This window comes from Opisthocomus hoazin, chromosome 18 (assembly GCF_030867145.1).
Source record: "Opisthocomus hoazin isolate bOpiHoa1 chromosome 18, bOpiHoa1.hap1, whole genome shotgun sequence".
Lineage (NCBI taxonomy): Eukaryota > Metazoa > Chordata > Aves > Opisthocomiformes > Opisthocomidae > Opisthocomus > Opisthocomus hoazin.
In genome coordinates, this window is record NC_134431.1 from 9097774 (window position 1) to 9226342 (window position 128569).

General features: G+C 41.7%; 1 protein-coding gene across 5 annotated transcripts; it reads left to right on the plus strand.

The window, feature by feature from the left end:
• Window positions 1-19297: 19297 nt before the first annotated feature.
• Window positions 19298-121600, plus strand: EYA2 (EYA transcriptional coactivator and phosphatase 2). 5 transcript variants are annotated; one of them, XM_075438737.1, is made up of 16 exons: window positions 19298-19356; window positions 62287-62405; window positions 67601-67649; window positions 68271-68413; window positions 71286-71402; window positions 86812-86879; window positions 88850-89027; window positions 90660-90787; window positions 91294-91377; window positions 105085-105174; window positions 112318-112376; window positions 113984-114144; window positions 115175-115289; window positions 115903-116024; window positions 116851-116951; window positions 121011-121600. In XM_075438737.1, exons 2-16 carry the CDS (start codon window positions 62297-62299, stop codon window positions 121089-121091), a joined length of 1605 nt encoding a protein of 534 aa, XP_075294852.1. In that variant the 5' UTR covers window positions 19298-19356; window positions 62287-62296; the 3' UTR covers window positions 121092-121600. The 5 variants fall into 5 exon arrangements, with proteins under 5 accessions (XP_075294852.1, XP_075294854.1, XP_075294850.1 ...); XM_075438739.1 differs by lacking the exon at window positions 19298-19356 and adding an exon at window positions 19390-19480; XM_075438735.1 differs by lacking the exon at window positions 19298-19356 and adding an exon at window positions 19627-19739.
• Window positions 121601-128569: the final 6969 nt, after the last annotated feature.

The window sequence follows — 128569 nt, forward strand, 5'->3', positions numbered from 1 at the left end:
TTTAGGGACATGTTCAAGAGCTAATTAGGACTCTTCTGGTCACAAGCCCACTATACCAGGAGGCAAAACAGGAGGAGGAGCAGAGGGTCTGTGTAAGGTTTTCATCACATTAGGCAGCTCAAAGGTTTGCCTTTTAGATCCTGACCCACCTGGGTGATGTCTCAGAAGCTTAGAAATACCGTAAAAATAACAATCTCACACACATTTCACTGAGAAGTTCTTGCCTCCTCCCTTCTTTCCAGTAAGGGCTTGACATTTGGTGTTGTGGGAATCAGCATGGTGTCTGGATCTTTGGCAGTCCCTAGTGTGACTACACCTCTGCTTGTGTCTGACTAATTAGGTCAGTGCAGAAATGCTAGGCTGCAAATAGTCATCAGAGTCTCGTGAAAGCCGAGCAGCTACCTTCTCTACTTAGTTGTAAAAAGGGGTTAGTAACATGATTGACTATTGCAGAATTGATGCAAAGATTAAGTAATTGATTTTGAGAAGCATTCAGATATGATGGTGATACCACCACGGAAATGTACACAAGTAAATTAACTTTCATATTCCGGCAGCATTTGAATAATGTGCAGTACAAAACATCTGGGACCGCATATTAAAAGGGGATATAAAAATCCCTAATAGTCAGTGAGTATCCAGTGAATGAAGCAGTACAGGATAATGCAATTATGATTTAACTGAATCAAGCATAGGGGCAGAAAAAAAAAAAAAAGACTGCATTAAAGTTACAACACTAATTCTTGACTATCCTAGGTTTTGAGTGCTTGAATTAACAATTTCAACATATTTTTGTGAAATACAAACAAGTTTTGCGCATACCTTAAGGATTTCAATGGAAGTGCATGTAGGTATTACTAGATGATACACAGCATCCCTGACACTTTTCTCTAAGTTGTGTTATAACTGGGTCTTGCACATGAGAGCAAGTAGAGATACACGTGAAATACAGAGACAAACAGGCATCCATTTCTTGTACCAGCTATGATACTGAGGAATATCTTGGACCTCAGCTCTGCTTCAAAGCTGCTGTTGGGCAGCTTTCCAGTTTTTCACAGCTTCCCTGATAAATGCACTCATAGAAAATGCCAGTAGGAAAACTTCGTGTTACGTGAAACTAATCTGGTTTCACATTCTGTCATAGCCTCCAAACCAAGCACCTCCCGGCTGAAAGATTTGTGTACGTGAGACCCATTCTTGTGTTACCCTAAAAACTGAGTGAAGACAGGAACAGATTGTTTAGACACACAAATGAGTTGATTACGACAGTTTAAGCTAAGCTTAACCTCTGGATTTGGGTGTCATACTCTGCAGCTGAGTCATAATCAGAGGAGACACTCCCTCACACATAAAAACTGGGGAACACTTTTGCAAGGTCCTGGGAAACGAAATATCAGAGCTATAAATGGAGTCTTCTGAGATCTTCCCCAATATGGAGTTCATATCCACAATGCGGAAACAGTCAAAAATGTGTCTGCACAAAGACTGTCAGACTGTGCATTGAGATGTGGCCCTCCAAACAGACCCCATAAGCTGTTGGAATGGCCCTGCCTTTTGCTATGGTCATGCAAAAATGAAGTCACAGTTGCAGAAATTTCATTTTCACTCCTTCTTCCTGCTCCACATATCCATGAAGATGGCCACTGACACCTCTACAGCCTCTTTCACACAACCATCTCAGCAGGTAATAAAGATGGTGACCAAAGTTATCATTTGCTGATGCATACATGGCAGCACTGGCAAATAATGCTCTTGTAATTAATTCCTGGCTCTGGTAGAAGCAGCTTCTCCCTGGTGCAACGTCCCTTCTCCTGCCATCCTGTGGCAGAATGGGCACAAACACACTGCAGGGACTGTAGTGTGCTTGGACAAACGGAGCCGCTCAGCCTGGGCCAGGGGTGAAGAACTTTGATGAGGAAAAGGAATTTTTTACATAATTTTCACGTACTGTGGGATGTGTAAATGAGAACGCACCCGTACTGCAGTGGAGGCAAAAGCAGAGTTTGGCTCTGAAGAGCATCATTGTAAAAAGACCGTCATGGGGTATTTACTCCTTCTCACTTTGATTTTCATATAAAAATATATTTGTATTACAAGTAAATATTATTCAATAAGAGTTAAATTACCAAGATCAAAGTCTGGTTTGTGTGTGCGACTTCTTTCAGCCCTATACCTTCATTGCTCATTATTCTGTAGGTCAAATCAGAATCTCAGCAATATTCATGGTACCCCACTACCTTAATGAGTTTGAACAGGTGAATTTAGTGAGCTTGGATTTGTATAATTGGATCCTCAGTTTGCTGATTCTCCATTAGTTTGGTTCTTTCAGGAGAACAGAAGTAAAAAACAGTAAAAACTTATTTTTGGCACTAGAGGCCGTGGATCTGACTAAATGCAGAAAAACAGCAGATTGACTGAAACGGTTCCATTATTACATGGTCACTTTGAATGTTGAACTTCACTTTAAGCCAAAGAACACGCTCAAGAAAAATAAAGCTTGCATATATTCTTCCCACATTTGCAAACCACTAACATAAGAATATTTTTGAGCATCCTAAATATTCACCATTTCTGGCTATAACTTTATCTCAGTCACCATCTCCAATGCCAAGTTTATTTTTAAAGAGCAGTCTAGTTCCTGCTCCTTCAGGTTTATGCAGACAGCTGTTTTGTTTTGGTCTTCCCATGCTATGAAAAATCTGTCATTCAGTATTTAATTCTAGCACCTAACTGGCTCTCTTGAGACAACAGAGGAGCCTCCAACAAATATGAACCCATCAAGATCCCTAAGTAGGATAAAAAAACCCAAAGTGAAGGCTAAAGCAAAACAGCAGGTCAGGAAGCTCAAAGGTTTGTAGCGTTGATTTCTTTGGCACAAAAACCACTGGGTTAGTCCAGTCTGTACTCTGATTTAAATGGAATTATCCTGAGGTAAAAATAAAGGAATGCAGTAGTGAATCAGGCTCATTGTCTAGATTTAGTACAAAGCTGAGAGGAAGGCACTGGGCTGTGTGCGATGCAAGGTGTAAATGAACAACACGCGTGAGCAAGGCTTGATCTGTTCCTTATGGCACTTGCTAAACTGTGTATCAGGTATTTGTCTGCGCAGCTCCTCAGGCCAGGCAAGACTCATCTGTTCTGTGATAAAAAGATTTGGCTGCTACATCAAAACCTTAAAAAACAATTGGAGCCAAATGGTGCAATAAGACTCCACCATTTCTCTGTCAAAATTTGGAAGAAGCCACCTTTAACTGGGGAGTGTTTAAGGCTGCAAGCTCATGTTTGTCAATATGCATTTGGGAGCAATTTGCTGTCCTTGCTGCTAATCCTTTCATGTGGCTGCTTAACAACTGCATTTGATTTTTTCACCTCTTGTGAAGGTTTAAGGGCTGCTTCTGCTGCTGCCCCTTCCCTCTTTCTTATTATCCAAAGCAACATGCCTTGCCCTGAATAATCTGCAGAAAGCACGGGTCTGGCTGGCCAGTCGCACAGACTGTGAAGTTTCAGGTGGGGAGAGGCTGTGGGGAGAAACGAGACAGCAGAAGAGTGGAAGATCAGCAACTTCTCAAACCTTTAACATGACTTTCAGTGAATATTGCCCTGCTGTGCTTTATATCCTTCCAGAAAACTGATGGCAGGTGACTTGGCCTAAATTCAGGTTGTTTTAAACGCTGCACTGTGCGCATCAGGTACCAGCATGAGCAAGGGGCTTATCAGACCTTCTGGGTGTCCTGAAACAGGACAGTTGCACACTCACAGTTTTCAATTAGACTCACGTTTTTGTGAATTGCCATGCACATTGAGCATTTTTTAAGAGGGGCCCGTAAGACAGACAGAGATAACCAGAGAAGCAGCCACTGCAATAGGCAGAGCTTTTGCCCAAGTGTTGCAACATTTGAAGCTCTCTTTAAAGCAACAGCCCTAACAGTATGTTACCAGATAACGAGATATGACTTCATTTGAAATATACGAAGTATATTGAAAATCACAGTTATGAGGACAATCTAAACCCTTCAAAGCTCAAAGAGCACATCATGACTTTTTCAAGCATCAGTTGACCTTTTCTTACAGCAGTGAGGGAACCTCCCTGTGATGCTGGAGCTGCGGGATCAGCAGCACTGTCAGATTCGCAGGGACTACGACCTGGGTGTACATGAGACTCCCAGAGAGGCAAGTGATACTTCTTGAAGCAGCTTCCTGCCTTTACTGGATACCTCTTCCGGAGATTTTCATATCTCACTGTGATCTGGCTGAATTTTAAACAGAAACTTAGCTGAAAAGGGGCTTCTCACTGTGTTTCACAATACCTGGCACTGGCTGCTCCAACAGTGAGCACAAACGCCCTAAGAAAAACACTAGTTCAGCCATAATTTCCTGTCTTTCTGTTTCTGCTTTTCGGGGTTATGCATACCATTACCTAGAGCTTAGCAGTGTTGTGAAAGACACTAACCAAGTGTAATGACTTGGGGAATTCAGCTCATTTTTGAGTTTCCAGAAATTTTTCTCTCCCAAGAAGTTTTTTCCAGCTATTTTATAGGCACCAGAAGGAAAAACAGTTTGCCCAGACAGCAGCAGCGTGAGCTATCTTTGGATTCACACTGTCAAATGCAGAAGGCATTTCCTGGGCAACTCTCGAAGTGTGCATGCCATAAGATTTAATCAAGGAAACTCAAGTTCATGCCCTGTTTTACAAGAGGTATATTCCCCAAAGGGGCTGGGCACACCTCCAGAGAAAACTCATCACTGCAATAGAGCAAAACTGAGAGGGCAAATGCTTTAAGATTGGAAACATCCCCACACTGCTCCTGCACTGCCTGGTGACCACTGGCCTGCAGAGTTGGGACCACAGCTCATGCTTGGGCGTTTGCAGACAGTGGAGCACTGCAGCGGGGCACCAGCACGGCTTTCACTGCCGTGTGCCTGGCAGCAGCCCACGCCAAGCCCCTTGGTGGGCCTTCTAAAAACTGAAGAAGGTCCCTCATAGTTGTCAAAAGTTGTAATAAGTATTCTTAGGTTTTTTGCTCTTCTGTTAGACAGATAGTTTTCATTTGGAAATGTCTGTTTAATTAGGAGACAGACTAATATGGGAAGATCATTCTGTTTCATAGATGACACTAATACAGCACACCTAGAAAAACTATCCACAACCAAGGCAGAGAAGAGACAGATTCTATTATCTTTGCTCACCTAAACTAGCACTTCTGTAAAAATAACCCTATGGAAGCTGGCAGCTATTGAATGAGAAAAAGATCGGTGTTAAAATAATATTCAAGTAGCATGAGAATCCCTCTTTTTGTAATAACAAAAATGAACGTCAAGGGTGATGATGATCAACACCAATAAGGAGCAAAATATGCTTCTTTTTAAAGGGAAAACATCTGTTCTGTTTGGTTTTTTCCCGAACACTGTGAAAATAGTTGGGTTTGCCTCAGGAGGTAAAAAACGTTTCACTCCTCTAGTAATGCCTTCATTTTTCTTCTGACCCCTTGGATCATTTAATTGGGCTCCTTTTAAAGCCAGTGTGTAAGTAAACTGCATGCATAATTAGCCAGCTGGGTCCCCTGCCAAGAGTGTGTCATTTAGTATCTGTGAGTGCCAGCAGGGTCAGGCATGACACATGGTGCAGTTCTGAAAAGCAAACAACCTGAAGGTCTTGTCCATAAAACATGGAACACATTCAGGGCTGTATCGGGCTCTTTCAGCAGTTTCTCATGCATGACCAGAGGTGTGGATTTTATGTCCAACTCATAAAGAAAACTCTCCAATTTGCACGCCAGAAGCACTAGCAGGTGATGGCTCAGGGTAGCAGAGGAGGGGAAAAAACTTTGGCAAAGACATTAAACTGCATCTGCATGTGAAGAATACTCTTTTCCATTTATTGCAGGCATCAGTTGCCGTGCGATGGGTTAAGGAGCTAAGCAGCAGGTTTGAAATCTGGTTGGGAATCACTGCTTCATATCCGAGCAGGACTAGCTCAGCCTCTTTGGGAGGTGAAATTTTAGGAATCTACTTCTAAGTGCATTTTAACTTGCACAAAATGCTCTGGCAGGGTGCACCCTTCGCTTTCAGTGCAAACATGGTGCTTTGCACAGCCAGCAGAGTGTTAACGGTGCCCTGGCCATGCGGTCGCTGGCACAAAATCCTGGGTGGATTTTGCAGAAGGGTGTGCATAAACGAGCTCCAGGCATCTCTGCAGCCACTTGAAAAGCACTTGTAGTAACAGAGCTGCATGAAGCTCTGTTTCTGCCTTTGTTGGAATTTATCAGTGACGACAGGGTCTGCAGCAACGAGACACACTGAGACTTATCCGGAACTGATGAACAGAGAGACTGTTCCCTGACCGCAGTAGAGTAATTGAATCTTTGCTATACCATCATTTCCGTCAAGTCACTCTTACCTGAAATATCTAGCTTGCCTTCAATTCATTTCCTTCCAAAATCCAGACGAGATTCACACACGGGATAAAGCAGTGCCTGCCTGCAGGCAGCACGGAGCCGTCAGACATCACCTGCTTCAAGTGGCTCCTGTTTCCAGCAGTTACCTTTGCTCTTCCCCTGGGTTGGCTGTGACTACCACCGGAGAGTTATCCACTCGTTTGAGGGTATATCGCCAAGTCTGCCGTTGTTAAATACATGCTTATTTTCATGAGCAGGACTTTCACACTTCACATGGGAAACAGAACATGGAAAGCACTGATAAAACCAGTGATTAAGTTATATAGTGACGTTCATACCCTGGTCACGACAGACCCAAAGCCAAGACCCAGACGTGGATCCCAGCAGCTCTGTACTCACTGAGCACTCACATTGTATCTCCTCACTGCCTCACGACCAGCCCTGCAAAATACACACCAAACACCCGTGCATTTTCAGACAGCCACAGGCAAAGAATGAAGCAGGGAATATTTGAAGGATGTTGGTATCTCAGGATGTCCACACCTCCTCTTACCACCAACATTTCTTTACTGTGGACACTTCATAGGCCACTGCTTTTATTTGTTGAGGCATGGGTAAAATTGCAGGTTCAAAATTTAAAGATCTGCCAGATCTGCAAAATCAAGAACCGATACTTCTTTATATTTCTTAGTATTTGATTCTCTCAGAGTCTCACATCTAAGCTTTTCTCCACAAGTAGGAAAGCTAGTAGCTTGCCTCTGTGTTTGCTTACATAAGGTACATGGAAATGCTGACAAATTCATTGATTCCAGAAGCTGGAAATTAAAGAAAAACACTTGGTACTGTGAGACTCTCAACAGTCATAAGACTTTGATATTTTGAATGACGGAGCTTCCACCACTTCCACTGGAGACTACTCCATAACAGGTCCCTGTATGCTCATGTTGCTGTTACTCAGCAGTTTTGTATTTTCACTACAAAACCACTCCTTTCACATCATTCTTGTCATCCCATGCAGAGGAAAGCCAAAGTATGGAGGTTTCTCAATTCTCCATAACATTTAGGGATATGAGATTAATACGTTTATGTGGTCCACTTCAGGTTATCACATGATTGTCTTCAGGAAATGAAAGGGGCCAAAGCTTTTACACATTTTTAAGCATATATCAATAATAATTTTAAAAAAAAACCCCTCTCCAATCTTCTTATTTAACAAAGAAGAAATTGTTTGGAAGACAGAAAATAAATTAATTTTCTACTATGACCTCATTAAAATTGGATTTAAGTTCCAACCCAAAAGAATTTTAGAACAATATTAGTCTCTTGCCCTTAAATATCCATCTATTGAAGCTGGTCTGTTTATTAATTTCCCTGCCAGAAAGCATATTTTGACTGGCCTTCGAGCTGAGCAGACAGTCTCTCCTCAGAAGCTCACACACGAGGGCCATTTCCTTATTGATTTCTTCTCAGCAAAGAGGGTGTTTCCAACCATATCATTTTTAATCAAAGCACTCTTGACTCAGACACAATTGTTCACGTTGACGGACAGATGGAGATTTGATCCTGACCCAAGAAAACAAAAAAGCAAAAAGGGCAGTGCCTCTCTTATCTGCAACGAACGAACAACATTAGCCATAACCTGTTTTCTTCTCACTGTACAACAAACCCAGTGTGTGCTCCCAGCACAGCCGTAGATTCTCATCTTGTAATTTTTAATACAAGACATATACAGCCTGAGGGAACAAATTACTCTTCTGTATTCAACATGCTTCAGTGCCTTCAGAGGACTGTGCTTGAGAAACACAGTTCCTTTGCTTGGCAGGGAAAGCCTTTGAAAACAAAGGAGAGGGCTCTCTGCGATGAAAGTCAAGTTCATCCCAAAAGCAACAAAAGAAAGCAGTCTGGGAAACGGGACACATTTGGTGGAAAAATGTCAAGGCACGAGCTTACTTCCTAAGTGGCACTGTGCATCAAATTGTTTTTCTGTGCAATCCCAAACCAGAACTGTCTTAAAAAAACACCAGTTTGCAATCAGCCAGGCTCTGTATCCGGCACATGGACTTTCCTGTTGGGAACCTGGAGCTGAGCAGAGAGGTCGGGGGAGCCCTTCTCGTCCCTCTCCCCCCTTCCGTCTGTCTGCTGTTAAAATCTCAGCTCTTCTGGACAGGCACTATTTTCTCATGTGAAAGTGGATGAAAATGGGATCTCAAATGCTACAGAAATAAAAATAGCTATGAGAGATGAAAAACGTGTGGGTCTCCATAAAAAAGACAGAGTGGGCTTGCTGTCTAGTACCCTTCTGCAGCTGTGCCAACTGCGTGTGCACTAAATCATAGCAGTGTAGGTCTCCACACTCAAAATAGTGATATTAATATAAGAATCATGAGATTTTAAAAGTTACAAGGTTTGAGAGATCTTGTTGGTTTCATTCAGCATGAGTGGGTTTTAAGTCTATGAGAGCAATGAAAACTAGAAATTTCTGCTATCACAAAAAAATTAAAAACAAAACAAAACAAAAAACAGAGAAAGATTTTTTTGTGTAATCGCCTGTCTTCAGAAACAAAAACCCACAAACAGTAGATTTATTTTACTGAGCTAGGAGATGGGGGTCTTCTTTGTATTGAATATTTGACAAATCACATCAAATGCTCCATTTGCATTTCCTATTCCCCATGCTTTGCTACATGAATATTTCTATAGGACTGCAAATGTCAAATACAGAAAATGTTTCTATTTCTCTGACTGTAGTACTTCACACTAACCAACATAGAGTACCTCTAGTTTTACTTGTACAAGTATTCTTCATAAGAACCTTTTTCAAGAAAAATCCAATTACAAAGACTTGTCAGTTTTCCAGAAATGTTTTCAAATATTATATAATTCTATTTCCATTTATAATGGTTCAAATGAAAATATCGAAATATTGCTGCTTTAAACTGTACCCATTCAGAACATCATTTCATGTTTTGGCAACTGAACATTTTTGGTTTCCACCTTTGCTGGCAGGGCAGGAGGGTTTCCAGTTTCTGTTCTCTCTCTCTATAAAAACCAGTATGGCTTGTAAGAACCACGAAAAGAGAAAGAAAAATCTAAAAAAACAGTGGTATTGCTTTGCCTAGGAGATGTAATTGGTGTTTGTTTACCCCCTTTCTCTCTTGAAAAGATTTAATTAGAATGCCATTTTCAGATACGGATTCTTCTTTTTTATTTTAATAGAATTGAGATTTTCCAATGTATTTAAGTCCAACATTCAAGTCCAAATTACAGTCCTATTTTCTCTTTAAAATGTAACCTAGTTCTTTGTGCCTCTCCTCCGAAACAGTTACGCAGGTTTGGAAACAATGAAGGCTGTATTTTCCAGTTTACAAGTAATAAAGTGTAACTTCCAGGAAGGAAACCTGGAATAAAGTATCCTGTTGTCTTTCTGTACAGTGGCTGGTATATTCATTTGCAGAACTAAGTATGCAAAAATATACGCAGACATTAAATGTAATTTTAGTGCACATACAATTGCATAGGTAATGATGATACTTTTGTTTGTTAGTTTGTGGGCATGCCTCTCTAAGTGCAATGTTTTTCAGTCTGTTCTAAAAATCTGAATTCACATACAGATAAATTCTATCGAGTATCTTCCTTACTAACAACTGTCATAACAACAAAGAAAAAACATATGCAAATGTTGACATACACAGTGCCTATTAACCCAGACTCATAAAAAATCTTGCAAAAATAGTATATATGTTCCCTGCTGTGAATTTGATTTTGTCTGGTCTGTAACTAAATTCCCTTGATACTCCAGTTTTATGATGGTGTGATGTAGTGGTAAATCAGGGCCATTCTGACGATCTAAATCAGAATAACCAGCATGTTTTTAATTTCAGAAGAAAAAAAAAAAAAACCAACGTTTGTGAGAGAAAGTTTGCCAGTTTCAGCACTTCCTGGCCGCCAAGAACATTTACTGAAAATCAATGGTCTGTCCAAAACCTAATGTGAGCAGGAATCATAGTGCAGCTGTTCAGAATCTATACTGCTTCCTAGGCAAAGTTTCTAAGCCCTTTCAGTCCTTTAGAATAATAAAAATGATTAATGGTCTTGAACACTGTGAACCAAGTGTTTTGAAGTGTAACCTGCTACTTGTAATGCACTCAATATTTCTGATCTGTGTTGTACTGGCATACGGGGCCTCTGAAAGTTAATGTTAAAGCGGGCAATGTTTGAAATGAATGAAGAGGGGCTCATGAAGTCTGACAGCAAAATCATTTTCTCCCAAACCAAGACATTCTTTTCCATCAGCTCATAACAGCAAAAGAGAAGTGACTGTAAATATATATAAATATATATAATTTTCTATAAACATATATTCTAAGAGAGCAATGTGGATACCACGCAATATTTTATTAGCAAAATGACCCATCTCATTCAGTACAAGAGTCTGCTGTAAAGTGACCTCGACTTGTTTTGGAGAAACACAGAAATTCAGAGACTGTGTGCGGCAGAAAGAGGCTCAAAAGCTGCATGGAACAAATTCTTCCACCTGGGCCTCCCCTTATTGTCTATGTCAGGAGTTGGCAGACTCACATAAGAAATAAAATCCAGTGAGGTACAGTCAAACCCAGATACTGGGTACCTGCTGTGTCCAATCCCACCGGTCACCATGGGGCACTTCTTTGGTTTGCACCAAGCCCATCTCCAGCTGCCACACGCCTGATCCCCAGGTCTGCTCACGCCGAGGCTGCTGTTGCATAATCACCTTGTTCCGAAAAATTGGACTCACGCCTAAGCTGTTAGTTGTCTCCCCGTTTACCCAGACTTGTTTGCTCATGCCCTGTGCCAAACTAAAGCAAACAAGCTGATGAATTTGGACCTCACCTATTTCCAGATATTTTCAGGGCCCTGAATGCACCAAGAGCCCTTAATTGCTTTGACCAGTGTCACCTGGGACCCCTACCCACAGCCCCTGCCCATGGCCTAGGAGCTCTATTTAAGCTCAGCCCCAGGGTACCCAGGGTCTGCTTAGGCTGGAGGTGTTTGTGTTTCCAGCCTTTACTCCTGGGTGGCCTTTGGTGGCTCTTCTCTGGTCTTCTCTTTGCTCCCTCCTGCTTTTGTAGCTAACTGCGGTCCCTGGACCTGGATCGTTACTCCCTTTGTTTGGGGCTCTCCGTGGGCCCCATTGCCAGCATCCTTCACTGCCTGTGCTGGGGCCACACTTAATTCCTGGGTCACTGTCCGTTTGGAAGCTTTTGGCATTTGCTGCTCCCTGAAAAACATAAACTTCAAGTGAAAAGTTGTTGGGAGCAGAAAAACAGCAACAAAATACAATGGAACAGGAAAAGGAGACCACTGGATTGGATCTCCAGCCCTGCTTCATCATCCCTCCTGCCTGTACTTCCCTGTCTGCTTGTTGGACGTAATGGAAGCTCAGAAAAGCATTGTAAGGAACACTCAGTTAACATTTATAGAGGTAATGTGCTAAGTTCTCTTATGAAATGTTTTATTCTAAATTTACAGGCCTTATATGCAATATTTTGGGGACAGCATATTGTAATCATTAGATATTTCAAATGGTATAAACAAGGCAGTAGAAGTACTCAAATTGCTGCAAGCCAGATGGATATCTTATCATGCTACATCCCACAATTTGGAATAACTTCTTTTTGAAAGCCCCAAGTTATTCCGCGTATAGTGTAGCAGATCAGTGAATCTCCTGGGCTGATGCTGAACTGTGCTATGCAGAGCAGATATGCGCCTGTCCTCTCTCTGCTGAGGATGGACACATAGTGCAAGCTCCTGCCCGAACACTTGCTGCATTAATGCACAGCAATGGAAGGTGCACGTAGGCTTAAACAAAAACAAAGTGAAAAATTATATCATGAGAAGTCACATTTTTGGAACATAAGGGAACATTTTAGTCTAATTATCTTCTTGAGCACAGAAAGAAAAGGAAATATTTTACCAGAGTCAGTTTTTAAAAGAGTTGTCCTAGGTAAATTGATCTGCGGAGAATTACTCCCAAAACTATAAATCATATTGATTTACTTGTTTTACACTTCTAAAGGGTGACCAATGAGTTATCGGATGGGTGCACGGAGCCTTCAGCCTCACAGATTGCAGATGTGGCTTATTGCTACCTGTAATATGGATTAGCAAGATACAAGTTCTCTCTCTAATACACAGAAAGGGAATTATTATACTTCTTACAAAAACTGAGAATAGATTATTTGTGATTTCCTAGAACTACCTGACTAGATTGGAGTTTCTTAAATTCCACTGTATTTGCATGGCAGTTAGGAAAGAGCGTTTATTCTTTTAGCTTGGGGTGGATCTTCACAGCTTGTAATCATGTGCATTCATTAAATGTAGTATAAATTGCACTCTGGAAGTGTATCTCCTTTGATACTTTCCAATTCTTTGGCATATAACATTCTGCCCTTTCATTAGTTGGTAAAACAAATTTAAAAGTCCAATGAATACTAATGATGGAAAAATAGAAAAATACTCTTATGCATCTATTGTATTCTCAGTTTAAAATATTTAATAGCTGTGTTTCAGAGCAATTTTTAAAATATTATATTAAATTTTCTAATTAAAGTTTTGAGGCAGCCAGATTGACTCCTCTGAACAGAGCAATTAGTTTGGCAGAATTGACTCATGGTCATTCTACCTGACAGCATTCGCTTTTGTGGGAATGTAACACTTGCTGTGAAAATGTTGTACTAAGCAAACCTTAGTTCCGCTCGTAAATCAGTTTGATGAAAGGTTTGAAAGCCTGTTTCTATGGTGTAGTTAAATTATATTGAAAGTACAACTGAATTTGTCCCTAGTTTTTCCATCAAGTATAATGTGACTTAAAGAAAAGTTCACTAAAGCAAAGGTATAGTTTGGAAAGCCAGATGAGATTTCTTGAATGAGAGTAGCCAGAATTTAGGTAAACTTTCTCCAAGTTTAAAATAACACACTGAAGCATTTGTCTTTGATTATCAATTTTAATGTATGTAATAATGAGACTTTATTCCCACGGAGACAGGCATGTTAAAAAAAGTTCCAGAGTGCTTGCATTCAGATTCCTAAAATCAAACTCCTCCTTGAAGTCAAAATCCAATGTAAAGTTGGAAGAAGGATGGCTTTTGATTCATGTGTGAATCAACTTCCCAAATACTTGCGGATTCTACAAGATAAATTAAATGCAAGACTTCTGGAAGACGAGTCAGCCACTCTATACCAGCGGTGCTGCTGTCACAGCAACAGCTGAGGGACTTTGATGCTCTTGCATCCAAAGCTAACCAGTGCCTAATTTGGAGCCAACCCAAAATTCAGCTTTATTTGGCTTACTGTAATGTCTACCTGGAGGCAGATGCAATATTATACGGGTCAGAAGCAACTTCAGTGATGTCCCTGAATTACATTTCACCTCATGCATGCTGCTCTAGTCATAAAGAAACACAGCCAACAGTTGTAATTCATGAGTAGATTTGCCAGTCTATGGAATTCGTAAGTCTTCCCTGAGGAGGAAGCTGATATCTACAAAATACTTCACCTGAAGTGTAAAAAAAGAAAGAAAAAAAGCTAACAACCCATGAGGAAACAACTGCACAAATACCTTCCGTTTTCCTTCACAGCCACATGAGTGGACCATGTGTCTTCCTTTTGGACCACAAATGCATCCTATTTTCAAAGGGAATGTTCTTATATTAAAAATTAATACAAGGTTTCTTAATCTGACTTGTAATGCACGTATTAATTAGAACTGAAAACTGGCCATTTTCCAGCTCTGATGTAGTGTAAAAAACCCACAGTTGTGCACCTCCTCTCCAAATGGATCAGTGTCCAAATTCTTCCTAGTGATTTTTTTACTACTGGTAATTGAAATAACATATCAAACCTTAACTTTAAAATAGTGCTTTAGCTCTGTCTCAGGTCAGGTTTTTCAGATCTCTCCTGCAGACCGTCATTCCTTCCACCAGCAGAACCGTGGCCATTTCCCATCTTCACAACAGGGTTCATAACCGCATGTGAAGAAGTGAGTCAGCAGGAAGCGTGTAGTTGCATATAATGCTCCATCCCAAGCTAAGAAGGCAGCACAGTGCAAGAATTTTGCTCTCACATTATGTTATTAAAAGAGCTCTTAAAAAAAACTCATGGAGAAAAAAGCTCAAAATGGCCACAAAACTTATTTTCATTTTAATACATTTGCATGCAAATTAATTGTTATGCAGTTGTGCTCACAGGTGAAATTGGTTTTGTTCCTATCATTAGAGATGGCTGGTTGCAGTGAAGAGTGGCAGCATCCCGCCCTGCAACAAACTGTAATTTTTTTCTCCATGGATATATTATTTGTGAAATTTCATTGTCTTCATAGTACAAATCATTTTTCTGCTAAAGCGCAAGGAAACAGGAAGGATGGAGTAGAGCAATTTTTCATTTCCACAGGAGAAATTCCAAGCAAAATAGTGGGAGGGTGTTTAAAAAAAGAAAGTAGTAAAAAAATTCTGGGTTTTTTCATTTCAAGCCAGTAGTGGAAATTGATTAATGAAGCCCGTCTGTAGCCAGCAAAAAGGGCCAAATCTTCAGTTAATGTAAAATAGCAAGCTTCTACTTTCAAAAACCAGAAAGAGGAAGGGGACAGAACACTAAAAAACAAACGGGCATATTTGATCATTTAGTGGTGAAAAGATCAGGCACTCCTCAGTTGCAGGGTTTTATTCTTGTGCATTGTGACAACGATTGGAAACCATATGTTTTAAGACCAGCTTCAATAGTATCAGTAGCTACAGTCCTCCTCTCAGATTACTTTTTACTGCCTGCCTAATTTTGAGCTTTAATAGCTAACATGCACTTTGTTTATCAGTTACAAATGTTCTGAATTTTGATGAAGCAGGCTAAACAACACACACTGGTTTATCATCAGTACCAAAGACCTAACTAACAATTTGTTTAATACCATGGCCTACAACTTTGCAAACAAGTATTTCTTAGAAATAAGAAGAATAATGTTAAAATTGATGGATCTGGTTCTGAATGCTGAATGTGAGATGTTAGCACTGCAATCCTGACGCAGCTCTTGTCATCCCTGGAAGAATCCATCCCACAAGGTGCTGAGCCTTTTGACGTCAAAAGTGCAATCAAGTAGAGCACCGTTAAGTCCCTCGGACAGCACTGCTGTTAAATAGTCAGTCCCGTATTAAGTGCTTTGTTGCACTGAGGTCAGTCTGGCGGTATTAAAATTAAAGATATGTTTAGAGTATTTCCAGAATTAGACCCTTAGTACCTTGCAGGATTGAGCACTAACACACGAAATAACTCTTTTGTTAAGTAATTCTGTTTAGCTGTACAACAAGGAAATTCAAAATAGTCTCTAGCTTGTGTTAGTTATCCTCTAATTACTTGAGGATAGAGTACCTCTCCTTTGTTTTTAAAGCACTGCATAAATTAATGATGTTTTAACAATAACAGCAGCAGCAATTCTGGGCATTTACCAGAGAGGAAGCAACCATTAGCCTTGAGAATGAAATTTCACTGCAGTCCAGAAAATAACGTGTTAGGAAATATTATGGTTGCCAACTTCCGCAATTTTGTTGAAAGTCTTCTAAAATGTGAGGGTTGGGGTGTTTTAGTTGTTTGGGTTTTTTTTTTTCCCCACAAAGCCTGAGCTCTGGCATCATGTGAAAACATGAAAATGTGAGATTCTCAGTTTTAATTTTAGAAGACAAGTAAGTTAGTATTGTGGTTGCAAAGAAAAATTGAAAACATGAACCCAAGGGCCAGAGAACAATTAGTAAGAGCCTGAAATACATTGCTTTTAAAATCTTACACTTTGTAAAGCAATTTCATGACACTCAGGGTCTGGCTCAGAGTGTTTCTGTGCTTGGCATTAACCATATACAGTACCCCAATAAATCCCCTATACCCTTTTTGAGGACACCTCATCTTGGTTTGTACCAGAGGGTGGCATCAGATATTAATTGTCAGAGAGGATGCTGAAGTTTAATATTGGCTTATCTTTTGTTTTTAAAAATGGAACCAGTTGTTTGTACTGATGTAACTCTGTTCACTTTAACGATGAGGTGGGCAGCAGAAACTGGAAGTACTTTCTCAAGGGAAACACACTTTCCATGGTAACTAAAATTCGGGATCTAGCTCCTTGACTCTGCAGAGGAGAGGCTGAGGTGTAGCTGTGGGCTCTCCCACGCTGTGGGATAAGGTCTCTGCATGCCTGGCTCTGGCAGAAGGTGACACCCTGCGTGCCCTAAGGAAAGGGTATGGGCTGGCTGCTCCGGTGCCCTGGGGTGCCCAAGCAAGGGGACCATTAGCTCCTCGATCTGTCCAGGATGCTGTCACCCAGCCAGGTGAGTGACTGGGAGCGTTTCCATTTGGTGAATACATGGAGCTTTCCACACAGTTTTTCTTCATTCTTTAAGTTTATGGTACATGGGAATAAGCACAGGGTAACAAGTCAGGCAAACCCCCTTCTGAACCTGCCTTGGTTTTTGACAAAAAATATTCCACCACTCTGAGAAATCCCTGGCATTATATAGCTGATGATGACCCAGCTTGATGAAATGGAGACTTTTATTGAGCCAACAACTAGGGCTCGCTCCTACTTCCTCTTGTCTTGCAGCCTGGTACCCCACACAGCTGTACAACCTGTGCACCCCAACCCATGGTCTCATCTATGGGGAAAACCCCATTTTGTTCCCTTGCCTTTCTAAATTGCTTTTAAGGCCTACAGGTATTTTGCTGGTTACTAACAGTGATGAAAATACTTCAAATTCCTAATTGAAAAATATCCTTTATCTTCCTCTTTGCACCGTTTTCCCACTGTGCCCTTATCTACTTTTCCAAATATTGCATACAATGTTTTTAGTAAATAGAAAGGATATTAGAGTAGACAAATAGTGTTTACCCACCAGCTCAAGAAAGGTGTTCCTGGCACCAATTCACAAGTTACAAAAATTACTTATACTGAAAGGGACAAGGAGTGTCTTTTTGTGTGCAGGGTGCTGTACAAACAATGAGGTCCTGGTCTCTGACTGGCTTTCTGTGGCATTACCACAAACAATACTAATTCTTAAATACCTGCTTGGCTTTAAGCACTTAAGTAAATAATTGTATTGATTGTTGTAGGACTATTCACACGCATAAAAGTAAGCATATATTCAAATATGTTGTGAAATCAGAGGTCCAGTGAATTCTGCATGCAAGACATTTTTAGATGATTAGTATATATATACTTACTTGTTAAGACCAGCTTGAAAAGGAGCTAATGTGGTGATCAGTTTTTTGGGCAGGGCAGGGGGAAAGGAAAAGATTTTTTTACAAGACAGATCTAAAGGCTTTCTTGCAGTTCAGAGACTCCTCACCAGAACCACGATTACAGGCAAGAAAGGCAGCAATGAAGTCCCCCAAACCAACATTCTCCCCAAGTTAATGTGAGAGCCGTGTAAACTCAGAACTGCAGATAATCCGTGGGGAAATCAGGGGGTTAGTGCTGAGAACTGATGGGGAATAACAACTGAAAGAGCTTTGGTTTTTCTAGGCCGGCGGGAGGCAGCTCATGCTAGGAAGCCTGCCAGCTCCAAACTGATGCTGGGAGCTTTGTCTCCACTGGATTGTAGGAACACACTTTGCAGTCGAACTGATCTGAAAGATTTTGATAGTAAAACCAGCTGTCTCGTTGCAATGATGTTTTTGTTCCATTGTCAAAATTTTGAGTTAAATCCATGAGTGGGCTGCAGCTTGTTCAAACCCTGAACTCAACACCCTTTGTGCTCCTTTGGCTTTTCCACTGCGTTTCATGGGATATCCCCTTCCTGAGGAAAGGGCTAGATGTAATAAAAGCCGTCGGCGTGAGGACTTGCGGGTCTCCTCCGATGCCTCCCCAGTGCTGGAGAGACAGAACTGGAGAGCTGTAGCCTGCCTCAGGCTGGTGAGAAGGGGGGAATAAAGAGGAAGAGCAGGGTGTAGAAACGAAACGCCCCAATGCCGCTGCAGCAAGGCTGCATCCCCAGCGAGCAGGTATGCCGGCGGGAAGGGGCAGCCGTGGGGTGCCTGCGCCATGTGTGGGGACAGGCCAGCACAGGCGAGGTGAAGCTGTGCGCATGGTGTAGAGCAGAAGGGGCTGCAGGGAGGGTGCACGCGGTGGGAGGCCCCAGCCCCATCACCCCAGCATGAGCCCTCCCAAGGTGCCTGTTGCCTTCTCTGGGACTTGTGGAGATGCCGATAAAAGACCTGGTACAGGTGCCCACCATCCGGCAGGAGCAGACGTACCCGGCAAGGTGCCTGGGCCAGAGACTGCTGCTGATTCTGTGCTGGCACGGAGGTGGGGCAGCACCTCTGTATGGCCACAAGTCCATCCTGGTTCCCTTGAGATCAGAGCTAGAAGCAGGATCACTCCGGGGGCTTTCACCCTTGGAGGGGCCAGGAGCTGCGCGATGTTGTGTGTCTGCAAGTGCAGGGGGGTGGCTTGCACGAGGGAAGCTATTTCTGCAGACCTATGGCTCTGTGGCACAGTTGTGCTTAAGAAAAACAGGCTTCCACAAAAGCCTTTCTTTTTAAATTGGTATTTAAAGATTGTCGCTAGAGATCAGTAGCCCAAGGACTGTATCGAGAATGATTATTTTCACGGAAGCAGAGCCCCCAGTGAAGGTGGCATTCAAGTGGTGCTCAAGCGTCCGAGTTTTACACCACGAATCTCTTTTTAAAACTCGCAGCTCAGTGTCCGTTGATAGCATCGGCAGGGAGAACACCATCGTTACGCAGGCAAAAAAAGCGCGGTGGGAGAGCACCCGCTCCAGGGAGGCTACGGACAGGCTCCGGTCGGACTCCGCGGGGTCAGTCGGGGCTAGCCGGGCCTCCCCGCGCTCCGGCCGGGCCCCGCGGCGTGCGGGACCCGCGGGAGGCTCCTCCTCCGCCCCGGCCCCGCAACCGCGCGGGCGCTGGGACACGCCGCGGCCCCACGCGTGCGGTAGGTGCGGCGCGGGCTGGCCGCCCCCGACGGCGGGCAGCGCGGGGCCGGCGGTCCCGGTGACAGGCTGCCGCGGGGGGCGGGAGGGCCGCCTGTTCCGGCCCCGCTACCGGGGAAGCAACAGGTCAGAGGAACCGGCTGAGAATCCCCGCGCGTCCCCCGCGCTGCGCGTGTCACCGCACCGCTCCGCACTCCCGCGGGTCCGGCGGGAGGGGGGGGGAGGTGAGGGGGGGTTGGGCGCGCCTCGGGCGCAGCGCGGGGTGCGGAGCCACCGCCCCGCTCCGCTCCTTTCCGCGGGCATGCGCGCCTGCCTCGCACATGCTCACTGCGCCCGCAGCGGGCGCGCACACTCCGCAGCGCTGCGGCTCCGCGCTGCACCTCCGGTGAGTACGGACGGGGGGGGCACGGCCGCGGAGCCGCTTCTTCCCGCGTCCGCGGAGTGCTCCGGAGCGGGGCTTTGCGTGCCCGCGGCCAGCGCCAAGTGTGAAACCGGCTCCGCGTGTTGCGGGGCGCGGAGCGGGGGGGCGCGGGGCAGGGTGGTGCCGCGGAGCGAGGCGCGCACCCCGAAAGCCGTCGGGGGAGCGCGGGGGCCGCCCTGCGCGGGCGCGGAGCGGGGCAGCGCGCTGCGGTCCTGCCTGCGGGGCTGGGACCGGGAACGAACCGAGGTGGTTACCTGATGCGCAGCGTTTGATTTTTACCTTAAAACCAGCGTTGCTTAGCAATTATTTTAAAAACTGAAACGCGCGTTGGAGTAAAATAAGGTAACGCTCCTTTTTGCCGTTGCCGATATGAGGAAAACTGGTGCTGTGATTTATGCGGTTGAAGTAAAGTTTTTTGAGTGTGAAGTTACGCGTGAGCCCAGTGAATGGCCTCTGAAGGAAATTATTCGTGGTATGCAGCTACTGCTTTTCAGACATTTCAAATAATGATATATTCTGTTGTATAAAATTGTAATTGTTAAAATACATATGGTTAACCAATAAACAGCTTATTGGCCTACATGAAATATTTTAACAGAAATTTTGTTCGGCGTAGTATCAGATTCACACAAAATCCCTTACTGCTGTTAAAGGCAATGGCAGGAATGGTTTATTGCTTAATCTTTCTAGTGGACTTTACTAATTTGCTGAGAATTTCTTATCTCTGCAATGCCATCCATGGCAGGGTTTCCCCCCCCCAGTATATTGAGAAAGCATGTCTAAATTCTTTCTGCCTGCCTACGTCTGTGTGTATTTAGGGCGGTCTTGTCCCCAAAAGGTGGCATATATTTAAACTAGTTTTTCTATGTCTAAACTAATGTTTCCTAGATCCTTTCATACATTTAGTGTTGCATTGGTTTGTGTTACTTGTTGCTACGTACAGGATAAATTCTTTCTCATCCTTTTGATGTGAATAAACCATTTCTATTCTTAAACAGTGCTGAATTTTTATTTCTACTTTGAAATTCAAGGGATCATGTGGCCTCAAATGTTACACATGCAAGTAGGAGACTTGCAGTACAAATGCCCTGAAAATAATGAGTGCTTGCAGCTTTGGAAACATTCCAGGAACTTTTTAAGCATGTTTTGAAAATTCACTTGAGATGGCACAGGAGCTGATAACTTGATTTTAATTATTCTAACTTACACCTCTTAATTAAAAAAAAAATCTTAATGCGTGGTGCAAAATTAAATTGTGAAGTTACTGAGTCAAATCGTCCATGCAGTTCTTGTGCCTCTTCTGCTCCCCACCGACAGGTCAAAACATTTGGCTAAATAACAAGCGGTGTACTTTTTTGGTTTTAGGCTCATTGATTTGTTTTGCTTTGCTTTGTTTAGCCCGTTCCCCTCAGCTCATTTTCTTTTGAAATACTACATAGAGACTTGATTCCCATGATTCACTAATCTTATCACCATTATTTGGTTGAAATGTTTGAAATAGGCTCCTGTTTCAAATATCTTGCAACCTTGGCTGTCTTAAATTTCATTAGAAAAGCTTCATTAGGGACAAATAAAAGTGTTGATAATTCCCCCTCCAACAATAAGTCCCGTATTCAGCTACACAACGTGTGTGGATACAACCTCGATCATACAAAGGAATTAAACTCACATATTCGTAAGAAAAACTTAATCACAGAATATCACTTAAAGAATCTTGTGTATTGTTGTGCCTAGCGGGTTATATGCTAGATTTTTTATGAAAAATGTAATAATTTAACTATTAATCCTGCAAAAATTAGTGGCATGTTTCACTTCAAACCTGTAAAGCACCCTCCTGAAGTCAGTGTGGCTGTATTTGTATGTCAGCATGTATGTATACACGCTGCTGACAAAGAAAACAGTAAAAGAAGTTAGTCATTTTCTGCTGTCTTCCCAACTGTTATTTATGATGTGTAGTGGTAAAACAGCTATTCTGAAATCAGCTGTAATTCTCTTCAGTAAGATTTGTTTCTTCTGTGCCAAATTTTGCAGTAACCAGGTGGTTTTAAGGTGTCTTCAACCGGAGAACAAGCAAGAACAGTGCTGAAGACTAGTTACTCCTTACAGTAAATTCCTTCTGCAATAAATTCACAGGTTGTTAGACTTAATCTGTGGAAATGATTGTTAAGATTACTTGTGCAGTGAAAAATGCTTTTAAAATTTTGTGAAAACTAGCAGAAGTGCTTAGAATGCTAAGAAAATATTTTTGAATTAATTCTGCCTGACTGGAATACATTTTATTAGGGACAAACTGTTAAATGAAGTCGCAAATTCAAATCCTTTTCATAAACCATGGAATGCTGAAGTCTTAATATGAAGATTTTAAATAATCCCGTAAGTGGAGGGGTCATTTGGTAGATCAAGCAGGGAAATCTTGTACTGCCGTTTCCTATGTATAGCTACTGTATGCATGTGTATTATTCACAGCAATAGCAATATAAGCTTGATTAGTATGTCGTGTAGTCTCCTGGGCTAACAGTCAGGTTCTTTTCATTAAACTTCACAACACTGAATTACATGGAACAGAAAAATAGTTATACCAAGAAGGAACAAAAAATATGTTCAGAACTGTGAACAATGGCATATGCAATAGTAAAGCCATTCAGGTTTTAGGTACATCCTCCTTTTCAGTGGCTTAAGTTAGTAAAACATACAAGCTGGTTTGTTTATTTTAAAGTGTCTGTCTACTTAAGAAAAAAGGTATAACTACTCAAGTGTCTTGGCATAATATTCACTTTGATATGAACAGGTAGAACTCAGCAAATCTCTTTCCCTCCCTTTTCTGCTGAAAAGCCAGAAAGATCATCCTGGTTGGGACTGTTTGTTAAGAGGTGTCATCAGAAAACAATTGTTTATGGCAGTCTAATTCTTAAAACAATACTTCATCTTTATTTGCAGATCTTAACTCGAGTAATGATGTTTAACAAACACCTTGTTGTAATCAGGTGAGGATAAGCCCCTCAATTAGGATGCAAATAATTGCTCGTCTAGGTTGGGCCATTTGGGGCCTGGAGATGTTGCCATTTGTAGGTAGAGTTGGTGCTACCCGAGTATTGAAGTAGGAGGGAGGAGAAAGCTGGAATAAGGATTTGGGACTCTGCAGTCATCTTGCAAAATATCGTTCATCACAGCATACAAAACCAGATCCAGTTCCCTTCTTCGGCAAGCTGTTCCGTTGTTCTTGATTTACAGCTGCAAGAGGTGCGAGAGGAAAATTGGATCCAAAATAGTGGTCATTGCTTAGATGGTTCCAGTGAGCATGTCACAGTGAATATTTAATTAAAATAGTCAAACCTCTTTTCACTCACTCTTTCTACTTGGGATTTAATTGTGTATTTGAATTATGTCAAAGGTGTGTAAAATGAGAGGAGAAAGATTACATGGGCATAATCCTTCCCATTTAAAATTATTTGTCTGCAGCTGCTTAAGTCCTAGCATTAGGAGTCACATATAAACATGTTTATTTAACATCAGCGTTATCTGTTAGATTGTACATGGTTCATTAACATGGAGAGAATACTTTTTGTTTAATAGTGTGTGGGAGCTGCCAGAGGTCAGAAGAGGTTGTTTGCCTGAAGTCGAGATGGCATCTTGGCTTTGCTCTCATTCTGTTTGTCACCTCTGCTGTCTCCGGGAAATACTTCATTAGTGCCGTGCAAAGGTATTTTCCCTCACGTCTATGTACAGAGGCTCTGTGGAAAGCCAGAAGTCTGCTGCAGAGTTGCGGTAAGGTTTATGGGGAGTTTTAAGGAAGGTTTGCTATAGTTTGTGGAGGATTGTTTTAGTTGGGGTTCGATTAGAAAAAGCAGCTTGGAAAGCGAGGAGCAGCAGGGGAGAGGGGAGCCCGGGACATTGCTGTGGTGCCCACAAAGTGCGTGGCTGTAAATTGTGGTATTTTACAGAATCAGGGAGATGCCGGTCTGATGGCTGGGGAAGTTCAGAGTGTTTTTTTTGTGCCAGTGAATAATGTTTTGTTGGTGTGGCTGGGTCACAGTCAGACTCGAAACGGCTGTGCTTGATGGTGATGCTGAGCTGAGACTCGGGGAGCACTGGCACCTCTGTCTGCAGGGGACAAGGCAGGAACAGCCCTTCTGGCTCAACGCAGCTTGCGGGGTGCACTCTTTCTCGGTTGGCTAGAAACGTGCTTGGATATATGAAACATTAGCGGGGACACTGGAAATAACCTTGCATAGGAGTAACCACAGCCTCAAGTTTGAAAAGGTTACTTGAAATGTTTTGGTGTGATTTATGTATAAAAGCTAATAGATATGCACTGCACACGGTGTTGAGGGAGGTATGTGTACACAATTTTGCTTTTTATTTGAGCTTCTTGAAAATTATTGCAACAAGTTGGTGAATTTCTTCAGCCTGGTATGGGTGGTGGGGGCTCTTTGGACTTTTTTTTTTTTTGCCTTGGAGGTAGAAGATTGTTTAGATTTCCATTGGGAAAAAAAATAGAAAATTGACTTCTATGATTTTTGTCAAGCGAGGACCCCTACTAGATCATAACCAAAAGGCAATGAATAAAACGAGCGTTATTGTAGAGATCAGAGTGGCTGTGGAAGATGCAATGTGAATGAAGCATACCACAAATGTGCAGTTTTTTTAAAGCATAAAAGTAAAAATAGAAGAGATTTAAAAAAAAATAAACTGAACTTCTGTGTTGATTATAAGTTGTAACTGAAGTACCGTGAGGGCCTGGATATTGTTTGAAAAAAGCCAGCAAAACAGCTATTTCTAAAAAATAGTAGGTTCCCTCAGAAGGGTAGAGAGAGAACAAAAATAAGTGTTATGTTGGGGGGGAATGTCTGGTGTAGGTTTTTTTTTTTTCTTTGAATTATTTTCAGCGAGTACTTACTCTGTTCTGTATTTTTAAGAAATTATGTGGACAACAATTTTGTTTCTTTACAAAGGCAGTGAAAACACCAAGAATCCTTTTTATAATTTGGAAAGAATGTCAAAAGAATGAAGTAGTTAAACCTAAGTGTATTAGATCATACGCCTTAAATGCATAAATAAGCATAACTGCAATCACAGAAACCAATGTTAAAACCACCGGGAAAGCTCACCCACAAACCCTAATGACTTAAAGGGAATGACCTCAGCCATTGTGAAATTTGTGCCTATTTGTTGATTGACATTTTTTTTGTAGAAACAAAGCGCGTGTTATGTTGGGTTGTGGGATTTTGTTGTTTGAAAGACTGCTGGGGCCTTTTTTTGTTGTTGTTGCTACCAGGTTTGAATACAAAGAGTGAAAATGGGATTGAGGCTGGGAGAGTTTGGATATGATTTGGGCCTTAGCAATCTGAAAAGCAGGTGAAGGGTTTGTTATTGATGGACAGAGACTGGTAGAAATTGATCGAAGTTCATTTTTCAGATGTTAGAAACTTTCTTGATGATAGCCAATTTTGAATTTTTTCCCAGCTGGTTTCCTCTTAAGGAAATGAAGGTTTAAAGTATTTGGTTACAAACCTGAGATTTCTTCGCATCCGTGTCTTTGCGTGAGTGCTGCATGAAATGTCGGTGTCATTCATCTCCCCTCTGCTTTTTTGGAGAGGAAATTGATGCACGGTAGAACCTCAGCTTGCCATTGCTGCAACACCACTTAATAATTCAGGGAAATGGAAGTCTTGAATTATTTCAACAATAGTAGACTACTTTGGCAATGTTTTTAAATAAACCAGTGCTACAGACTGCAAGCCTGGCCAGAGCCAAGTCGCTCTGCGGACAAGCTTTCTCTCTGCCTGTTCCTGGCAGCAGGCTCCCACTTTTCTGGGTTGCAGTAATTAAAGAAGATCCAGATTTAATTGCCCCTTCTTAGATGTGCAGAAAAGTTTAAGAAAACTGGTAATTTTATGCTGTTTTGCGCCTAACTCTTGGCATTCAGTCTTGTGGTACAGAAATTCTCATTTGCCATCTCTGCTTTTGAGAAAACAGCCTAGCTAAATAAATAAATAAAAATCCTAAATAAAGAGAATGATATAATCGTAGTCAGCCCAGATAGTAACTAGTTAACCCACAGAGAGTTGATGCCTCTATGCTGGAAAGGGCAGACTTCATGAGAAACTCAAGCGGAGTAGGAAAGTCTGGTACTTCCAAACAAAGACAAGGGGACGTGGGGAAAATTTCTTAAACTCAGCAAATGCCTTAAAAAATGGAAATGCCTCTAGGATTACTCAGGCACCCACAAGAAACAGTGAGGGGAAAGTGGGGCAGGCATCTAAAATTTTGTTGTTTTTTAGATAGGTTAAGTAAGCAAAGAATCTGGGGGCCCCAGTTATTTACAACTTTGCGCACCACGCAGAGAGGCTCATCAGCTGTCTTAAAGGCAAGTTTTGCGTCTGTTGCAAATTGTGTCTTTTGATGACATGTTTCGTTCAACTTTTTCCCGTGGAATTGTCCTAAAGCTACTTGGAAATAACTTTGATCAGTTTTGAATATAGATCTGTATCATCAGTTTTGATTCCCCTTGCGGCTGCTCTTCTGTGCTAAATTACCAACTTTAGAGACTAATTGCAACTATCTGACAATTCTTTGATTGTAAATCAAGTTAAAATGTGTTTACAAAATACTTTATTTTCAGTAAATGTTGACAATGTGTACTTCAGTTTTGTAAATGATGCAAATTTATTATTTTTTTTCCATTTCTGTGGCTTGAACAACTCAATCTTGTTTAGAATTGAGCAATACTTTTTATTTGGAAAAGAGAGATTGTTTTTCCACCCTTTAACAAACTGAAAAGCACAATTTTTTATGAAATGTGACACTTTTGTAAGTAAAACATTTGGATGTTACACTGGCTGTGTCCCAATTTTCTCTTTTTTTAATAGGCTAACTTTATTTTTTTAATTTATAAAAGCATGGGTTTTGCTAGCTTACATTTGGTAAGTGCTACATTGATACTACTCCTCTCCACTGAGACACAGAGTTAGGAGTAAGTCAGCCTTAATGCTTGTAGAAAAACAGATAAATTTTCTCCTTCCTTATGTTTAGCTGTGTGTGAATATATTGGATCCTGTCCTGATGCCGCTGCAGTTCCCAATCATTTCACTCAAATAAGGGTTGGCCCCTTTTTGAGAGGGAGCAGTTTTAAAACTTCTGTACTTGTTGCACAAGTGAATTAAAAAAAAAATATTTAAAAAAATCACATTGTAACTGCTGTCAGTGCAAGTCCAGTTGACTTCTTCAGTGCCCGAGCCTTGCAAAATGGGAACAGGAATCACTGTCTTTCTGTGCTATCCATGCTCATAGGCCTTATTTGCAACTTGGCAAAGGTTTTCAGTGGCAGTTAGCAAAAGCTAACAAATCCAGATTGGGTGGGAAGACAGTACAGGTCTCTGAGAGGAAGGTACTGCAGCCCCTGCAGTAGCAGTGGATGTAACCTCCTGCACCAAAAGACCTTTGCAGGGATGTGACTTATCACTTGGTGTAACACCTCCTCTGACCTGATACTCGTAAGTGTGTTGGTGGGGTTACATATGTAGCAGAAAAATAAGGCAGGCACCAATTTTCTTTTTATTTGATGAAATAAAATTAAGGTCCTCATTCTGTTTAGCCTTGGTAGCCTCTTGTGTGAATATCTACTTTAGAGGAATCTTGTTTTGAATAAAATTCAGTTCTCTCTGAATAAGTAGGTCTCTGACCTAAAATACGTAATCGCTCAGCAATGCTGTAAATGTGTGTAAGCCTGTACAAGGCAACATATCTTCTGTATGAAAACTTTGACAGGCCTTTGCTGTCTCTCCTTAAAATGACTTTGCCCTCTTCAGTGTCTCTGCACCTGAAAATTTTAAGGTGAGGTTCGAAAGAAGGTGTATTCTGCCTATTACGTATGATTTAATTTTGTTTGTTTGGCAACCATCCTTCCTGTTCACTGCAGCAGATGAATATAATTTGGGGAAGAGAAATGGATGGGGAGGGGGACTAAGAAAGCCAACTGCGTCTTCTGTAAAATATTTGAGATGCAGCAAAACTTCTGGGCTAGATTAGTTTTCAAACACCACTTATGGCCCCCTGTGAAGTAGGGGTGGGGGCTGGACACATACGCTTGATTTCAAATTGAGAGTAATAAAGGATGCTGCTGCTAAAAGTCAGATGCAACAGTGTTGGAGCCTGGCGTTTTCCTTCTTAAAGCCCAGCGCTTCTCCTCTCCCAGTCCCCCCTGCCACAAATCAGGATTAGACAATCACGACAGCAGTTTATCCGTATCTGTGGTGGAGCAGGATGGTTGCTTAACGATGCACAGAAGCGTTGTGCCCTGGTTTAGGACGGGAAGTGGCAAATGAATATTGTTTTGAACTTGATCTTTGTGAGCAGACAGAAAGTAATTATCGGAGCTGGAACTCCGCTGGGAGAAGTGGGGGAGTGATGCACTGTGCTTGTAAGAATCACTGCGGGATCTTAAATATCTAGTTGCATTTAATGCTTTGGTTTTACATTTCTGCTTTTTAACTGATCTTCTGCTCCTCAGTTTTTCCTTGGCGTACAGAGGAAGAAACAATGGCATGTAGACTTCATGTACTGTATTTATTGATAAGACACCCTCCTGCCCTCCCGTTGCTGGTGGGGCAGGACTCTTAAATTTCTCTTGGTCCTGGTGGTATTTCCAGTTGTAAAATGAACTCTTTTACTGCCTGGGTTACTTAATGAACCTATTATAACTTGGAAAATTGACTTAATTGATGATTAAGAGTACGTAACTGTATGTGAAACCATTTAATCAGAAGCCGTAAGACACTTGCGTAGTATTTAGTATTAAACTATAGAAGTTTATCTGTCTTATAAAGTAGAAAACCCTACTGAAATGACACAAAGTCTGCATAGTTGTGAAGTTAACATTTTGAGTATCAACTTTTTGATAACATATTTCTATTAAAATATTACTGACCACTTTCTAGAAAAAAATGAAAAAAGGCAAAGTTCTGCCTTCACTGAATGTTTTGCTGTATTTCAGTGGCCTGTGATTTCAGCAAACTACCTAAAGTTTTTTTGGTTGTTTTTTTTTTTTTTCTACAAGATCTTCAACAAAGAATAGTCAGTGCCAGACTTCACCTTTTCTTACAGACTGTGTGGTATCTTCTGTAGATTTCTAAAATACTGTTCCCTATTAAGTTAAATAATTAAACAAAAGGAAGGAAAAGATTTTTCTAACTTTTTGAAGGTGATACTTCTACCTATGGTAGGTATGTGTTTTTTGGTTGTCAGAAAGGAATAGTTCATTATTTTAAAAAGAACATTTAAAATGTAAAAGTAAAATTACATTAATTTTCAAAGTGAAGTTAAATACATGTTCTTTATGATAACGTCTCCCTGATCAGATTCACAAGACTATTTTAATCTTATGTTAACACAGTTGTGGGATTCTTTATCTGTGATGAAGTTTTAAAGGTAGTAAAATCAAGTCAATTTAAAAGAAAATTGTGTGATGATTTATTGTAGCAGAGCAGGCAAAATTCCTCTAGAGATTTTAATATCTTCCACCTGGTATAGAAATGAAAAGAAAATATTCTTTAGCTGGTGACTAATTTGTCACTAATACCCAAGGGTTCCTTGATTACAATGCAAAGGTGTCAGTTTTAAGAGAAACATACAGTGAAAAGAATGAGTGCTACTTCCTGTTGCAGACACTTACAAAAAGGAGAAAAATAAAGGCAGCCGAAGCAGTGTGAAGGAAGGCTGTAAAGCTATCAATCAGGACAGAATGGTTGCGGAAGGATTTTACCTGCAGGCTTCAGTGGAATTCATTAGGGCATGTTCGAGGAGGAAAGTCACTCGATACGACTCCAGAGGAGGAGCTCTGACATGCGGTAATACCCAGGCTGACGCTCAGTTCTCCAAACTGCACGTACTGCATCCTGGTGATTGTTTGAGGAAGAACTGTCTTGCTAAAAAAAGTCACATTTTGTGTACTGATGGCTTTTATCCTTTATCAAAATATTAAATGAATTGGATCCAAGACTTTATAGTTCACATGAAAATGCTGCTAGAGAATATCTGTAGCTACTGACAGGTCAAACCTGACAACAAAGATCATGGTGTCTCTGCCACATCAGTGTCTCAGCAAGGTGTTTTTCCCAGCAGAGAGCTATTCTGGTGTCCAGACACTTGTGTAGTGTCATCACTTTGCCTTTTGCTGCAACAACAAGACTTTGACTCTGCTCCTGTCTGTCCAGTACTGCGGTTTCACAGCAGCTCGGTGTGATAAGAGGGAGCATGAGCTGTTGCAATACCAGGAGAGAGCAGAATGAGGATTTCGGTCTCCCTCCTTTAAGAAACCAATTCTGCACTCATGTCATATGTGAGTAATATTTACAGTGAAATGTGAATATTGGGTAGAAGACACCTGCTTACAACCAGCTTTAGAAATGTGAAGTAGGCAATTGGTAATGGCAGCAAAGTGTCAACCTGTGGCAGTGGAATATCTGCAAGCAGCCTCCATTGTCCACTTTACTGGTGAAAAAATTGCAGCAACTGGTCTGGTTTCCACTGCAGGAGTGGATGCTCTTGGATGGAGCGGGTATCACTAACCCATGCCCCTGCAGCACCAGCAGTCTAGCTTCTTGAGGGCTTTCTAGTCTACTCTTGCCCTGCTTTTTAGTTCAACCCAAAAAGTCACTCAGGAAGCACTTTAGCAATAGATGTCTATGACAGAAGTAATGATTTGGTGTTAGGACTGCAGCCATGTTAGAGATTTGGGAAGAAACAGAGAGTACTGCACCAAATGATGTACATTAGAAACAACATGCATGACAACTTTGTGGTAAAAGTGTTTATGTCGCGGGGGGAAGGCCTGGCATATCCTGCAGACTCCAGGCCATGTTAACAGTTCTCTGTTTCTTGCTAGCGAGTGAGGTTTAATCTCAGCCATTCTACAGTTAGTTGGAGAAAAGGAAATTTTTATGATGTCAGAAGGAGATTATTAGAAAGGAAGTGTATTGGTTTTGCTATATTTCTTTCAGTATTAGTGTATTCTTCAGTCAGCACTGAGGTGATGAAGAAACATTTTTGTACGTGTGGTGGGTTGACCCTGGCCAGTGGCCAGATGCCCACCCCGCTCCTTTCCCACTCCCCATCCTCAGCAGGTTCGGGGGAGAAAAGATGAAAAAACTCGTGGGTCGAGATAAAGGCAGGCAGATCGCTTACTAATTACCATCACAGGCAAAACAGACTCGACTTCAAATTAATTTACTGCCAGTTAAAATAGCATTGGATGGTGAGAAACAAAGGCAAGAACTAAAGCAACTCTGCCCACCCGCTTTCCCAGGCTCAACTTTGCTCCTTCATTCCCGATTCCTCTACCTCCTCCAGAGCTCCGTGGTGGGTGAGGAATGGGGAACGGCAGGCAGTATATAACATTTCCTTTCTACCACTCCTTCTTCCTTCTCACACTTCTCCCTTACCTCGGTGGGGGCTGCCGTTCCTGTCAGGAGAACTGGCTCCAGTCGGTCTCCTCAGGAGCTGCAGGGGAATCTGCTCCCGCGCCTGGAGCGCCTCCTTCCCGCCTTTTTCTCAGGCTTTGGCGCAGGCCTGGCAGGGCTGTTTCTCTCACATTTTCTCTCTCCTCCATGCTGTGCTTTGCCCTTTCTTCAATACGTTTTCACAGAGGCTTCACCGGCTTCTCCGATGGGCTCAGCCGGGTCCTGCTGCGGGTCTGTTGGAGAGCCGGCTGTGCCCGGCGTGGGGCAGCCCCTCACCTCTCCTCACAGAGGCCCCTGCAGCCCCCCCTGCCAGCGTCCGGGTACAGACGCCTGATACAGAGTGACAAAATCAGCATTTTATGAGTTTATATCGGACTGTGATCTGGAGTGATTGCACATCCCATGCTGCCAGAATTGCTGCCGGTTTTAGAGGACTTTACAGCAGGGAAGGAAAGGGAAGGGTGACACAGAATGTCAGCCTTGCTTATCCTGCGTCCCAGCTGAGGTAAGAGGCAAGTCTGATAATAAGGAGTGGTCCCTGGTTGCTGAAAGCTAAAATTTGATCCATCTTTTCAAAAGTCTCCTGAGTTCATGCTAAAACCCTATTTGGACATCTTGTAGGCACAACTCATGCTGCATGGAAAATTGAATTTGCGCTTCACTGATTGTAAGGACTGATTTTTTTCAAAAATAACCTAATTGCACTTGTGTAGTAACATGCTGGCTGTTGAAATGTGTTGTCGTCTTTTAAATGACTGCCTGAACTAAGGATGTGTTTTTTTCCATATTCAGGATCTTATACTTCCTAGATCTGTTTTCTTGAGAGTTTTTTGGGGTTTAAGTTGCTTTTAATTTTGTAACTGCTCTGAATATGGGAAAGGCTACTGTAGGGGACCTGTCCTCTTCCCTGTCTCTCCAGAGGCTGAGTCTTTTTATACATCTGTGGTTTTTTGCATGTGTTGTATTAATATTCATATTAGTGGGTCTCGGGGACAAGAGTGTAGAAGCAAGTGAGGTGGCCTTGCCAGCAAATGGTGGCCATCCTCTGATTTTAATCATGTGTCCAGGGCTTAAATAATATTTAAAATTTCCTTCAGATGTTGGGCTGCCAGGCTTTTCAGGCCATTAACCTGAAGATTGTATGGCATTGTTCTTCCACCTGATTGACGCTGCAGAGGAATATGTGTGTTCAGGTTTGTATGGGCCACTTGCTGGTCCTGTTGGTGATGGCAAATCTGTGCCTAGGAAGTGATTCGAAGATCCAGTAAGAAAAAACCTAACAGTACAATGTATACTGTTAAGCAGGTATTCTTTATTGCGGCGCCGGGCACACGGGGGATTTCTCCTCCAAACGTGCGCGCCATACACCCTGTTGCTTCAGGTTATATACAATCACACACGTAATTATTCATTATATTTCTAGGAACTAATTAGCATATGTAAATATCTTTCACGCATGTCTGTTAGTATCTTTGGGTGGTCTTCGGGGGTCCCAAGATGAAGGCCCATCCTCTTCATCACGCTGTTCACTGATTGACATTTGTTTCTGCGCAAACTCAGTTCTAGCATCACGTATATCATGTCCTTCAGGTTGTTTTGCTCCGGTCTTGTTGCTCTCTTGGTGCCTCCTTATCTCTGTAGCTTAGCGCATTTGCCCTCCCAAGGCTGAGCTGTCTGGAGTAGAGTTATTTAGGAGTCTCTTTTATCCCACAGTTATCCCAATTATTTGCTGAGAATCAAGACCACTTTTGTTTCACTTAATTATTTTGTCTAACGACTAAGTGATAGCTTGTGCCCATGTCCTTCCACTACATTCCTTAATGAGAAAACAGGAATTAGTGTAACAGTTATATTGTTAGATCACTATGCATGCAGAAATACAAGTTACAGTACTAAAGACTACTAAAAACTAGAAAATATTAAGGCTTTTTGTTATAGTTTCACATTTCTTACAATCCCCTCTATCAGAAGAGCCTGGAGTGTGCAGGGGACGATCTGTCTGAGGAGGGTAAAGATCCTGCCCTTCTTGGTGGAATTAGGTTTACTTTGAGAGGGATCTTGCCAAAGATTTGCCAGTAGCTGCTAACCAGGTGGTAAGTGAAGATGACTACATGGTGCTAGTGTTCCTGCACATGTTAATGCGCCTGATGTTCTGCTGGCGAACTAACATATTGTTGGGCTGCTTTCTTCTTCTCAAAAGAGCCTTACATTTATGCTTTTGTTCTGGGAAGCAAGTTAGAAAAGTCATTTGAACGGCAGTCAGCTCTGGAGAGAGCTCTATATAAGCGCTTTTATACTTAACCTGACAAGCCAAAGTTTTGCCCCAAAATACTGTCTACCACTTTGCAAAGAAGCTGTCTTTCATTAATCATTCAGTGGTCCTTTAACTGTATGATAAACCAAACCCACCAGACCTGTGTTGTCCTGCTTGTAGCCAATTCTCTTTTGCTCAACACCTCATGCAGAACTTGGTTTGAAACCCAATCTAGCGAGGTGCTGCCTCCCCCAGCAGACATACTATCAATGGATCTGATGTCTCCTTAATGAAAGGGTTTTGTTGTGCCAACACGTTGCTCTCTGTCCTTCCTCAAATGGATGCTCTCTGTGTTGGTGCAGATACCATTACCAGAGGAAATAGTATGGAACCTGCAATCTTGTGGTCACTGGAACTTAGAATTCTGTAATTAGTCTTGGCATATACTCTTAAAGGTTAGTGCCTACTGGGCTTTTTTCAGAATCACTGAAAGTCAAGCCCTGAGTTGTGTCATGTTCTTTTTTTGAAAAAAGGTCACCCTTGTGACCTTTGGAAGTGCAGTTGGTTTGTAATCCACAAATCAAATGTTAGTAAAGAAGAAATAGCTGGGATGTGACTTGTGGAGGCATTTTAGATGTTCCCCTGTCAGTGAAGGGTGAAGTGCTTAGAAGTTGGAGTATTACTTATGCAAAAGTGAAGCCAGGATTTAATTGCCAAAATCTGACTACTTTAACTTGCGAGTTGACTGAATATAGGTGTGCTTTGCCCTGAAGTCTTAGCCTAAAAGTTATGCAGCAGTTCCAACACTGTAAACCTGAAGATTTCCAGGCTCATTTAAGTGCTGTCAGCCAAGGCTTGTGTTCGGTCTTAAGCATTTTTCACTCTTAGTTAGGAAAGCCTGAAATAATCAGTTCTTGGAAAGGAAGCCGTTATCCTGACACGAGTTTAAAAGAAATATTTCTCCCAGATTGTAAATGTCCAAAATACACTGCTCAAATTTGTTCTGCTGAATGTTAGCTTACGATGATGAAGGTAAGTGACTGTAAAGTCAATTTTCATGTTTAATTAGTTCAGTGCATGATTCATATGGTTTTTATTCTCATTCCAGTTTCTTGCCAGCCTTGTATTTTTATACTGCTGTGAATCTGTGACTTTGTATTTTGAGGCAATTCCTGTGGAGCAGTGGCCACCAGCTCTCATCTTTCATGGACATACTGAGTGATTTTGACTCTCCAGATACTGACAAGTCAGATTATTATTATTTTTTTTGTGCAAAAGAGATATAATCCAGTTGTCTTTAACAATGCATGTAATCTCAGAAGAGTAAAACCCTATGTTTATCCCTTAAAAAGCTCTTCAGAAAAAGAACAGCATGGAGGAAAGAACCTGCCAAGCTGCTTCCTGCTTAAAAAAGATTAGAACTACCCTGTAGCCAGCCACTATGTTCACTGATACAAAACACCAGTGAGCAATCTCTCACCAATTCCTAAATGCTATTTAATTTTCTATATAGTAGAGCTTTTGGGCTCTGTTTTTAACTGCAGTAGATGGTATATGCCTGACATGAAGTAACCCCCCAAAGTAGTTTGATAGCCCTGCAAAAAGGACAGTTCTGCAAATACTGAAGGTAGATGTCAGGTAAGAATTGCTGATTCAAAGTCTGCACGTGAGTGTAGTTTATGGATTAGGTGGGGTGGGCATAGTCCTCAAAGCCATGTTAAATTAATCTGTTTGTCAGTTAACGTTAAAATAGTAAAAGTGGTACCAACTTCAACTGTATTGGAGTATTTAATTGTAATCCTGTGTTTTCAGGGAAATACAGGTAGCAGTCATCTAAGCAGTGGAAACATTTGGGCAGTCTGTCTTGGCATTAGAACTGCAGTCACCCTGCGAACCACGGGACCCTCCTTACTGCAGTTGTGTTGATAGATTGCAGATATGGTTTTAAGACTGGCTTAAGCTGACTGAGAGCTGTGTTGACATCGAAAGAAGTGGCCTCCTCAGCCTGGCTGCATGTTCCTGTCTCCTCCTCTTTGTTGGTGCTGTTGGACGTGTTTCAAACAGGATCAACTTGCTGATCCAGCTGAGAGAAAAACCAGAAAAAATTCAGTTTGTTGGTCTGGCTGCAGACTTGTGTGGCTGCAGGAGTCTGCAGGAGCTTGTGGTTGGGCTGGGGAGAGGACAGTGTTGCGTCTTTGGTCAGAAGTAAGGTCTTTGAATTTTTACAATCATTTGAAGGTAATCAAATCCTGAGATAGATGATGATACAGTTTTGCTATTACCCTTGGTAACTGAACTTCCAGGCAACAATTTGGGAAAGAAGTCAATTTACAACATGTGGTCAACTTAGTTGTTGAGTGTTAATCAGCTTGATGCTTTAGTTAGGCGTTTTTTCGTGTTTTTTATTTGTGCATTTAGTATATAAAATTCCAACCCTTACCTGGCTTGGACTTCCAAAAGCACACGCCGAGTCCTGTCCTGCCCCTTCACCTGGTGTCCGAGGGCACTTCTGGGTAGATATTTTTGAAATGTGCATCTTAAACACATTCCAGAGGAGGTTCAGAGCAAGATGTGAAGTTTACTGCTGCTGTCTTTTAAAACAGTCAGAGAAGCTGGAGGAAAGTCACGTCTGCATATTGAATAATAAGAGCGCTTGTCCCAGTCATAGGAAGCCCAGGATGGTTTCATCCAGGCATAGGCTGTGTGTGACATCCTCACTGGGTAATAGTAATATACTGATCCTGATTTCATTCCGATTTAGGATCTTGTCAGAAGTGACTTGCCCAAAATCTAACACCATGTTAGTAGGACAGTGATGAGAATCAGGAATCCTAATTTCTGGGTTTCTGAAGTCATTGGTGCATTTGCTACTTAAAGACCTCCCTGAAATGAGCTGTAGCAATCCCAATTTTTTGGTAGCAATTTGTACAATATGGAAATTGTATTTTAAAGTAGCATTAACTCTCTCTTCAAGTGAGGTTAGTAGGTTTGACTGACTAGCTATTTTAATTACTGAATGTAGGTTGCATATATACAAGAAAAACTTGTCTCTGACGAAAGCATATTATATCTTGGCTCTTAGTACTAACCAGCTAAACTTGAATGTCACAGCTTGCTGCCAACAGCTGACTTACTAAGATGTAGTACTCATAATAAATGAAATTTCATGAAAAAAGAAAAATGAAAACTTTGTTCCAGCTGGATTCAAAAGGCAGTTGGAGCATTTCTATCCTGCATATAAAGCTGCCATCCACATAAACATTTCAAATTACTTTTTCATTTTTAATAATCAGGATCAGACCTTTTCTTAGTATTGAGGCAAATGCAAGATATCAGAAACATACAATTTCATTCGAAGTCCATTAGTTATTGAATCCTGTCCAAAGCTGAGCATTTGAAGTGTTTTGGGAGAAACTCACCTTCTAGTTTCAGGTTTTTGACAACCTACTTGGATGAAAACCCTGAAATGAGGGGACTGCTGTAGTCCTGCTTGGTAGTGCTCGGAGGGCTGTTAGTTACATCACTTGCTCTTGGAGCTGTTGCTTGTGTATTGTTGAAAGCCCTGCAGCTGATGAGTGCTTGCCCAGCCTACCAACGGGAATCTCAGTTAAATTATCACACAACCTCTCTGCGCATGGAAGAGATTAATTCTCATAGCCACAAACATAATGAATGCATTGTACTCCGTACCATAATGTAAGTTCAGGCTGAAATACAGTGCCAGTAACCAACTCCTTCACCAATAAATTCACAGTTCTAATAACCATGTGTTTTTACAGCATCCTGATCCCAAGGGATCAAAGAAACATTGATTTATTTAGCTTTGGGTCCCATCACCCATTGTTCTTGCTCTTTCCCCTTGCTCCCCATGAGCTGGAAAGAGTCTTATATGAGATGATACCCAACTGTTATTGTATAGTCCACAGCAGGAAGGGACACTGTGCAAAACCACAGAAATATTTCAGCAAGTAGAAATGACAGGAAGTGGTGTGGGCAGACAGAACACAAACGCTAGCCTGCTTTGGCCAGGAGTTGATATCAACCTGTGTAAACTGTTGTAAAGTTCTTTACTGACGATAAATGGATTGAAAGTTAAAAATCAACATCTTAAAACATTACACTATGTGTCTAGCGTACAACTTTGCTGCTGTATAGAAAAGTTCCTTGAAGACAGCAGTGATTTTCCCAAAACCTGATTGAGGATGCCACTAACAATATTATTTCAATACAGTGAAGTTGAGAAATGTTGACAGGAGTGTCTGATGATGAAGCAGGTATGCATTATTCAGTAGAAGTCGCTTAGTTACGAAAAGGTGAGTAATGCCCAGGAGGAGCTATTACCACCCTATAGCTAAGCTATTGGTAATATGACCATGTCCCCAGACCTCTGTGAGGGCCGCTTGTCCTATTCTAAACATGTGCTAAGACATCATGTAATATCTCTTGTAAGTAATCCCTGAGGACTGTTAGGATTTATACCCTGAGGGTTTGCAGAGTTGTAGGACTGCTTGATGTTCCTCATCAAAAGGCCAACCCAATACAAGAAGGTTTCTGAAAATTTGAGTCGACAAAACAGTTGACCAAGCATCACTGAAATTACTTTACAAAAAGGTGTTTTATGGTTCAGGCAGTCTTTGGTGGCTGTTGTATTACAGCAGCAGGTAGAGGTCTCAGCCCCACTCTGTATGTAGGTATAGCTAAAGTACTACTTGCCTCAATATTTATTTCTTATGACCAGAGAAAAATGTGTGGAAAACCAGCATGGACACAAGATAGAAATTGACATGACCAGGTCATTATTTTATTATGAAGTAAACCAAATACTAGCATTTTGTTTTTGGATTATGCAGCTTTGGGAAAGCTCAGTATTTCCTAATGGCTGAATGTTCTATTTATGAGCCTAGAAATCCTACTTCTGGCTTAAAAAAAAAAAAAAATCTTTTCAAAAGAAGAACCTGGGGCTGAGTGGCTGCAGCATTCACTGTTTTAAATGTTTTTCAATCCCATTTTAGACCAGTGCAATGAAATAGAATTATTTGTTGTATGCAAGCCTATGGATCTGTCAGAACTGGCAATTGCTCAGGACGAAAGAAATTGATACACTGAACAAAAACCTTGTCAGCTATTGGAGAAAATCCTTTTCTGGCGTAATTCTTGCTTTAAGATGTTTATGCTGCTGAAGTATATCTTCACCTTGAGCTGTGCTTTGTTTGCTTGTTTACAGCTGTCTAAGGTTTATGAAGCAGAGATTACAGCCAGTACTTGAAGCAGCGTAAATTTTTGTTGCCAGAAAGAGTCAGAAAATGTTGTGGGGAGAGAGGGAAAGATGACATATTTTGATGTTCAAGAGCATGTTTCTTAGGTTTTTTTGAAAGGGAAGGTTCAAAAACATGCTGCAAACACATAATTTTGTGTCTTTTTAGATGGGAGTGGCAGAATGTGTGTCTGTTCCTATATAGAGAATATATGTTGGAAATATTTAAAAACTAGAATGATTGAATATCTAAAACTGTTCCCAACTCTTAATAATTTTTTCTTCTGCATCCATAATACAGTGCAAACTGGTTTTTGACATCTGATCTATACTGTTTGTAGGTCTTTTATATACACAGAGGGATTTACTGCTTTGTAATCGAGCTGCTGAAGAAAAACATTGTCCTTCTGTTCACTAGGGATGACTGTAATAAACTAAAATGGTTTCCCATTAGCCTTCCCTACTTAGTTGAACCACTTAAAATTGCTTTGGACTTTGCCCTTGTCTGACCTCCTCACCTTTGCTCAAACATTTCTGCTTCCAGGAGTGAAGCAGTGTTGGCCCTAGAGCCTCACTTCTGTTGCTGAAGTTACAATTCATTTCAGGCTGGAAGCGGAGTACCAAGGTGGAGCCCATTTGGAGTTAAATGTTTAGTGGTTTTAAAAGCCTAATGCATGGCTTAACTTGCAGGTGATCTGTGGCATCGTAGATTGCTGTTTGTGTTAACAGCTGATTGTAGCTTGATTGCATGCATATTTTTCAGTAAGACTGTGTGTATGCAGGTGAAGATGGGTTGTTTTGGGTTTATTTTGTTTTGGTTTTTTCATTTTTTATTGCTCCGGTGAGGTTTCTGTGGCAATAATGGCTTTGCCAGCTTGTGGACCGAACTGTAGAGTTGAAACAACCAAATCTCTGAAGCTTGTCTGAGCACAGAAATACTTTCAAACAAGTACATGTAAAGTTCTCTCTCCTTCCTATTAAATGCAACCAGAATTACATTGATTTACACAACAAACTGATGGTTTAAATCTGCTGCTGTGTCAAATGTACAGCTTTTGTTTTGTAACTGATAGTGCCCTCATGTTAAATACATACACATTAATCAGATATGCTAAAGTGAAAAAAGAAAGCCGTGACAGTTATTAGTATATATGCTGTTCAATTCTGGATTGTCATTTTTGTTATATGAATGGAAGGGCTAGATTGCTTGCTGAGTTCCCAAATCTTGTGTTCTCCTGCCTGTTATTTCTCTTTGTATTCAGGTTTTATACTTCTTGCTGGTTTGGCATAGTAACTTAGAGGTTATTTGAGATGGTCTCAGTGCAATGTCATAATCTGGAGAGCCTTGGCGAAGGCGCCACGCTTATAACAGTGCAGAGAAATACATGGCATTACTGAATAGTATTCTCTGAAACGTTTCAGTGAACTGAATGCATGAGGAATGGATAGAGGAATAGCAATAGGATTGAGAAGCGTTTTTTTTAACAATATAAAAATCACTTGTTTGCATGTAGAAATCTGACCAGCTTGCCTTGTTTCTGTGCCAGGAAAGCATGTAGGGCAGGCCCAGTGACCCCATGTTTGTGGCGTACATGATTCCAACTTCTGGCTTTGGAGGAACCGCTAGTGCAAAGTCCCCCCGGCTAACCGTGGGCGTGCACACCCTGATAGATGGCATGCTGATTAATGCTTATAAATTAATTGCTTATTTTATAGACAATGAAACTGGATAGAGCTCTGTGTCTCAGCACATTCATATTGGAGGCAAGTAAATGCCCTAGGGAGCGAGCTAACTGCACCTTTCAGAAACACAGCACACTTGTGGGAAGGTAGCAGCTGAAAAACAAGCTGAAATGGCATTCAGCAAAGGTATCTTGCAGTAGCCTAGTTTTATAGGAATCAGTAGCTAATGCCAGTCCATATGATTCAGGAAAAGTTCCAAAACTGTCCTATAAATACCTGCTATTCAAATTTTGGAGTATTTTTGTTAAAAGGGCTAACTTGTCAGAACAGAAAAAGCAGCGACAGGATTCTTGGCTGGTCATAGTGAAAATCTCACATCTTAAATATTTTCAGCTATCTGATTATTCCACATAGGTAAAAATAACTGATAGTCTGCATAAATTTGAGTAAACACAAGGAAACCACAAGTTGACTGCAAATGTTGCTTGAAGAAGAAAAACATATCCTGTATGTCATTGATCAAAGTCATCATATATCATAACTGAGGGCAGTTTGGTATCGCTAGTGTTTTCTGGTAAAGTGGATGCTGGGACTAGGGTTACTCGGGGGGGTCTTATTATGGATTTGAGGTGCAACCTAAGGTATAGGGAATGTTCTGCCCAAGAAATGTGAAAAAACACTGACGTTTCTGAGACTATTTTTGGAATCTCTACCCGTGTATCTTGGTCCATTGGGGTGCCAAGGGCAATATTGTGAGCAGCTGAGAAAAGGAAATGTGTTCCGTAGTTTTGCAATTGCTGGTGCGCACTTGCATAGTGGGAGGAGAACAGACCAAGCAGAGTGTTTGCCCAGTGAGGCTTGTCTCTGTTCCAAAGCAAACTCTGGGCTTTTTGCATATGAAAGTATGCAAGAATTCATAATCTGACCCTCTATATTATTTGTGTGTATACATAACCTGCAATTCATTAAAGAAATCCTTGCTGCAGCGCTCTGCCTCTGCACTGTCTGGGAGCGACGCAGAGATGAGAATGGTCTTAGCAATCACAAGCGGTTTCATGCAAAACCACCAACTTGAAAGAGCTTATCAGTGGTGAGAGAATGATCTCTGGCATTTCATAAATCATCAGCAGTACTAACATGATGTTTGGAGATTTGTATCATTAGCAAATTAATCATGTTCAGGAACACTCCTGTAGCAATATTGGATGAGACGCTGTACAGCGACTTTCTGCCAGATAAACTGCAGAGAGAGGGGCCTGGAGGATGGGAGGTGGAGAGGAGAAGCCAGGCTCAGCTTTCATATTACCTCAGTGTTTTCCTTGATAGCAGTCTTTAAAAATATTTAAACAAAATGACAGTGAAAAGCTTCTTAGCAGCTTGACTTATGCTGTTGGCAGAATATGAGGAAGGAGTGATTTCTGGTTCTGACATCTTTAGTTTCCATCCTCACAGGAAGCATCCACAGAAGTTTGCTCATTGCCTTCTAAGTCTGTAACATCTCTGCCATCCTCCAGCCCTGGAGTGCAAACGCTTGTCAGGCTGCTCTGATGTAAGAAAGAGCAGAGATGGTAGGAGGTGCAGTATTTTTTATAGGCCACAGGAAAACCCTATTTAGGAGTGAGAACTAAACCTCAGGTTCTGTCCACCTGAGTACTCTTGTTGAAAACCATAGAGCTTTTCTTGGCATGAACTCAAAGTTTTGTAGTAACTGAGGGTAGTTTTGCCAGCCTTTCTAGAATTTCATTTATGCACTCAGTTATTCATAGATTCATGCAATATTCATGTAATTCTGTTTTTTCCTTGAATTCACCAAGATTCAGTTTTGAATTCTAAAACCAATTAGCAGTATTGCCCGTGCATTGCACTCTTGAATGCATAGTTAGATGTATGTTTCCATACAGCTAAGGGTAATATTTATACCACTGCTTCTTTGATGTTATCTCCACTTTAAAAAATAAATATATACCGTGGGGGAAAAAAAGTGCTGGACTATTAAATCATGCCAGTTTTCAGTTGGGTGTTACCTGCAAATTCAGTGCTATAGCAATGCAAAAGACTGACAGAACCATTGTGTATTTAGATATTTGATGAACTGACTTGTATGTAGCCTTTATTTGGCTTTTTTCTTTGACTACACTTTTGTATTAACCAAAGTTGAATGCTTCCACTAAGAAGTAATGCAACTAACTTCAGCAACCTGGAGTCAGGAGAGTGTATTCCAAGTGTTGCCATACATCACGTTAGTCCAGAGACCACCACTACTGTTTTGTATTCTGGTATAAGTCAGATAACTACAATTAATGACTAAACCCGTGGTATAAGTCTGCTGTGTTTGAAGACAGCTGTTAGATTATTTCTCTCAATTCTTCTGCTGTGCCAGTGGATGCCAGCAAGTTCCAAACATAAATGCTTTTTAATGCTTTGTATGGCACTGGACACATTTTATAGAGCTGAGTTGGAGATATGCTATATCGTGCTTAATAAACTATTCTGTAAAATATCCATGATTCAGCTGCTTGTATGGAAAAATGTGTGCTTAGCTTTGAGAAAATATTAACTCTTATAGCTCTCTATGTCAGGCTATTGCTTTTAAAACTTGGATTTTTGCTTAAGGTGTGTGTATATGCTTTTTAAAGTATTTGTCCCGTATATTTACTGGCAAAGTGGTATGTGACAAGACAATGACAAACTTGTGCCTTTTTCAATTAGATGTTAACCTTTCTCCCAACAAGCCAGAAGCTTGAGTTCTTGTGGACAGTCCCATGACAGAGGGAAATAGATGGAGTGTAATTCTAGCAAAAACTTGTTTTGTTCATTTACAAATTGTACTGAAAGTTTTTGTGTGTGTGGTTTTTTTTTTTCTCTTCAGTGCACAGAAAGCAATAGAGACTGTTTTTCAGTAGTACTCAATAACGTTTCAAAAGGGTTTTCTCAGGCCCATGTCCCAGGAACTTTTTTTACTTTCTTGTCACACATTCTTCTGGTTTTGTGTTGTTTTCTCGCTGATTGTTGTATCTCTCAGCTTCCACTCCTGACACATGCACATACACGCTAAGGAAGTAGTTCCTAGACCAGTTTTAGAGGGAGAAGTTCTGGTACAGGCTGTCCTCTCTTGTGAAATCTTGCAGTTTGGGATCTTTGTTGCACCCATTTATTCTGCAATATCTATAGCTGAAAATGCTGTGTATTAGCCTTCAGGATCTATGTTAGAAGTGAAAGATGTGGGATTTTAAGATGTTAGATGGGCCCCAATGCTAGTTTGTGAAGAGATGCTAAACTAAGCAAAGCTGGTTCTCTTGTGGCATTTCAATTCCATGCTTAAATTTGCAGCTGAACTGAATGAATTCAGTTGCTGGGCTCCTGAAGAATCAAAATCCCACAAGCAGGCACACAGGCAGGCTTTCTGATGACAGCCTCTAAAACCAGCAGCTGTCCAGGGGTTAGCAGATTGGTTATACTTAATGTGAACCATGGCAGGACATGTGCTAACAGAAGATGTACGGCATACCTAGCACCTATTGCTCGAGGGTAGAAACAGACCAACTAGAGTAGAATGACTGGGATAGAAGAGTTACACAGCCAAATGTGAGTTAAAGGGAGAATTTAGCCATGCAACTGTTGGGTGTAGGAAGGGAGATGTTGTGTGATCTAGGAGAAAATGGGAATGTGAAACTTACGCTTCTGTTCTGCATTGGCAGAAGAGCAGAGAAATGTTGTGAAGTAGTAAGGAAAAGTCAGAAATAATGGTGGTTTCATGGCATTTTTAGGAGGTGTAGGGTTGCTTTTCTGACTTTAGCTTTTGTATAGTTTTCACCCTCACACCCTTGTGCTGTCTTACCTGAGTGCAGAACATTATCGTCATGGTTTTCATCTCAAAAAGCTCAGAATTGGAAAAATGCAGTAATCCTTACTTTACAGAGAAGGGAATAGAGGCAAGCAGATTAAATATGAGTTGGCTTTGTAAAATACTCTGGTAACAGAAACCTGTGGCTGACAGAACTGAATCCAAGTCTCGCTAATAAGAGCACTAACCATGGGACTATGGCATCAAATTCGCCATTTCTGACAATTCCACTCGTAATTTTTTTCCTAATTGCAGTTTGTTAGTATTTTAAGGTGGCTTTCTAATTAGTAGTTCAGGGAAATTAATGTAGTACTGTAATTTGTCTGAGCTCAAACCCCTTTACTCCGATTTGTGTTTTACTCCAGTCTATGCACTAGTAAAAAAACCCTGAAATTAGGTACACTCTCCTTTTTTGTTGTTTTTCAGTAGAGTTACCAGGACTACTTTTCTGGGAAGAGGGAAAACAGGTGAGCTGCTGTATTTCCTTTGGAAGCCAAGCACTGCATTCAGATATTTTGCACAGTGGTTTTGGGGTGGGGGTGGTGGGTTGTTTTTTTGTTTGTTTGTTTGGTTGGTTGGTTGGTTTTTGTAGCTCATTGCTACAAACAGTTGGGGTCAGCAAGAGCATCTTTGCATGCTGCCTGTGAGTGAATTGCTCATATCTGTGCCATCCTGTAGTAGCTGGAGGAAGGAAATTATTTTGATCCTTTTCTCTGTTGTAGAAGTTATTCCATAGAAGTGTCAGAGATATAAAAATGTGCTGAAGGCAATGAGCTGAAGTTAATCCAACGTCAGGCAACGCGTCAACTGTTGAATCAGGCTGTCAGGCTACTCTTTTGGTCTGTGAAAGGTTGAGGGCCTTTGAAGTCCTATGTGTGTGAGAGAAACTTGCCTTTAAGCTAGGGATATTGCAGATCAAATACCAGTTTTAAATCTAGGGGAGTCACCTTCTTAATGGCACATGTAAGCTTGTTCTTAAATATCCAGGAAGCTAAAGCTGGCTTTTACTTGCAGCTGGATCTCCTAATCTGTACAGATGATAAAACTCTTTTCTGAGATTACTTGAATGAACTCTAGGTAGCTCCCATTTTCTGTACTTGCAAGAAATTTTCTTGAGCTGGCTTGCAATCCTATAAATGAAGCAGTCTTCGCTGTTGCTGTTTTGAATCCCAACACTCTTGTGTTTGCAGCAGTCCCCTGATCTGGCATTGTGCTTGAGCGGTCGCTGTTGACAGGCGGCCTCAGAGGTGATGAGCTGTATTGCGGAGTAGCTTCTTGAGAGCTGGGCTGGTGATCCCAAGGGTAAGTGGTATATAACATGGTAGGAGGGAACTGCTCTTCAATGAAACAAAGTGGGCTTTAAAATGCTTGTTTTGTCATTGAAGGGGTAAACATCTTCCAGTAAAAGATACCATGGTTTGTGGTCATTTAAAGTTGTCCTCAGTTTTCAGATTCAACAGTTTCGTTTGAAGAATTTGAAGCCATCAGAGAAAAAGTTAGGTCATAGTAATCAGATCCCTTTTTTTTCAGTTTGTTTGATTTTTGGCGGGGGGGGGGGGGGGGGGGCAAAAGTCAAGTTTTCACCTTTAAACCAATTTTTGCTTTACATCTATGCCTAATTAAGTTGCAACAGGAGGTCGCAACTTTTAGGTGCCTCCACACACAAGCACCATGTTGGATATCCCATTAGAAGTGCTTGTTGGTACTGTTTATAAAAGTGCATGGTTACTACTGAGGACTGGGTAAATCACTTGACATCTTTGAATGTTTTTAAATGTTTTAGCACTAATCAGACTGGCAAAAAGCTGTTACAGCACCACACATCCTTCTGACTTTCATCTGTCTGGTGAAGGCGGTCCCTTCTTTGAGAGTTGGTGCTTATAGAGTTTTAAAATTTGAGGAAATTTGGGATGGAATGTGGAGTTTTTCTGCTAGAGGTAGTGAGTTTAAAAAAAAAAAATTAGTAGCAATTGAAAAATGCTGCTATTGCATGGCTGTCTAGTTGTCTGTGTGAAACAAGCTGGTGGCATCTGTCCAGCTGCAGGCAGATGTCCACATCACAAATCATCAGACCTTTATATAAACCGGAGAAAATCAGCCCATGCTTTTTCAGTTCAAGCCGGGAGAGAGGGATGCAGTGAAGAAAACTTGCGTTTCTATTCTCCATTCCATCTGCATTTAAAAAAGAAAAGTACACTTGCACATCTCTTTCCAGATGCTCCAGCATCATTGAATAGGAGCAAATTCCCTCTCAGGAAAGCACAACTGAAAAGTGCTGGAAAGAGAAATTTGTTGACACAGATGTGTTCCTGTATGGTTCAAGTATTTTTCTTTGAATAATCCAGTGGAACTTGCAGTTGTGCACAGAGATCCTCCCGACTTAAAGGTAGCTAGCTGGTGGTTTTTGTAGGCTCAGTTTGGTGTGATGGACATATGAAAAGCACTGTTATGTTACACTTTGGTCCCTGCTACTGCACTTAATTTTGACATGCCGTTGTAAAACTCTTTAGTTTTCCTGTAGAAGTAGGTGCTAGATTAAGTGGTTAGCTAATCGGCCTCTTTGTTCCAGGAACAAAACCATGGTCTCTTTCAGCACTTTTCCATTTACTGCTCTGTATGCTGTTTATGCCAGCAATGGCAAACCTTTTTAGTGTGTCTGCCAAATTTATTTTAAAGATCATGGTGTATGGTGCCAACCCTAATCTCTCTTGGTGCCAAACTTGGCTCCAGCAACAGTAGTTCTGCATTGTTAGTCTTGTGCAACAGTTGCATTACATCATGGTGAAAGGAGGAAAAGGGATTTTAAAAATTCCAGTTATTCGAATACTATAGTCACAGGGGGGAAAAACAAGACGGAAAACAAAACTCCTGCAGTTCAAATGTCAGTGTCCCTCTGTACTTGGGTAAGTCATTTGAGGCCTGTTTAATATCATAAAACGGCACTTTCAGGAAGTGTTTTTCATTATCAGATCAGACTGCAAAGGAAAACAGGGATGTTTGTGTGAATGGCATGGGGTTGGTGTGTTTGTCAATTGGTGTTTTCACTTCCGTACTGCCCTGTGGTATATCAGTGAATGGATGGCAGGATCTCTGCAAAGGTGCTCCATAACTCTTCCTTGTTTCACAATATCCTCTAGTCATCCCTGTAAAAATCCGTTCCCTCTGTCTTGAAAATAAACCTGGTGCTAACAGCTTTGGGATCTTGGGCCCAGGTTAGCTTTCACCTGGGCTTAAAGAAAAAGCTTCAGCCTATTGTCACACCAAAACTCTTGGGAAATCAGACCTCGGCCCACCTGAACCCACAAAGTGAATCAGACTGTCCGTTTGTTATTTGTGTGTTGTTATTTTAGCCTGGCTTTCAAATAGCCACGGAAACAAAGTATTAATGGAATAAATATCAAGGAAAACACCATGTGAACATTTGCTCTGAGTAAACTCCTTCTCTCCCTGGCTGTTTTCACACTATTAATTGGCATGAGTGACAAAGTGCAGTTACTGCTAAAGCATAGCTTTTCATTAGTTGTTGTCTTTTCTCATAATGTCCCCAAGATATGCCGCAATTAGATTGTGTTACTTTGCTCACTGCTGTTGTACTGTGATCTTTAAAATGAGAAGTCAGCTCCACTTAACTTTTATCTATAAACTACCATCATTAGTGTCTCCTGATTCAGAGTATCCCTTTTGAACCTTCCCATTAGAGATACAGGAACAAAAGAATTTACAACTTGTTCTTCCTACTGATGAAGTGACCAACTTTCACTACAGAAATATTATTTACCAGCCGAGTAAATCCTACACATTTCACACAGATTCTTGCAGACCTTAATCTAAACAATGTCTTTTTGTTTTGTTTTTAAAAGCATAGGAGGAACTCAGTGCTGTAAAAGTGCATATCTGGTATGCATATATAGTTGCCAGTAGTGACAGCACAAACCATTCTGCGTTTGTATGGGCAGATGAAGATCTAGCACTTGCATATGGAGGTACCCAAGTTCCACTAACCAAGAATTACTGGTGTGCAAAGCTACTTGCTCTCAAGTTAAATAAACTTTTAACAGCCCTATAATAAGGAATGGGCAAAGGACATGTGCTGTGTATGGCCAATGAGTTAGTGTCAGAGCTGGGAATGAAAACCTTTGACTTCCTGGCAGTAACCTCTAGAAAACATTTCCTTATTCAGATAAATTGAGATCAATAATCATTATTAATAGTGACATTTGATTTTTATTTTATTGGGAGCCAAAAGAGAAGGAAAGTCAAAAGGCAAAAGATAGTTTTAATTATATCGGTGTACAAGAGAAGGGAAGGATAACTTGTTGAAATTTAGCCGAGTAATAGCCTTTTTTCCAAGACCACCCTCTGCTCTTCTCAAACAAAGAGAAAGGATTGTGACTAAGTGAATGTTAGGAGTTTACAAATCTGATTTGTTTAACCACAATATTTACTAAATCCAGACTGGTGACCTGACTTACTTCAAATGAAAACAGGGAAAATGTATCAGAGTACAGTTGGATTTCATAATTCAGGAGCAAATCAGCTGTACATTCAGGCCATGCACTTGGAAAGCAGATTCAGGGTTAGGTGGTAATGAACAAGCACCTGCATTGGTAGTGCTCTTTGTAGCAACTGCATTAGTGCTGTACAAGCTTTGCCTAGAGCATGTGTGAAGAAGAGTGCGTTAAGCAGGATGAAAAGGAGAGAAGCAGCTCTTTTTACATTATTAGTCTTAACTAGTTTAACTCAACATGTTTGGAGATGATCCAGCCAGAAATTCACTGTTGATCACAGAATAGTCTAAACTTTGTGAAAGGCGGGAGGGTCGAAGGGTGGCTTTCCCTAGCGGTAGCACACAGGCCTCTTTGCTTTGGTATTAAATGTGCTTTCCCAGTTTTGCAGAAGCAGGACAGAGTCCTTCCCACCCACACAGGGTGGAGCCTCAGGATGAACCCATCACCCCGGCAGGCAAACTGCCCTCGGACCAGGTAGCAGGGCTTGTGTCTCACTGCTGCCAGACATGCTCAATCAGCAATTACTTGGGAACCATAAGTTCTGATTTAGTGATGCTTTAATTAAGACCACAGCAAGGGAAATCCAAAATGAAAAAGAAAAACCCATCCCCCTTCCCCCTGCTCTGAAAACCCTAACCCAAAAATCTATCAGGTGAAGAGAAGCAATAAGGTAAGCCAACTTTGAGGGGGGGTTAGAGTTTTTGTTCTCCCTCATGTGTAGTATGGACTACCACAAAGATTTTTAAAAATTTTTTTAGTAGGAGGAGCTGAGGGGTGGTTGGGAGGCTGCTTAAATTCCAGACTATGACACCAAGCCAAAACAGTTTTCAGATACAATGTTAAATTATATTATACCTGCAGTTTCTTAATAAAATGTCTTCAGTTTTAGAGACACCACAAACTGTGACATTTCCTTCTAGTATATAGGGCATCAATTGCATGTAGGACAAGGAGACCAGCGTTTGTGTTTTCCCTCATCAAGATACTTCATAAATAGATGAAACAGGGTACTAAAGATATAAAACGTAAGGCATTCGTTGCTTCTGCATCCTGGAGAATGATCTGCCTTAGTTGATTCCTGCAGACAGATGAGATAGTCTTCAGTTCCTTCACTGGGGGTGGGAGATGGGGAGAAGAGAGTCCCAATCAAAGAAAGATCACAGAATCACAGTATGTTCTGGGTTGGAAGGGACCTCTGTGGGTCATCTAGTCCACCCCCCCTGCCGAAGCAGGGTCTCCTACAGCAGGCTGCACAGGACCTTGCCCAGGCTGGTCTTGAATATCTCTGGAGAGGAAGACTCCACAACCTCCCTGGGCAGCCTGTTCCAGGGCTCCATCACCCTCAGAGGGAAGAAGTTCTTCCTCATGTTCAGACGGAACTTCCTGTGCTTCAGTTTGTGCCCATTGCCTCTTGTCCTATCGCTGGGCACCACTGAAAAGAGTTTGGCCCCATCTTCCTGACACCCACCCTTGAGATATTTATAAGCATTTATTAAGGTCCCTTCTCAGCCTTCTCTTCTCCAGGCTGAACAAACCCAGCTCCCTCAGCCTTTCCTCCTAGGAGGGATGCTCCAGTCCCCTCACCATCCTCATAGCCCTCCACTGGACACTCTCCAGTAGCTCCTCATCTTTCTTGAACTGGGGAGCCCAGAACTGGACACAGTACTCCAGATGGGGCATCACTAGGGCAGAGTAGAGGGGAAGGAGAACCTCCCTTGACCTGCTGGCCACACTCCTCCTAATGCACCCCAGGATTCCATTGGGATGCTTTCAACCTTCTACATGTACAACAGACCTTCCTCTTTGCTGTCTTCTCTGGTCAGAGAAAGTCTGACCTGGGGGATTTAACCAAGGAGAGGATACGTCATTCTCACTCCAGCCTCACCTGTACTGTTATGCTAGATTTTCCCCTCGCATCCAAGGTCCTTTTACTAACTTGCATTTTATACTTCTTTTCCCATAGCTTTTCTTGAATTATTATTCCCTGAATGCCAGTCCTTTACAGGCTGAGAATGGAGGTGCTGACACAGGCCTGTTATAAAGGGGCAGCCTTACCTTTCTCACTGGGTTGTTGGAGCCATTGCAGGACTCTGACATGTTTAAGGAGTAAATCAAAAGGGTGAAGAAATTCTCATAGTCTGGAAATGGAGAACTTTTGAACAAAAAATGAGTGAGAGAACATGCCCTGAAGGACAGCTCTCGTGCCTCACCTCCTTCTTGGCTGTCTCATGTTGAGGATGGTCATTATTCATCAACATGGATATCGATACTGCAGTAGTGTAACAGATGTCACCTGAAGATTCTAGAGCACTTTCCAGCCCCTAAGAAGAACTTAATTGGCAGTATATACTGTATTTCCCAGTTTTACAGAGGCTTTAATGTAGTCCTGAGAAACTTGCCCAATCTGTTAGTGACAGAGCTTGGAAGCAAAACTAGAATTGCAATTCTTGGTTGTCTCCTTCAACAACTACACACAGTTCTCCCTAGTTGGTGTCAGCCCCAGCCTTGTGACAGCATGCACTTCTGTACTGCACTGCGTTGCTGTTCGTAGGGATGGTTGCTAGCCCTACAGCACATCAGCAGCTGAGGCTGCCTATGACATCCTTCAGGCAGGGTTGGTCAGGGCATTCTATAAGAGTCTGGATTAATCAGTCCAACTTGTTTTCCCCGGATCATTCACATGATATAGCTGCAAAGGTAAATATGACTGGTGAATATACGCAAGCCAGTAGAAACTGTGGGTCAGTGCACACTTGGCTCATACCAGGGGTAGCACAGGTCCATGTCTCCTCCTGTCTGTCTGTGAAATGGTAGGTTTGTGGGGCAATGTTTCTCAGTATCTTGGCTGTGGACCGTATGGATGCTAATGTGCTCAGGACATCCAAGCATGTCTTTTGAAAATCTCCTGCTATTGATGCAGTGGTGGTAGCAGTGCTGAGTCTGGCGTGGTCCAGTCAAAGTGCTTTCCATATTGGAAGAACTTGGTAGAAGCTGCTTGTTACTTCAAGATGAACTACAGCCCTAGGGAAGATGGTATATATATATATATCTTTTTTGTTATTGCTGTTCTTTTAGTACGGCAGTACCTGAAGGTTCCACTGAGAGTAGGACACCATTGCAGTGGTCGATGCTTACATACATGCAAGAGGAACGCTTGTCCTGCATTGTCCGTAGGGAAGGCACACAGAAGTCAGAAAGCACAGTAGTGGCATGAAGAACTTGCCTAGTTTTCCGAGTCTCAGACCAGGGCTTGATCTGTGATTTCTCTGTGGCAGAGCTAATTTGTTCTCACTGTGTCCTCTGTGAGAACTGTTGCCGTGTGAGCACCACCTTTTCCCACACACAGTTACCTGTGGATTTTATTAAGAGCGTCAACTCTCAGCTATTGTAGGCAAGTATTTTCTGGCACATTCATTTTTCTGTGGAAACTTCACGAATGGTGCATCACTACCCTTTGAATCAGGAGTTCTTCCTTAGGATCTGGCTGGTATAAATGTTTATGGGTAACCATGCACATTTAAATCTACAACAACATGAAGCCATCCATCTGCAGAGAAAGACAGCTGCCAGCGCTCCTCTCCCCAGGGTAAAGCCGTCCGGCACTAAATTTCCTGGAAAATGTTTCCCTTTGGGACTCGTTCCAGCTAATGGCCAACTTTCACTGCGTGAAACTGTCTTCATTTCTCTTGGTGTTAAGAAACTATCCAGCTCATCTCTTCCTTCCATTGACTGCTGAGTAGCTGCAGGAAAAATGAAGTTGCTACTAATGTTCAGCTCAGACCCAAACAGAGTGAAAGACTCCTGAGTGGAACACATGGCTCGAAACGGGTTGTGTCTGTGGTGAGAGAATGAGTGAATGTCACTTACTGACCAGCCTTGTTGAGAGCATTCTGATATATTCTTACAGATTTGACAGAAATTACTATACTTGTTGTGACCTACACTGGTTTCCCTTTTGTTTTGCTTCCCCGTGTGAATTAGCCACGTGCCTGCTAAAGGCCCTGCAAAATACATATTTATCCCAGTGAAAAGGTGGGTTACAACTTCAGAGTTTTTCCTCATTATGTGTCAGAATTGTGCTGCTTTTAGTGCAGTTACATCTATAGTTTTTCTGCAATTGCATGTAGGTAGCTCCTGCAGTAGCAGCAGGCAGAGTAACTGCTTTGCTTCTGTTGTTCTTGGAGAAAAGGGTGTGGGGGGAGCACACTGCTGCCTGCACCCATCCTTTCTGTGGTCCCATCCCACAAACCCCACAACTCTGCTGATTCTGAGTACTGCAGAATTTGTGGAAGGAGTTATTATATTTTCTTTTGGTTTTCTTCTCCATGGAGGTTATTGTTGTTCAAGAATTGTAGATGACTTAATTTCTCAGAAGTCCTCTTCCTACAAATTTTGAAGCTAGATGAAATCAGTGACTTGACATAAAAGTAACAAGTAGGCTACAAGACAAAACACATTCTTGCACACTCCTGTAACAAAACCCAGATGATTTCAGCATGAATAGTTATCAGCTGTTATTTCCTCATTCCACATCTCATTGTTTTTCTTAAATCATATTTTTATGATTTACATTTCAGTGAATTTTTAGCCCTTGTGACTCTGAAGAGGAGGGATAAAAAGCATAGTTCTTCAGAGTAAAAAGAGGTGCTTAAGTAGTGACAAATAAGTCTCATGAGCCAGACCCTGTAGTACCTGGTTTGTGAAGCCACGTCTCTGGAGGCATTTGTTTTGTGTTATGGGCCATGATTCTGCATTTGGAGCTGTCAGGGGTTTTCTGCAGTCACATGCAACCCTGGTGTGCTTGAGGGATCTGAATAGGGAGAGGTGTAATGGAATTAAAAAGCTTGTGAATGTCAGAGAGAAATGTGGAAACTGAAAGAGATTATATATATGTTTGTGTGCATGCACATATATGTATGTATACATACACAATTTTATTTTTCAAATGACTGTAGGCTATAAGCTCGGAGTGTTTATCAACTTAGTCTATTCTGTGTAGTACTTGATTGTCCACAGTAAGACAGCTGAGTAATTTTAATTTTTGGCAAATAGTAAGATCTTTTGCAATTGTTGCTCCATTTAGCAAACAGTTTCAATAGACAAAAAAAGGCATTCTGAAAAATTCAACTTTCTCATTTTGACTTATTCTAAATAAATACTGGTGTTGAAATTAATTTTTAAAAACCTGATAGCTCAAAGCAATTCTATAATGTATTTCCTGGTTAGGCTATCAGATTGAAAGTCTGTGGTGTGAACCCCATCATTAGCTCACTTAGAATTTTCAAGCTGCCTTCCAGACTGTGCCTGCATAACAAACAGTGAAGGTAGCTCAGCTTGTTTGTTTTCATGTGCACTGAATCCGCTTTACCTTGGACTGTTCAACCAGAAAATGCTGATGCTTCCCTCGGTCTATCTTCCTTCAATCTCTTCCCGAGTTAATTGCGGGAAGTGCAGGGGGGATCACAGCCTAGCCTGGCCCCCCTCTTTCTTCTCAGGATTGCCCTGTCTCTGCGGTGTGGGGATCTGGGAAAAAGCACCTGGAAAAGGGAGTAGTGAAGCTTTGGTAGGAGTAGGAAGAACATTTATTTATATGAAGACAGCCTGTTTGTTTTTTTTGATTTTTTTTTTTTTAAATCAACAGGTCTGAGACAAGAAAGAAACAGATTTTTGGAGAAAAAAAAAAAGAAATCATTGAGAAACAGTCTAGAATAGAAGGTGGCGAAGCCTGGTGAAACAAGCAATGTTTCTGGAAATTCAGGACTTCCAGGGAAACAAGGCATGCTATTATTTTTGCCAGTCCTGAGCACTCAAAAATCTGAAGGGAGGCTGTCCTTAAAGGCTAAAAAAATTCATCAGACAGGGTTTTTCATCTGTTTTTTACTGTCTGGTGTATGGGTTAGAGGAAGACAGAAAACTTTTCCAGTGAAAGTAAAATTTTGGTCAAAAAGACTGTTTCATTTAAAATAAATTAAAAAAAAAAAACCCACACAAAAAAAACCCCAGTAAAACAACAAAACAAACCAGAAAAAACGTGGAAAGGATTTTAAAGCTGTTGGAATACTTTGGATATTTTTAAACAATAGTGGTTTCAGAAGTGTGACAGAAATGGTCTATTTTGTTATTTTCTCAGTTATTTTTCTTAGAATTGTTTAGAATTAACACATTTAAAAAAGAAAAAATAATTTTAAAATCTTAATGTAAACACAGACCAAATTTTTTCTTATATGAAGTGAATAATTTTAGATGTACACAGAATTAATAGTGAAAAGGAAGGGCTGCTTTCTTTGTGAAAAATTTTCCATTTGACTACTGAATTAACAAACCTGTTTGTGATCCAGGTCTTACTTGGGCGCTTGTGCTCTTATTTAAAGTTTTGGGGTGGTTGTTTTAGTGTTGGGGTTTTTTTGTTTAAACTGAAGGACTGCGTGTGTATCTCTTTTACTTGGTTAGAGTTGTGGCTTTTTGTAACATAGTCTTATGGCGAGCTGTTCCAGTGCTGGACTAAACAAAAAGATGAATGTTTCAGAAGACTGACAGATTTAAAACCTAGGTGACAATACGTGCACACAGGGAGTGATGAAGGGATGCAACAAAGCACACCTCGAGACCACTGTCCTCTGGCTGGAGAGGGCCTGGGTGTCCCTGCATGCTCCGTGTGCAGCCTCTGCCCAGCTTTCTTTGAGCCACAAACAGGCACTGCTCAGGTGGGGCTTTCTCCTCAGCCCTTCAGAAAGCAAGTGTCATCCTCCTTCAGTTGAAATGAAGATCTTTCTTGCTGTGGGTTCGAGTTTAACCAATACAACCCCCAGCTCCTTCTTTGTTCCACCTATTTATTTTTTCTTATCTCTCATACTTGACTCAATCTGATCAGCAGTTGCAAGACGGCTTAGCTGTGTGCCTGTGTCATGGTTTAACCGGCAGCTGGCAACTAGGACCACACAGCTGCTCACTCGCTCCTCCCCATGCCCCCAGTGGGATGGGGAGGAGAACAGACAAAAAGTAAAACTTGTGGGTTGAGATGAAGATAGTTTAATAAGACAACAAAGGAGGAATAGTAATAATACTAAAGAATATGCAAAACAAGCGATACACTATACAATTTTTCTTACCACCTGACAACGAATTGCACAGCCAGTCCCTGAGCAGCAATCACGGAACTCACTGAACTCGGAAAAGTTTCTGCCCCCCAGCCAATCCCTGTTTATATACTGAGCAGGACGTCTAAGATATGGAATATTTCCACTGGCCAGCTTGGGCTAGCTGCCTGACTGTGATTCCTCCCAGTTCTTGTATACCTGCTCATCAGCTGAACCTGGGAAACTGGGAAAAAATCCTTGATTTCTTAGCAACAACTAAACACATCAGTGTATTACCAACAATCTTCTCATACTAATTCCAAAATACAGCAGCTACTAGGAAGAAAACTCTATCCCAGCCAAAACCAGGACAGCCTGTCATCTGCAGAAGCCTCACTGCTACCTCAGTTTAATTTCTGATCTCAGTCTGATATGCTTTGTCCATTGCCTGTCTATCACATAACTTTTCTCTTGCTCCTCTTGGTTTAATACTTAGCCTGGGATGTTATGTGCTGGAAAATAATGCAACTATTTACCTCCACGCCCAGATGCTGTGCCACAGGACGTACTGAGTCCTCTTGTGTCTGGAATGGGCGGGACAACAGTAAATCCAGACAAGTACTGCTGCTTTTATTGTCCGATTACGTCAGGAAAAGACTGCTCTCAGGAATATAAAAAGCTTGAGGCATGCTGCCCTGCAGGTCACCTTGAAAGGATATCTTGTAATCACGGCTGTACTGTCAGCCTTTTACATGAGCACTTACGCCAGCTCAGGTTTAACTTTATGCCTGTTCAGGCCTTTCCTGCCTACATCTATCAGATGTACTTGTGGATGAGCTAAGATTCATTATAAAAGAGAAAACAGCGTTGTGGTTTTCACCTGCTGAAGCATTTTTGAATTCTTGAAATGGATGGAACAAAGAATCTATTATAGATGGAGAGAAAGCGTCCTGGCAGTGAGAGAAGGAATGTACTGACAGAGGAAATTAGATTACTTCCCTCTGCTTTTTGAAATGTGTAGATAGAAGTAGCCAAATTCTTCAGTATGGGAAATTCCCTATTATTATACCACCTGTAAGGTGAGTGTGACTGCAAGATAATAACATTTTCCCATGCGTTTGTGCAGGAGCAGAGTAAAATCGGGAGCGTAATTCTGCATGCAGTTAGTCCTGGCAAAGCTGGCTAAGGTGCCATGCTTCCCAAGGAATTAAAACAGTAAAAGTCTTAATTCCTAATGAAAATCAATGAGACATAGGAGGCGCTTTTGAAAATTTTACCCATGTGGAAAAAAATTACAACACGTCATAGCCCAGTGACAGGACAAGGGGCAATGGGCACAAACTGAGGCACAGGAAGTTCCGTCTGAACATGAGGAAGAACTTCTTCCCTCTGAGGGTGACGGAGCACTGGAACAGGCTGCCCAGGGAGGTTGTGGAGTCTCCTTCTCTGGAGATATTCAAGACCCGCCTGGACAAGGTCCTGTGCAGCCTGCTGTAGGTGACCCTGCTTCGGCAGGGTGGGTGGACTAGATGACCCACAGAGGTCCCTTCCAACCCCTACTATTCTGTGATTCTGTGATTTCCTAGGAATGAAGGAATGAGAAACCACTTAGGATTGAGAGATGGTTTGTTTTCTTTGAATGAGAGATGGAGAAAGCTATCTTCATACTTTTTTTGTAGTTGCCTTTTAGTAGTCATTTCTGAAACAAAGTGGGGAATCAGACTGTCATCTTTTTTAGGGTGAGCAGCATTGGAGTCATAAAGTTGCAGATTTCTACTTGGTAATCTGCACCAGTTTTTGAGGATAATAAAGGTGAAAGCAGTTGATCAAGTAATTAAAACCAGATAAAGTCATGGAAGCAAGACAAAAATGTTACTCTTGCAATTAGGCTGCAATCTCTGTCTCTACTCCTCCCCTTGCCAGCAAAGCTAAAAGCAGAGGACTTGGCTTGTGCCACTCCTGCCTAGGGCTCTGTGTTGGCGTGTGCATATGTTCAGGAAGGTCTAGTGGTTTAAACTTGTATTTGGCCTCTAGCCAGATACGAGTAAAAATTCTTGAGACCATCATCACGTGGGGTTATTGCAAGGAGAGTCATTTCTAGATTTTCCTCTCCCCTGATGGACAAACTTTCTTTGCAATTTCTTACCCCCTTAAACTATCTTGTATTTCCCATTGTAGGATCTGGCAGGATTTTCCCAAGGACAGGTGTCCTGTCTTTTGTTTCTCACCTGCTTTGTTCAGTGGGACTCCTAACTCATCAGTTCTTCCATGGATAGCAGATGCAGAGCTCATTCTCTTTATTTTTTTTCACAACCATGCCCGCTTTCTTCCTCCATACTGTCTTTTACTCCTGGTATGTCCTTTCTGAACTGTACCGTCAACCTCTTGCTGCTCAAATACCCTCCTACAGACTGCTGTCATTAGGGGTAAATGCTGTGCCCTTCCTTGCATGCGTTCCCTCTGAAATCTCTTCATCGCTTGGCCATTGAGTTTACCCTAGTAATACTTACTACCTGGGTGTCTTGTTTACTGAAAATGCCCTGGAAGTGCTCTTTTTGAACATTTGTTCCACTTCATGTACTGGCACATACTAAAGCCAGAATACTGTCTTCTCACCCCAGAAGTGGAGTAAAGATGAGTGAAATATGCAGACTCCCAGGAACAAATCTGCTGCCTCCACACTGAGGATGGAAATGCCCATGGTCCTGAGATGATGCCTTTGGTGTGTTGCGGGGAGGATGTTAAAAACAAGTTAGAGCAGACTGAGAGATGCTTTAAATTACATCCGAGCAGCAGAGGTCTAAGCTTTGGAAGAAGTCTCCTTCATCTCTTGCTTGTGCCTTCTGGCATTTCAGCTGTGCTGAGCAGAGCTGTGGTGTGGTTGCATCTGCCCACAATGCTGTGGTGGTTTGCTGTTTCATCCTTTCAAAATACTACCCATCACATTCTTGTCACCATCAGTATCCAACTTGCTGACTCGGTCTGCACAGTGGATCCCACTTCGCTGTTGCACTTATGCCCATCTTTGAGTACTTTGCTGGAGAGAGATGGGATCGCTCACTAATTTGATCTTCAGCACACATTTGAGTGTTTTGAGTTGGGGTCTGGAATCACTGCCTTCAAAACATCACTATAAAAGTAAACGTGATTTGTAGGTTACACCTCGATCAAAAATTTGAAACCTTAAAATGTTTAATTTGGCATTCCTAGCTTGATGAGAATGAACAGAAAGACTAAAAAAAAAAAAACCTTTTATTTTTCTTTTTTTCTTCCTAAACATTACTAGGGAGAAAAGTTTCTGTTCTTGGCAGAGATTTTGTGGGCCAAATTTCAGGGCAAAATATTGGTTTTTGAGTAGGGGATTCTAATGGAAAACCTGAGCACCAAATTCACACAAGGTTCTTCTTAATTATAGAAACCAAAACCTCTTTCAGATGTCTGTCAGCCCAGCATGCTAGACGCTGCCATTACTGGTTTTAATAAAAGCTCATATTCAGCAAACTTTGTTACTGATTTACTGTGCATTACTTAAGCCAGAAAATGTTTCTGCTCTAAAAAGCAAGTAAAGAAACACCTGATACTATTATCAGTTGCACTGCAGCATGTCATTTACTGTGTTAAATACCATCCCAGTTCCAATATTTTAATAAAGTTTTTCTGTAGATTGCCATTGTTAAAACTTGAATTTCAGAAACTCTTGTGAAGAAGTACATAGGCGAGAAATGCACATGAACAAATTGGTAAATGGTGCGTGCAGAACAGGCAAAGCCACTAACAGTGCAAACACAGACGTGACATGCACAACCAGACAGGCATTTCTGTGAAAAGCGACCTGTTTGTACATGCAACTAATACATACTCCAAAGAAAAATGGAAGCTGAAAAAAGCCCAGGAAAATGTTACAGAACATATACAGAGAAGTGTGATATGACTTTGAATACAAAAGTGAACAGAACAAAACCAATAGAAAAATCATCAGGCAGAGAGTAGCTAATGAAATCTCGGAACAATGATGTAATTAAAGTGCATTAATCATTATAAAAGATCATTTCCCTTTAAACATCTGCTCTCTGCTCCCATTCACTTGGCAACAGTCTCAGCAGTGTCATGAATGATGGGGTTTTGGATTATGCTGAAGGGCATGTGTTATCTGAGAAACAATGTAGAATATCCCCAGCTTGACAGGTTCTGTGACAGCACTTTCCTCAATTCAGGTACAGAATTAAGGAAATAAGGGGAAAAAAATAGGACATTGCTTAGAGTGGAAAGGAAAACGTGGTATAAAACTGAAGTCTGCCTTCTCAGCCTTGCAAACAAAATTTAATTTGGTACCAATGGATTAGAATAAAGTAGTTTCTCTGGGAAAGGATGCCCTGTCCAGCCTGCTGCTTTTAAGAGAGTCTTAGGAGCCATAGTTGCTCGTAGGAGAGACCTTGTTCCTCCCCACTGAAATGGTACCACAAAAGCCTACCTGACCCCTTTCTCTGCAGCAGCTTAGCTGTGCCAGCAAAAGAGCATGATCAGCTATTTCATGAGAAAAATCTTTTTCCTCTGGCATGAGCAAAGTGTGCAGAAGGGCCGTGACCATCCCTTACTGCCTGACAGTCTGCAGCTCTGAAGCATCTGCCTGCCTCCCCCCGTGCCTGAGACTGCATCTGCTCCACAGGCACTTGTGCTTCGGTGAAGCCTCTGTCTGCAGGTACCAGTTTGGAGCATAACTTGCTCCAGTGCTGTTAGGACTGAGTAAAATTTCTTGTGTTTTGTTTAGGGTTAGGTCAAGAGTCCTGGATCGCCATTTTGGTGCTGCCGTTAGACTGAGTCACTTAGGGAGGAATTTGTATAGCTAGGAACTGTTTTTTTATCCTTCTACAAATCTGGTACCTTGTTGCATTTCCATGCAGTTGGTAGTGTGGATGCTGGTTGTGGGCACAACTGGTGGTCGCTGTGCACCCACGTTTTGACTTGTCTTGCTGTGCTTTATAGTTTGTGTCTAAGGCAGGGAGGGGGAGGCAGGAGTTGTGCTCATCTTACAGGTACACATTTGAAGGTGGAGCCCTTTAAGGCCTACTGGCAATAAAGAGCCTTCAGCTTCAAAGCAACACTGCATTTTATGCTAGTTTTGTTGTCTTAGCAAATCTATAACACACAGCAGTTAGGGAGCATGGATCTCACAAATGTTGGATTCAGAGTACTGTATTTCTACTCCGTTGGTCATTTGCTGCCGACTTAGGTCTCCTTCATGGCACATAATCAGGAAGCCTTTACAACTTCAGGGCTTGAGGCTACATGGGTGGTGAAAATGCATATGCCCACATGGATTTCCAAGAGAGGCAGACAAGAGAAGCCCAGATCCCATTGGGTCTTTGCTGTTCAGGTACAGGTGAAATATTTCATCTAGTTTATGCCTGTTCGTAACAATACTTACCCTCTTTGTAAGGGCTTTGTAAAAGTGATTTGAGATGTTCAGATAAAAAGTATGTGGTTTATTATTCTCTTTTTCTCAAAGCTGGTAGAGTCATACAGTGGTATTTAATCAGAAAAATCTAAACAAAACTCTTTGCTTCTCAGAGAAGTGCATAGATTATTATTGCAGAAGCCCAGTGTCAAGATTTCGGGTTTAAGTGCTGTTGTCTGTAACTTCATGATGTTTTGGGTGTGCTATGGGTTACTGCCGGCCTGTTGCTGCCATGCCATCTGCTACCTTTATAGTCCAGCTTGTCTAGGTCCCAGCCTGAGAGCAGGGGTGTGCCAGCCACCTTTGCAGGTAGTCATTCTCTTTTCTGAACTGTTTGTGTAATCCAGAGTTTGCAAGCTTTCATTGTAGTGTAGGTCATGTGCGCACACAAACAATTATGTTTTTGTTTGGAGATTCAGGTCCTTTATATTGTTCGTTTGAAATTTTTGGTTAAATCAGATGAGGTTATTTATGTGAAAGGGACTGTCCTTGTATCACTGCCACCTAATGGTCAGGAAATTGTAGTTAGGTGACTGGTTTCCGAGTCCCCTAGAAAACTGATGCTATCACCAGTACTAGCCTTACTATCTTGTAAGACTAGATAATGCTGTTAACTGCCCTCAACTCTTCATTTTCAGCCCTTAAGAGACCATTCTGGAGCCTCACTGGGCAGTGGTGTGTACGTTCTCGCTCTGATGGCATATGAGAGATAAGGAAATACAGTTTTTTGTATGGCAAAATCCAGGAAGAAAGGGAAAGCATTAATCAGATAGGTGTAATCTCCAAGGGAGCAAGTCCTTCATTTTAATTCAGTGTTTCCCTTTGATGAAAACTTCAGTGAATGTTATTATGTGGAATTTATATGAAGCCTGGGTTTAGGTAATCAGCTTTAATATTTATACTCTTAGGGAAAAAAATCGAATCATTAGTAAGCATGCATAATTAATGAATAAATTATATTTTTCCTTTGTTTTCCTTCAGGTATAAGGAAATGCTAGATCTAGTGATATCACCCAGCCTGACTGTAAATAGAGAGTGCCCTGACAGACCGAAGCTTAACCTTTCCAACGTTTATGCCACGGCTCCAGATGACATAGAAGGTAGGCTGCCTCTTCTGCTTACTGGCTTTAAGATGATGTGTCTGTGTATATATATATATATATATCTATCTCTATATCTATATGTAACTGAAGGGAACTGGCCACATGCAAGGCCTCTGCATCTGAAATGAGTTCTACAGTACAGTGAGCAACTGAGATTTTTTGAGTATTTTTTGTAGATGGTCCGATTGTGGCTGAATCCTTTAGTTCAGCAGTGGTTTGAATGCAAATGGAGTTGAAATGTTTTCTATGTAGAAACATATGTGTGTATAGTAGGTGCATACATATGCATGCGTGTATGTATATGTTTGCTCCACTGGAGTAACTGCAGGTGTAAAACACATTTTGTGTAGAACTGGTAGTTTTTGTTTGGACCCTACTAGAGCCCCAGTGATGGCATGAACATGAGCCCTGTGCTTTGGTGGTTGTGCTGTTGGGATGGGGAGCATGGGGGCTCCCAGGCCCAACAATGTATTGTGCAGGCAGAAAACATTTTGCCAAAGCAGCCCTGTGCGTCAGTTTGCATCACTCTGAGAACATTGCTATCATCTCGAAATGGTTAGCCCTTCTGGCCTCTGGTCTGAAGTTTTACATTTGGCAGGTACCAAGGACAAATTCTTTCAGTGGTTGAGGCTCTGATGGAAATTTATCTGCTTTTCTCCTCCTTCTCTCCCCCCCCCCCCCCCATCATACTGTTCAAGTGAAGGAAACAGAAGAATGTTAAATCTGCTAAAAAAATTATTGGCAAGTGATGCAGCTGAACTAGTTCTTGCTAGTACAATCCCAGCTATTGTTTGCTGTGGTCAGGATCTGTCAGCCTTCCTGTTGGAGGGGAGTTAGTAAAAGGCACTGGCTATTATGTTTTAGTAGTATGTTTAACCCTTCATTTATAGGCTCTTAGAAGCCATGGAGATGTTTTGCTTGCATGTTTGCTAAAGCATTAGAAATTGCGTGATTAAATCACGTACATCATGATTGGCTATTTACAAGAGCAGTCGAAGGGATAGTAATCTAAGGAAACATCATTTTAAGTGCACTGTTTGCAGAAAAGATTAGAACTATAAAAGATTTTTAAATACATAATTTTTTAAACTTCTTGGTGCAGGAGCTATTTCTTATTATGCAATATAAATAAGAGCTAACATGGCACTTGTACTGTTGGACAACAGTTTGCTAGTGACAGCTCACCTTGATACATTTCTTATAGAAATATTATGGTTATTTCTCTACAAAATGATGTCTTGTGCTACCAAGATTATGCTCTTTCCCTTGAAAATACTTTTTGTTAATTTGAAGAACCTGAAAATACTTGTGTGTTTGTCAGTCTCAGACTGCCAGAACTTTTTAACACAATAAATGCACACAAATGTATGCTCTGTATTACACATACCGTTTTAATTTTAGCAAAGTCTAGTCGCAATACGTACTTATGTGAATGTCCACGTAGATGTCTGGCCGTCTATTTTCATAGGTACTTATCACGAGATATCCTGATGAAATTGCATAATTTTCAAATGCACATTTTGCCTGTAGTCCTATACTTTTGGGTAGAAACACATGCAGGTTTAACTTGCCTCTTTTTGGCAATGACAGTAGCATATTGCATATTCACACACAGTAAATCCCCACTTGGCGTTCTTGGCAAACATATTTACTCTGTACTTATCTCTTTAAAGAATAAAATATTTGAAGATGTAATATTTTTCAAATAGAAAAGAAATTAAGCTTATGCTCAAACTATCTGTTCTGCTGTTTTTCAAATGTAAAAGGTATTATGAATTAAATGAATGAAAAAAGAAAAAGTATATTTCTTCAATGCAATTGTTTGGTAATGAGGAACAGTGTGACAGAAATGGTAGAATTTTTGTTTTCACAATCTAAAAATCTAATTTTCTAAACTTTTCTTTCAGGTAAGTCAAAGCAAATTTTTCACAGTGAGTTTGAAGGTGTCAGGTAAGCCGAGCTTTGGATTTAAAAGCAATCTTTTTTTTCTGTATCTGTGTTTGTAAATGAATATGTACATTTGTATAACACTAGCCTATGTCAATTTTTAATTTATTTTTTTTTAACTAAACCTCTCTGCCTGTTGCTTCAGAAATAGGTTACTGTGGCCCATATTTTATAGGTAGAGGCAGGGTTGCTGGTGGGTTTTACTTTTCTAAGGTGTTTCGAGGTTGTAAGAGCGTGAAGAAGGAGTCCTTACGGTTTTATTTCTGTCAGTGTTTAGGGTGATTCTGTTAGAGATAACGGCTGTGTAGGTTGCACAGTCCCTCCCTGGCATACTTTGCTCCTGCCTGAGCTGTCCTTTGTGAACGGATCAGTGCACAGAACACATAGTGTCTGCAGGGGACCCTGGAAGAGGGTGCAGGGGGGTTGTGGCTGTGATATTTGCCCTTTGGCAGTGTTTTGGGGCTGTAGTCGGCCACAGGGAGAGCTCTGGCAGAGCTGGGGGACGGCTTGGGAGAGATGGGTTCAGAAGGCGTGTGAGGCTTGAATGTGTTGTGGAGGTGGGTGCAATGAAAGGGATATGGTGCAGGAAAGCATGTTGGAGGAGGAAGAGTGCAGTTGGTGACGAAAGTGTGGCTGTATTTGAGCGAATTTGTTCTGTTTCTCCTTCATACCCAGAGAGGAGAGGAAGAGGGTGGAAAAGGCATCCCGCATGGTGCAAGGATTAGAGTCCAGCGCATGGTCTTGTGGACAGATGACTCTTGCAGTCTGTTGCTGCACAGATAGATGTATCCAAGCTGGGTTTTTCTCTTAATAGTAAGCAGCAGTGTTGATGCAGTTGTGGCCAGCTCACTCTAAAACCTGTTCCCCCCAGTCATCAGTGCCTTTGTTACCAGAGCCACCTTCCCTAAAGCAACGATGCTGCAGTAACAATGCTCTGATGTTGCACGTGAAACAGTTGGGAGACTCCTAAAGGTGCGTATGGGGCAAGAAAGTGGTCACAGTCAGCATATGGGCACTTGGCTGGGGGAGAGGTTGCTGGGGAGACAGCTGAGAGGCTTGGGAACATTACCGAGAAAAGGCTGTTTGCTTTCAGACTCAGAACAGAGTTCAGTAAACACCTAAAAGCACAGACACCTTTATTTTCACATATTTTATCTATTCTAACCTAATATGTACTTCCTATTAAGCAACTGCAGTTATCCTCAGTTATACTGGAGAAGAGAGAAAGGAGCACATGAATATTACTTCTTTTTTATTTTGAATAAAGTTAGGTCTGAAGATTTCTGAGTTTGCGAAATAGGCCCTCTTTTTTGAAGAGACCGTGTGTTTTAGATGTTTCCATCTTCTAGTAAGTGGTATTGTTTCCTAAGAAATTCAGCTCAGTCTTACTAAGCTCAGTATTAGGTTTCCTAGGAAGCTTAGAATTTCAGTAGTATTATTGTTATATACAGCAAACATTATACAAATTAACATTCTAAAAAAAAAATCTTGAAATTAATATTTTTGGTATTATTATTACATACTGTAGACATTATACAAATTAAGATTCTAAAAAAAGAATGGTATCTAGTTATTAATATGCACCTTCACTGGGTTTTTTCAATAAACAAATGAACAAAGATAAAAATGCATTTTTTAGTGAAATTTAGTTTTAAAAGGTATCCGATTAAATGGCTGTGTTTTTAAAAATAGTTTGGTGTAATCTCCATGTTATAATGTAAAATGCTAAAGCCATATAAAATGTCATGAAAACAGGTTGTGTAGGAAAGAGCAATTTCAGAAGAGAATTAAATCAGGAAGAATGAACATTTCATATGTGAGCATGTTGGATCTTTTTGGACATTCTCTCCAGGTTTACAGTATAACAAGTTACTCAGAGCCATAGGACTATCTGCATGTATTTGGATTTTATATGTATTTGCATATTTCATTAAATAAAACATGCTTTAAGTGTTTAATTCACCAACTTACAAACAGGTGAACAAATGAAATGGTGCTGTTTTGGACAACTTCATACTGAAGATAATCGATTGACAGCATTGTGGGTATGTCCCTGTCAATGCCTGGGACAGCAACTGCAGAAATTTCCTGCCAAGTGGTAGCAGTGTGCAGGCATGGGGGGCACTGAAGGAATCTCCCTTTCCACCCAGCATGTGCATCTGCAGTTGAGAGATCATCTTCTGCATGAGATTGGGTGTTATTTCCTATCCCATGTAATAAACACTGTAGATGCCATCAGCCAGCATCAAGGATGGTGGTGCTGCAGTCAGCATACAATGTGATGCTTGGTGTTTTCCCTGCGTGGAGAAGCTCTGTGTGCAGTTGGTCTTGTGTGTTCATTGATGCAGCTAGCAGACAGAAAGGCTGACTCTGTTGTGCCTAATGTCATTACTGATGATTGTGAGGGTGTTTTGTCATTTATACTGCTGTAATAACATCTAACAGCTCCAACTGGGAACCGATAAGCAAAATTTGGATGGCATTATGGAGGCAAAGTATGTAATACTCATGGTGGCATTTAGGTACGATGTTTTCAGTATAACTGGCAGGAAACATGCAGGTTTTAGTTTAGATTTTTTTAAACTGTAATTAATTAAACCTGAATTTATCTCTAACTAAAGATGGGGGCACATTTTTCTTTGGTAGTGTTGCAGGACGCAACTGTTTGGTACATTGGAAGGCATCCTGCACATATAACCTGTGATACACTTTCTACTAGTTTGATGTTTTGATTGCTGGCAGGTCAATAAGGTAGGTTATAGTGAACTCAAAAAATTAAAGAGTAAGGAGATTTACCGTATTGTATTTTTAATATTTATTTTGATTTTATATATTTTAATGAACATTAAAGAAAGTGAGTCATGGTCTTGAAGCGTACCAAAAAAAGCAAAAGGGCAAATAGTGCAGTGATCTTAAATCACTTCAATAATCATAGTAGTTGCTTTTATAGCCTTTAGCATATGAGCCATCCCACCAATGCCCAACTTCATGATTGATATCAGTCCCATGAGAAGAAGAAACTGGTAGCTTAATCAGTATCACCCTTAGTTTAACATGAAATTATATTTTTTATTAACTGGTGAATAACTTTCTTACCTAATTCAGTTTGTGGACAGTCACTAAAGACAAAGTCTTCTAATTCTAGTATATTTTTCTCAAACTAGCAGTGGTAAAAACAGTGGTATCAGCTTGGCCATAGAACAGAACGTGATGAAAATCTAAGACCCTTTGATTTTGTTTTCCAGGCAGCAGCAAAGCAGCACCACAGTGTCCTCTCCATCTGTACTCCACAAAGTGAGTACTCGTGCCAAGTGCTGTAATTTAAAAACTGCATTTTGCTGAACAGCCATTTTGTGCAGACTTCTGTCACCTTGAAAAGCATTCGCCTTAAGCTCATCCACCTGTTCCCCTGCACGTCTCTGGCCCAGTGAAGTAACTGGTTCTTAATGTTATTAGATATGGAGTGAAAGAAGGTTTGAGATACTGTGCACTGTGCTTTTGTACCCCTGGGAATCCAAACCTTATCAGTTTGAATATTGTGTTTATGAGTGCCCACAGAGGAATATGGTGAAATGCACAGGTTTCCCATGACACTTGGTTGTTTGGCAAACTCAGAATGAAACACGAAAAATCTAGGTGTTGATTTTATTTCTTTTTTTTTTTTAAACTTGCATATATTTTGCATGGTCTTAAAGTCCCCTGTATTAGGGTAGCTTAATCTTAATAGCTTTTATCAGGAGCTGTATACTAAAACAAACTTTTGCCCCAGTCTAGTCAATTCTGAGTTCCCAAAATATTCGCCATCATACTTTGCGTATTATGCTATCAAAATGTCTAGAAGTGTTCTACATCTGCTCTAGAAGATCATTTACAGTAACTATTGCCTTAGACCTTCTGTTTTCTTGTTCTGAATAGACATTATCCCCATATAGTGACAGTCCCATCTTTCCCAACAATGGCAACGTATGGACAGACGCAGTACAGCGCGGGAATCCAGCAGGCTGCTGCATACACTGCGTATCCTCCTCCGGGGCAGCCCTATGGCATACCCTCCTACAGTGAGTACTCTGACATCATGTTACCTTTGAGGACATCTTCCTCTTGCTCCCCAGAAAAGTATATTTGAAGTCTTCAGCTTTAGAATGAAAGGTCATTTCTGTCTTGGCAATGTTCTCAGGCTTAGAGGAAAATCTGACTTCGTTAAAAATGTTAGGATTACTTTGAACTGTCTATCAGCTCTTAATATCCTGGGTTATGAACTTACAAACTAGGCAAGTTTGAAGCCAGTCAGTAGTAGGATATGAGACAGTGTGAGAAGCTCAGGTTCAATAGGATGTGCCACTTAGGAGCAGTATCTGATGAGTGTTTCCATGACACTCTGCCAAGACAAAGTCTCTTGCAGTAAATACGATATTTAGGTAAACTACACTTTGTCTTCCTTATTCTTCCTGGAGTTTCAATGATGCAAGCTATGTTAAGAAAAACTTTTTGTATATTATTACAGAAGAACCAAAACAGAGCAGAACAAGGCGTGGGTGATGTGATACGGAGTACTTTGGTTTTGGAAGACAGTTTGTGTTGAAATGGACAGTTGTTAGCTGTAGATGCAGTAAACATTGCAAACCCCAGTCATCTTTGTTCCCTGCTTTCCTGCACAGTCTTGCCAGCAGCTGTGGGGAGGCGGTGCTGGGCAGGAGCAGCTGGCGGATTCAGGCAGGGGACTAATTAAACCAGCACTCCTGACACAGGAATGGCTGGTGAACCAAGTGTTAAGAGTGTCCTCAAGCTCTGCATGGAAATACTGAGCTCTTGAGGGAGCTGCAAAGTTCTTTCCACTCCTAAAGACCAAAGAGATACTACTCTTGCTTAGGTACAGCTCTTTAACAGAAAGCTTTGGGCTCCCTGTTCCAAGCTGATCCTGTGAGTGCCGAGTCTTGCAGCATTAAAATGGCTTCACAGTTCTGTTTCTGCTCCTGTTTTCTTTTGTGCTCTTAAACACCTTCATTTACTTGGCAAATACAGTATCGCTTCCGCACAAGAAGCCATTGACAAGGCTTTTATTGAAGAGAAATTCAATGCAATGGTCTGGAAGGCCAGGGAAATGGGCTTGGCAGAGCCAAAGTTCTACCAGGATGATTAGAGGAATGTTTTGAGACTCTTTGCTGGAGCTACTTATGTGTTTGCATCAGCTGGCTGTTTGCCAAGGCAAACTCTGAACAGTTGTCCTGTTAGAGCAGGTGAAAGCAGAGCCATTTGCTACTGCCTAGAGTCTTTAGGGCATACATGTGTCAGGCCCATATGCTGCTTATAAATCCTGCAGATGACCTCTTAGCATCATTGAGCAGTGATTTCCCTCCCCCAGCCCATATACCCTCTCTAAGATACTCAACATAGCATATGAAAAACTCCACCTGGCTGACAACCAAGAACAATGAAGCAGTATTGGTTTTAGGCACAAAAATAAAACTCAGCCAGTTTCTAGACAAAACAGAACATTGTGTGGAAATTAATTTGGTGCTAAGTTATTTCGCTGTCTGACAACAATTTTTAGACTTCCAAAAAGGCCCATTTGCTGAAGATTAATTATAGCTGGGGTAGGTTGCATGCTCGCATGCGGAGCGCTGATGTAATTGAAAAGCATGGGATGTTATGAAAAGCAGCTTCTCTGTGCACACTCACAAATCCCTTCGCTTCCCCAGCAGTAATGGAGCCGGACGCTTGCACCAACACATGTTCATTCACTGTCCGAATAAACTTCCTGCATTTCACAATGCAGCATTGTCATCTTTGGTAACTTGTACTCAAATTGTATTGCAGTTATTCTCACCTAAAGCTAAAAGAAGTGATTTTTGTTAGAGAAAACATTATCTGGGAGAACTTATTCCCAACCTAAGCAAATGCAGACTTGTTGCTTTTAAGAGTCATTAAGCTAGAAAACAACATGTTTGGTGAAAGGCACAGGAATTCGACTTGTCTTTTGGCAAGTTTGCCTACAAGTGCTAAAAGATTACAACAGCCTGGAAAGTGTATAAATCCAAGGCCAGATCATCAACAGGGTCTTTGTTTAGTCCCAGCACTCAGGGTGTGCCCAATAGCCATTTTTTGTTTTGTGCAAATAGGCGTGTAAAAGAGGGAAGGATCACACTCGAAGCATTCATAATAAGATGCACCTTTCAGCTGTTTATTTTAATAATACAGCTGTACAGTCTTGGCAACATCTCAGAATAAAATATCAACCCTTCTCACTACCAGCAAAGGTTTCATTTTGCAATGTTTAATTCGGCTATTGCTGTTCCCTCTGTAAATTGTCAGTTTAATTGCCTGATTTTAGTAATGAAAATATTTTTGTGCCTTCAGGGCTTACCTGTTGTTCCTCAACTGTGTGTTATATCTAACTGGATAGATGATAACCCCTCCTGTATGACTCGCCAATAAATATTTTGCTACCAAAGCTGAAAATATAATGCAAGTAAAAAATAACTCTGCTGAGAACAAGTCTTGAGGTTATTTTGCTGAAGATCCTGTTGCTTTGTTTATCGTTGCTTGCATCTGATAACCATTCAGAAAGTTCATGAGTCAATGAGTTCATTTAATACTAAAACAAAAATATTTGTTCAGAAAGTGTTTTGAAAACAATATTATTCATGGTTGTTTCCCTATCTTGTCAAAAGTTCGTTCAGGTGTGGATACAGGATGTAGCTGACTCAAATATTATTTGTGAGGAATTTACTTGACTCTGTTATTTAAGAGCTTACCTGTTTGGGTAATGCAGATAATTAAAAAATATGTATAGAAGAAAGCATAGGGAAAAAAAGAGTTTATTAGATTAAAATCTAGCTGAAAAATTGTTAATTCCTAAACTTGCTTTTTTACACCTTTATATGACAAACACTCGTGTTCTGCTCTTGGTTCCTACTATGTGCCCCAAAGGCATCAAAACAGAGGACAGCCTGAGCCATTCCCCAGGACAGAGTGGGTTTCTTAGCTATGGATCCAGCTTCAGTACGCCGACCGCCGGACAAGCACCGTACACGTACCAGATGCATGGTGAGTACGGCTTGGTGCATTGAGGATGTGCTATGGGAAGTCAGAATCTTATATACCCCCATATTAGACCAGTTCTTCTGCAATTACAATGAAAAGCTTAAGTGTAGGCGGTCAGGGTAGGGAAGGAGGTAAGTCTTCATAGATCTGTTTTGCTCATCAAGGAATTAATTTCTAGCTGAGGAACTGGATTTAGCACTAGTATACCCTAGCAAAACTTCACATATGATCAGTATAAGCTTTGCCTTTCTGTAGAAACTGTGTTGTCTTTTTTTTAATTAATTTTGTGACCGCATACCTGGGATTGCTATGTTAGTGTGAATTGCTGAATTCTGAGTGGAAGCAAAACAATGGTGGTTTTACACTTCATGCAAACAGTAATGTTAGTATTATGCTTCTGCGCTATGCTGTCCTGAACAAACTGCTCTGTGGCTAAACTGCTGTCTATTCTCGCCACTAATTTTTTTTTTTAAAAGCTGATACCTTGATACTAAAAAAAATTTTTTACTGCTAAGACATAACTAATGTCTACTAAGATACATCTGCTGGTTTTAACTCCCAAAGTACCACCATCGTTAATTAGCTACATACTACTTGAGGTAAGGTTCAGAAGAGCAGAGCTGAAAGCAGCTGTTTTTTCCTCAAGGTTACTGAACTAAGATTTATCAAGTTTAGAATAACTGTTATTGATGTCAGAATAATAGTTGATTATAAAATAATCAGTTGGATTCACTTCAGGCTTCAAAGACAGTGCCTTGTACTTGTCGCTTTATAACACTTTGTTTTGTTATACAACTAGGAAGGCCAAAATATACTTTTGTTTCTAAAAATAAAACTTAAAGTTCTTTTCTGGTCATTCCGTTTGAGAAGCTGTATGAAACACCAGCTCACAGGAGATTGAATGTTGACTTGCCAAGTCCAAGAAGGTTGTGAAAGGGTTTAAATCTGAATTGCCAAGAAGTAAATGAGCATGGTGGAATTAAATTTGTGATTCCCTTTAGCTCATTTCTAGTATGGTATTTGATTTCTTTGAGCATTTTGGTGCTGTTGGGCAGAAGCCTGAACTGCGTATGGCAGGTTTTAATTGTTTGGCTGGTATTCCATGTGCTTTTTCCTGCAATGTGGACGGTTCCTGATCTTTGTGAATCATGTTGATTTTTATGTATTTATGTTTTAATTTTCCTGGGACTTGCTGAGTCCATTAAGCATGAATTGTAGGAGGAGTACTAAAATTCGGATGTACTCTGTGTAATCTCAATTTAGAAACACCTGTCCAGGCAATCCTGCAAAGAATGACAGTAAATTCTAATGCAGCAATAGCAGATGAGAGGAAGTATAGCATAACCATTTCAGCTTTATCAATCGTTTTACGTAAAAGAAGAATAATGCACATATTGTGAGAAATAATTATGTCCTTAAAATGCCACTGTATCTCTGTTACTCCACCTTGAGTCCCCTGGGAGTGCAGTTTCATTCCTCACCTGTAGGTTTCATATTCGGAGTCCACTTTGGTGTTTGTATTGAACTTGACTAGTAAAAAGTAAAGATTAGATTTTGTCTTCTGCTAAACCTCAGCACCCCTGCATTTGAAAGTGCATTACATTAAGCACGAATTGCCATGAGTGCATGAACTGAGCTAAGCATTAAAAAAAACACTTCCAAGAGATGGAAATGCAAATATTCTTGCTTTTTCTCAGCAAATATCTTCATTACTGTCAAAGATGTGACAGTAGCACAAATGAACATACCTGAAGTAGTTTAAAATTCCCCAGTTTAGGTGCTGGTAAATGGGAAGAGTCAGGAAGCCAGTCAGCCATGGAGGCTAAATGTGCTGCACCGTTTCGTGCTGCGGCTATATGTATCCAGACTCGCTAGTTTAAAAGCAGCTCAGGTACAACCGCAGCAACTCTCTTGGCAGCAGTGCTAGTCTGCCTGTATCACATGTGCATGAGCTTTCTGAGAGGAGAGTCACACCAAGGGGAGTGACTTCACTGGAGGGAAGGTGAATGCACACTAGAATAAAGCTCTGTCTTGGCTTTGTTCTTCCCTCAGAGATTTTCCAGGGGTTGGAAAAATAAAGAGGAATTGCATGGCTTTCCCAAGTTCTTGTAGAAGGCATGGAAGGGGAGAGATCGATCAAGTCTCTCACTTTGGTTTTTTGATATTGTTGGGGGTCTTTTTTAAAACCTCTAGGCAAAATGCCCTTTTGTGTCATTACACTTTAGCTATCTCCCTTGCAAAACTGTTTCTGTCAATTCTCTCTTCTCAACTCTGGATGTGAAAGGTGGACAGGCACATCCACTTCGATTTTAAGTCTGAGAGCAAATAAAATCCTAAAGTTATGCAAACTGGGAAACAAGGTAAAACCTATTTTATGCTAGAAATTAATTAAGAAGGCCGAGGACTGAGAGGTGACCCTCTCCTGAGACTTCATGTGCTCGTTTTGTCTGAGCACATATCTCTAACACAAAGGTGGTTTTTGTGGCTGGAACCCCCTGTGGGACTTGCTGGAGACACCTGGGCTGAATGTGGCACAAAAAGCCAAAAACAAAAACATAGCCTACATGGGCTTTTTTTGTCACCTTGTCTCCTACAAGCTTCATCTATCATACTCCTAATGGGATTTCAGTTTTTGGCTTCTATATTTTGCTGCTTGAACATACCGATCTTGTCTTGAGATTGTGTTCCGCTATCAGCAGTGGAAGTCCTCTCTTGTTAGTAAAACTGTGGCTTGCAGTTATCAGCATTTGTAGGTGCTGGAGTGTCACAGCTTCGTCGATATGCTGAAGTGACAGGTCTGCACTCTCCCAGAGCAATAGCAGCCATGCTGCCTCCTGACTAACTGCTGTATGATTAGATACTGGCGGCTGTAACACCACTATTGACAAAGTACTGCCATTTTCTTTTGCGGCCTTGGAAGATCACTGTATTCCTGTCTAGGTTTCTGTTGTTTTTTGTTTTCCCAGAACACAGCGTCCACATGTGCTTTGTGTTAGCGTAGAAGAATCTGAGCTGTTTGAGAAGGCAAACCCTTGACTCACTTGGGACTGAAGTTTTTAAGATGGCCTCTTTGTTCAATCAAGAGGTTTAGACAAGCAAATTTTGTGCATCAGCACTTCAAAATGTTGTACTTGCAAAGACAGTGACAGAACCATGTCTCGTACCAAAACAGGCTGGGAGGAACTTCATGCATATGTGTATGAGCATGAATGTGCCCAAAGTGCTTTCAGATAATGTTCCCTAGGACGATGCTATGGTATTAGGTGAAATCACTTCTTTTCAGATTTTTATGCCGGGAAGATTATTTCAGCCAGCTCACTAAGCCTTTAATGCAAAAGAAAACAGAAAAACAGTTTCTGCAAGTGACAGGTGCTTATTCCAAGGCAAAGGGAGCAGGAGTAAATGTGTCTTCCTGTTGTAAACAAGTATTTCCACCCTTCTACTCCTTGCTCATGAGAGGAAGAGTCTGAAGCTTCCTGACCATATGGTTTATTTACCTTGCTGAGTGCTAGTGAAAGGTTTGAGTGAGGAGCCAGGAGCCTTCCTGTGATGAGTGCTACCGAGGAATGTGTGCTCAGTGCTTTCCCACGCCACAGCATTTGGGGGGGGGGGGGGGGCGGCGGCGGCGGCGGCGGCGATCACTCTGTCTCCCTAATGCGAGCAAGCAACTCTGTGTTGCCTTGCTCTGGGACCACTGAGACATATTTTTACAAAACCACGTTTTCAGGGGGACTTTTAAGAGTCAAGCTCTTAACCACTACTTCAAGGACAAAGTGTTTATTGCATCATGTTGAAAGAGAGGTCTTGAAGAGGGTGACTTGCAGCGGATCAGCAAGGAAGGATATCTCCAGGAGCATGTGCTGCTCAGTTTTGTATTTTAAAGTGTGAGGAAAAAATTATTAAGCTAAGCTCTGCAAGTATTGTAAGATGGTAATAGCTCAAGTACGCAAGTGAAATAACTTTGGTATTCTTTGCCTCCATTGAGAACCAGCTCCCAGGGCAACGCAGTGATGTCATCTGCAGGCAGGCGTGGGTGGTCAGACTGTGAATCTTGAACAGATTGTGCAGACTATGCAATTCCTCCTCACTGTCCCCTCATTTATGAGCTACATGGTCCAGCCAGCAAATAGGCACCCATCGTAGGTGTGTTACATCAAACACCAAGGAATAAATGACCTCTTGGGTAACAAATACTTTGTCTCACAGGGCTCTAGGACAAACATTCTACTTCAATAAGGGCCAGCCTAGTTGGTGCTGGTTTGTTTGCTCTCATGTTTCTTTGGTACCAGCACTAGCTCTGGCTGGGATACATGTGTTGGGTTGCAGCCTCACCCTCCTGATGGCTGTTGTGAGTAACATGGCACTTCTGAAGCCAAATTCTGCTCTCTCTTAAGTCTGTTCATTTTCATTACAAACACAGATGATGCAGGTGTAATGGGGTAGCGTTCAGCATTTCATCTTTAATTCCAGTTATCAACTGTATCCTGGTTCTTGAGCGAGAACAGAATCAACTAAAAGGCAAGAATGAGGATAGAACATTCTTTTTGTCATTAAGAATGTAAATAAAAAAACCCTATTTTACCACCGGACAGAAGGGGAAATCTATTTTCATGCTTCCCTGGCATGAAGATAAATGAAATGTGGAAGCCAAATAGCTAATGCGGTATGTCACACACATATACAAATACAAAAAATGAGATTGGCAAGTTCCATAGCTCATAAAAATTACATGAAATTTTGTCACAAAGGTAGTATAGATTGAAATAATTATTTTAATTTCCATGTAACAGTCGATGTGATAGTATATCATCAGACTTTGAGTAGCATTCAAATAGACTGAAATCTGCTATTCACTTGCTTGCTCTGAAAGAGTGACTTTTTTCTCCTTGTTTTTGACCAGTGCTGTATACAGTGTTGTTTCATGTCATTATTGTATTTACAAAACTAATTTATTTCATAATGAAGTGAAGATATTTGAAATATGTATGTGACCAGTCTGGGGATGCCACTCATTTTTAGACTCGTGGATTGGAAGAGGAGGCAGCAACTTACATTAGATTTTTGTCTTTAAAGTGTTAAATTTGTAATGCTGGTAAAGATATGTTGCTTCAAGGTCTATGCCATTTCTTATTCAATCCTCATGTAAGTGTACAATTACAGCACCAAATCCTCAAACAACATCCTAGGCTAAATAATAGAAGTGGATTGTGCTTTATAGCACACATTTTTCTAAGTTTACATTTTCTGACAGTTTAGAAGTTCAGTGATTTGCTCAGAGTTTTGGTAAATTATTCAGTGATAGAAATTGAACATAAAACAAAGATTATATTCAATTTACACCCGAAAGATCTTACTGTCTTAACTGGCAATTGAGGAAACTGCTTGTTGTTGCTGAGGGTGGGGGAGAAATCTTTGGAGTGTAAGAAACTTATCATTTAATAAGAAATGTAAAATACAAAGAGAAAGCTGTGCCAGCACATTAGCTAACACACAAAACCATCAACTATGCAGAGAGCGCGATAGCAGCCAGCTTATAGAGCATTTCCTGTGGTCGCATGAGCATGTGTTACCCCTTTATTGCATATCAGGCCACCTCTTCTCAGCTTGTCACTAATTCCTAGACAATGCCTTGCTCTTCAGTTATTATTGATAAAATGACAGCTGGTATGAAGTTGCACAACAGTTAAAACTGTGGCCAAAGACCAGTGCGGATACTGTCACTGGGCAGGAAAGGTTCGACCACTTTTTTTTTTTTTTAAATGTCCATATCCATCTACCCACAAAATACTTTTTACATTACAAAGGGAAATTCAGTTATGTAACAGGGATGACTTTCCTTTGCCAAGGCATCGCAAAGCAGTATTGAGTTCAGTACAGACATAAATTTGGCGCCAAAGACCTACGCAGTGAAATTCTTTTGCTACTGCTGAGCATTTGTTTTCTTTGTAGAGCCCATTCTGATCAGCTGTCAAATAATGAATGAATAGAAAGCAGTATTTCTTTTGTGTAATGCTGATTTGAAATGGACTAATTGTGTATGTTGCTTATGTTTGTGGAATGAATTGCCTATGAATTGTTCTCCTGGCCTGAGACTAAGTAAAATCTGAATATTTAATCAATTGAAATGTTTTCTTGTGCTGGAAACATTTTGGCTCTTGTTAGTATCTGGATAATCTAGATGGATTTTTTTCCAAGAGATGCCTGGATTTCTTGCAATTATGTGCCAGTTTGTGTGCTACATATTTAATAAGCCCATAAATATCTATTTGGCTCTGCATGCATGAATTTTGCAAAGGAAGTGGCATGTTTAATTTTAACCTTGATTCTTTAAGTACTTAGTGATGAAATGTGTGAGAAGGGGAAATTTCAATCTGTGCTTGCGAAATGCAGATCACGTGTAAGCATACAGGTAGTGAATCCATCTGAAGTCCCAGAAAATAAAGAAGAGCAAGAGCATGTTCTCAGCAAACTGTCACTCAGATGTCTTAGATTCATCAAATTAAAACCTCCATGATAAAGAGTAGTCTCTTTCAAAAGCTGCTGCTTTACAGCTGGTTTGCATTAGTTGCAGTCTAAAACTGTGGCAGCAAATCTGTGCTCCACTCTGGTGAGTTCAGCAGGGAGAGGCCTCTCTTCAGGAGGGGTCAGACCTCACTTTTTACAGTGTAAATACAAGGTTCCTCGGAATAACAGCACAGTCTCCCTTTCAAAGATTTTTAAACACCAGGGGTTGACCATGCTACATTTACTTTGTTTTAAAATGAGCTATCTTATGGGAGAGGGAAGTCAAGGGGAGAGGCAAAGGTGTTGACAGTGATACACTGTAAGCTGCAAGGATCTGTGTTACTGCTACCCAAGGAGAAAGCGGTGCTCCAACTTTTCTCAGTTCAAAAGCAGTAATGCTTTTTGAGGTTCCATTCAGAACTCATTCCTTAGTCATTCACTAAACAAGGAAGGATTTGGGAAGAAGATATGCTATTAGAAGGAATAGACACCAGGGTGGATGGTCCTGAAGCTAGGAGAGCAAATGTGTGTTTGCAAGAGAGAAATGGGCTCACAAATCATCTGTAACTTCTGCTCTGGGCTTGTCAGGGGTTTATTGTCAATGTTTTTGTCCCTAAGGAACACCGGGGTTTGTGGTAAGGCTTAAAGCTTGTGTGGGGACAAAGGCTCTCATGGCTGAATAGCACCCATGGAAACTCAGAAGTAATGGCAAAATGATACTTACTGTATAGATGGTGGTGGTACAGCCGAAACCAGGAATCTTCTCTGAGACAGAGCGTTTACTTTGGACATATCTCTTGTCTGCTGAGGTGCTCAAGAGGAGGTTTCACCAGAGGGATGTGTGAAGGGAGGCTCTGCCCACACCCAGCTGCCTGCTGTGAAGAGCAGGCTTGTACTTCATGAGGGTTCATTCTTCTAGCTTGTTTCGTACATTTCAGAGTGTCTGTCCAAATCTCTGTGCTTAAGAACTACTGCAGTTAGTTTTAGAAGGACATGCTTGAGTGTAAGACAAGTCATTGATTCGCTGCAGGAAGTGGTGGGTAATATTCTGTGGTTGTGCTGTGCAAGAGAGATATTGATAAAGTCTAGCGGTCTGTCTGGGTGTTCACTCTGAAAGAAAGCGTATGAGTGCTGCCCAGTGACGGTGGTGATGCTGTTTGTATGTCATCGCTGCAACTACAAGCCTTGCTCATGGATTAGGGTAGATAAAGACTTAGGAAAAGTATAAGGGAAAAATAATAATACTAAACTGCATTCGAAGCAGTAACTTAAGCATCTTCACCTCCTAACAAGCGTCGGAATTTTTGGAGGAATTGCAGAAAATGAGTATTTTGAAACATTAGTTTTGCAAATATTTAGGAGGAGCTCTTTCCTCAGTGCGAAGAGCAGTGTGGGAGGAAGCTTGAGAGTTTTGTTTGGCTGTCTGTCATCAGGCTGGCAGAGGATGGCATCAGGGAGATGGAAGCAGGCATGACCATGCCCAGAAAAGCTGCGGCTGCCCCCTCCCTGGCAGGGTTCAAGGCCAGGTTGGACAGGGCTTTGAGCAACCTGGTCTAGTGGAAGGTGTCCCTGCCCATGGCAGGGGAGTTGGAATGACATGAGCTTTAAGGTCCCTTCCAACCCAAAGCAGCCTATGGTTCTATGACGGTCATGAATGAGAGAGAAGCAATAAGGTAGGGGGGCAATAGTGAAAGGAGTGGATAAAGAAAATGTAGTTTGTGTGGTACGATGAGGTAGTGGAAGCCAACAGAGAAGAAAAGTGACATTTCCCTAACTTACTGCTTGACTGTCTTGGGAGTATTTGTGGAGGTCAGCTAGAATACTCAAAACATCGGCTAATGAGCAAAATCAGCATAGAAAACAGTCACAGGGATGTTTGGATGTCAAAGACTTCTGTTTGTGGATTTTATTTTCGTCACTTTTGTAGGATGTTTAAAAAAAAAAGCATAGGATGGTAACAACTTGGGAAATTACAAACTTGGCCTTGATTATTCAGTTTATAGTGCAGTTGGCACAGAATATGCTAAAATGTTACAGATGCTTCACTGAACAATTGATTCAGTATACGTAATAATGTTTTCTTGAAAATATCTAGAAGGCAATAGAAGAGCTAGTGTAAAATTACATAGAAAAATCTATACCAAGAAACTAACTTGAAAGTTAGGAAACATCAAATTCATGATGCCAGTGCAGTATTTGTACTGCTTTCTCTTGTATCTCATTTCCAGGCACTGTGTGAAGTAATGCTCTGGTGGAAAAAATAGAATACAGTCATGCGATCAAAGACTATGATGATATTTGTGGACAAATAAGGTCTGAACCCGCTTTAGTTAGCACAGGCTGTGTGATTCAGGAGTGTCTTAACTTCTTTGCTGGCATTGGATAACGCTCTTGCATGGGCTTTTTTATATGTAGTTTGGATGCACTTTCTGTTTATATTGGCAGGGTTTAAACACTGAAACTTCTGCACTACAATACTGTGACCTCTAGAACTCCGAGAATACCTGCACTGTCTGAAGATGAGTCCCCTGACAGTTATTAAAGATAAAAAGAAGAGGATATAAACTTGGCTTAGAAAGTCTGCAACTGGCAGATTAATTGAAGCTGACAAGGCAGTACTAGGGCAAAGATCTCTCTGCTTTTGTCCTGTTTCTTATACTTTTCTCTGAGCATCCGTTGTCGGCCACTGTTATGTTTTTTTTCCTGGAGGCACTGCAGTACTGAAGTACTCATAGAGGGGCTGGAAAAGCCTTGGGACAAATGTCTGGCCCTAGAGTGTTCAGTAGAGAGTTATCATGATCCTGAGTGATGGGCGAAAGAGTGGAGACATGCTGCCCAGATCACTCCTTTCTTTTCCTATTGGTATTTGGAGATTCACCTCACTCAAGGAAAGGGGAATTGCTAAATGTATGGCTGTGCTCACAGGCCAGATTTTTATCCCCAATTGCATGACAGCAGATGTTATAGGGCTAGTTAGATTTTAATCCTGACCTGGGAACTGGAATCTCGTAGCCACTAAACAGCACGGGAGGTGGCAAATCCAGCTTTCCTTTATCGTGTCTAGTTATCTGTCAGTGGAGAATTGTGTCCAGGATGGAACTGCAGCTGGAGGAGTCTTTAATCTTTGGTGTCCATGGAATCACTCAAATAAAGTCAGTTTTGCTGGTCGTTCTTTCAACAAGGGATTGCACGTAAACAGTCTACATCATTGTTGTAAGGATGTTCACTTTTTGGCGCAAAACATTTCCTTGCGATTCGTTTTTGAAGACAATCCAGTGTGATTTCCTGCTATAGCTGTAGCATCATTTGACAGGAGTGGTTAAAAGGAACACTTTCTCAAAATATAATAAAATGTAATTGCTTTCTCATGGTTCAAATCCTGAGAGTAAATATAAACCATCCCAGCACTTTCAACACCGTTCTTGAGCTGGATTGAGCTATACAGGTGACTAGGCTCAAAAGGATGGTAAAAGCCAGGCCCTTAAAACTGCTCCGGTCATCACTTGTTAAAGCTCTTTGAGGCTCTGCGGGTTGAGTACTCCCAGAAGCAGGCAGCAGGGGAAGAGCTTTGACTCGGAAAAACTGTACCATAAAATGTGTTTTATATCACCATTCAGAGTGCCCTCAAACACCTGGTCAGGCTAGCAGGACTGAATGGGATTTTAGTGGGAGACAAATGGACAGATTTTAAATGGGTTGCGTATTGGTGAGTGCTATCTGCAGGAGGTATTCATATGCTTCTGGGACCAGTGTCCTTCAGTAGACATTGCTGATGTCAAGTTCTGTAACATTGTAGAACCATGCTTTTCATCTAGGTTCATATAGTCTGCTCTTCCCTATACTGTCTGAGCCCTTCCAGACAGAAACACAAGACTGTTTTTGGGGAAGGGTTCATTATGCCTAATGACACACAGTTGAGTAATATGCTGCAAAGTACATATGGGTTGAGTTTTTCTTCTTGTTTAACAGGTCAGAATAGTCTTGAAATACCTCCACAGCTGACAGCCGTGCAACATTTTATGAGTTTTCTTGCCCAATAAATGCAGGCAGATGTTGTAGGATTTGGAACCTTACAAGGCACTGGAGTATAGCTGGTGGGAGGTAATTTTGATGAGTGTTTAACCTCTCACTAAAAAAGTAGCAGCTTGAAGAAGGCAGTATTTACTGCAGGAAACATTAGTCTGTCAGAGAGCTAAACACTGCAAAGAACCTTTCTGAATGACCATGCGCAGCCAGATGTTCTTCATAGCACAGAGTAATGCACACTCTGCGGGGAGTTAGACTAAGGCCTTTTCTTGCATCACTCACAGTCACCATTGTTTCCTGTAGGAAAACAGCTTGCTGATGTAAGAATACACAAGCTATTATATGCAAGCTTGTAAAATACTGTGCGATTCAGCTGAACCCTGTAGGCATTTATTTTGTTAGTACTAAGTGATCAAATAATCCTTAGAGAGCTCTCCCTACAACCGCTGTGCGATTCATCTACAAGTTAGAGGAAACACTTGGATCTAAGCTTCGTTGTTCTGTATCGAACATATTCAGAAGTGCCTGTGGTAGTCACTCTGAACACCCTCATCTCAGTCCAGTGTTCCATCTTCTGAGTGTTCATGGACTCACAATTGCTGCTGGCTACCCAGAGAGCTGTGATAAATGCCCTGCTGTCCACCTGTGTTGAACCTGCATATCTCTTCCTCTGATTCTTGAGTATTTCATTGAATATTGGAAGTGCAAACCATCTGTTCTTCTAAATATAGCAGCTTAATCTCTTTTGAGCAGCACAGGAGACTTGGAGAACACTTCCCTGAAGTCAGGGCCCCTCTGACCTGTGGCACACAAGGACACAAACCTGATTTTCAAAGCTTGCTGTGATATTGATCTGAACTATACCACAGGCCCGTCCTATCTCTGTAATCACAACTCCCTAAGACACCAGTTATTCCTATGTCATACCGTGTATTCATAAACTGAAAGAAAGCTTTTTTTAGCAATGCCAGAGCTTAGTTCTGAAGATAGTGAAAATAACCGTGAATACTCTCTTATTTTCTTTACTTTCTCTTACCTGGAAAGGAGGGGAAGAGATGCAGCCAGTTATTGCAGTAACTGAAAGACAGAAAGGGAGAAACTGAGAGGAAGGAGAAGCTGGCATGAAAGTATTTGCAGGAGCACTGTCCAGATCACACGCCATTGAAATTATCATTGACCATGGCATAGATTCTAAAATACTTGAATTAAAAAGGGAATGAAGGCATAAGCAAATGAAATCCATCTGCATGAGAACAGGAATAGATCATCCATCAGCTCACAAAGAGTTTCTCTGTACATATTGCCCTTGGACACTCATGCAGAGAAGGGCCACGTCTACTTATCAAGGAAAAGTCATGGCACTGAATATGTACAGCCTATGCACGCCTTTTGTGCGGCGTCTTTTCGTGCAAGTGTGTTTGTGATATGCATACTTTACAGAAACATTTACAGTACGTACATCTGAAGAGCTGTCCTTCTCTAGAGTCCAGATTGTTTTATTACCAGCTAAATGTTCTTTAAGCTACCTGTGAATGAGGGCATTGTGACATTTAGCAACTGGTTTGATTGAACACAGATGTGAACCATATTCCGTATGGAGAAGATCCAAAGGGAGAGATCCTAGGCTTGTTTCTGATCTGCAAGTAGCAGTTTGAATGCAATTACTTGATACTGAGCTGCCAAGATACATGGAAACAAACCGCTTGCTTGCACATCTACAGTGTTGCAAATGTAAAATCAGCTGCAGTTTGAGATACTGCGGTGTCTTCAGAGGTCAGGAAAAAAAACCAAACCAGTATGTGTGAAAGCAGAAGTCCTGTGGAAATGAGCAGTAGCCACTCAGAAATAGGAGGGGACTACACATTTGTGTACATTGCTTACCAGGAGGCTTCCTAGGCGTGGCCCATTCCACGTAAGCACCGCTTTCTAATGTCTATCTCTGAATATTACAAGAAGTGCTATTACCTGGGAAAGCACTTGAAAAAATGATTACATGAGAAACAGGGCTAAATTGATAATGCCAGTATACAAGGTCTGTTGATAATTTTCCAGTATTGCTTGAGTGTAAAATTTACTGATGCAAAACTGAAAAACTGAAATTGCATGTGGCAGAATTAATTTTATTACAGAAATGTTTATTTCTTATCAACAGCTTAGGGAGGAAAAGCAAATATTTGGGGCCAGTTCTGGTATGTGTCATGAACTGCTACAAGGCTGCTCACAGAAACTGTAACTAGCAGGCCTCATTCTGTGCTCATGATGAGAGAGGGTTTATCCTTGTCTTCATGGCCTGTGGTGCTTGTTTGTTTTCCTTCCATTTGAACTGGTTGTGCATCATTGAAAGCGTGGTTTCTCCAGTCTAGCCTATAAAGTGGAACAGGGACTGAGCTATAGTAGTCCCCATGAAACAGCTAAAGTCCCCGAGATACAGGTTGATGTTGAAATGAAATATTTCTGAACCTGAATCTTCAATAACTTTGTTTTTCATGCAGATAATTTTTTGGTTTTTTTCCTCACAGCTTTTCATCCGTGTTCTTCTGGGAAGAAATTCTAAGCTTTTACAATCTCTGGTTGTTTGATAGTCTCAAGTGTCCTTATCTGTAACTCTTCTGCTGTAACAATACAGAGCTGCCAAGAGATACTGAGCTTAGTAGCTCTCAAGGCAGCGGGGTTGCATTCTCTGAATGCAATGCTGTAGGGGCAGAAAAAGAGAGTTGTGTTTGATCTCAATTTAGACGGACTATGCTCAAGTGATACTCCTGCTTGGTCAGGATACAATGACAGGGGCCAGAATAAGTGAATAACCTGAGTGGCCAAAATCTGTTCCCAGGCCCGCTGAACTTCGGGTTATAGGAAATACATGAGTATTTAAATATGCAGGTAAAAAATCAGGAAGTTTAGTTTCTGTCTCTGCACCACAGTCCTTCCTTTTGAAAATCCCCTGGGCAGAGGGAGTGAGTCTGCAACAGCCTGTAGGGACACCTGAACTTGGACCTGGGGTAGCTCAGCTAAAATGGCAAAAATATATTCTACAAAATCACAGTGTAAAATCCACCACATAGGGTCTGGTTACAATGTGCTGTGGGAAGAAGCTATGGAGCATGAGTTGTTCCCACTCCTCTCACCCCTATGTTTCTACCCTCTTCTCCCTGCTCACATACCCACCCTGTGTGTGCATGGACACATTTGCTTTGCACAGCTGGTGCAACGTTCATTCCAATTGTGCAGGTCTCTACTTCTTTTTATAATTCTGATTGTTTGGAAACCAAGAAGCTTATGGTATCATGTGCAGGTAGCACAGCAATAAATGTGTTCTCATCACAATTTACACATAAAGCTTGAGTCCCTTGAGGTAACTCATCCCCCTCTTGACAGCTTTAATAAAGGATGATGGATTGTTTCTAAATGACAGTTTAGGAAGATCAGAAATTCCCCCCTGTATTGTTTTGCGCTCTGGTGTACAAGAGCTGTTTTGTGTTCTGTGAAAGTTGTTTTTGCCTGTAAGCGCTGGGGCTCTATTACTCCCCTTCGCAATGGTGAGAAATGCTTAGTTACCACAGGAATATATTCATCCTGCTGCATACTCATGACTTTTTGAAGAAACTCTGCAGAAAAGCAAAGCCTAGCGTGGGCGAGAGGTGGGGGAATGCCAACGGCTGAATGAGTTGCCATCTTCAGTTGTGGGGAGGAGGAGGGATTGCATACTGATCCACCCAGAGTTTCATCCCAGGAGTGACTGACAGGAGGAGGCATCACCTGAACCCACTTGCGCTGGCTCAGCTCCCCAGCCAGCATATGCAGGTGGCTTGGGGAGACCCAGCTCTCCAGGTACCTGGCAGTCACCTGCACCCTCTTTTACCTCTCTCTGCCCTTTTCTTTCTGAAGACCACATGTGGCACCAAATTAGTTCTGGAGGGCAGAGTCCTGCTTCTTGGTTTTTTTTTGGCCTGAGATTTATTTCTCGCTGCATGTGCTTTGTAGCTGCACTTGGCAGAATGGAGTTTGCTCAGCTGTCCATTCCCTAGCTAATCTGGTGTCTTAAAATAAAAACAAGCAAGTGGATCTTTGGAGAAAGGTTGCCACATGCAGAGAGTCACATCGTTAAAACAGCACCGTTCAAAGTCATTCACATGGTAAGAAACCAGATAAAAAAAGACTGCCTGGTTAGGGCTTGGTCTGATGGTACATTGAGCCCAGACAGGAGCCCACCATGGCCACACAGCACCACCAAAATCATACCTCTTTCACTGTGGAAGTAGTGGGTCTGAGTGTCACCCTCCATTAGGATGGAATATGGCATAGTCCAGCCTTTGCCTCCTGTACGTGAACAGCCAGCTCTTACAAGAAGACTTTTGGTATATATTCTCATCAAGCTGCACAAACTCAAGAGGAAGTTCTCAACCCATGTGAAATGGAAAATTTTGAAATAGAAAACAGTGTAGACTGGAGTTAAATCAAGGCTAGAACTTGCCGGGGGTGCAGGACCAAGGGGATGGGAAGCTTGCAGCTCTCCTGCCACTTTGGTGGTGGGAGGCAAAGGCGGACTGTCCCTGTAGATCTTTTCTGAACCTTTGCTTCTCGATCCATAAAATTTTGAATTTCGGTTGAATCTTTATTTTCCAGTTTTGTTTCCCAGCTCCGTAAGTGTTTGTTTTAGTGCATGTAATGGTTGTCTTTGAATGCCTTTCAGTAAGCAGACCTCAGTAAGAGCCCTAAATCTTTACAGCCTATACTTGTCAAGATTTGTGATACATTTTTTTCTAGTGAGCGGGTACCTTCCTGTTGGAAATTCTTTATATGAATATATCTTGTTACTTTCATTGTATTTTTGTATTTGATTGTACTTTGTTGTATTTTATGATTGTGATATTCTTTCCCTTAGGCACAACAGGGATTTACCAGGGAGCCAATAGCCTGACAAATTCTGCAGGATTCAGTGCTGTGCATCAGGTATGGTTCAGCATTTATTATTGGCAACCTTGTCACTTATTTTAAACACTTGGAAGATTGGTATTTCATAGAGATTTTTCTGGTGTTTACATATAGATTACGCACTGCTATGTGTTTTGCTGAACACCATTTTTCTCTGCTTCTGTGGCCTGTCTATTTCCCGGACTTCAAGGTATCTTGATAATTTTAAGATGCGTGTATTGATCCACACGCTTGCACAGAGTGCAGTCCTTGCAAGAGAGGGATGCACCGGCAGTCTCTGCCATGCTGCTGTAGCAGTGCCAAGAGTTTCATCATTCCTCTGCCATCTTACAACTTTCAGATATGTTTTCCATCCTCTGCCGAGAGCTCTGCTTCTAGGATCCTGTCATCTGCTGTCTTGGCACTGTGTAATAAATATGAACAGTTTCAAAGAGACGTTGGCAGGCCCTGATGAATATTGAGCAATCTGAGCTGTCTGTGTGCTTCCTTCTTTGAGAATACACCTGTCTGTGGGCTTCATGCTTCAGATACCTTGGTAAATGTGTGTGTATAAATAAACAGCATGAATATATATGCAAGGCAGATCTTTCTCAGTAGCAAATGGCTCTTCTTGACTGGAATAAACAAATGACTACACTGTCCCAGAAAATGTGTTTTGGTTGGCCAATAAGTTCAATTCCTTGTTTGTAAGGTGATTGTTGACTTGTATTTTTAACGACAACAGGGGACAATTTCTTTATTGCTTCTGTTTTGGCTAAAAACATGGTCAGCAAATGCTGATAGAAGTGCATTTGATTGAAGTATGGAGATTACCTAAAATGGGGAAAAATAATTGGGCTATTTTCGTTATTTTGTAATATTCTTTAAGAGAAAACAATGAAATTCTCTCATTTCTTTTTCAGTTTAATTTTTATTGTGACAGCTTGAGTCTTTGTTCTTGAGAGCTCCCTGGTGACTGAAAGTTAATGAAATAGCTGTGTCACAGACAAAGATGTAAGCAGTTAAGGAGGAAAGTGCTTTTAGTCTTTCTAAAGACTATTTATTATTTAGTTTTATATAATGCCAGAGACTAATTAGCATTTCTGAGGAAATAAAAATCTTTTGATGAAGGACAATCCCCTAAGCATGAATACAGTTCTCTATCTGAGAAAGAGAATAGGTGGACAAGAGCAAGAGTTGCAATTAAAATGGAAAGAAACAAATCAAACCTTTTATATTTTAATTGTCCTTGTCCAGAGAGAAGTTTCCTAATCTATTCCAGTGTCCTGCTTGTCACAAAAAAAAAGAACATATGGGGGATAACGGTATGTTTAGGAGCCTTAAAATCAAGATGAAGAGCTTCATGATACCTCAGCTCCCCAAGGTTGCTTGCACCTGCTATTTTTAGTTCATTTTTCTGTAGGTAGGGAAGATCAGTCAGGCATTTAGTTCTTGCTGAGACAGTTGGACATTCTCAACTGTGAACATTTCTGCAAAATTATTGTTACTTTTTTTTTTTTCCTTCGTTTTCTTGTAACCTATTCTAACAGCTGATTAGAAAATGTTGCTGATCATGGGAAAATACAGCCTGGTTTGCTCCTTCCCTCACCCAATTATTCATTCTGTTCTTCTAATTTCTGAGGTATTTTATTGTTTACAGAGACTATGTGTTCCATCACGGCCCTTTTCAAAAAGCCGCCCCACTTCACTCCTGTGTAAAATTGTTGAACTCTGTATTACAAATTGTGTCAGCGCTGATGACTAAAATCCTATAGAAAAAGCAGAATTTGCCTGATTTCTGACCTCTTGTTGATTGGCTGATCCTAAAAAACCAGGAATGTATTTTTGAGAAGGAGAAATATAATTTTGTAAGTGAATGAAACATTCAGTTAAATATTCCTGACCCATGTCTTGCTGCATGCATAGATAACACTGCTTTTGTGGTACCTTATGCATTTATAAGATAAAACCAGATACACAGAATTTAGATGTTTCTTTTTTCCTCAAAGGAATATTCATCATATCCAAGCTTTCCTCAAAGCCAGTACTCACAGTATTACAGCTCCTCCTACAACTCTCCATATGTGTCTGCAAACAGCATCAGCCCCTCAGCCATCCCAACCTCCACTTACTCCCTGCAGGAGTCTTCCCACAATATCACCAGTCAGAGCACAGAATCGCTGTCTGGTAGGTATATCTCTTCTGTTTTCAGTTTGGCAGTCTCAGCCACCTGTAGACATAAACACTATAACCTTGTTGTTGGAATTTTTTAAAATGCCTGTATTTACATGGGTAAATTGGATGTCTAGCACTTAACAGTTCTGCTTACGTGGCACAACACAGGGTTTTGGGAAGAGATTAGAACATCCAAGCTCTTTAAAACCATCCTGTGTCATTTTCTTGAGTATGTGAGGTTTGATCTCCTCTAAAGGTAGGACAGATAAAACAAATACATACAAACCCCAGATCAGTACTGAGGGCTAATGTGGATAGCAGTACGTTCAAGACAAACAGCCATGCTCTGAAAAAGCCCCAGAGTTTCCTGTCTGTCTGATGACTTTTTAACCCACATCTTTGTCAAAGTTTATATTCACCTCTTACAAGAACATGTAATACATGCATTCATGGACAAATACATCAAGAGAAAGGCCCTCTTTAAAAAATCAACACAAACTGTTTGTGTAAGTTGAAAGTTCAAGGTGAATTCCTTGCAAAAAGGTGTCAAAGTTTGTGGCCTCTCTCTGAGTGCTTAATTTTTAAAGTCTCGAAGCTTAAATGGTTTCTGGAATTACTGATGGATCATGATCCTCCCGTGTACTGTACAAGCAGAATCTTCAGATATCACTTCCCTACTAAAGTTTTTGTTGGTATACAATAACATTTATATAAAATGCCACATAATTTGTGGATGATCACAGTATGCGCCCGTTGTAGGTCTGCTGATTTATGAGACAAATCTGAACATCTGTGGTTGCTTTAAAAGAAAAATAAACTAATACTGTTTTTTAAAAAGAGGTGATCACAGATTGCTCTAAAAGCAGTTGGAGGATTTTCTGTTCCTTAGATCTTAACTCAGCGTTTTTGAGAAAGGGTGATTTCAAAAAGGCTTGTTAGGCATAATCCAAGCTTCTCTGAAGAAGAATACGGTTATTCTAGGAAGCTGGAGATGCCACAACTTAGCAAGGTGAAAAGAAAAATATGTTTGAAACGGATTTGTAATGTAAGGTAAGTGAAATCCAGACAGGTTTATGAAAGTCAAGCCAATCAAAACAGATACTTTACAGACAGTTAGTTCACCTTTGGCTGTCTGTTCTCAGTTATTTCTAAAATACTATCCTCTGTGAAGTGGAATATGGCTAAATAGGCTAGTTCTGTATTTTTAAATAAAAGTTGATGTTGAAAATATATTTTTAGTCATAAGCGTTCGTCAAATTAAAAAAAAAAAAAATTCAGACGTTGAATTGGTCTTCGTTTCGTTTTCCATTGCCTTTCTAATTCCTCTCTCGAAAAGCGGGGGGTGGGGTAAGAGTCAAAAAGCTATTTTTTTTCAGTGAAAAATGTGATAAGGTTTTTGAAATGACACATCCATTTTAAAACCTCATGTATACAGTCTTGGTTATTTTTGAAATTGTTTTAACAAATCTTAGGAGTTAAAAGTTATTTCTCTAACAGTATCAGCTATTGACATGAAAAGAGTAGGATTTTCTGGTGGTGTTTTCACAATGTTTCTGGTATTCTCCATTAAAAGGTTTGATGCTTTCATTATAATGATGAAGTGCAAGATTTAAGTTTACAATGGAATTTCTTTTTTCATAATAGGGGAATATTCAACAACACAAGCAAAAGATATAGAAGCAGACAGACATCACAGAGGGTCAGATGGCAAGGTACGAGCCCGGTCAAAAAGAAGCAACGATCCTTCGCCTACTGCTGACAGTGAGATTGAGGTAATAACTTTAATTTATGTTCGCTTTGTAAATCTAGTAAAGATAAACAGTTACATCTATTAGCAAATTCCATCAGACTAGAGAGTTGTGAGAGCTAGAATAAATCCAGTAATATAACGGGAGCCTACAGACATGGGTAGTGAAAATAGTTGCTCAATTTCTATATTATCAGCATCTCAAACTATTCTTTATATGTACTTTTTTTTATTTTGGGCTTTTTATAAGTCTGCTGCTTTGTTCCCCTGCCTTCTGACTTGACATGCAACAGGGGATATCTGTGGTTGTTAGGAGAGCAGACTCTTAGGATGACCAGCACACACACAGTTCCAAAACTTCTGAAGTTCATTTTGCCTGCTTTCACAAAGCATCTGCAGTCAGTGCTCCAAATGGGTTTGAGATCTGAAAAAGCTCTAGTCCAACAGGACATATTTCCTGACTGAACGAATTCTTGCAATTGCTTAATATGTAACTGTATTTCTTTTTTCCACTCCCATCTGTCATCACAGCGTGTGTTTGTGTGGGATTTGGATGAGACGATAATTATTTTTCACTCCTTACTCACGGGAACCTTTGCATCCAGATATGGGAAGGTAAAATTTAATTTTTTTAGCATTACTGCTTGTCCAGCCAAATTGCATCGGGAACTATGGGGGCAGCTAATGAGACAGCTTTTCAAACAGATGCTGCTGATTTTATTCAGACACATTTGTATAAATATGTCCTGTGGTATTTCCTTCTGACATGTGAAAATTTAATTTACCTCCCTTTCATGTTGCAAGTAGCCCCTTGTTTTTCAAAAGCTTGTATTGTTCAGCTGCTGCCAGATGGGACATCGGGATGTTCTTCCAATGTCTGTCTCCTGCAAGAAAGAGCTTATCAGGCAGCCAGACAGCAGTAACTCCAGCCTGAATGAAGTAACATGTTTTTTGTTAAACATTAGCTTGAATGAGGTAACACATTTTTTGTTAAACCAGTGTTTTCTTATGAATCTCAGACAACTTTTTAAGAGAGATTTTGTGTTGGTCAGTCTAGGTTGCCATGAAGAATAGTCTCTTCTTCCAACATGGCTGCTGAAGCTCACATTTTTAAGGGGTTTTAGGAACCATATCTTTAGCTATCCATGCTTTAGATACCCCCTTTGAAATGCAGGCATTTCCATTTTTTAGGTAACTCTCTTTGTAGCTGAACAGACTGAACTTGGCTGCTAAGGAGAGAATGCTGGCTCTTGGATTTAGTACCATGTGCTTCAGTTTCTTCCTAAGGCAGCTTTTTATGATAAACACTTAAGTCACTTTGCATTACAGAATGTCAAACACTTTTAAATGGGTAGGAAAAAAGACAGTATCATTACCTAATTAAAGGTGGATGACCTAGTTGGCAGCTGTTTCCACGCATGGCTTTGAACAGTCAGCTTCATCAGGAGACTGGAAAATAACACTGCTTCTCTCTAGAAAGCAGAAATATGATTTGACATCATTTCATGGCTTTACCAGCTGTACTTGTTTTATGATGGTTATAACAAGCTGAACCTGTAATTAGTAAGATAGATTTATTGTTCGCTGTTAGATGTGCACAGTTGTAAAGGATATAAAATGGTGTTTGTGGTGTGGAAGTCTACTGCAGCACTTGGAATGCTGCTAACACTTCTAACAGCACCCTCTGAAAAGCAAGCACGTGTTTCCAAGCAGGGATTTATTCAGACCCATGTTGTACAAGGTAATTGAAGCGGTTACTTTTCCCAGGGAACATAATGAGCGAGGCAATGTGAGGTATACATGTGTAAGCGCAAACCTACTGCCTACAAAAAATAGAAGGAATTAGGCAGGACCAGGAAACATAAACTTGCACTGCGTAGATCTGTTATGTGGTCATGCTTAGCATTGGGTAAGGGCTGCAGTATGCCTGTGGAGAATTCCCTTAGTGGGCTGACTTTGTCCTAGCATAAAGCCTCTGAAGCAGATGCCTTTCATCTGCTGCTTTCTGCACATGTTTGGAGGGTGTGGGGTTGGGATCTGCTGCAAGGGGGGCAGATGGGGATGGACTGAGGGGTGTGATGGACCCGTGGAGGTGAGAAGCCCTGCCACCACCATACTCGTGAGCTCTTGCTGATGGGCTGCCATAAAGGCAGAAGCTGCCATCTCTAGAGCAGCTCGTGTGGGGGTGAAGTGGGGTCAGGGAGTGGAGCCAGAAAGGGTTTTATCAAAGCACTCACCAGTGGCAGAGCTGTTCCCGTCAGCCGTGAGAGCAGAGTTAGGCCAAGGCAGGGCAGTCATGAGCAGCAGCCTGTGAAAGGGACTAGGCAGAGAGGAAAACAGGAAAATGGAAACTTGGGGGATTGTCTGCTTTGGAAGACCTTTAAAGGTACAAAATGACAAACTTCTGTTGGCTGTTTCCTTTGTATAAATGTAAAGAACGAAACAGGAATATTTTTTTTGAAGAATGAATCATCTTCTCTATTAAGTTACCACAGACTCTTTGAGAAACTTCTCTAGAAGGATTTTTTCATAGTTCTTAATTTGTTTAATCAGTATTAAATTCCTCAGGGCTTTCCTATAACGAAGATGGTTGTGTTATAAAAGTACTGTAGGCTAACGGCTTCATCCAAAGACAACCAGAGGCTTTGGTGGGCTTTGGAACAGACCTTAAACCAAGAGGGGAATACAGCACACTCAGACAGGCTGTCCTGGGAACCATTAAATCGTAACAATTCAAAAATGTTCTAGTGAGCTGAACTATCAAGTGAAGCAGTGAGACAGGTTAACAGAGTTTCAGAATCTCTTGAGTATTGTAGGAAGTGTTAATCTCAAAGTAAATTAATTATCAAGGCCTAAAATTCTTATTTTTATCCATAATTGATCATAAAAGATGCATGTGCCTGTAATTAGACATGCAAATGCTCTGAATTAAATCTCGCACGTGGAGGTCTTGGTTCTGTGTGTCTTCCTCCAGAAGAAGTGTCAGGTTGTATGATCACCATTCCCCTGACCAACATTAATGTCCCAGTATCATCCTGTCTGTTGCACTGGTAGTGCTGCTGTGCAGCCACTCAGAGAATTAGTCCATAAAGTTGATCAAGTTGAAGAATAACACATCTTTCTGGGGTGATTTTTCTGGGAACAGGGGAGGAGGAAGATCAACCATAGCTTCAGAGATTTTGGTCTAAACTCCTGTGTTCTTTGGCTACAAAATCTCAAATGGTTCCGTGTGTTGTCCCTTCCTTGGTGTAATGGCAGCAGCAGGGAGCTGCCCCAAAAAATCTGATTTTAAAAAAAAAAGAAATAAAAGAGGAAGAATTCACAAAAAGGATTATCAATTGCAGTCATATTATTAATAATTAATGCTTCAATGTTTTCTGACCTGATTTCATGTGAAAATTCTCTTTGGTGTCTGAGGGAAATCTCTGTAGTCCTTGCCATAGATGTGGGCTCCTCAGAGCAAGGACAGTTCATCTCAGGTGTTTAGAGAATAATTTACTCACAGCATTAGTAGAAGTTAAACCACAAAATTTACTCGGGGTTGAAGCATGAATGGAAAGCCTAGCCTAGGTCGCTCCTTTTTTGTCGTCTTTGTCCAAACTCTTTGCTCTATCCCATGGATTACACAGTCATCAGACATTGGCTCTTAATGTCTTTCCCATACGGTCACTGCAGTATAACCTTTACAGTGGCAGTCAGAGTGGCCTGCAAATTCACGTCTCCTTTTGCTTTCTTGCCTGCGATTGAATGGATGCATACCTGCACAAACATACGGAGTCATGGTGTAAGTGATCAGGGCAGCAAAGCTGTCACACCCGAGGAAATCTCTCCACCCTTTCGTTTCTCAGCAGGAGGCCCTCTAACAAAGAAAAGGCAAAAAAAATTAAAGTTCCATAGGCAGTTAACCCTGGATATTGTGTTCAGGAGGGTTTAGAAACCTGTTCTGCAGGCTGCTGATCACTGTATGGGTGTAGAATACTTACCATGTGCCTAGAGACCACAGCAGATGTAGACCATCATTATAGCTTAATGTACTGTCCACACAGCCCTTTTAATCCCTTCAGGCATGTATAATAGAGTTCCCATTCAACAGGAGGGTGGCTGCAGTCTTTACTACTGTCTGCAAAGATCTGCCCGCCAGATCACTGACAAAACATGATGGGAAAAATGGGTCAAAATCTGTAACAGCGCTGCTGGAGTTTCACATGAGTTGGGTAAAAGTCAAGGGGCTTTGGCTGTTCATTTGAAGCAGCAAGGCGCAATACAGAAAGACTCTTTTGGTGATATTAGTTCAGACATAATAAAAAGAGATTGCAAGCACTCCTGTGCCAAAAAAAATCACAAGTCTAGTTCCCTTTCCCTGACTGAGATATTTGCAAGCTTGTTCCATAACCTGTGTTGTCAAAGCATTAAAAAAAAAAATTCTGCATCTCTTTCAGTCTAAGAAATTTAAGTATTATATTGCAGATTCCTTCTCATGCTTTTTAAAGGACTAGTATCAAGAAAAAAGGGGACACAGGGTGTGTTGTTTTCCCTAACTGAGGGGTATTTGTGAAGCCAATACCTTTTCTCAGTATTTTGTATTGTTCCCAGAATGTGTATTCTTGTTCTGTGATGGTACACTGTTTGATTTTAGTGTCAAAATGAATTGTGATTAAAGTAAACTCTGGAGTTAAAATTCATCTTTATGTGCAAGTTACTCTGAAATCCTAGAACCAAATGGAAGGGATTTCACTTTAGCACTGACTTAAAGAACTGAATACATAGGACAGCCTAAATTCTTTAATTGTGTTGGATCTTTATCAGTACTTCGACAATGTCTGCTGATACCTGGGAGTTACAATCTATAAAATTGCCTGTAAGATGCATAGAAATTTTTGAGATTGTTCAGCATCTTGAATTGGCTTGAATTAAGAAAAACATACTGCAAAAAATTGTAGAGCCCATTATATTCCAGTTTTAAATCAGAGTTATGCAAAGTCATGTTCTAGATTTATTTAACCTTGACTAGAAGGTGTTTAGATTGCCTCTATTACGCTGTGTCCCTGAGAGCCTGGACTACGTGCTCACTTTGCCTGGAGTGGCCACTCCGGCTGCTTTCAGGGGCGTCTTGCAGTTTACCTCATAGTTGCTTGATTGATGTAGAGGCTGTTTTTCTATGATAGCCATATTTTTTTTATTGCTTTTCCACTTCAGAGATTTATCCAAGTCGTCAGCAGACAGGTATCAGTGAGATGGAGACAGGGCATGCACTCAAGTCTATGTGAACGTGGGACCTGCCTTGCTGATGAGGGACTTGTAGTGGCACAGGTGTGTGAAGGACCAGAAGAGGGTCCTGCAAAGGTAGCAGGGCCTCAGGACCTTTTGGACACAGTAACTAAAGTAGCTGCTGGTTCTTGTTGAGGACAGGACATAAACATGATTTTCTAGCATTTCAAGCAAATGTCATAGCTGCTGTGTGTTGGCTGTCTGTGAATTGGACTGTCTTGTTCTCACCAGAAATGATGTTGAGGATCTAAGAAACCTTATTCATCAAAAAGTTTCACTGCTAGTTATATGTTCGTAGAAAAAGTTTTCCTTTAAGTAAATTATAATTTCCAATTAAAAAAAAAAGTCATTGAAAAGTTCCTGCTTGGCTCTACTTGCGATCCTTGTAAAACCCTAGGGTTCTTTTCTTTTTTTTTTTTCTCCCTGCTTTCATTGAATGCTTCAAGTAGCTTGTGCTTTTCCCTGCTTTGTTCTCTCGCAGGACCCTACAGCCAGAATCTGATTGAAACACCACAGGGATTTAATCAAATCTGATGGTGATTCATGCTTCTAATGGTCGAATCTGTCCTTTACTACTTTACAAACTGAGAAGGAATAAAACCCCATTTTATTGCTCGGCTGTTAAAAACTATTTGTAGAAGTTGCTAAGGTTCAAATCAAAAGCGCCCTCCCTTGAGAACTATTAGTTAATTCTAAGTGCCATGGCGTCGCTTTTTTTCTTCTTCTCTCGCTTGAGATGTGGCCTTATATCACTACTGCTGTTCAAACATCTGAGAGTTTTCCATTCCTTTGACAAACATGAGCCAAAGTGCTTAAGGACATCTGTTTATTTTATTTCTTTAATGAGAAAACCTTCCAATTTCTTACTGGCTCAGCTGTGTTTATTTACATTTTGTTAGTCATATGTGTGGGGCACCTTGGGACGTTAAAAACCTGCAGAGGCCTATGTTGAGGGCTGCTCACAGGCATCCTGGTCAGAAAGGCAGAATAAGCCCTTGCTAAGGAAAACACAGTCCTTGGAACTCCATAAAATAGATTTTCAAAACAAATAGAGCCTAATTCACTCGGTAGATCGTGGATTAAGTCAAGATGAATACAATTTGGAAAGGATTTTCTGAGGAAGTTGGAGATTTTTTTACCCACTGGAGGCTAAACCTTGTATTTAATGCCTTTTTAAGTTAAATTAAAAAAGCATTCAATCACTGCAGGTAATAAAAAAGTCTGTTACTTTAGACATGCTGCTATATCAATTATTAATTTGTTACTGGAGAGAAGGGAGTAAATAATTCCAGCCATTTGATTATTTCAAATGTGTATTTCGGGAGCAAACATCTGTGTTTATCATCTGTACTGGCTGATGAGAAGCAGCAGCAGAAACAGCAAAACCAGGTCCACAGCAACCTAGATGGTGGGCATGGGAGATGCTCTGAGCTTGTGTAGATGTAACCTCTTGTACTAGAGCTTAGGTGAGCAGAAGGTTTGCTAAGCAAAGTGCACGTGTGGCATTTGGAAGTATTAAAGGATTATTTTTGACATAAAATCTATATGAGAAAAAATGCTGGATTGTCAAACAAGCAGGTGTAAAGGGAACCTGCTTTCCAGTATCACTGAATCATGACTTGATTTTAAGCGAAAAATAGTTTTAAAAAGCCAAAGGGACATAACCTGTGTTAGGAAGTTGCATGTGCGAAATATGCAATTTTGCTGAGGATCATGCATTGTGATGTGTTTCCACCAGTTTTTCCAGGAGTTTTGTGTTTTTCACAGAGCTATCAAAGGCTTATGTATAGAAATACAGTGATTTTCCTGTGTTGAGGGGAAGGAAATGAAGACATATTTGGTTTAAATACCAATCCCTCTTTTGACATTTATGGCTTATATATTAAAAAGAAATTATTTGTAGATTTTCGGTCATGAACCGTTTGTACTACTGAATAAAAATAATTCCCATTTGTTCTCAAGTGTCATGGCCCAGCTTTTAACCTGTATTTAAATACAGTATTCCCACAGGACTGGAATCCATTTCAGAACTTACGGGTTCAGACACTGGATAAATTAGAGTAGTCATTTCTGCTTGTCCCTAAGAATAGTTCGTTCAGAGAGGAAGGAGAACCTTTTCAACCTCCATGTGCTCTTGAATGTGAGGATTTAGTGACTGACATGCACACTTGCTTATTGGAATAATTTCCAAGGTGTAGTCCCCAACCATTTCTGAACAGGTACATGCCAGTAAAAAGAGAATAATTCAGTAAATAATAAGCAATATTTTGGAAGTACCTTTCAAGTCACAGTAAGGGTGAATATGAAATTGTATCTGAAGAAAAAGGATTCAACTATATTTGGTCTCCATCTAACATGGACTTTTCACAAAGTCACACTGTGATGACAGTAGACACTATTCATTTAAATTTAGTAGATTGTCTAATAAACCTGGATATATCAACATTTAGATAAAACAATATGTCTTCATTTTTGGAGAAAAAAGTTTAGAGCCTGAAAACCCAAGTGATTCTATCTGTGAAAGGACAATCCTGTTTTAAAAAGTCTGAAGTGTAGTCACTTGAGTAAGTCACTTCTGAAAATGGGTTTCAGCTCCTGAGGTACTTTGCTTACTTAAAACAACTTTGCTCACAAATACCCACTCTGACTTGAAAACCTTTGAGAAGCTAGGTCTAGCTGTAGCCTGTGTCTATTAAAAAGATGAAATTGCAAGCTAAACAACTTACGTGTAGTAAAAGAGCTAAATGTGTTCTCTTCCTCTAAAAAGTGTGGACTTACTTGTACTAGAACTGATGCACATGGTTAATTTCCCATTATTATGGGAAAGCCTTGTTCATGTCTCGAATTCTGATCAAGGTATAAAATGTTACAACCAAAGAATGATTACTCTCACAGACTCTTTGTTCAAACATGTGGCCCAGGTGTTTGTAGCTTTGCTTTTTTCATTATTACTATTTTTATACTACAACCAAGCTGGTCCATTTTCCAGGAGTTTCTAAGTAATTAAACACAATTAAAACTATTAAATTCTTTCTTTTGGTGACAACTTTGTTATTAACAGCTAACTGCAAGGAGGAGATTTAAATTAGAAATCCTTTGATTGTACACTAATCCGTCTCTCACCTCTGGCTGACACCTGTGGCAGATAAACCCTATAGAATAGGAGTCTGATGAATACTCTTAATTAATACTTTCTTCCTTGTAGACAAGTAATTATTTGCTCACGGCATAAACAGGTATTTGGCAGGGATTTAGAGAGACTGATTAGTTTTAAATACTAGGGCTTTATTTTGGTTTTTTTTAAAGCAGGGGGTGAGGAGGGGAAGGTCTGAATCCAAGATCCATGCTCAGAATGACTTTGTCCTAACATTTTGAATGTCGAGTTAATTGGCACATTGCTTAATAGAAGCAGTCAGACAACAAGCTGATTTGTTATCCGTCTCAAAGGAGCCAGCTTTGCCCCTTTGCTAATGGCCTGCAAGTCTGAACAGCATACCTGTACGGCAGAGGCTTGGAATGGGCTTTGGAGCCAGGATTGGAGGTGAGAGTGACTTGCACTTGAGAGATTGCCAGAGATAAGTCTGCTTCTCTCTTCCTTTCGAAATTACAGTGTACAACAGGGGAGAGCTGGCTGTGCACATCCAACCAACTGGATTAGTAGTAGCTGCAGGTGTTAAGAAATACATGTCTTTTTAATGCTTACTTTTGGGCAAGTATAAGCAGTTTACAAAAAATCAATCTCAGTAAGAAGGTTTTAATACAGAGCCATCTGGGAGGATGCTGACGGTGGAGTTTGAAGTGTGGCTGCAATGCACATGGGCTGTTGTGTAGCTAATGCCAATACCTTTATTAGTGAAGACAGGGCAATGCAGGCTTCTGTATAGGTTAGCTCCTGAAAGAGGGTCTAGAGACCTACACAGGACATACTTGCAGCTAGTTGTACCCACATTTGGTAGCTTAAAGCTAATTTTGGTATGCCTACACATTCTGCATTCCCTTTGCTTTGCTAAAATACAGACTAGTCAGAGTTTCACCTGGAGCGAGCAGACCTAACTTCCCACTTCAACTCACTGCTGTAATAGGGAATTATTTGTTCTTTGCTCATCTCCAGTTTTTGTGGAAATCTTTAAGCAAAGACAGACTGAAAACTGTTCAGCAAGGTCCTTTTAGCCATCTTCTGTTATCCTGTTACTCAAAATGAGGAGACAAAATGAAAACAGAAACAGAAATTAATTTTAGGCAAGGAGTTATTAGCTTGGAGGACATAATTGAACTCAAATTGTAATTTTAAAATGCAATTCACCGCAAATGTACAGAACTAGTTGAAGGATTAGGAACTGTGCATGCAACTAGCAGCATAACAGCAACATTCAGAGCAAATGTGTTAGCTCATGCCATTGGGATAGGAAAGCAAATGGTCCCTTTGGTGAATGGACACTTTTGTCTTCCTCTGCAGCATGTTCCACAGGCTGCTGTTGCCCATGTTTTGCTCTAGTACGACTATCTGCTGAACAGGCAGCAAAAGTCCCAGCTGTGACAGAAACAGCAGAGACACGTGTCCAAGGATGCTCTTTAGGGCAAACATTTTTGATCCAAAATGTTAAAGAAGGGCTTATCTTACTCTTTGTATGTTTTGATCCTTTATTGTTTATGAAGCAGTAGTAGGGAATGGAGGCTTTTGACCTCTCAGTTCCCTCAAGATGTGCACTGAGCAGAAAGAGGAAGCTGTGAAACTACTACTCCTGTTCGTTAAAAGTGGGAGTGAAGGGTGTATTGAGGAGGGGGAATATCAGTCTCTTCGAGAATGGATACTTCAAAATGACCACTGCCCCCCTGGTGCTTATTTCCCCCAGCCGATAGGAGGAAGCCTGCTAAAGCTGTGTGCTTGGAGGGTCAGGAGTGCCTGGTCTCTCATGTCTGAGCACCAGACGTTAGCACTGAAAGTAATTTGTGGGGCTGTTTAATTTCAACCCTGAAGGAAGCCCCAACAACGATGCGTAGCAGAGGTGAGGCATATAAGGATATGCTGTGGTGCTGGAGGTTTTATTTACAGAAGGAGTTTATTGCCTGTTTTCTATCCCTGCCTCTCATTGTCCTTGTTTGTGAAAGCATGACTCGTAGATTAGCAGAGGGATAGGACCTTGCTCTTCTAAAGTTACTAAACAAGCACTCAGGGTTGAGTTTTTCGATTAATCTGTTTTCACTGTAAAAAGTGGTTCCTGGAGGAGATTTGATTTCAAGCTGTCTGTGGTCCATTCTCCCTTGGGCTTCATATGCATCAGAAAATATTGGCTAGATCTGTTGCCCAGGAAGCTTTTTCCCAGGGCTCCAGGGTGCACTTTTCCTATGGAAGGACCTGTTAGCAGGGATCATCTGTATGAATGTGGCACCTTCCTGTTGCTCTGCTAAGCTCACACTGACATAGGCATTAGCAGTCCACCAGGGCATCACCTGCAGCATAGAGAGATCCTTTAGCGGTACAGGATTTCTGTGCCTAAGAAGAGCTCTCTGTGAACATCTTCAGATAATTTTCATAATTCTCTTTCAGATTATTTGTGCACTGTACAGACAATTTGGACAACATGTTGATTGGTATACTTATCTCATTCTGGTGCTTTCCCATCAGTCTGATTTTCCTGTTTATGCATACTTGAATTGCAAGCTGTAGTGACTATGTCTTTCTTTTGTGTGGTTACAACCACTAGCACAGTGGGGTTCAAGTCTGGGACTACTGCTTCTAGATGCGACAGTAACGCAAATAAATAACTGCCAGTGGAACCCTGGCATAGTGCCTCTAGACACCTATATCATACTGGGAGTGCTGATTTGCCTTTTAACTTTATCAGCCTCTTTAAGACTTGGAAGCATGCCTTGCTGTAGAGGAAATGTCCATACTGTGAAAGCAGTGATGCCAAATCATTTCCCCAGACGACTTCCTCTCTGGGTGGTAAAGTGCATTTTTCTATTTTCATTTTCATTCCTTCATATTCTGTATCTCAGGAGAAAGATTATTTTCCTCTTATTTACAGTTCAATTTCCATAATGTTTAGTTTAAGAGAAGGTAACTTCATACACTGTGGAAATATTTCCTCCTCCCCGTTAGTGATTAATACCAATAAAGCTAAAGACAAAACTTAGAAGATAAATGACAGATACCAACCAATGAGATTTCCTGAAAGAGTTTTAAAGGCTAATTGCTTCATTAAAAACTATTTTACAAAATAATTTCTTCCTAGCAGCATATTTTCTTCAAAACAGTTCCCCCGTGTAACTACAGCTGGGTAGTAAAATTTGATTCTGTGCTGTTTGCATGGGGCCACAGTCAGATGCCCTGATTTTGCCTGTGTCCCTGTGCCTCACCAGGGGAGCAGGTGTGGGGCTTAAAATTAGAGACACGTTCAAGGCAAGTCTGTTGAAGTTTACTTTTTGCCCAGAGGAGAAAGTGCCCTGCTTTCTGGGACAGCAACAAGCGTGTTTAAACACGAGTGACACAGCTTTTCTTTGGATGGGCACAATGCTTCTGAGTCACACACATGAAACCACAGCCATTCTGCTCTAATTAAAGAGAACTACACCAAGAATGCGTAATAATTAGGTTAGTGTATAATACACCATCCATGTCAACAGCATCTGCCACAAAGGTTGATTGAAATGTACTCATCCTGCAGATGTTGTGCTCCCAGTTAGAGCTCCTCAACTAATTCATTACTGTCCTGTCATACAATAACATGACTCCACAGAAATCTGCAGAAAATTAGAGCAAAGACTACATATAAATCTGCCCTGGTTTAGCATGGCTTGTAACTTTAGTGGAGGAAAACCACCCACATAAACATAAAGATGAGAGATCCCTGTCCTAATGAAGATGAATTACCAAAAAAAAGCCTGTGGTGGGAATGCTTTTTTTTTTTTTTTCAAGTTGTCTGTTGTTGTTTAGTTTAAACAGGCACAATGCTTTTGAGCTATGAGTGTTTATGAAATTAACCACAGATTATTTTTGCTTGTGTTTTTGAAGTATTTAATGAATAAGAAAATGTTCTGCTGGTGACCTTGTTTGTGTCAGTGCGTTTCTGTGCTTTTGCTGTGGGTTTAGGAACAAGGTCAGTGGTTTGGGGGCGGGAGGGGTGGTTGACTTTATGCATGAGAGACATGGAAAAGTGACCAAGACTCATTTAATATTGCAGTGCACCAGGCTGGCTACAGCAGGTCACTTGATTGTGTTTCAGAGTAACGAATCCACAGAGGCTGTATCCAGTGCCCACTGGGCAGCTTTGAAGCAGTAAGCCAAGAGCTGGAGGAGCCCTGTGGCTGCCAGCCCCATCCAAAGGGGCAGCTTGCAGCACCCAGTAGGTCTGCTGTGCACATGGTCAGCTGTTCATGTAACCTTCCAAGCCAGAAGAAAGGGAAATGGCCCAGCCAAAAGTCAGTCGCTTCTGCCACTCTGGATTGTATGTGGTGGCTTCCCTGGCCAAGCAGAGTCAGCCCCATCAGCTTGGGCTGATTTAAGCTTGTGCTTGCTGGCTTGGTGAGGAAATGAAGTGACAGCCCTCTCATAGGCCATTGTGGTACCTTGGCTGGGTAGCAAGGGGCAGGAAAATCATTGATTTTCTATAATGATTCAATTAGACACACTAAAGTAGAACTGCAGGTAGTGTAGTCCTTCTCCAGGGGAATTTACTTAAGGTTTTGCCCCTGGTGTTGGTAGGAAGAGGATCTGGATGTGAGAAAGTTCACACGTGCTTAAGAACGTGTAGAAGCCGTTTTAGAGCTGCTGGCACGTGCATTTTCACATTCTCTTAGTCATTAAAAAAGTGTGTTTTAAAAATACTGCAGGCAGCCAGAGCTTCTGCATCACGTCCTTCCCTCTGCGGAAGTGGTTTGGGACCCTCTCGGGGACGGGCTGAGTTAGACCCACACCCAGCTGGGCAGGGGGCTGCTGGTACAAGAAGATGGCTGAATGAGCAAACCGTCACAGCCAGCCAGCCCACGCAGACAGGAGCGTTGGGTGCATGTCACCGTTTGGAACACTAGCTAGAATGACAGATGAACCCATCCAGCATTTTCACGTGCTGTGTCTTGTCTTGTCTTGTCTTTTTTTTTTTTTTTAATTGACATAGTTATTTGGGTGCAACTGCCATTATGGCTGCAGTTCTGGCTCTACAGGCATGCTTTATACCGCTGCAGAGCACGCTCTTGTCTGGAGCAGGAATAGTCATACATGGACGAGCGTTTTCTCATGCTATAATTGGTTTGCATGGAAGGGTGGGATTGTTTTAACTCTGCCAATGCAGTTAAATAATTAGGCTTCAGTGGGGATGGAAGAGCTTTGCAGCAGTGTGGCTGCTCTTGCAGTTCCTGCCCCAAGTGCACATGTGCTGCTGAGGACAGTAGATGCTGTCTCACACTCTGGGCTCAACAGTTGTGGGAACAACACATCTACCTTTCTGTCCTGTTCTGTGCTGATCACCTGGGTTAGCATGGCAGTGAAGATCTAAGCCAAGCATACTGAGACACATGGATTGCACCCTTTAGAGAAGGAGACTCAATTTATGTTTGAGCTCCTGGATTCTGTTTTCAGATTTTGCTCACCAAGTTGCTGTCTGACATTAAAAGAGAATAATGCTGACCTTCTGTAGCTGGTTTGAGGATGGAGTCAGGAAAGGATCACCCTCTGTGTGCCATGTCATTCGTAACTATGCCCTAACCATCCACTAATGATGCTATTGGAAATCAATTCTTGGTCTAGCCCACTGAAGCAATGCTTGTATGGTCTCAGGTGTTTAAAGGTTCTTGTTATGTCATCTGAAGTGTGTGGGCTATTACTGGTCAAGGCGTGCCATAGACATCCTTCAAAGAACAGAATTTGATAACCTAGGAGAGCAAAAGAAAGGATGGGAAAATCAGGTTAAGATCCACTTGGGAAATAAAATTATTTTAATGAACATATCTTCAGAAACAGGAATGTGTAGATCCTATGTTTGCTCGAAGATCTCCCCCCCCCCCCGCAAAAAAAGAAAATCAAAATGAATGGAAAAACTGGTTTTCCCCCAACAGGACACTACAACGTCTGTGCGGATAGGTCTTATGATGGAAGAAATGATCTTCAACCTTGCAGATACACATCTGTTCTTTAATGACCTGGAGGTATGTAGCTGCTTATTTTATTTAACATCTCTCTCTCTAATCATTTGCATCTGGTCTACAAACTTGTTTTTCTGGCCAAGAAACTTTCATTTTTGACCCCAAAGAAATGAGGCTAAGATAGCTTATTGGTAGCATAGCTTACTGTGTCCCTTTGACATCTTCATTCTGTTCAAGAATTTTTTGACATCTTCATTCTGTTAAGGAATTTTTTTCTAAATATACAGTAACAGTGATGGCTTTTGGCAGTTTTACTACATCTAATAATGAGGACGTTGCTGCTGCTTCTCCTGAAATTTGGTATTTAATAATTTTATTAAACTAAATTAGCATAGATCTTATGGGGAAAGTAGCAATTAGCTATGAGCCAATGCAGAGGTTTTATAAATGGTCTCTGTTCGTGAGGAAGCTCTGTTCGCACACACAGACAGAGCAGGAGGTCTGCTCAACCTCAGGCGTACTGCAGGATGAAACTACGGCAGTTTCAACATAAGAAACAAAGAGGAAGAATCCTTCCGGTTTGTGTCGTGGTTATATCTGACTATGCCTTATACAAAGCAAAAATCCTTTTGAATATATGGTAAAATTCAAGCAAACTGATGCTAGCAGAATTCTGTCACCAGCTGAGAAACAGCTGTACAGTGCTGATGCAAATTTGTTTGCATTTGCAATCGGTAGAAATAGTCTGAGTGAGTCCCATACAGAGCGAATAAGATGGGGTTTGTGCTGTGGGCACCTTGGAGTCAGAATACTGCTTGGAGGTGTTTGGAGGAAAAAAAAGGTGGCACCCCTCAGCAGACTTCTATGGTCTTTTTCTTCATTTGAAAAAGGAAGAATTTGTTTCTGTGCTAGGTGAAATGAGAGAACTTTTTCTGTGCCCGATGAGTTCAGCAAGAACTTCTGGTTCCTTCACTGCTTAATGGCACTGTGGTCCTCTGCATTGCAGGAGGTGCAGCCTTTCCTGCCACCTCTCTCCTTACAATCTGAGGTTTCACTTGCTGAGAATTTTAATTTCCTTTCAAAGACAAGTAGTGGGTAGCACCTGAACTGACAGATTTTTCCTTTCAGCTTTTTTAAGTTGGTGATGAGGGTACAGAAAGTGCAAAGTTAAAAATATCCTTCTCTTAGGAAAAAAAAAAGAAGAGAGCTGCTGTTTGGGAGTCCATGGCCCTATATAAGTAGTGATAATATTTAATACACAACCAACACTTTCCACCCAGTGGATCTCAACATGTGATGCAACGAAACGACGTCCTGCACAAAGCCACCCTCCAGAAACCCTCTGCCTATCTAAACTTTTGTAAGAATATAAGCTGGCAAATCATTTTAAAACAAGTTTTCTCTTTGCTTCACTTACTGCTGTGAAACATGAAGTAGCAAATTGTCTGGCCTCAGTCAGATTCTGCACATTTATCAGTCACTAACAGCTTTGGCTGCTAGAAGCAGAGTCCTTAGGTCAGTTTTGTCTCGCATGGCCTCTCAAGTTCTTCTTCAGCCACTACGGTAGAGCAGAGTTTTTAATTACAAAAAGTTAGTATGCTGCGTTTCTCTTCTTTTGTGGTTTCTAGACATTAAGGAAGCAAAAGCTAAACAAAAATCGCTCATATATGGGACTGTCTCATTCCAGGAGGACTATGTAACTGGGTAAGAACTAGTCCAGTGAAGAGCTAAAGTTTAGCACTGTATCTCCAAATAGAAATCAAAACCTTTTGCAAAATACCTGGGCTCCATCTCCAACACAAACACAGGAAGCGATCCAGGTGCTATAGGACACATCCGTTCAGCAAAATATTAAGGGAGGTTGTCTCTAAGTAGTTTGGGCTACAAAGATGATAAAAAAAAAACATTTGTGTTGCTAGTGCTAGATTGTTGCTGCATGAGAAAAGAGAAGCAATTTTTGCTGATTTCCTGGGCTAGCTTACCAGCTTTTACTAAAAAATTAAGAAACACAAAGTTGGCAGCTGAATGAATGAGTCAGTGTTGCCTTAATGGACTTACCCGAGGGTGTAAAGGGACACAGACAGCTAAAGGGGAGAACAACTTGCTGCTGGATCTGGATGGGTCAAAACTGTACAAAACATTAAAAACTTTTGAAAACAAGAAGTGTTCCAGCTAGCCAGACCAGAAACAAGCAAAGAGATAGCATTGTGAGACAATTTTATCTTGGGCCCAGCACTGAGATAAAAACACTAAGCATTCTAAATGATGATGCGTGGCGCAGGTAGCTGGAAAGAGAAGAGCATTTTCTACTGAAAAATGCAGTTTTTCCTTTTCACACATAAGTGAAACAAACCAAAGTTTTTTTCAAACCAAAACCAAACCAACGTTGTTTGGTTTTAGCTGAGTCCTTTCAATAAAAAAAATGAGGCATGAGGGAGAATTCAAGAGAAGTAAATATTCTTTACAAAATTTCACTTTCCAAAAAAAGCCATTTCAGTTTGGAACAATTTGCAACAACTGAGTCACAGAATCACACAGAATGACAGAATGTTCGGGGTTGGAAGGGACCTCTGTGGGTCATCTAGTCCACCCACCCTGCCGAAGCAGGGTCACCTACAGCAGGCTGCACAGGACCTTGGCCAGGCGGGTCTTGAATATCTCCAGAGAAGGAGACTCCACAACCTCCCTGGGCAGCCTGTTCCAGTGCTCCGTCACCCTCAGAGGGAAGAAGTTCTTCCTCATGTTCAGCTGGAACTTCCTCTGCTTCAGTTTGTGCCCGTTGCCTCTTGTCCTGTCGCTGGGCACCACTGAAAAGAGTTTGGCCCTGTCCTCATGACACCCACCCTTCAGATATTTATAAGCATTTATTAGATCGTACATCTCTGTTCATTAACCACCCTACTCCTTCATTTAGGATGATAAAAAAGGTCAGGTTTGGGTATTCACGGAGTGATATTTAAGGATTATACCTCACCAAGTACTAGGTTTAAAAAAAAAATGCAGTGAATGATGTTCTTAAAAAATAAATTGATAAAAAACACACACAGAAGCTGATTTGGTTCTAGACCCACAAACATTACCACATACATTAGCACCATCATGTGGTATAACACTGGCCGGTACAAGAGAAAACAAGTTAAAACCGCACAGGGTTTTAAACCATTTCTGACCACCTTCTCTCAGTTGGGGCAGGGTGACGGAAGCTGTAACTGAGAAAGCAGTAGGATCGTTGCCCCATTTGAGACCCAAGCAAGAGTACTCTGACTAGATAATGCTAAACACAGCAAAACTTTCCTCTGGCACAAATCCATAGCCAAGTCCAGCCATTTTGTGGGGACAGCAGACTGAACCAGCCAGAGCACGGTTGGCCTCGGTCCTGACAGCAGAAGCAGGGGGAGAGATGGAGTAAATGTCGCCCATCCTCGGCAGAGGCGCAGATTGGACAAGGAGATCAGTTACTGTCTTGCTTTAGCACAGGGGAATGGTTTATTTTGCAGGCTGCAGTTGGCAGTGCTGTGCAGAGCAGAAGATGCTGCCAGGTTGTAAAGCCCTTTTGAAGCATTCCCAGAAAGGGCCTGATGAGGGGGAAACATTTGTCCATAGATACAGCAAAGTTTACACAGCCCTTAGCAGCATTTGTGTGATCGTCCTTAGTCTGGTGAGGATATGATTGCACGTTGTAGCGGTTTGAAAGTCTGAGTGAGGAGCCTGAACTGGAATACTCCTTTTTTCTATCAAAAAATGATTCTGAGACTCTGCTGTTAGCCAGGGCTTTATCTGTTTTCAGGGTTTACCCAGAAAGGATTCAGACAACTGTTTCCTGGATGCATTGTCTGGATGCATTTTTCCTGCTATGCTCAGGAGTGGGAATCTTGGACATGTGAAAAGGCGACCTACCTAGCAGATCCATTCAGATTCACCTGCTTCAACCCATCCTTTCTTAGTGCTGCAGCCTAGTAGAGAGGCCAATTTCCCATTCAATTCACCCCAAACCTCAGGCTAGTTGTATGGAAGGAGGCTGATCACTGGTCCCCAAGGCAGGTGAAGGACTGGAGGAGCCTTAGACCTAGACTCCTACCAACCACTTTTGGTCTTTTTACAGAAAGGCATTCTGTGTCAGCAAGTTAATGCTTAAGTTGTATGACTTAGAAGCTGGACTTTTTTCCCAGCTGATTCTGAACAGAGGGGAGGTTGATGCTTTTTGAAGCACAGCTTAGTGATATGCCTGCCCCGTAGCAAAGAATCAAGGCAGCAAACCCTGGCAAGGGGAGCCAGTGTGTTGCACTTCCAGGGCATGCAGTGATACAAGCATTGCCCCATTCTGGAGGCTGTTAGCAACGTAACCCAGGCAAGCAAGGCCTGTTTGCTGAGCGCCACGTTAAAATCAGAAAAACATGGTTTTGCTACACTAATTCATCCACTCATGTAGTGCATGTCTGTCGACCACATCATCTCTGCTTGCAGTTGGAGCAGTACAGGCGGATTAAATCCTTACAGTCTGCAAGTATAGGCCATGCAAGGTGTTGTGTACAAAGGGCTCTGATCACACTGCAGCATATATCAGCAGATATTCACATGAAAAGAGATATTCTCACTCTCTGTTCCCCTTTTGGGAAATCGGGGAGAAAAGGAGTTGCCCAAGGCTACAGATCACAGTGAAGTTAAAATACAAACTCTGGGCTTTCCAGGGTTGTGCATTTTCTCCCAGATGCTGTTTGTTCACAGTGCAATGCTGGCTAAAGAATAGTACCTTCCACCCCCAGTCCCTCTGGATGCAATATTGTCGAGCACTCTGGAAAACAGGTATTAAGGACAGGAGGACTGCAAAGGGATGAGGAATTAACAAACAAGGGGATTAGTGTGTTTGCAAGTTACTGCCTTTTAGAGCCATCCCTGGAGGTTCTGTGTTCTGGGAACTGTTAACTCCCCGCCTAATGAGGGATGCAAGCTCAACTGATCAATGAATCCACGAGATGTTCAAAAATCTCTAATACAGTCCTGATAGGCAAATAGATAACCTGTGTGTTTGTAAGTTGTTTTCATATGTGCGCAAGACATACCTTGGGAATATTCAGAGGGAGTGGAAGTGATAATAGAAGGAGCTTCTCCATGCATCCTCAGGAACAGCTTGTATTTCACAAGGAGGCAGCAGAGGCTTTCTCCAAGCCTGCAGTGCCATTTCAAAGCTGCATTAGCTCGGGCTCCTTTAACGTGGGTACAAAGGTCTGGTCCCACCTGGAGGCAGGTTGTGTAGCACAGACTGACCTAGAGATATCACAACAGTAAAAACAGTTCAGTTCCCAGAGCTGCGAGGGTTTGCGGAAGTCTTACACGTTTGACTCCGTTACACACTGTACGTGCCACACATCATATACCTCTGAGATTCTGGAGTATCATTTTAAAATGTCAGCAGATGTGAAAACTGGGATATGTCCCAGTTGCAGACCTCCATTTGAACAATTTGGGCCTTCTTTTTAGCAGCCCAGATATCCTGCTTTGATTCCCTGCTCACTAAGATTTCAAGGAAATTCTGCAAGAATGAAAAATTAGTCTCGTAACCAAGTAGTAAAACGTGGCCCACATTCTTGCTTTAACCAGCTTCCCTGTGTTTCACTCAGTAACACGATAGGCTCAGCCGGCGGACTATGAGGTAGCGTCTCACCAAGTGTCATGGTATTTTATTAAGTTAGAAATGTGATAGCTACTGTTGTCACACTTCAGTGTACAGAACAATTCATTCACAAATGAGAAAAACAGATCCCTCCACAAATACCTTTCCCCTGACTTAATGCCCTGCATCATGCAACTGAAGTGGGCTGCATCAGTATTATCCCAGCATGGCTCACAACAGCTACTGGGAGAGGGGCTTAAAAAATGATGGGGGTGGAGGGGAGAGAGGTGCCAGCAGAGATCTGCTATTCAGCCACTTGACTCCAGTTACATATAGAAAGGTAACACCCCAGTGATAGGTTGATAAGAGGACTGATGAGGTGAGAACAAGATAAAATTGTGTGTCTTTTTGAGAATTATCTAAAATAGATGCTGCAGAAGATCTCGTGATTAGGGACTAGAGCTATCTGTGGCATTTCGCCAGTGGTAGCAATTTGGTTACTTGTTTGGGGCTTTTTTCTTTTTTTGAAAGGGGCTAGTTTAAAACTCATATTGTGTAAGGAAGGTAAGACAAATTCTGTGGTTTACAGAATACTGAAGTGGTGAAGAATAACCATACCTTGGTTAGCTGCAGTTCTGATTTCGGAGTCTTGTTGTACCAAGTGCTTTTACCTCTGTTGAAAAGTCAGCCAGAACAAAAGATAGTGTTCATCAGCTTGAAGGCTTTCTGTTTTGTTCTTACCTGCAGGGGTCATGGAGAAAGGAGATTTGAAGTGGTGGGAGAAGCTTCCTGATTTTTCTCTTTCTAATCTTAATGCTAAGACTAGGAAAGAAACTAAAGAAACAACATTTTTCAAATGTTTGAGGCAGGACCTCCACCATTCAAACAATGAAGAATTTTGGAAGATAAGATCTAGAGTACATATTTCATGCAGGCTGAGCTCCAAGTATATATTCTGGTTAAATTTCCTGTGCATAGATTTCCTCATTACTGACACACGTTATTCCTTAGCTGTGTCTGTGGCTATGAAAGCGTGCTGCCTTCAGTGCCTCAGCCCGGCTTCCCTGCACATCAAAGGAAGCTCAGCCTCCTCAGAAGAAACTGGGAAAACATCGGCAGGACAGTCGTCTCTGGAAATTTCTTTGGGACAGATCTTCTCCCTTTGTAATTATGTGGGCATGCACCTCCTGTCCAAAGCAGTATTCTCACAGGGGGAAAGGCTGCCAAATCTCTGCCATATCATGCACACAAAGTTTAAAAAACACAGTCGTCATGGCTAAAACACAAGCATCTCTCTCCCTCCTGTCTGCATAGGAAGGAGTTTCACTTACTGTCTTATTCAAGAGCTGTTGTGCCCTTAGATAACAGCAGATCTCACACACATGCACACACATACTGTCTATTCATATTTTGTGCAAGTACTATGTGATACTTGTTCCTAACAGTTAACTGGCTAGACCATGCCAGACAATACAAGCAATATGTAAGATTTTGTCTCCTTAGTATTACCCTTAAAGTAATTTTTCATTACATTCTTCCAAAATTTTTTTCAAAGCATTTACTCACTGCTGCATTTTATTTCATATGCTTCTCAGGACTGTGACCAGATCCACATAGATGATGTATCATCAGATGACAACGGTCAAGATCTAAGGTACAGGCTCTCTAGCTGCTGGAAGTCAGGTAGTGCTCAGATGTTTGAAAATAGCAGGAGGCTGGTCAGCGATGTAAGATAACATTCTGAGCCATGCGCCCTCTCCCTCCCTGGCTCCATGCTGTCGGTATTCATTAATCACACAGAAGCACAGAGTCCCCTTTTTCATTAATATGCCTGTGCCTACTGTCAAGCGCTAACTGCACTGAGCTTTGAACCATTCTGGGAAATAGATGTAAAATTAGGTTGAAGTCCAGTCAGACTACCCTAGTTTCTGATACGATTTGGCCAGCCAGTTGGCACAGGTGTGGCCAAAATTTTTCAAAACCAGCTTGAAAGGTTTCCCGCTGCCCAATTTGTAACAGCGTATCTTGAGTCCTGTGAAAAGCCCTTGCCTGAGTGGTTTCCGTTGTTTAAAAAATGCTTCTCTGTGTGGGAAATGAAGCTGAGCTGACTGAAGTGTGTTAAGAGTATATTAAGGATGTTAAACTCCCATCTGGATGCTCTAATACAGAAATAAAGTGGCATCAGGGCTTTCAGAAGGGAAACTACTGTGCAGTAAATCAGGATGTGAGTATACAAGCACTAACTACTCCCCCTATGAGGGGTCAGGAACGCTGTAAGCTGAGCTAACTTCAGGCAGCACCTGAGCAGGATAGGTCCGTGTCGCTGAGCCTTTCTGTCCCTTCCCTTGTTCTGGTTCAAGCCGAGTTTGTCCAAATCCACTGGCTCTGTGACCTGATTCAGCCAACGGTGCCCCGTGAGCTGCGGCTGCCCTCTTCCGTCGCAGCTCAGTCTGAGATCTGCTCAAACCATAAAGCCCATCTGGTGCTGGCATCCGGCAAACATTTTAAGGTGCCATGGGCTGGTACTGGCTCTCTGCATGCCTCTTCTCCCCTAAACCAAGGAACTCATCCACCTGAAAAGCAGCTTCTTTTTATTTTTTAAAGCTGAATTATTTTTTAACTGGAACAGTTCCCTGATCTGATTCATCTCAGTGCTGAAGAAATGCTTGTGCTGGTACAAAGAAAGGGACAATGAGGAGGGCTGAAGACAGGAACAAATGCCTGGTAGAAGGCAATTTATTGTGGTAATTACTCTAGAGTTGCTTTGAAATATTAGCTCAGTTTTTTAAAAAACCAAACTTTACACATTGCAGTCAGTTAAGGCTCCTTTAGTTAATTTCTTTTTTTTTCCCCTTGATCTAATGTGTGTTCAGAGCCTGTTTAGCAATGTAGCCAAGCAGTCAGAAAAGTAACACCACAATTTTCTCCTTTAGGATTTGAGTATTTCTGCAGTTATCTTAGCAGCCTGGATGAGAGGCAGGTGAGGAGTTTCAGTGACCTGCAGTCAGATCTTTTGTAGTCCAGAGAACCTCAGAATTGGCAGGGGGTGCTAAGTAACCTGCGTTGTGTTTACAGTGAGAACATCTTTTAAATCTGTGCTAGTAACTGTGCTAGAGATGAACTCCTGTTCTGTACAGCATGTCCTGCGTATATCTCTGCTGCCACTCATCTCCACATTTCTTTCAATTGTTTCCACTCCCTGCTGGCACTTTATAGACTGTAGTTACACTGACCTCTCCCCTTCCCTCCTCCCTTTCCCAGCACATACAACTTCTCTGCAGATGGCTTTCACAGTTCAGCTGCCAGTGCAAATCTGTGTCTGGGCTCGGGTGTTCATGGGGGAGTTGACTGGATGAGGAAATTAGCATTCCGCTACCGTCGGGTGAAGGAGATGTACAACACCTACAAAAACAACGTAGGGGGTAAGTGTCTATGGCCAGGCAACAAGGGTGCCTTTCATCTTCCTCAGTACTCCTGACCCTGCCAGGGACATCTATGGAGGAAGTGTAGAGAGCATCATAAGAATCCTTCACAGTGAGCTGAGCGAGTGTTTCAGCAGTCATCCTTAAATAAGGTTCTGTACAGGATACGCCCGAGATAGGCTAAAATACCTGGTTTAGTGGTTTGAGGAGGATTCAAGTCCAAGTTCAGGGCTTTATTTTGTAATTTCTTCAGGAGGAAAGCAACCTTCTCCAGTCTTCCCAAATGTTTAGTAAGTAAGCAAACAGTTCAAAACTAAATATGCTGCTTCTTTCCCCACAGAACACATGGCTGATCTCTGTCTGAAGGCATTCTTGTAACTATTTGTTTTTAACTCCCCCCAAACAATACCACCAGGTATCAGGATGCCCTGGGTTCCTTCATCTCAGCTAGTTCCAGACAGTGCTTTCCATAGGCTGCTCTGCTTCTCTTTTAGAACATCAGTGCCAGGTCTCTGACTAGAAGGAGAAAGCAGCAAAACTCAGAGTATCACCACAATCTTTTATTTTGGTTGGAGGAATAGCCTACCCACATGTGCTAGAAATGGTGCATAGCTTCTCAGGAGAAACAAACCCATCCTGGCTTCAGATGTCTCTCAGCTCAGCCACTGCCTGTTATATGCGGTGCTCTTGTCCTCTTGCTCGCTTCCCATGCAAGCTTTATGATAACTCCAGGAAAGGTGTTTTAATGGGGTGCTGCAGCCTGCGGGTGACTGACACTGTTCCGCTGGAGAGGAAGGAAGCTGCGCTGCAGTAGTGTAGGAGTGCGCTGCAGTCGGGCCTCGTGTACCTTGAGGCAGAGCCTTGGAGTGACGTGGCAGTGGGCAAAGGGAAGCAGCCTGCACCAGGGCCAAGAGAAGGGCGGTGGGAGAGACAGGGTTCAGAACGCAGACAGCAGCCCTCTGCCACTCTACATGCAAAGTCATGCAGCTCCCTTTCTGGGCTTCTGCAAAGATGTTTTCCCTGCTTACAGGTTTAATAGGAGCTCCTAAGAGGGAAACCTGGCTGCAGTTAAGAGCAGAACTTGAAGCGTTGACTGATCTCTGGCTCACACATGCTCTGAAGGCGCTGAATTTGATACATTCCCGGTAAGAACAGCTTAAACAATTGCCTGCAGGCTTGATCCAAGATCTCCTTTGCTTCCCTCTTTTCCCCCCTTCTAAACAAATCGTGGCACATTTATAGGACTTTGCTGGCCAGACCTGGGGGAGGCCAGTCTGCACATGTTTGCCAGACTTGTATTATCAAGGGTTGGGGTGAGCTTGAGATGATGAACTGAGCAAAAGAAAAACCAGTTCTTTTCTTTGCCTTTGCCTTTGCCTTGCCTCATCTGTGGCGTGCTTTTCATGTGAGCAGATTTACAAAAGAGTAGGAAAAGGAGAAAAGGGCGCTTCTGTCTCTGAACATGCTCACTCAGCCCAGCACGGACATTACTATGTGGTGTTTAAAATCCCACCAAATGGTTCCTGGCATGTACGCAGTAAAGCTGCATCACTGCTGCTAGTTTGGCTTATGTTTTTTTCATTCTGCTAAGCTGATAAAAAGACATTACCAGTACTCACATTATCTGCCTCTAGCTACATGATCTTCTAATGGCTTGGGAACTTCCAGTGGCCAGGAGGGTTTACTTCCTACCGTCTTTCAGTCTAGAGTAAAAGAGAGAAACACAGATTGCGACTTCTGCTAACTTTTGTTTTCTAGGCCTAACTGTGTGAATGTGTTGGTGACCACAACTCAGCTTATACCAGCTCTCGCTAAAGTGCTTCTCTATGGACTGGGCACTGTCTTCCCCATTGAAAACATTTACAGTGCAACAAAAACAGGTAAGAGCAAACTAACTTAGGCCTCACCAAAGACAGATTGAAGTTTTGTCCCTAAGTCAGGCACATCCATCCAACCTAATTGCAACAAGTGATGTATGAGCTTTATTTTTAGCTCTGTGTTTACACATCTCTTAATTCACATCCTGACAGCTGACACTTAAGCTAGTACAGACTGAAAAAGAAAAAAAAAAAGTCTTCCCAGGTGTCTCCGTGGGGAAGTAAGCCTGAAAAATACTCACCCTGTGGAGCATATGTTGCATGTGGGCTGTTCAACTGCAGCCAGCTAGGAGGAAGAGTCTGGCTGGACCTGTTACCTACAGAAACACTGTTTGGATCCTCTTATTCTTGCAGAGGGGTCATGTGTGCTGAATGAGCTTTATGAAGCTGTATAAACACTGGTAGGGTTGGCTTGGAGCTTTTTTTGTGTTTTGTCCTTTCTGGTATAAGTGTTTGAACCTCTGAGGTTTGTATTTTCATGTTTTTACTGCAACCAGCATGAACAGAAGAGGGCTTTTGAAACTAAATACCATGAGTGTCACATCAGTCTACAAAATGCCAGTGTAAGCAGTGCATCAAAGTCACAAAGCTTATGGAAAACTGGCAGCACTTGGAAGTCCTTGGTTGATAAAGAAAATGCTGGTAGCTGTCATGAGATGGAGAGCATCCATCACAGATGAAGATTCAGTTAGGTTCTAATTTCAAAAGAAAACGAGGAATGTAGCAGCAAGTTCAGCTAGGTCCTAACTCCACTTCCAGTACCTGAATGTCAGCCCCACCTGCTGTATGTGTCCAGATAAAAAAATGTGTCTTCTCTTCTGTTGCTTAGGGAAGGAGAGCTGTTTTGAAAGAATAATGCAAAGGTTTGGAAGGAAAGCCGTGTACATTGTAATAGGAGATGGTGTTGAAGAGGAACAGGGTGCAAAAAAGGTACAGTTTGTGGATACCATGTTGGATTCTTCCAGGTTTTCATTTCAATGACCCTTTCTTTACTTAAGCATTCAGTGAAGCTCCCTCCATTTGAAACAGTTTACAATTGGTCTCATTTCTTAAAATGCAAAATACTCAACAACCTTGTGAGAAATTTCCTACTGTAAATCACCCCCACCTTGGCAGCTAGTGCCATTTTTCAGGTAGTCGCTGTGTCACATGTTCCAGGAATCATTCTTGTTTAATAAAGATGGCTTTAAAAACATGAAAAGGAAAACTCCAGTGTGTGATCTCAGATGAGCAAGCAGGGTGAATTTCTGATCTACACGTTGCTTTTGTAACTTCAAATTACTGAAATTAATTTTGAATTACTTATTAGAATATACATACATGTATTTATGACTCATTGAGATCATAGGGTGTAACATCATTAGAGTGAATACCAAAGGGACTAGTACTGAGTTGCTGCTTTTATCAATGATCTATGATCAAAGTGATTAATTTCATAAGTAAAACGAAATTGGGAAGATGGACTGAAGACAAAGTAGAACAGAAACTATAAAAGCGGTATGGTCAGGAATAACAAGCCCTCGGTAATATTTCATTCTCATTGCATAGATGTGGCCCACCAACACAGGTAGCCTTAGAAGGCATTAAATGCACTAACCTGTGCGTCCAGCTGAGTCGTTAGTATCCACAGTCTACTGATTGGAAAACAAGAACTGGAGTTTTAGGGACCAGCTAAAGCGTATTTGTTCTGGGTAGGCTATAAGAGGACACAAGCTGGAACCCCAGAGCTTGGAAGAGATAAAAGCAAAATTTGAGAAGACCAAAGCTCTAAGCTTGCGTTCTGTTTACAGTGATTGGGGAGAGGGGGGAGCGGCTGGAGATACAGCAAGGAGTACCTCTGCCATACACATGGGATGTCAGCGTAGGAGTGGTAGAAACGTGGAGAGCCACAGCCAAAGACCTGAAGGATAGCAGTCAGGTACATCAACTGAATCATACAACATGAGTATTGGACAGCCAAAGTTTTAATTTCCTAAACTTTAGAACAGAAACCTGCCTGGAATTTCCATTTATTTGGCTTTACAGGGACAGGAATACAATTTGTTAATGGCAAGCATTATTTGCAAGATGTCTTTGTGCATCCAGGGTCTTGTGCTCCTGATGAGATTGCAGAAATGCGATTGAGCTGCATTTGCTTCAGGAGCATTGCACATGAGTTGCAGGAACTGACTGCATGAGTCCCATCTAAAGCAAACTAGTTAATTTTTAACAGGCACACACATGACTGGTGTAGCTAAGGTGATGTGCAAAATATTACATCACAGGAAGTCAGCTATACTGCTGAGCCTTGTGCTGGAGGAGCTGACATCTCACTCTGAATGGAGATCCTGCAAAGACTTTCCAAGCGAATTTGAGCTCACTGGGTGCACAAGCCCAGGAAGAAAGGGATCTCAAAAATAAGGTGGTCCGCACATGTTCTGTCCTCAGAATTTGATCTCAGGTTATCTTCAAAGCAGCAGAAACCCTCTTTCTCATACTGTATTTCCCCTGGCCAATGGAAGCAACAATACCTGCCCCCACCTTGGAAAACTAGCTAAATCTCCAGATGGTTCTCTTGTTCATGAAGGGTTAAGGAGTTGTCGGAGAAGAGTCCAAGATGCATGACTGGGAATGAAGTGATAATAGCCTGCTGCTTTTGACAGCCCAGTGCTGTACTTCAAAGGTAGCGGGTCAGTGAACGTGACTGCATCAAAGGCTGCAAGGGCTCTCCGCTGTATGAAGAAGTGGGAAGGTTCAACAATCTTCTACAGGCAGGATTTCAAGAGCCCTCTTGCTTGTGTGTCCTGGCCTGAGCAGGTCTCCCATTAGTAGAGCACATTCTTTGCTGGGCTGTCGCCTCCTTTGATTGATGAGGATCATTAGTCAAGGCTTCTACACACCTGAGCTTTATACAAAAATAACAGGGTGGGGGGGAGGAGACAGGCCCAGAGCCTTTCACTGTTTTGCTGACAGCACTGATAATATCTCCATTTTAGTGGGTCATTTTTCTTCACCTGTCGGATGAGTGATAAATCTGTAAATGCTGAACAACAGGAATGGCTGGGAGGCTGAGTTTTCTTCTCATTTAAGAAAGAAAAATAGATCATTTAAGGGAAGGGGTCTAATAGCAACCAGGGGAGGGGGAGGGAGAAGGAAATAACTTTTCCCCTTAAAGTGAAATTGCAGAGCAATGGATTCCAGTCACTTCAGATGTCTGTGTTTGCTTGCTGTCGCTATACACACTGATAAATAGCTTGAAGGAAACATTTGTTCATCGATAGGCAACATACCAGAGGGAAGCTTGAGTTGTATTTAAACATTCGAGGTGTGTAAATAGACACTCTCTAAAACAGACATCTGGAACCACTGGAGTTCTTTACAGAGGTAGGTGCACTTGGAAAAGGAACATCTCCCTTCACCAGAATCGTCTATCTAGGAAGTATGTGTTCTCTAAAGCCTTGTCGAAGCTATTTATCCTGAAGTAGTATGTTTACAGTTGAATTATTTACAGTGATTAAATAGAAATACAATTCGCATGCTGGGAGTAAGCTCTGTCAGTTAAGGCTTTCTATAGGTTTGTTATTGCATACATATCACTGACTATACAGAGATCAGTATTTTGGGAGGAAGCGAAAAAAATCGCAAGCCCAGATGTTATAAAATCTAAGTGCAGAAACGAGCTGTGTCTTTGATCTAAAGGAAAACTGCTTTAACTGTTTTGGAGAAGAAACAAATCCAGCTCAAACCCCAGGCTCACCAGAACATACCAAGAAAAGCTGTATTTCACATCTAAAAACAAGTTCTAATGATTTTGTGGTTATCTGTTTGCAAGTACCCACCGGGATCGTAGCTATTGCTAATGATTGCAGAACTACATTGTTACGATGATGCTTTCAGAGTACTGTTTGTACCTTTACAATCTCCAGCTCAGGTCCGTTGTGTAACTGAACTGCACTTGTTTCACAGAACTTAAAAAAAGTTGGTATTTTGTCCTCTTTCAAATGCAAGTCTGGTTTTCCTAGAGTATACTGACAATTTGCAAGAGATGAGTCACAATATTATAAAGATGATACAGTAGGTCACAGATAGCTGACCTTTCCAGATTTTGTCCAGATACTAAGATTTCAAGTGGAACTGACTGGCTAGAACTTGGGATATTTATATACATGGTTTTAGATTTATCAGTAAGTATGAATTCAAAAACAGGGAGGCAGGAGAAGAATATAAGATAGTCTCTCAAAAATGGGAATTAGGAAAGTTTCCTGAAGACAAGCTGTCATATAAGCCTTTATTTGAGGCAGCAGTGTTACACTAAATGGGTAATTGATCCGAGCAGTGGTACCAGTTCCTACATTTCCAGAAAATGCAGTAGGACTTACTGTTCCTTGGAATGAGTTAACTTGGAAGGGGAATTGTTAGAAAGCATTTTAACTATATGTGGTATTATATTCTTTGTTTATAGTTTTGTAAATTTTAATAATTTCATTTTATGTATTGTTTACTTGTCTGTGAAGCACTGGCAACAGCTTTCACAAGCAGTAAGTAGGACAACTTTGAAACTGGTGTTATAGGACAGGGTGATGATGCTTTCTGGAGAGTCTAGGATTCTTATATAACTTGTCAGAATAGCTGAACATCACTAAGTGGCAAGAAAAGTGTTTCTAGGAGTACTGCAATTCTAGAAATATTGCTAATTAATCCACGAAAAAATAGGAGAGTAAAGTTTAGTAGCTAGTACATTCAGAAAGGCAGCCCACATCCTACACCATGTCTGAAACAGGACACGCCCAAATTGGGGAGGATCTGTCTTCCTCGCTGCGTAAGAGAATGGAGTCAGCAAATAGCCGCTCCCTGCTCTCCTCTCCCAGAGGAGCTTCCTTGCCTGTGACATGGTGGCAGCCTGGTGGCCCAAGCACAAAGCTCTGTTCCCGAGGGTGCAAACTAAGAAAGTTGTTTTGATCGCGGTATTAAACAAAAACCAAAAAATACCCTCTTTTGGTTTCACTCTAGCACAACATGCCATTCTGGAGAATCTCTTGTCACGCTGACCTGGAAGCTCTTCGGCACGCCTTGGAACTTGAATATTTGTAGCAGACCCCAACATCTTAGCACTGTGAGGGCTTCACTCAAACTATTACATCGGTTCCACCTATTCCTCAACATTTTCTCATTAAAAAAATCCCACAGCAACTGCAGTTTTTCTTTTTTTTGAAGGAGAACCCTTTCAGTGGAAGCCTTTAAGAACTTGCAGCCAAAGAACATTGTGTCAAGTCCTTCTTCCTTTGGACAGAGGAAAAGCCTTCAGATAACTCGCTGGGGATCCTGCAGTTACGTGGTTAAGCCAGATGCATGGCGCTGTAACTGCCTTTTTGCCCGCAACGACAAACACTAGAAGTCTTGGGTCTACTTGTCAGTTTTCTTGCTCTTGAAAGGGGAAGAGGACATAGTAAGGAGTCTCTGCATAGTACATCACATCACGTGGGACCTTCTGAAAATAAGAGTGAAACTGTTGATTTTTTTTAATTATTAATTTTTTTTAATTTATGAACTAATCTCATTACTCTGGTATTAAGCTCTGTACCTGTGTTTTTAATCTGGCTTTTTGGGGTGGGTGGGTAGGGAAAGTCTTACCATTCTAAATTAATAGTTCGTTTCTCCAGAACAGACTCTGGGGAAAATCATACTGTGTACATTAATGATAAGGACACATGGTACTGTTGGTAAGAACTATAGCTGTGTTTTTAAATCTTACATAGGTGGTATGTGGACTGTGCATGTGCCTACACAGTGCCTTATGCTGCCATCTTGGTTTTGGGGGCTGGGGAAAAAGTACCTTGTGACGAGTGAAAGGCATTAAATAAAAACGTGTTTACATTTTGGGGGACTAGATTACCTGCCTTCTCTTCTCTCCAGCCACTCTTGGATCTAGAGGTAGGTGTAGAATACATACTCCCCGTCTCACGGTGGGGTTAGGCTAGAGGGGCTCTGCACAGAGCCGCTCAGGCGCAGACTGGAGTCTGGAGGCAGCTGTCCTGCTGGTGGTGGAGCAAAGACTGGAGACAGCGACTGTGTCCACTGGGAGAGAACGTGGGCACTCAGCAAATCGAACTTGGCCTGCAAAGGAAGAAAAAGGGCAAGCAAACACTGCAGTTGTGCCTATTTATTTTTATGGAAATAAATGCATCTACAAGTAAGCTTCAGCTTTAGGATTTCTGCTGAGCTGGCTTGTTAAGTCTTGCTGTTAAAATATTTCACTTCTCTGGGCCCGGATGAATTTCTAATTCACTTTCAAAACTGCTCATTCTTGCTTGCTGTGGCACCAGCTAGCCTCAGGAGGATCAGAGCCTCACTGGAACAAGGTGTTAGAGAGAGATGCAGCAAGTAATATAATCCCCTTATCTGTCATGTGTGATCAAACAAGTAAGGGTTACACAAGGTACAAGTGTGACTCAAGTGCTACACAAGCCTGAGTGATGCTCCTAACATCTAAAAACACATCTCAGGAAACAGATTCATTACTAGATCAGAGAGGGGATTTTCTGCCGGACTGAAACAGAAAATCGGATCTCAAAATAATCTGATCTCAGTCTTTGGCTCAGGAGGTAGCAGCCATGCAGCAGCTGTAAAACGCGTTAGCTATACTTGTCAACAGCCAGCACGAACAAAAACATCATTTAAGTACATCCTTTGGAGGCATTGGCAAAGAGCTGGTCTCTGGGCTGAGTACAACACAAAACAAAACGTGATGTTTCTAGCGGAGGTGTTGCTTGTCTCAGGGCCTGCTGAGAAGCAAGTCTGGCAGAACTTTTCCCTCAAGGTTTTCCAGCTGTAAGAGTGTCATAAATAGGAAGTTTTATCACAAGTCGAGGAAATCAAACTCAGTGGAGAATTGACAGATGCTTGCAAGATAAGCACACCTGTAAATAAAACCTTTGAAAGAGGAACAGATGCCAGGGGTGGCAGACTCCTCAGAAGCACAACTTCAGCTTTTAATACCCTGTCAATCAGCTAATTGCTCTGCCTTGAAATTCCAAATTTAACACCTGTCTTAATTACCTGAGTACTGATTTTTTTCCCTAAAGCTTCTCAGAAGATTTTGCTTTCTGAATGTATTTAAGGATTCATGAGCTGTCTTGTTTCTGTCTCCAGAGTTCTTGGCAGAGGCCTGTTCTCTGTTAGTGGCTGCTCGTGCTCCACGTACCATTGCTGAAGGTGGTTTCTCCATGTTTCTTCCAGCTGATGGTTTTTACTTACCCACAGGTAGCACAGCTGGTGAGGGTGGTGTACCTCCAGCGTTAGGAACACTTGTTTGGCAGACAGGCGTACCCCTTCCTTCAGTCATCATGGCACATGTCCATCTCTCACTGCAGCAGGAGTGTCAGAATTTACTGTTCCAGGGAATCTGCGATGGCTGGAAGAGGGGATCTGTAACAACTTTTTACTCATGAACACACAAAGGGCCTGGGAACACACGCACACACACGTGTACAGGCCTTGCCCAGCCTTTCTTAGTCGCATCAACTAACCAGACTGGAGAACAACTGTGATATGACAGGGTTCCCAGATAAGCTGCAGTATAGCTGAATCCTGAGGTGAACAAACAAGCAAGTCCTGTTAGTACCATTAGTAAAATGCATAGCTGATACCAAAATCTGTTCTGTCAAAAAATGTTTAGCATGTTAGCACATGTCTGAACCTCTAATACAGACTTCTGTATCTTAAACGGAAAAAGGGGTGTGAAAGATACATCTGGTGCGATAATACAGGTTGAAGTCTTGAGTGGGGCTTTAAGCATGAGGGCACAGTAGCTGCTACCACAGCTTCTTTCTGACACTTAAAGGACCGAAATACTTGCCCAAACAAGAAAAAAAAAAAACCCCACCACCACCTGTATGCCGACATGACATTTGTCACATTTCCAAGAGTGTCCTTTGCTCTGTCATTTCCTTATGGATAACTAATATGAATACCATGCTGCAGAGTAAAAGAAATCAGCTTTTTAAAACTATCAATTCCTGATTACCAACACTCTCCTAATTTCACGTTCAGAGCCTGGCAGCCAGGGTGAATGCTTCATTGCTAGCGTGAGCCTTGGCCACCACCTGGACCCCGGACTTACGTATTTTATTATTGAAAAATCTGGGACTTGCTTGAAATGCTAATTACAGGAGTGCTAACAGTTTGCACCTCAAGTGATGTCGTGCAGACCCCATAAAAAAATGTTCATTCCTGCTCAGCTGTAGCAGAGCAGAAGAGCCACATCGGACCCTGTTGCAGAAGGGTGAAAACCCAAGGAATTTTCAAGCAGAGGGCAGGTGTTACAAACCAGAGTGAAGCTCAGGGTTGGCGGGGGTGGGGGGGGGGGTACAAGCCTTCTGCCCTGAGCACCAGCACAGGACGGTTCCCAGCACAGCAGTCCAGGCAAGGTAACGCCTGCTGGTGGGAGCAGCAGCCTTGTGCCGAGCCACCACCGCTGTCTGCACTGCCTCCATTTCGGTCTGTCCCAGTAAGCACCGTGTACAAGTGCTAAGAAGCCCACTGGAAACAGGAAAAAGTCTCCCCCATTGATTTGGCAAGGCTGCAGTCCAGGAAAGAAAGTGGATTCTGTTTTTTCCTCAGCAGCAGCTGCTGATTTGTGGTTGTTTGGGGTTTTTTTCCCCCAGCAGTGCAAGGCAGACTATTTTGTCTTTTATAGTAGAAATTGGATTTAAGTTAACAGCAAAGGCACACACTGCAAACTGTTCTTAAAATATTTTACAGCACTTTAAAGGTACTTTTCAGGCAATTGCAGACTCACAGCGTGTTTACTGTTTACATTTTCAATAATTTCTTAGCAAAACGAAGGCAAAATTTGGATCATACAGGTTGCTCGTTTGGGCCAGGCATTTTTCAGAGACAGGAGAAGAAGCTGACCTAGTTCGTCCTTGCATTATTATGAAATTAAGGGTGGTTATTCATTTGCTACACGCTTTTTAGAAAGGATGGTGTTTCAAATGCCGATTTACTGTAAGTATGCAGAAGGATTTATTGCTGTTAGAGCACTATGAGTGCTGACAGTCTGCTGGAGTTGTTTGACATGCTGCCGTTTCACGGAGATAAAATCACTTTGCACATAGATGCTGTGGCCTGTCATCCCAAGAAGTGGGTTCTGAGGGCCAGAGTAATTCCTCCTGCTTTTTCTAGGAGTGTATACGGTGTTGTTGTGTTACCTTTTGCTTCTCTCCTAGTGTTTCTCAGTCATCTCTTGTCAGGTAAGAACCCTCCTCACTTACTGTAGGTGTTCTTAAGTAATATACTGTCGGCTTCATCACAGCCAAGGTTTTTATCCCTGAAGTGTTAATTGGCTTCAGCACGACCAGAGCTTCGTATCTAGTAATACTCAACAGACTTACAAGGCACTGTGCAAAATTTATCATGGTAATTCATAGTATCCTCTCTCTTCCACTTTTCACCATAAGGTTTTCTTGCATGCCAGAATTCTAAATAAGAAGATAATATTTTTAACAGACAAAATTTTATAAAAACCATACCATTTATTTCAATATGCAAAATGTGACTAGAACAAAACCTGGAGATTCTTAGCATTTTTCTAAGTCTCAGCTGCCTATGTTGTTGGAAAATGAGCAAAGTGCAATAGCAAATACAGTTGTGAAGGCCTTTTATCCTGAGAACAGGGAATGTACCAAACACTTGGGATGAGAAGTAACAAAAGAAGCAACACACTTACTGGAAAACTTGCAACCACAACAAAGATCATTCCAAAATGAAGATGAATTCGCGACCCATGCTGTCACTGGGAATCGGGAGCTGAGGAGTTCGCCCAGCAGACGGGGATTGGAAACCACCTTTCTTGGCATGGTTGCTTTTCCCATCACCTCCAGGCCCTGCACACACTGCCTCCGAGAGGGATTTAACGGAGCTGCCATTGCTGCTCCTCCTTGTAAGACTGCTCTTTGCTCAGCACGTCAGATTTCAGCTCTGCCTGTTGAAGCGCAGGTACATTTCCTAGCTCGGTGTGCCTTACCTGATGTGCAGTATTCATACGTACACACATCCTTTGAGCCTATTCGGCGTGACTTGCCACTCTGCACCCAGATAACGCACTCCTTTTGCAGAAGCCTGACTGAGTTTTGCAGGGACTGATCCACACCACACACCTGTGCTTCCCCATATCCTCTTCAGGTGAAGGACTGAAACAAACTTCCCCCACATTAATCCTTAAGGTCTCGCCACCCATCTGCTCTCAGCTGCCACTTCGGGTAGGTTGTGGAGTGCAACACAAAGTCAATATAGCACTTAACAACAAAAACACCCATTGAGATGACACACACCAAAAGAGAACATCTGCTTGGGTGTCCGTCTTCAAACCTCCAGTCAATCTGGTAAACCAGAACCTGGAGCCAAACCATTTCTGAAAATGGCTTTGACAAAAATCACTCTTTGCCCTTGTCCAGCTTTGAATAGTTCATGTCAGAATACAGCATTTTGTCAAATAACCAGAAAATTGTGAAAAAAATAGTTGCAAAAATACACGCCATTGTTGGGGATGGAAGAACACTGCAATTGCTCGATTTACCCGCATCCTGTACTGATTTCGTCTGGCCGTTCTCCTGCCTGGGCTCCATGGCTGGCCACCAAAGGCCTCGGCCCTCCTGGGCAGCTGCCGAGCTAAGCCCTGCGTAGTGAGGTCCGTGAGTCAGAGCCGCCCTAACAAATCCCCACTCTCAGCCCTTAGCCTTTTGCCTGCAAGATACACAACTGCACAGATACAGAAAGCAGAGCAGAGTGCGGTGGGCACTGCATAAGTACTGAAGAGTGTATTCTGTGTAAAAATTATTTTTTAAAAGGGCAGAAAAATGGACATCTCATTGTTTCTGAAATGCCTTCAATGAAGGTGCAGCTGTACAATTGCCTTAAAAACCAGCCACTACGATTCACAAAGAAGTGGTAACCATTCCGAAGGACTTTTGTCCCATGGTCCTACCTCTGTGCAAAGGACAAAACCGCAGCATTCAATGAGCTATAGATCAGCCTTGATGGCACGGATAGCAGAACCTACAGCACCCCCTCTGAACTGACACATCTGTTCTGAGGGAGATGGAAAATGGATGAGCCTATGGCTCCGGACAGACAATGTTCGTCCTGGCAGCTCCAGGTTCCTCAGCAAGATAACCACTTACATTCCTATGGTGTATGTGCTGAAAAGCTAATCCAGCAAGCACCAGCTCGCGCAGGTGCCAGCACAACCGATGGCAAATTCTTAACCCTGCATTCGTAGCCAGCCCAGAAAGCTCCAGCTGGAATGCAGGGGCCTCCCTGCAGAGAGAGCTGCCAGCCAGGCTGTGGCTGCTGCAGCACTTCCGGCTGCGCGGCGCCAATCCTCCTGTCCATGCCTGCTCCTCACATCCCTGTGCCACCATCAGGCTGCCGAGACGAAATCTTGCTATAGTAAACTCCATCCAGGTCACACCATTTTGGTGGGCTAAACCAAAACCTCCGAGCACGCTGAATGCGGTGCTAGCTCCTACACGCCTGAAGCAACACCAAAACCAGGGAAACACTGCCACCGCTCGGTAAAGCCTTGGAGATGACCAGCCCAGATGAGGAACACCAGTGGCATTGTCCCTCCTTTTTCCTAACTGAAGGCCCACGTGATAATGGAAGATAATAATCACAGAATCACAGAATAGTGACCTCTGTGGGTAATCTAGTCCAACCCCCTGCCGAAGCAGGGTCACCTACAGCAGGCTGCACAGGACTTTGTCCAGGCGGGTCTTGAATATCTCCAGAGAAGGAGACTCCACAACCTCCCTGGGCAGCCTGTTCCAGGGCTCCGTCACCCTCAGAGGGAAGAAGTTCTTCCTCATGTTCAGACGGAACTTCCTGTGCTTCAGTTTGTGCCCATTGCCCCTTGTCCTGTCACTGGGCACCACTGAAAAGAGCTTGGCCCCATCCAATATAGGGATTTCTTAGCTCAGTCTCCAAGACAAGTTAGTTTTGTCCTCAAAACCAGAGGAATCAGCAGTAACAGGCCCACGTCTTTCAGTAGGTGATAACACAGGATGGCAAACCGAGGGTCATCCAGTGCCTGTAGCTGAAGGGTGAAACCAAGTCTTCCCAGGATGGTATAAGGCCAAAGAGGCCTTTCATCATTTACAATTTATGACCTCCTGGCCCCCATCAACTCAACCACCGATCATTGGCATCACCAGTTGCAGCTAGACGGTCAAAGGACAGCCATCCCGCCTCTGTCTTCAGTCCAGGACTGAGTCAGGTACCTCAACGGATGAAACTTCACCATCAGAGGTAAAAATTCCAGACCCAGCACAGTAATTTTTCCCAAAATACTTGGATCCAAAATAAACAAGGGATACGCTACACAGGGTAGAGGGATACTCTAGACACAAGTGACGGACACAGCTTATGCCTAGTCATGGCATCTAATCACACATTAAAAAAAGTTGTAGCCTATCTTAAATTCATACCACATCAGTGTCATCTCCTCCCATAACGTCCAAGCCAGAGATGTGTTCTTTCTTCACTTCAGTTAACACAGAATAATCTTCAGA

Coding starts and splice junctions, on each gene's coding strand:
- EYA2 (XM_075438735.1), top strand. CDS start 19,675: ATGCTCACTGCGCCCGCAGCGGGCGCGCACACTCCGCAGCGCTGCGGC. Junction 67,650..68,270: donor CTCCATCTGTACTCCACAAA/GTGAGTACTCGT, acceptor TGTTCTGAATAG/ACATTATCCCCATATAGTGA. Junction 112,377..113,983: donor GACAACGGTCAAGATCTAAG/GTACAGGCTCTC, acceptor TCCCTTTCCCAG/CACATACAACTTCTCTGCAG.